Genomic DNA, 134214 nt, shown 5'->3' on the forward strand with positions numbered 1-134214 from the left:
CAGTTTTGGGGTAACTTGTTATGCAGCAGTAGATGACTGATACAGGACCCTTCACTGAGACTTTGAGGCTTAGGCTTGAGAGTCAGGCCAAGTGGATTTGCGATCTGTTGGCAGCCATGTGCACCATCATAAAGATCAGTGTGTTTGAAGAAGCCAATTTTCAGAGCAAGAGAGTGAGACGGGAGAGTGAGAAAAGGAGCAGAATGAGGACAGAGTTGAACTGTGGTCAACGGAGTGCTATTTCTTCTTACCTAGAATCCCTTGTACCTCTTTCAGTGACAACTCCCTGATTTGCTTTGGAAAGAACCACCTGTTTCCCACTCTTAGTTCATGTGGGTTGGGTAGAACTGATTCCACACTCTGCTTCCAGGGTGAGTGTGTAACTTACATAGTTTTTGTTCCTACATGAAGGAGTATCTGAAGTCACGGTTATATGAGATAATAAGTAGCCCCCCCCCCCCACACAGTCACACACACCACTTTTTTTTTGGCTAAAGTTGGTGACTTGGGTTTCACTTACAAGTGAAAGAGACCCCACTGAAATGGAAGTAGAAAAGAGCAAAGGACAGAGATAAAGACATTTATCCAGCTACCAGTTCCTGGATCTAGCTGTTCCTGAAACCCAATCAAGTCTCACCTTCAACAACAACAACAGCAGGGGCAGCAGCAACAACCAACATTTACTGAAGGGTGAAAATAAATTCCACCTTTTGCTTAGTTTCTTTCACTTGCAACTAAGAAAGTCTTAAAGGGTACAGTGGCTAATGCAAAACATGTCTGGAAGGGGAGAGAATGTGCCCTTAAAGGGAAACAAAACTGAAACAAAGATTTACAAGACACAGGGGGAAATTGTGCCACACTAACTGTGTCATCTTAAATTCTGCCTAGACCTTCTCTGTGTTTAGGGCTCCTTGTGGAGCCCCACAGGGAAGCTATGTGGATTGCACACCAGGCAGATACAGGCTTCAGGACTGGGCAGAGAAGACAAAGCAAGGCGTATGTCTGAAAGCCTTCCAAATATTTAAAACTAGACCCTAAATCTACTTTATTATTATGGGAGTTGGCACTGGAAGGGGAAAGGTTTTAATTGATAATAAACCATTTTCCTTCCTTATTTCTGTATTCCCCCTCCCCCTTTTTTGGTACAGGATGCAAAGTACAAGATTTCACTCCCCCTCTTTGATAGGGATAAAATGGACAGTGATACAGGTTGTTGTAGACGTCCCAGTAGGGGATTACGGCTAGAAAGGGAAACTGGAAACTTCGGGAGACCACTGTAGGTTAATGATTGCTTAAGAAAGCTACTGAAACATCATTCAATGAAGCAGGTTTGCTTAACTATAAAGCCATAAACAAAAGCATGAGATATGATCCAGACCATCAGGTGAAAGAAAAATGTCACAACTCCTCTACTGATTTGAATAAGTACTATGATAATCCTGCTTTTACCTCATGGGGTCAGACACTCTCCTGCCCCATATGAAGGAGGAGCTGGTGATGTAAGCCTGATGTCTACTTGAAGAAGGTGGTCTTCCCTCCCTCTCCCACTTTCCTTTGATTATAAAACTGTAGCCCACTTAATCCTTGGGGCAGAGACCCCTCGCCTGCCTGCATCTCTCACAAGTGTGCTATATTAATATATTTCTCACTTATCATTTTGCTTCTTGGCTGAATTCCTTCTGTGCTGAGACACAAAGAACCTGAGCCTCAAATCCAGACACCCGGTGAGTGATTCCAATTAAAAGACCATGGGTTTGGGCTTCCCTTGTGGTCCAGAGGTTAAGAATCTGCCTTGCAATGCAGGGGACACCGGTTCCATCCCTGGTCTGGGAAGATCCCACATGCCTTGGGGCAACTAAGCCCACGCCCACAACTACCGAGCCTGCACCCTGGAGCCTGTGAGCTGCAACGACTGAACGTGAGAGCCCTGGAGCCCGTGCTCCACAAGAGAAGCCACTGCAATGAGAAGCCTGCACACCGCAACTCGAGAGTGGCCCCCACTCTCTGCAGCTAGAGAAAGCCTACACGCAGCAACAAAGAGCAACCATTAAGAAAAAAGGTCGTGGGTTCGAAACCCAATCTGTCCTAAGAGAACTCACAGAACAACATGTGTACAAGGTTGGTTGTGTCCCACTCTTTGTGACCCTTTGGATTGTAGCCCACCAGGCTCCTCTGTCCATGGGCTTCTCCAGGCAAGAACACTGGAGTGGGCTGCCCTTTCCTTCTCCAGGGGATCTTCCCGACCCAGGGATCGAACCTTGGTCTCCTGTCCTGCCGGTGGATTCTTTACCTGCTGAGCCGTCGGAGAAGCCCTCAAGTTCCAATCTGGGTTTAGATTGTGTTTGAGTCCTAGCATGTAGGTTCAAGTCTCAATCAGAGGTGAATGGTTTCAGGATCAGGCAAGGGTCCCCCAAGAAAGAGACAATGAAATAGAGACCCAAGGAAGAGTAGGACTTAGCAAGTAGAAGGATGTCAGGAAGGGCTTTCCAGGGAACAGCAGGTGCAAAGGAGGAGGAAGGAGATGTCTGAGAAACAGGCCAGTGCAGCTGCCGGGCAATGAGCAAGGGGTGTGTGTGTGTGTGTGTGGGTGTGTGTGTAAGAGAGAGAGAGAGACGGACAGACAGACGGACAGACAGAGCTTGTGGTGGTGTGGAGGGTGGGATATGAAACAACACAAGGTAGGAAAGATGGGCAGGGGCCAGACGTCTTTTTACTTTATAAAGTGTAAAGAATTTGTCCTTAATCAAAACCAAGGGAGAGCTTCCGTGGTGGCCCAGTGGTAAGGAATCTGCCTGCCAATGCAGGGGACGTGGGTTCCATCCCTGATCTGGGAAGATCCCAATACTGCGAAGCAACCATGCCCATGCGCACGGCTATGGAGCCTGTGCCCTAGAGGCCGGGGACCACGGCTACGGGGCCCGTGAGCCACAGCGACTGAAGCCCGCGCAACCTAGAGCCCGTGCTCCACGGCAAGAGAAGCCGCCGAAATTAGAAGCCCGCACACCGCGCCTGGAGAGTAGCTCCTGCTCGCTGCAGCTGGAGAAAAGTCCGAGCAGCAACAAAGGCCCCGAACGGCCAAAAATGAACAAACAAATACATAGTTTTTAAAAAGGGAATGCCATCAAAGAACCTGAAAACAGGCAAGGGACACAATCAGCTATTCAGTTTGGGAAGAGCCCTTGGTCTGCGCATGGGGCCAAGATCAGAGGCAGGAGATGGGCTGGAAGTGATCCTATGACTGGCAGAAGGCGTTGGCCAAGGAGATGCAGGACAGGTGGATGGAAACACGAAGGAGAGGGGAGCTGGGGGCTTGGCTGTGCATTATTGGGTGTGTAGCGGAGGCAGGGGAACTGTTGAGCTGTGTGGATGTATGGATACGGGGACCCACCAAGGGAAGCACGTGGCTGGGGGAGGTGGTCTGGAGTGGGGATGCAGGCGATCAGTTTAGGTTTGTGCAGGTTGCCTTTGAGGCTTCTTTGAAACATCCAAACATCCAGGCGTGACTGTCAACTGACAGGTCACTCCCCTCCATGCAGGGTGGGCAATTTACAATTACTAAAGCTGATTTTCTCATTGCAATCAGGAAGCAAAGATGAGGGGGGAAAAAAAGAGAACAAACTGCATTGTGGACACTCAAGATAAATTTTGTTCAACTCTTGGAGCCGTAGTAGAGAACTGTCAGGCAAGGGAGCTGTGTAGCGGTTCTGCTTTAGTCCCACTCTCGAAAGACTGTAGGGTAGCGGTCACTCAGATCTATGCAATTCAACTGAAATCCACAGCATTTGCTGAGTACGCGCATGCATGCCCAGTCACTTTAGTCGTCCGACTCTTTGCCAGCCCGTGGATTCCTCTGTCCGTGGGATTCTCCAGGCAAAGGTACTGGAGTGGGTTGCTGTGCCTTCCTCCAGGGGATCTTCCTGACCCAGATATCGAACCCAGGTCTGCTACACTGCAGGCAGATTCTTTACTGTTGAGCCACGGGGAAGCCTTGTTGAGCACATAGCCGGCTTAATGGTGAACAGAGGAATTCTTTTTCTCGGTGCCTCCCTGGAAAAGACTCAGAAACCATCCCTACGTGGCCCGGATGGAGGAACCGTATATTTGAGTAGTGGCAAAGACAAAAAAGTTTATCAGGACAAGTAATCAAAGCTAAATGAGAACCATGTGCTAAGTAGAAGCTCCATGAGCTCTGCCAATTAGGATTAAACAGATATGTTTTCTTTTGCCCCCTCCTGCCCTCGTCAACCTTTTCCCAGTGTCTTTTTTTTCCCCTCTAAAAGTAAAGAGAAGTCTTAACAAGCGCCTCAGTGAATGATGTGGAGTTCTCCTGGAGTTTTCAATTTGGCTGTATTGATTTATAAGGTCTTTTCAATTACTGAATTCTTCTTGGTGGCAGTGCGCGGGGCCAGAGTACGTGAGAATCATGCTCTATTGATCCCAGGTACTCAGAGAGGGGGCATTTATGTGTCTGCTTTAGATGGATGAAGTTGCAAATAATGAAGCTTCCCACACAACATTTATTAAATGAAAATCTAGAATTCATTAACACAAGAACTTGTCTCATATTAGAAAGAAATGGAAGCGGGGGGGGGGGGGCTTGAGGAAAAAAATAAGAGACTCCAGTAGTTATCATGAACATAATATATGAAGCAATTTGAATTCAAGGGAAGGCAATTTAGAATCTTATTAAATTTTCTTCTCTCCTTTTATTGTGTGAGCACGGTTGGGTGGCTTCTGGGGAGTCATCGATCAAAACAGAGGTGCGTGGAGAGGTGGGGACTGAAAAAGGCCAGTTCCCATATCCTTGCTTTAGTTACAATGGGATTGCTACCCAGCGCCTCGGATCTGGCCCAAGTCAGGGACTCAGTAAGTATGAATGATAAATAATGAATGAGTGGATGGATGGATGGGCCTGGATTGGGAGAGACCATTAAACATTAGCTGTGGTTGCCAAAGAGGCTGGCATAGCTGTTGGCTAAGCCCTGTCAGATTCTGTTTCCAATCCATTTGACTGCTTCATTGCTCACTCAGTCATTCATTCTCACTCACTCAATATTTACTGAGAATGGACCATATACAAGGCGCTATGTTAAGTACTCTATAGTTGCCTTTGTCTGCACATGCTCAGTCATGTCCAACCCTTTGCAACCCCATGGACATTAGCCTGCCAGGCTTCTCTGTCCATGGGGTTCCCCAGGCAAGAATACTGGAGTGGGTTGCCATTGCCTTCTCCAGGGGATCTTCCCACCCAGGCATCGAGCTCAAGTCTCTGGCATCTCCTGTGTTGGCAGGTGGGTTCTTTACTACTGAGCCACCTGGTATAGTTGCCTAGGGCTGTTCTCACAAAATACTACAAATCAGTTGGCTTAAAATCACAGGAATTAATTTTCTTATAGTTCTGGATGCTACAAATCCAAAATTAAGGGTGTTAACACCCTCTGAAGGCTCTAGGGAGGAATCCTTCCTTGCTTCGTCTAGCTTCTAATCACCCCAGGCATTCCTTGGCTTGTGGCAGCCTCCATCCAGCCTTCACCTCTGTCTTCCCATGGCCATCTTTTCTGTGGTTCTGTCTCTCTAACTCTCCCTCTCCTTGTAAGGATGCCAGTCACTGGGTTTAGGGTTCACCCTGACCCTGTCTGACCACATCTTAACTTGGTAACATCTGCAAAGACCTCATTTCCAAATAAGGTCACATTCACATGTTCTGGGAGGACATAAATTTTGAGGGAAAGCTATTCAACTCAGCAAAAGCAATGTGGGGAAACCCAGATTGGTGCCTGCTAACAGTTGAGTAGGGGAGATAAGAGAAACATACATATTCAATATGTAAATACATAAACACCTCCTGGTTTACAGCGTGGCCCTAGAAGGCAGTTTTAAGCTTGGAACTGTTGAGCTGAAACACTTGCTGCTTTAAGCGTAGTGGGAAACCCATTACTGAGGGCAGGGGGTATTAATGGGCCTGGGCTGAGCGCAGCAGGACCGTCGGTAAAACGTCACCTGGGGGGTGTTCGGGGGGGAAAAGGATACAAAACTTGTGTGGTGTTTCTGGCATGTGAATGACGTGGGGGAAATAAAAACTGTATGAATTAGAAAACTCAGTAGCCATTCCCTTGAATCTCTGGATGCACTGAAGAGACAGAATGACAGGCTCCGATCTATCCATTATCATGGAAAACCACATGTGACAGAGCATCTCCTTGGGAAGATTTAAAGACACCCTGGTGGCTCAGCGGTAAAGAATCTGCCTGCCAGTGCAGGAGACATGGGTTCCATCCTTGATCCGGGAAGATCCCACATGCCACAGAGCAGCTAAGCCCGTGCACCAGAACTGCTGAGCCTGCGCTCTAAGGCCGGGAGCTGCAACTGCTGAAGCCCGCGCTCCCTAGAGTCTGTGCACCGTGACAGGAGGAGCTGCTGCAGTGAGAAGCCCTCGAACCACGGCCGGAGAGTGGCCCGCGCTTGCTGCAATTAGAGAAAGGCCCACATAGAGACAAAGACCCGGCAGAGCCAAAAAGAAATAGATAAATAATAAAAAAATTATATATTAGAAAAAGACACCAGCTGGAAGGCAGACCAAGCTGGAGACTAAGTACAAGACTCAATTGTGAAAGTCACTGAACTTCAGAGGAAGCTGAAGTCTCAGCCTAGGCAAGTTGTCTACGCCAGAGTCAGGGCCCTGATAGACAGTGAGGGAGGGGGACCTTGAGAACTGGGATGAGGACGTCTGAGAAGGGGCACTTGAGAACCTCAAATCCCTTGATTTCCCTGAGCCCTCCAAGCCTGCAAAAGCAGTTCACTCTTCCTTGTCAGAAGAGCCCCCCTTTGCTTGAAACTTATGCAGAAATCTCAAATAAGAGAGCTACCTATAAATAAGCCTTCCTCTCCCCCAGCGTCTGTCCCCCCGCCACCACCCCACTACTCTTGGATGTCAGGCCTATAAGAAGGTTTAGCTGGGAAAATGCTGAAACTGCTCAGGGGGGAGAGACAATGGGCTCCAGAGGAATTGTAAAATCTCGAATTGGGAGAGTATGTTTTGGAGTGACTCCGGGGAGCATGGAGGATCAAGGGGGACAAGTTTGGATAAAAGAGAATCAGTCAATATAAGGCATTCCTCCCATGATGGTAGAGAGCATTTAACTTCTGGTTAAGCACCCCAGGTGCCAATCTTGGTACGCTGCCTGGGTGCTTGGGGAAACTGTCTCACAGCAAATGAAGAAGAGATGGCAGATTGGAGGAAGGGATCAAAAGTCTTGGAGGAGTGAAAATGCTAGAGGGGCTCTACTACCTAAGAGCAGAAAATCATCAGATGACTGGATTCCTTGGGAAGGCCTGGTGCACCATCCTTTCACCAAGGCCATGATGAGGGTGCCAGTAAGGGGGTACCAACGTCATTGGGAGATTCTCTAGTGGTGTCCTCTGAGGGTGGGGCTGGCAGAGACCCTGCTACAGAACTTGGTAGCAAAGGGAATGGTGGGATTCGGGAGCAGAGGCCAGCAGGCAGCTCTCAACCATCAGAAGCAAGGGGGTTAGGGGCTTCCCTGATGGTCTAGTGGCTAAGACTCCATGCTCCCAATGCAGGGGGCCCAGGTTCAATCCCTGGTCAGGAAACTAGATTCCCAGATGCCACAACGAAAAGTCCCATATGCCACAACTAAGACCTGGTGCAGCCAAATAAATAAATAGTAAAAAAAAAAAGAAGCAAGGAGGGTACAATGACTGTCATAGGCAGCAAGTCAGAGTGGTAGCCAGGGTCACTTGACCTTTAGGGGTCCATTGAGATGCTTAATAGATCATGATGTTTCTGGGCAGGATAGATAAATGGTCAGCAAATGAGTTTCTAAATATGTATAATCAAAGAAGATAAAAAAAAAAGGATGCACAGAAGACTGAAGTCAGTTATTTCCAAGGAAAATCATGATCCCAGTTTCCATGTCTTGAATGAGTTCCCAAACCTGTAATCCAACAGCTGAGAGAGAGGGCAGAGTTTCTACAAGAAAGGGCCTGGCAGCATCATGGTAACAAGTACAGCTGTGATGTTCTTAGTTTTTCACCCGGAAGACAGATCTACGATATTCATTCAAGTATCTGCATGCTGGGGTGTGGTAAACAGAACAATACCATTCACCCTGGAATGTCCATACCCTAATTCCTAGATCCTGGGAACATGTTACATTGCACAGAAAAAGGGACTTTGAAGATGTAATGAAGACTCCAGATTTTTAACAGCTTATTGACTAGAAATGTAGTAATACGTCTTTTGTTACCCGAACCTTATTGACCAGAGCGTTTCAATATTCACTTACATAACAAATCACTGGCCACAGGCATTAGTGTCTGCCAAAGTCCCTCAGTCAATAATGTGTTAAGAAAGGGAGATAATCCTGGATTAACCAAGTGGGTCTAAACTCATCACTTGAGCCCTCAAGAGTGGAGACTCTTCTCCAGCTGGAGACAGAAGGGAAGGTCAGAGACATTCAAAGCAAGGGAGTGACTCAACCCACCAGTGCTAGAGGGAGGCCACGTGGGAGCATGAGAAAAAATGAGGGCAGTCTCTGTGAGTAAAGACTGGCTTCCAGCAAGGAAGTGGGACCTCAATCCTACACCCATAAGGAAATGAGTTTGACCAACAACCTGAATAGGCTTAGGAGCAGACTCATCCTCAGAACCTCTGGAAAGAAACCCAGCCTTGCCAACACCTTGATTTTGGCATTATAAGACTCTGACAAGAGGACTCATGGAGTCATGCTACACTCAGGATTCTGACCTGCAGAACTGTGAGATAACAAGTAAATGTTACTCCCTTTTCACCCCCGTTTTAATTTAGTGTTTACTTACTTATTTATGGACTATCACCGCACTAGACCGTAAGCACTCTGAGGTCAGGGACTGTGCCCTTATTACTCTGAAACATACCCCTGGCATGCAGCACAGTAGCTGGTACATAGTGGGTACCCAACAAATAGTGTGGGACTGAACCCGTATGCAGGTCAGGAAGCAACAGTTACAACTGGACATGGAACAACAGACTGGTTCCAAATAGGAAATGCAGTACGTCAAGGCTGTATATTGTCATCCTGCTTATTTAACTTATATGCAGAGTACATCATGAGAAATGCTGGGCTGGAGGAAGCACAAGCTGGAATCAAGATTGCTGAGAGAAATATCAATAACCTCAGATATGCAGATGACACCACCCTTATGGCAGAAAGTGAAGAGGAACTAAAAAGCCTCTTGATGAAGTGAAGGAGGAGAGTGAAAAAGTTGGCTTAAAGCTCAACATTCAGAAAACTAAGATCATGGCATCTGGTCCCATCACTTCATGGGAAATAGATGGGGAAACAGTAGCTGACTTTATTTTTTTGGGCTCCAAAATCACTGCAGATGGTGATTGCAGCCAAGAAATTAAAAGACGCTTACTCCTTGGAAGGAAAGTTATAACCAACCTGGAGAGCATATTTAAAAGCAGAGACATAACTTTGCCAACCAAGGTCTGTTTAGTCAAGGCTATGGTTTTTCCGGTAGTCATGTATGGATATGAGAGTTGGACGGTGAAGAAAGCTGAGCACCGAAGAATTGATGCTTTTGAACTGTGGTGTTGGAGAAGACTCTTGAGAGTCCCTCAGACTGCAAGGAGATCCAACCAGTCCATCCTAAAGGAGATCAGTCCTGGGTGTTCATTGGAAGGACTGATGCTGAAACTCTAACACTTTGGCCACTTCATGCGAAGAGTTGACTCACTGGAAAAGACCCTGATGCTGGGAGGGATTGGGGGCAGGAGAAGGGGACGACAGAAGATGAGATGGCTGGATGGCATCACCGACTCGATGGACATGGTTTTGGGTAAACTCCGGGAGTTGGTGATGGACAGGGAGGCCTGGTGTGCTGAGATTCATGGGGTCGCAAAGAGTCAGACATGACTGAGCAACTGAACTGAACAGAACTGAACCTTGCAATTGTTTACTTCAATGCCATAATACAAGCACATTCTATTCTAAGCCAGCAAGTCTGTGGCAAGGTGTGTTGGTAGTGAGAAAATCAATACAGGGCGATAGGGTAAGAGTTGAAACTGACACCCACAGACCCAAAGCACCACAGTGGTTCCTGTCTGAGAGTGTTTGCATATCTTGGTGATATTGAGAGTTCACTTTCAGACCACTGCAATAAAATGAGCATCACAATACAGGAAATCATGTGAACTTTTTCATTTCCAGTGCATATAAAAGTAATGTTTACAGTATACTGTAGGCTATGTGTACAATAGCGTTATGTCTTAAAAAACAATGTATATCTTAAATAATACTTTATGGCTACAAAATGCTAACCATCACCTGAGCCTTCAGTAAGTCATAATCTTTTTGAAATGGTCATTATCAAAAGACCACTGATCACAGATCAACAAATAAAAATGAAAAAGTCTGAACTAGTGCCAGCATTACCATGTGGCACAGAGACGGGAAGTGAGCAAGTGGCACCAACAGACTTGATGTAGGGTCGCTACAAACCTTCAATTTGTGAAAACAAATGCAGCATGTGAGAAGCTCGGTGAGGTATGCCTATCCCAGCTTCATCTCCTAGACTTAGTATGGGAGACGGACCAAGGTGATGCTTTAAAGACCAGCTGTTGGTCATCCCCGTTTTCGAATGTACAGTCTGAATGGATGTAGTTAATTGGGGGCATGACCCTCATGTTCACATTGGTCCTTTGACCTGTGAAGTAAGTCATTGTGCTAGGAAAGGCCAAGTGGAAACCCCTGAAACTACTTCCTCCAAGCCAAGAGAGCAAAGAAAAAACAAACAATATACCAGGGGGATGATAGAGATGAGTATCTCCCACACAAGGATTTATAGAATGCATGGACATTGGATTCACATTTCTAATTAATCAGTCTAGCTCCTGGAGAAACTAGGCAGATCATGGTAGGTGATAAAGGATGACCTCAAATATCATCAATTGTAGCTCTGACCACATCACATTCTAGTTGCAGATTCTTTACTAGAAAAGACTATTAGGTCTCTTCTCTGAAGACATACAGCGACTGAATACATGCTTTTCAATAACTGTCAAGAATGAGACTTGGAAGCAGTTTTCATTTGCACGGGACAGGTAAGAGATAAATTCAAGGTCTTTCTCCAGGGTTATGTTAATTTACAATTCTCTTCCTGAACATAGTCCAAAGGGACCTGGACTCCCTAGAAATTCTGTAGAGTATCATATAGGTGTACTACATTGATGACTTTACATTCATCTAACCGACTGAACAAAAAGTGCTAAGTACCCTGGATACCTTGAGAAGACAAATTTGCTCCAGAAGGTGGGAGTGAAAACCTGCTGTGATTCAGGAGCTTGCCATATCAGTGAAGTTTTTTGGGGCCCAGTGATCTGAAGCACATCAGTATATCCCCTCTTATGTTGAGGACAAGTTACTGTATTTTGCACCTTGTAACACTCTCTCTTGAGAGTCCCTTGGACTGCAACGAGATCAAACCAGTCAATCCTAAAGGAAATCAGTCCTGAATATTCATTGGAAGGACTAATGCCGAAGCTGAAGCTCCAATATTTCTGCTACCTGATGCAAAGAGCCAACTCATTGGAAAAGACTCTGATGCTGGGAAAGATTGAGGGCAGGAGAAGGGGACAACAGAAGATGAGATGGTTAGATAGCATCACCGACTCAATGGACATGAGTTTGAGCAAGCTCAGGGAGACAGTGGAGGACAGGGAAGCCTGGAGCTCTGTAGTTCATGGGGTCACAAAGAGTAGGACATGACTTAGCCACTGAATAACAACGACACTCAAAAAGAAGCACGATGCTTGGTGAGCTTCTTTGGGTTTTGAAGAGAGATCATTTTACAGTTGAAAATAATTCTCTGACATACTTATTGCATGACATGAAAGGCTGCTAGGTTTCTCATAGAGCCCAGCAGCAAGAAAGGGCTCTAGAGTGAGTCCAAGCTGCCGTCCGAGCAGCCCTGCTATTTGTGTCATATGACTTGGCAGATAACATTGCACTAGAAGGATCTTTGGTAGAGAAGGAGGCTGGGGTTTGGAGGAAGACCTTGCCATTTGTAGTGGACTGGATTGTGTCCTAACCCTTGGTACCCATGAATGAGACCTTATTTGGAAATAGGAATTTTGCATATATGATGAAGTTAAAATGAGGTCTTACTGGACTAGGGTACACCTTCAATCCAGTGACTCATGTTCTTATCAGGAAAGGGACATTTGGAGGCAATTTGACTGGGAGAGAATGGAACGTGAAGACAGAGGCAGAGACTGGAGCGATATGTCTTACAAAGCCGAGGAAGGCCCAGGACTGCCAGCAACCACCAGTTAGGAGGGAGGTGAGGGACTGTTTGTCCCTTAGACCATTGGTCCCCAACCATTTTGGCATCAGGGACCGGTTTCATGGAAAGACGCTTTCCACAGACCAAGATGGGGATGGGTGGGATGGTTGCTGGATGATTTAAGTATATTTACTGTACACTTTATTTCTATTATCACACCAGCTCCACCTCAGATCATCAGGCATTAGATCCCAAATGGTGGGGAACCCCGCCTTAGAGCATCCAGAAGGAACCAACTTTGCTGATACCTTGATTTTGGACTCCTAGCTTGCAAACTAGGAGGAAATTTGGAAACGAAACTTCCTTTCATTTCCAATGAAAGAATAGATTTTTGAAGTTTTTTAGCTCCCTGGTTTGGGGCACTTTGTTACAGCAGCCCTGTAAAATGAACATACCATCTAAGGCATTGAACTATATACCATCTAAAGTATAGACCTGACCGCTGTCTAAAAAGCGACGCCCACCTTGCTGGTGGGCTCTGCTAAACACTGAGTGTCTGGCTATGTGGCATCAAGGGGCAACTGGCTAAGACGGCAGAGTAGAAAGACCCCGAGCTGACCTCCTCTCACATTCACACCAAAATCACAACTATCTACCAAACCACCACTGATGAAAAAGGCTGGAACCTAATAGAGAAGAAATTCTAGAACTAAAGATGTATAGCAGGAACCACAATGACAAAGGAGGGGCGAACTCACGACATAGCCAAGTTCCATATCCCCAGCAGGATGCCCCACAAGCTGGAGAATAATTACATTCTAGAGGTCCTCCCACAGGAGTGAGGGGTCTGAACACCACGTTGAGCTCTGGGGGTCATGAACTGGGAAGATGAGTCCCCAGAGCATTTGACTTTGAAGGCCAGGGGGCTTCAGGGGTCCCAGGAGGCTGCAGAAAATAGAGACTTCATCCTTTAAGGACGCACACAAAATCTTACGTGAACCGGGACCCAGGGCAGAAGAAGTAACTTGATAGGAGTCTGGGCCAGACTGACCTGCTGGTCTGGGAGAGTCTCCTGGAGAGGGCGGGGGAGGGCTGCGGCTCACCCCCCTGGGGGACACAGACACTTGTGGCAGCAATTCTTGGGAGTTCCTTCTACTGCAAGGATGCTGATGCTGGTGGCCACCCTGGAATCCTCCCTCCAGCTCATCAGCACCAAGAACTGGCCCCACTGGAAAGCCTGCAGGTGTCAATGCTGGGACAGCTCAGGCTAAGCAACTGAGCTGGGACACAGCCCCACCCAGCAGCTCAGGCTGCCTTAAGGCTCCCTGAGTAAACAGTTCAGTTCAGTTCAGTTCAGTCGCTCAGTCGTGTCCGACTCTGTGATCCCATGAATCGCAGCACGCCAGGCCTCCCTGTCCATCACCAACTCCCGGAGTTTACCCAAAACCATGTCCATCGAGTCGGTGATGCCATCCAGCCATCTCATCCTCTGTCGATCCCTTCTCCTCCTGCCTCCAATCCTTCCCAGCATTAGGGTCTTTTCCAATGAGCCAATTCTTTGCATGAGGTGGCCAAAGTATTGGAGTTTCAGCTTCAACATAAACAAGTGGGACCTAATTAAACTTAAAAGTTTTTGCATAGCAAAGGAAACTATGAACAAGGTGAAAAGACAACCCTCAGAACAGGAGAAAATAATAGCAAAGGAAAGAACTGACAAAGAATTAATCTCCAAATATGCAAGCAGCTCAATACCAGAAAAACAGCCAACCTAATCAAAAAGTGGGCAGAAGACCTAAACAGACATTTCTCCAAAGACATACGGATGGCTAATAAACACATGAAAAGATGCTCATCATCTTGCATTATTAGAGAAATGCAAATCAAAACTACAACGAGGTATCACTTCACACTGGTCAGAATGGCCATCATAAAAAAAAATCTACAAACAATAAACGCTGGAGAGGGTGTGGAGAAAAGGGAATCCTCTTGCACTGTTGGTGGGAATGTAAACTGATGTAGTCACTGTGGCTAACAGTACGGAGATTCCTTAAAACACTAGGAATAAAACGATCATATGACCCAACAATCCCACTACTGAGTATATACCCTGAAAAAATCATAATTGAAAAAAGACACATATATCACAATGTTCATTGCAGCACTATTTACAATAGTTAGGGCACGGAAGCAACCCAGATGTCCATCCACAAATGAGTGGATAAAGAAACTGTGGTACATTTATACAGGGGAATATTAGTCATAAAAAGGAACACATTTGAGTCAGTTCTAGTGAGGTGGATGAACCTAGAGCCTTTTATTCAGAGTGAAGCAAGTCAGAAAGAGAAAAACAAATACTGTATAGTAACGCACATATATGGAACCTAGAAACACGGTACTGATGAACCTATTTGCAGGGCAGCAATAGAGAGACAGACATAGCGAGCAGACTTTGGACACAGTGTGGGAAGGAGGGGGCGCGGTGAATCGAGTGGCAGGGGAGCATATGCATTACCGTATGTGAAACAGATAGCCAGTGGGAATTGGCTGTATGGCCCAGGGAGCTCAAACTGGGGCTCCGTGACAACCGAGAGGGGTGGGATGGGGTTGGAGGTGGGAGGGGGGCACATATGTATACGTATGGCTGATTCATGTTGATGTATGGCAGAAACCAACCCAGTACTGTAAACCAGTATCCTCCAATTAAAAAAAAGAGGTTCCCTGAGCCCCACAGCTGCCTCTGGATGTGGCCCTGCCCATCAGAGGGCCCAGGACTCAGCTCTGCCCACAGTCCCCGGATCCCCTAGTTCCGGCCCCACCCTCAGGGGGTACCAGACTCACCTGGCAGACGCCAGACGCAAGAAAGCCACAGTCTCGAAGCCTGTGGACCCAGCCAGCTCACAGTGAGCCAGACCCTGCCCTGGGACTAGCTGGGCCCCGAGCCTGTCCACTAGCAAGCGAACACAAGCTTTGGGACACTCGGGATCCCATACCCAGATGTGTCAGGGACTGCCCCGGAAGGTAACATACTCACATGTTCTAGGCATTAGGAAATGGTCATCTTCGGAGACCGTTATTTTGCTACCACAGGATCCAAATAAAGTCCATATATTATGTTTGGTTGATATCACTCAAGTCTTTAAAAATCTATAGATTCCCTCCTCTATAACTTTCTTTGTCCTTATAATCTATCATTGAAGACACTGGGTTCTTCTTCCTGTAAGTGTCCTGTAGTCTTTATTTTGCTATATCTTCTTTATTCATCACACTACTCTTCTGGCCCTTGTGCTCTCTTGTAAATCAGTAGTTGGGTCTAGAGGCTATGTTAAATTTATGTTCATCTCTTTTTGTAAGACTACTTCAGAGCAGGTATTTTGTATTTTGGGTGATACTAGTAGTAGCTATTCATGCTCAGCCCCTAAATCGATTAATTCTACAGGGGTTGCAAAAATTAATTCTGTAATTCTGTGTTCACACTTTATTTGGAATGTACCTACAAAGTGTCACCTGCTACTGGGCTAGCCTGAGATACAGTTCTTTTAGAAGAGCCACCATAAATATTTCTTTCCCACTATTTTTCTATTTTTTTCACAGTAAAGCATTGGCTCGCTTGCATCCTCCATGAGTAACCAGTGAGTGTCCTTTTGAGTATCATTATGAAGTCAAGCGACTGAACTGAACTGAACTGATGAAGTCAAGGATCTCAGCATATTCGGTGTCAAACCCAGATCTATACTCTGGTTTTAGAACAATAGTCCCAAAATATCCTCTCATCAAGAATCCAGCTATTCTATTCCACAAGACTCCTTAACTGAAAATATTTTCCTAAGTCCACTGCAGAAAATAAGTATTAATAAGTTGTTCAAATTCTAACACATTAAAGACATGAGTTGAATAAGGTGATGATTAGCAGGGAAGTCCCAATACGGCTGTACATGGTGTTGTCAGCATTCCAGCCCAAATAAAAGATTCTTTAGTCAACCTGGTCTTGTCCCATATCATGAGCCTCTCTACAACGAGACTAGTTTGAATATCCTTGTTCACATTAATGGCTATCAGAATCCCTTGTTGAAAACTCCTGACTTAATAATAACAGCTGGGACTTTCCTGGTGGTCCAGTGGCTTAGACCCCATGCTCCCAATGCAGGGGGCCCGGGTTTGATCCCTGGCCAGGGAACTAGCTTCCGCAGGCCACAACTAAAGATCCCACATGTTACAACGAAGACTGAAGATCCCGTGTGCTGCAACTAAGACCAGGCACAGACAAATAAACAAATACTAGAAACAAGTAACAGTCAACATTACTGAGTTCTTCCTAGTGGATGGGCAGTGTTCTAAGGACTTCAGTGTAATGCTTAATTTTCACAGTCACCCTAACAGGTAGGCATTTTGTAGATGAGAATATTGAGTCACAGGCAGGTTAATTGACTTGACTGAGGTCACACAGCTGCTAAGAGATGGAGCTGGGCTTGGCAACTCTGGGCTCACACTCCCACGTGGCAATTATTGGTGGAGTAGTGGCCCCCTGCATGAGACTGAGTGCGTACCCTTCAATTCACACAATACCCATCCTGCCTCTTCATTCACTGATATTACTTGCCTAGTCTCTGCAGGCATCTGAGTTTGAGAACTCTGACATGGATCACCACCCCTTTACAAGTCTTGGGATTCTGGGCAACTTTAATAGGGTGGGTAATAAGAATGGATGCCTCATCAGAACCTGTCCAGGGAATAGAGTTTTATTTGTCCTAGATCCCATGCTGGGCTGGATTGGATTTATAAACACAGAATCCTGGGGCCAAATTTAGCAGAGTGAATTATGTTGTTCCCCCAGTGTAGGCCACAGCATCTAATTTGAGCTTAACTTAGGAACTGTGTATGCAATTACTCAGTGAGGTGATGGGTGATGGACATGTTCAAGATGGGATTTGGAAGCACTGGACCAAATAATTTCCTTTTTTTTCTTTCTCCTGCCACAAGAAACAATTTTCTTCCCTGTTGACTGTACTGGTGGATTCAATGCTTCCTTTGATCCCTGGAGACCACACTGAAGTCGTGGCTCAAAGACCAGCCAGCAAGACAATGAAACTCAAGCCCTGCACCACGGTTATTCCTGTGTGATATGGGGTTATTTCCCCAAGCATTCTGGGCCTAGTAACATTAAGAGCTGGAAGTGTTTCCCAAAGATGTTTGAGTCTATGCTATTAATGGGGGCTCTGGGACCAGGTCAATTTCATTTCTATACAAGTGATGGTATATAGATAGCATCACAGACTCAATGGACATAAATTTGAGCAAACTGGGAGATAAAGTCAGTCAATCCTAAAAGAAATCAGTCCTGAATATTCATTGGAAGGACTGATGCTAAAGCTCCAATACTCTGGCCACCTGATGCGAAGAACTGATTCATTAGAAAAGACCCCAATGCTAGGAAAGACTGAAGGCAGGAGGAGAAGGGGATGACAGAGGATGAGATGGTTGGATGCCATCAGCAACTTGATGGACATGAGTTTGAGCAAGCTTCAGGAGTTGGTGATGGACATGGAAGCCTGGCGTGCTACAGTCCATGGGGTTGCAAAGAGCCGGACATGACTTAGTGACTGAACAACAAGTGATGGTAACTGCCTTTAACTGCATTTACTACATATGGAGTATTCTACATACATCATCTCATTCAAAACACACTACAGTATAACACACACAAATTGAGGCTCAGAGGAGTTAAGTGGTTTCCCCCCAAATCACACAGCTAGTAAGTGGCAGAACTGGTCAAAACCCATGAAAGCAGATTCTCTGGGAAGCAGAGAACTTCCCACTAGAAGGCTGGACAACGTCTTGGCGTGGGCTACAGGATTTACCCAGGAGGGAGGGAACTGGTCAACCAAATCCCCTCTAATTCTAATATTCCATGAGTTTAAAGACCTGTAACAATGGGCGCAAAAGACACTTTGGCTACTTCAGGGCTCTGTTTCCAGGCCTTCATCTACAAAACATCGGACACTGTATCACTGAGCTAACTTGGACCAAAACAAATGATGGAAGCACTCATAGAACCAAAGAATAACCAAACAACGATTCCATGAATGAAGAGGATTTTGACACGCTGGGGCTCCAGTACAAACCAATGGGCCTCAGGTCTTGGTGGTTAACGGTGCATCAGCTCCACCCACTTCCACTCCGTGTTCACTGCCCTTAAGAGCCAGAGTCCTAGGAGACAGCGGTCCAGACTGGGCCACGTGCCTGCTTCCCAGCCAAGAGAGGATGGGGCATTTTGACCAGCAGCTCCCAAAGAAGAGTGTTCAGTGTGGCTGGGTGGGTGGAAACAGGTCCCTGCAGAGGTTATCCTGGGGATGGACAGGGTGCCGTGGGGTCCAGGGCAGCTATTTTAGGAGCAGAGACAGTGATGGTTGGTTCTCCCCATCTGTAGAATGGCCATATTAGAGTGACCTCACTCCTGCCACTTAACACCCTTCACCAAACCTCACTCCACCAAGGAGTGTTGGTTTTTTGACTCCTGCCCGGATGCTGTCCCGGGAAACACAGCTGTGCCTGTCACCCGGACCTTCCTTTCTCACTTTGTTTACCAAACCTCTCGATGAGATGCAGAAGGATTGTTAACATTGGATGTGTAGGGGCTGTGATTACACACCCACGGAAATCCTCCCCCCACCTTCCCTCCATCACTGAGTACCCATCTTAACCCCTGTCAGGCTTCATTATGCGTGGAGAATAGAGAGACCTTGGGATGCTACGGCGATAAGGTCGAGAGCTGAGGCGAGCGCGGGGACAGCCTTTGTGGCCACACCCCACTCACCCGTGTTGAGTCTTTTGTTGCCGTCACTTGCACCATCCCCCTGGGCGCTCAGAGCTCAGGCTCTACGCCCGCGGTCCCCAACCTTTTTGGCACCAGACCCAGTTTTGTGGAAGACAGTTTTCCCACAGATCACCAGGTGGTGGGGGTGTGGGGGTGGTTTCGGAATGACTCAAGTGCATTGTGCGTTTTCTTTCTGTTATTATTACATTGTGATATATAATGAAACGACTATACAACTCACCATAATGCAGAATCAGTGGGAGCCCCGAGCTTGCTTTCCTGCAACTAGCTGGTCCCATTTGGGGAGAAGCAATGGGAGACAGGGACGCCGGAAGTGTGGGAAGCAGCTCTAAATACAGACAAAGCTTCGCTCACTTGCCGGCTGCCCATTTCCTGCTCTCTGGTCCGGTTCCTAACAGGCCGCTGGGTCCGGTCCATGACCCTGGAGACTGGGGACCCCTGCTCCAAGTCAGTGATTCTCTTCCTGGGCTGCAAATTGGAAATATGTTGGGGGAGCTTAAGACACTTAAGCTTAAGTTGGGCGCCACCTCCCAGAGATTCTGATTTAGGTAGTCTGTGGTCAACTTTGGGCACTGGCGTGTTTAAAAGTCTTCTAATGTGATTATAATGTGAAGCAAGAAATAAGAACTCCTGACAGAGTATGGCCTAGTACTTTAGTTACTGGGTCTCTCTCCCCTAGGAAAGTGCACATCCTAGCCTTGTCCTGGGCCTTTGGAAATATTTCCCAGTGCTGAAGCATGTAGAGCCAGATAGCCCTGGGTTCAAATCCCAGATCTTCCTCTCACTAGCTGTGTGTCTTTGAACAAGTGTCTTAACCTCTCTGAGAGGCAGCTTCTTCATCTATAAAGTAGGATTAGTAATGGAACCTCCCTTAACAGGGTGTTAGGAGTAAATGAACGAGCGTGGAGAAAGCACGTGGCACAATGCCTGACATAGAATAAGCCCACCATGAATGTTAGTTCTGTTGTTATCATCATTATTCTTATTGTCTGGCATTTCCTCACACTTAAAGCCTCAAAGTAGCTCTTTATGATAGGCTATCATATAGGCACTATTATTCCGTCCACTTCCCATATAAAGAAATCAAGACTCATACAGGTTAAGGAACTAGCCTAGGGCACACAGCTTCTGCCGGACAGAGTCTTTTGCAGCCTGCTCCAGGGCTCTGGCCTGTCCTTCTCTGCTTTTAGCTCCTGGGAATCAGGCAGTAACCTCCGGATAATCCCCTATTCCCACTCTGGGAAAAGGGGAAGGTGGCCACTTCGCAGGCGCTCCTTCCTTCTCATCCCTTTCCAGCTGGAGCAGAAACATGCCAATTAGAGACATTCCCAGTGGCCGCCGCTCCGTGCGGTTGTACAGAAACGGCTTGATCGCCGTGATGGTCTCTCCTCTCCATTAAGTTAATGGATATTCACAGGCAGGCTTGATCCTTACGAGTGCACAGGCTGAGCGTGTGTGAGACCTCACAAGAGCACAGCGGGGACGGCACAGAAGAGCTCCCCAAAGCCCAAGGGCTGCCATGCCTTCGCCAGTCTCTCTTTTAAGCGAGGAACAGAAACCCCACGCCGTTTCAGTAAAAGGGCTGAAGGGCCCTTTCAGGTTCGAGAAGAACATCAGGAGGGCTCCCAGCCTTCTCCAAAGGGCACTCGCATCATCTGACTCACAGGGGAACTAAGGGAGTTGGAGTGACAGAGAGGCAAAACCCTCAGCGGATGGAAAGAGTGGAAGAGGCTGAGAAAGGATGTCAATGATGATTAGGTGGTGGGAGAAGCCGGGGGCCATGAGGACCTTGTCCCCTACCACTAGGGGAAAAACAGGGACGATGCTGAGCAAGGGGCTGAAACAGATGGATTTTTAAAAACTGAAGCACAGCTGATGTATAATATTGTATGAGCTATGGGTCTATAACATATCAAGCCACTTTTTTTAAAGGCTATATACTCCGTTTATAGTTATTAGAAAGCATTGGATGTATTCCCACAGATGGATCTTGAGGACTATGAGGTTGATGATGATGGTTAGTTCATACGGAGAGCCATTCTGTGCTGGGCGGTATGTAAGTTCTTTATAAGTACCATCCCGTGCTCGCTTTGGCAGCACATATACTATAAGTACCATCCCATTGAATCCTCTAGACCCACACCATTCAATATGGCAGCCACTAGCCACGTGTGGCTTTTGAGATTTAGGTTTATATTAACTAAGGCTAAAATTAAGTTCTGCAGTGACACTAGCCACCTTGCAGGTTTTCAGTAGCCTCGTGTGGCTAGTGGCTACTACACTGGACAGTGAAGACACAGGACATTCTTGCCACTGCGGGACATTCTCCTGGACAGCGCTGGTCCAGACCCTACACACTCAAGGTGTGGTTCCTCAGTGTCAGCTGGGAGCTTGTTAGAATGCCAGAATCCCAGCCCTTCCTATGGCTCCACTGAATCACCAACTGGGAAAGACTGGGGGCACGGATTCTTCAAATATATTTTTTTCTGCCTCAGCTTCTCTCTCTTTTCTTCTGGGACTCTGACTACCCTTATTTTAGACCTTCTGGGTTTTGCTCCTTGGACCACCCCCTGTCCCGCCCCCGCCCCGAGGATCTGTTCATTTTATCTCTCCATCTTCCTCCCTCCTTAAGAATGGCTCATTTCTACAGATCTAGCTTCAAATCCCTTCCTTTGTGTATTCAAGCTCTGAATTTCATTTGGTTCCTTTTTTTATTTTCTATTTCTCAGTTGAGATTCCCTATCTTTTCATTCATTAAAAGCATATTAAAAAAAAAAACCAAAAAACCATAATCAGACAGTGTTACGGCAGTTTTAAATCCTTATCTCATAGGTGCACCGTCTCAGGGTTGGCTTCTATTGATTGCCTTTCTCCTTAAAAATGGGTCACATCTCCCTGGTTCTCTACATGCTGAGTAATTTTGAAGTTTATCCTGGATGTCGTGAATTTTTATTTTAATGGAAGATTATGGGTTATGTTATTGATATATTCCTCCAAAGAATGTTGATATTTTTGTTTTAGTGGGCAATTACAGTTTGCTGTAAAGACAGCAAACTCTGTCTTACCTACATGAGCAGCAGCTGAAATCTTAGTTGTAGTCTTTAATATTTAATAAGCTGTAAGCGTGGGGCTGCCCTGGCAGCTCAGTCAGAAAAGAATTCGCCTGCGGTGCAGGAGACATGGTTTTGATTCCTGGGTTGGGAAGATACCCTGGATGAGGGCATGGTAACCCACTCCAGTATCCTTGCCTGGAGAATCCCCATGGACAAAGGAGTCTAGTGGGCTACAGTCCATGGGGTTACAAAGAGTTGAACATGACCACAGAGTTGGACACGACTTAGCGACTAAACCGCCTCCACGACCATGCTGTAAGCATTAGGCGTGCATTGCCTAGGGGTCAGCCAGAGATTTGGACTAAGCCTATGCCCAAGCCAGAATCCTTTTTTTACCCCTTCTCTGTTCTCTCTTTACTAGGATTATCCCTTGCTATGACTGTGGTTGCCAAAAGTTGGGCAAGATTTCCTAAGTGTTTCAGCTGTCCTATGCTGAGCCACAGCTGAGCCTGAGTCTGGACCCTCAGACCAGAATTCTGTGCTCGTCCCTTCCTCTAAGATTGGAAACGCCCACCTAGATCTACCTGTCCCTCACCACCTTGACTCTCTAGAGACCTAAAGTAGTCCCTTTCTGTATTTTTCTCAGCGTTGTTATATGTGGCGCGGTTAGTTTGTCAGGCTCTAACTTGACCACGCGAGAAACAGAGCCCTGGGCTTCCTGAATCAGAATCTTCATCTTAGCAAGACCCCCAACCGATTCCAGTGTAGCAGAGAGGCGCTAAACCACCCTAAGAGGCAGGGACTTCTCTTTCTTATTCTCCTTTTACAGATGCGGAAACTGAGGCTTAAGAAGGTTTCTTAAAATGGTTGAAGTCGGGACTTCCCTGGTGGTCCAGTGGCTAAGACTCCACGCTCCCAATGCAGGAGGCCTGAGTTTGATCCCTGGTCAGGGAACTAGATCCCACGTGCTGCAACTAAAGGTCCTGCATGCTGCAACTAAGACCCAGCACAGCCAAATAAATAAATAGCTTAAAAATGGCAGAGGTCACAGAGTGAGTAAGGAGAGACAGGATTCAAACCCATCAGGAGTCTGACTCCAGAGCATAACCAAAAGGCTGTAGTTTATCTCCTCCCTAGCAACAGCGGGCCTTGATCTACTCTGAAGTGTGGTAGGAATCGAAAGAGAAGAGAGGCAACGAGACGGCTGTATGTTTCTGCCTTTGGTCATGCACCGGGAGACAGATGACCCAACACAAAGTTGGAATCGGATGGATCCCACTCACTCATCAATCTTTGCCTGGTCCTGGATCATTGTGATTTAATATTTGAGTTCCCAGATCTGGGGATATCAATTTTGAGAGCCTTGTACCTTGAAAACTTTGAGTTGGAGACCTAGTTCATTTTCTTCAGTTGATGCAAGTGACTTGCTCATCATACAAAGTAGAACATCAGGTTAATTGAACTTGAAAATTAAATTGCATTCTTATCATTTCAAGGAGCTCCAGAAGGACCCCTGCCTTGCAAGTTAAGAGGACTTTGATATCCTAAATGAGCACCCTCTTCTTTTGCATTTCACATCTGAACTGTCAACTGTAAAATGGGGTTATAGTTTTCACTATCCTATGTAGTGGGCCAATCCATCAGCCAAAGAAATGTTTCTATCTATGCTTGTGTTCAGTCTTGTCTGAATCTTTGTGACCCCATGGACTGTAGCCCGCCAGGCTCCTCTGTCCACGGGGATCCCTCAGGCAAGAATACTGGAGTGGGTTGCTATTTCCTCCTCCAGGGGATCTTCCCGATCCAGGAGGTGAACCTGCATCTCCTGCTGTCTCATCTCCTGCATTGTAGGCAGATTCTTTACCCACTGAGTCATCAGGGAAGCCATTAAAGAAATGTTTGAAGGACCTGAAATAAATGTCAGTGGTCTTGTGATCTTCTCTCTCCATCCTTTTGGTCCTCAATAAAAGCCTATTGACAGGTCATCTGGATTGGTATTTAAGTACCATCTGGAATCTGACAAAATGTGGTCCACTGGAGAAGGGAATTGCAAACCACTTGAACTGTGGTGTTGGAGAAGACCCTTGAGAGTTCCCTGGCTGGACTGCAAGGAGATCAAACCAGTCCATCCTAAAGGAAATCAATCCTGAATATTCATTGGAAGGATTGATGCTGAAGCTCCAATACTTTGACCACCTGATGCAAAGAGCCGACTCATTGGAAAAGGCCCTGATGCTGGGAAAGATGGAAGGCAGGAGGAGAAGGGGACGACAGAGGGTGAGATGGTTGGATGGCATCACTGACTCAATGGACATGAGTTTGGGCAAGCTCTGGGAGATGGTGAAGGACAGGGAAGCCTGGTGTGCTGCAGTCCTGGGGTCAGAGAGAGTTGGACATGACCGAGTGACTGAAGAATAACAACAGAATCTATGGAGAAAGATGAAGTGTGGAACTGGCCTAGGCAGTACTTTATTTATCATCTGCTCCAGCCTCAACTCATTTTTTGGATGAGGAATGGAAGCCAAGAGTCTGGTGGAGGCAACTGTCCGAGCCCAGGTTACACAGCTATTAATGGATAGAGCCCACATGCTTAGTCCCCTGGTCCTGGCCCCGCGCTGACCATAAATTAGATGAACTAGGGTTTGGGAGAAGATGTGACTGTTTGGATGAGGGTCAGAACTGGTTGTTGATGCTGGCAGGAAAAACACATTGCCAGGGGTTTTAGAGTGAATGAACATAGTGGGGGTGGGAAATGGGTATCTGGGTGGGATTGTGGCAGCTGAGGAAAAAGTCAGGAGCAGCTGGAGAAGCCTGGAGAGGAGTTACACCCTCGAGAGCTCTGGACACAGAGACCCAGTAGCAAGGATAGTGCTAGGGACTGCTGGGACCAGCAAGAGCAGACGGGCATTTGATCTGTAGGCTGCTGAGAAATCTTAAATGGCCAGACCCCAATTGTTAGTGTCTACGGTCATGGCAAATGTCACAACCTCTGGATGGGAGCTTTCCTTGGAGACTCAGGTGTCCCATGGACTCAAAGGGCCTCAGCTCCTCCACATCTCCTTTTTGGGGTGGTGGTCTCCAGTCTGGGGCTTTCACCTCCTTTTACATTTCCCTTGGTGTCCTGCACTGTGCTAGGTCGAATGCAGATCTCGAATTTTTCTGGAAGGTCAGAATTGTGCCTTTACGGTTTTCTCACATGTCTGTCCTCATGCACACATCCAGAGACTAGATACAAACAGTTAGATGGATCAGTATCATAGTGGGTCTTCATGTCCCCTAGTCAGACCACAAGGCTTCAGATCCTGGCCCCACTACACGCTGGCTGGGTGATCTCAGAAAAGACACTTAGCTGCCCTGCGCCTCAGTTTCCTCCCTGTAAGATGGAATATAATACCATCTTCTTGCTTGACAAGGTTGTGCATCTAATTAAGACAGGTTAGTTTATGTCAAGTACAGTTAGTTCTCATGATGCGTGGCAGTTACATTCTACAAGTCAGAACAAACAGGGAATTAGAGTTAGGGGTTAGAACCACAGCTCCCGCGGGAAATACAGGATCGGGTTCTTGCAAGCCCCTGGTCACATTTCTGTCAACCAAGGATGCATAACCTTGTTGTATATGTGTTTCTGTTTAAAGACATCTTATTTAATATGTGCAGCTGATTCATTAACACTGAACTCAGAGCCAACGGCACCATAACTCACGCCTGAAGGGAGCTTATCTAACACCAGCGAGGTTCTTCCTCTGGCACATTGCAGCATTCTTGCACTGAGGAGCCCTGGATAGCACTTCAGCTCTACGCTTGGGGCCATTTAAAATGCAAAATCACCAAACAGAAAGCACAAAATGCAAAAATGTCACATTAAGCCTACGGCAGAAAAGAACACTTGTTTACAGTCTGAGAGCAGATACAAAGAAGGCAGCCAGGAATAAGCATGTCGGGTAACAAAATTTTTTGCTATTCTGTGCATGCCCGGGAGAGTGCTGCAAATATTGATTTTGGGCTTACAAATAAGTTTTAGCGGGTGGGCGGATTCTCATATATGGACTCCATGAAAAATGAGGATCAACTCTACTTGGCTACTACTTGGCATACAGTGAGTACTCAATAAAGATCTCTTATAATTATTAGGAATTGGAAAGTAGGTTGGGGGCTTCCCAGGTGACTCAGTGGTAAAGAATCTGCCTGCCAACGCAGGAGACTTGACTTTGATCCCTGGGTCAGGAAGATCCCCTGGAAAAGGAAATGGCAGTATTCTTGCCTGGAGAATGCTATGGACAGAGGAGCCTGGTAGGCTACAGCCCATGGGGTGGCAGAGAGTTGGACACGACTGATCACGGCTCAGAAAGTATAATAGGTGGCCTGTGGGGTTCATGTCTTTGTCAGAGGAGAAAGGGTGAAATGGAGAAAGACATCACTGTGGACTTCCTGACCCCGGAGGAAGGGCTTCCCATGGCTTAGAGTGGAGTCCCCTATATATTTAACCTCTAGAAATTCAACTCTTTGTATGTACCAGCTAGGCTCTTGATTCTGCCTGCGGTGGGCGTGATACTCTTCCTGGTAGGAAGGGAGAGGTGCAGCATCAGTGTGCTAGAGCAACGCTTCTTCAAATGCGGTCCCTCTTGAGGGGGTGACTTCTCCTGCCACCTGGGAACTGGATAGAATTGTGACTTCTTAAGGGTCACCCCAAACACCCTGGATGGACATCCCGAGGACATCGTAACAAGTCCTGCAGGAGATTCTGGTACTGAACTTTGAGACCCCTTAAAGGGCTGGTGCTTGCTGCCTGGTGGAATCCACTGTTTGTCATCCTCTGCATTATTTACAAGGTTTTAGCAATATGTAAGGAGAAGACAATGTTAACCCACTCTGGTACTCTTGCCTGGGGCTCCCGTCCATGGGATCGCTAAGAGTCTGACATGACTGAGCGACTTTGCTTTCACTTTTCACTTTCATGCATTGGAGAAGGAAATGGCAACCCACTCCAGTGTTCTTGCCTGGAGAATCCCAGGGACGGGGGAGCCTGGTGGGCTGCCGTCTATGGGGTCACACAGAGTCAGACACGACTGATATGACTTAGCAGCAGTAGCGATATGTAAATATCTGCCAGTTGATTGGCTTGCCTGGCATGGTTCCATGCGTCTCGTAAATCAGAAGCTGATATGCTTTCTTGTTTTGTGATTCCCCAATGGTGGACCATTCTGTAGCTGCCCTGAGATCAATAAACCCTCACTCCAAGGAAATGAGCCCGTCTGGCCCCCACATTCCCGGAATATCTGCTGCCCTGAAGCTCTGCTAGGGCCCATGGAATTACAGAGAGGCTCTGGAGTGACAATGGGTTGAGGTATGCAACTCAGCTTTGCCAATTCTCGGCTCTGTGATGAGAGCAAGCCCACTTCCTAATCTGTGTGATGGAGGTGGTAGAATCTTAGAAGTTAGTCATATAAAAATGATTGGTTCTCGCTTTTTCCCCTCCACAGATCACAGCCTTGTCTTGGCAAAGGGTCTTGCATAACTCAATGAAGCTATGAGTCATGCTGTGCGGGGCCACCTGAGATGAATGGGTCACAGTGAAGAGCTCTGACAAAACGTGGTCCACTGGAGGAGGGACGGCAAGCCACTTCGGCATTCTTGCCACAAGAACCCCACGGACAGTATGAAAAGGCGAAAAGATGATGAGCCCCAGGGTTGGAAGAGCTGACTCATTGGAAAAGACCCTGATGCTGGGAAGACTGACTGTAAAAAGGGGCGGTGGCAGAGGATGCGATGCTTAGATAGCATCATGGACTCAGTGCACACGAATCTGAGCAAACTCTGGGAGACAGTGGAGGACAGAGGAGCCTGGCGTGCTGCAGTCTGTGGGGTCACAAAGGACACAACTTAGCGACTTAAAAACAACAACTTGCTTTTTCCCACTGTTGGCTTCTGAGGACTTCAGTGACATGGCCAAAGTCACACAGCTCCTAGAATCCAGGAGTCTTGGGTCCTAGTCTAGCTTGCTTTCTCTCTCACAAGGATTCTGGCCCTTCATTCATCTATTACAAGGCTCGTGTTGTATGCAGTGTTGGTAATTCAATTGTTCTCTAACTCTTTGGGGTGAGGAGTCAGTTTCGGGAGTTTGGACGCATGGCTACTAGCTCGGCCCTCTTTGGAGACTGATGGTCTGGGCAGGAAGAAGACAGAGCCAGTTCATGAAGGCAGTGGCTAGCCCCACCTTAGAATCCGAGCCCTGGACATCTGCCTTTTTCTCTACTTGTCTGCAAACTGCCTCTCTTTTGTATGCCTTGCTTTGTCCAGGGAGATATTCCCAAGCTGGTGAACTGGTGGTTAAGAGCACACGCGTTGGAGTGAGACAGAACAGAGCCACAGGTGCCTGTGCGTCCCTGGGAAAATTGCTTAACCTCTCTGAGACTCAGCTTCCTCATCTGTAAAGTGGGACTAATCATAGTATTCACCTTATAGGGTGGTGATCAGAACTGACCGAGACAGTCCTTGGCACGGGGCCCAGCACACGATGCCTTCTCAGAGGTAGTCACATGTAAGGTTCAGATGGGCATCCACCCTCTCAGTATTTCCTCAAGGGCAGGGCACACTCCACAGGTGGGAGAGTGGAGAAGACAGAATAAACAACATAGAGGCTGCACAGAGCATCTGCAGAGGTTGGACAAGAGAAATAGAACCAGTGTATGTGTGGGGATCTATATTAAGGGATTTTTTAATTTTTTATTTTTTTGCAAGGAGTCTGTTTTGTGACAGTAGGGGCTGGCAGGGCAGGTCTGAAACCCACAGAGCAGGCTGCGGGGCTGGAATTCTCCAGACAAGCTGGAGCTGCAGGACATGGGGAGAGTTTCCTCCTCTTCCCAGAAACCTCGGTTCTCCTCTCCAAGCTTTTCAATGGACAGAATCAGATTCTGCCCAGATGACGGGGGATAATCCTCTCTGCTTAAAGTCAACTGGTTACGAACACCATTTACAGGATATCTTCACAGCAATAGCAGGGCTTGGGACGTCTGCACCCTGGCACCTGAGACTCTTGACTGATAGGTCCCCAAACTGCTCGGAACAGGGGAGTCAGTTCTCAAAAAAAGGTTGATACAGAATTTTACACAGGACTGAATGTGGAGCAAGCAAACACGAGTTCTACTACTGAAAGGAAAAAAATTGTTCCCAGGGTCCCCTTATTGTGCCTGTGTCTTAGCTGCTCAGTTGTATCTGACTGTTTGCAGCCACATGGACTGTAGCCCACCAGTCTCCTCTGTCCATGGGATTCTCCAGGCAAGAATCCTGGAGAGGGTGGTGTAGAGATGAAGAAATTAGCGAAGGAGAAAACAAATCTAATAAGCGAATACCTCTGCAGAAATAGGCTGGTGGGGCTAGATTTGGTAGGTAATAACAAAGTACTGTAGCTTAGCCAAACTGACCCATAAAACTGATAGATGTCAAATATTATATACGTATGGATTATATGCATGCACGTCTGTAATGGATTTATGCTCTGCCTCTTACCCTACAGCTTGCCTTAAAAAACATTTTTTTAAAAAAATTATTTTGGGTGCACGGTGTGGCATAAGGGGTCTTGGTTGCCCCACCAGGGATCAAACCCACACCCCCTTGCAGTGGAAGCATGGAGTCGTAACCACTGAGCTGCCAGGGGAATCCCCAATTTTCCTTTTTAAAAAAAATCAGTGGTCCATTATGGCTATTTCTAATTCTTTTCACATTAGTGCTACCTTATTCTTTCAGTATTAGCATAATCTTCCTTGGGATAGTGACAGATCACACCTCTCCCCCACCCCAGCCTCAGTGTTCTAAAAGGTGAAATCGGGGTAATGACGGAACTTGTCCTAAAAGCCTTGCTGTGACTCTTGTTAATGTTACAGCCACCCCACTGTTTGGGTGAGTCTGAATCTGTTACCCAGTCCTCTGGGTGGGGGGGACTTCTGCGTCCCCTCCACTGTTTGTTTGTGCAGTTCCTTATCCAAATCTTCTGGGGATACCTGTGTTCTGGGACTCATTTTTTTTTTTTTAATTGAAGTATGCTTGATTTACAATGTTGTGTTAGCTTCAGGTGTATAGCAAAGCGATTCAGTTTATATATGTATGCATATAAAATTCTTTTTCAGAGTCTTTTCCCTTATAGGTTTATTACAAAATACTGCGTAGACTGAGCAGTCTTACACAGTAGGTCCCTGTTGGTCATCTATTTTATACATGTGTGTACGCCTTAATCCCAAACTCCGAATTGATCCCTCCCACCCCCTTTCTCTTTGGTAACCTGAGTCTCTTGGGACTCAGGTTTTTAAAATCTTAGACAGGTTTTGGGTACATGTATCCCACAGTCTGTGACATGACTAGGGGAACTCGGGGTAGAATCCTATAATTCAACCCCTTAATCCATGCTTCAGTGAAACACACAGATATTCCCACTAAGTAGGATAAACATAGACTACCAACAGCCTCACGTTGGTCCAGAGCTGGTTTTGCTGCTGACTGAGTGTTGGCTCCAAACTCCTGGAAAGCTGTTCAGTTTTCAAAGCCTCTTGGGTTTTCAGTTTACTGGTAAACACATGACCTTGAGGGCTTCCCTGGTGGTTCAGATGGTCAGAAATCTGCTGCCGTACAGGAGACGTGGGTTCCATCCTTGGGTTGGGAAGACCCCCTGGAGAAGGGAACGGCAATCCACTCCAGTATTCTTGCCTGGAAGTTTCCATTTCCTGGAACAGAGGAGCCTGGCGGGCTACAGTCTATGGGGTCGCAAAGAGTCGGACATGACTGAGGGACTAACGTGCCTGAACGTGAACTTGGCTAAGTATTTCTGGAAGGTATTTTTCTGTAAGATATATTCTGGAAGTATATTCTGGAAGGTAAACTTCTAGCAAAGATGTGGCTGGGTTGAGGAGTCTGTACCTATTAAAACTGGCTTATGAATTTCTATCCCCAGTTGTCCTCTGAGCATGATTGGTTCTGAGCTGGAACGGCCATGGAGGTGGAGGCCTGGCTCCTGTATCGGGGTGAATGGAGGTTTGTGGGGTTTCGGGGAGGCTTGCTGAGAGAGTGGGGGCTTCTCTGTGCAACCTGCCTGGGAGACGGAGCTGTGCCAGCAGAAGTGGGAGCCGGGTTGGAGCAAGCAGAGCTCAGGGAAATAGAATGTGAGCTCCCAGCAGCCTGCAGAGAGGCAGGGAAAGTCTCCAGGGAGCCGGCCTCAGAGCCTGGAGGCCGCGAGAGGCAGCTGGTGTCAGAACCAGAACTGGCCCTCTTCCTATCCCAGGGCCCCAAGCTCCGGGACAGGGCGGGGCTGTGTTCCCTGCCAAGCCTCTCCATCTGTCTTCCTCTGAGGGAAAAATGATCCTGAGTCGAGCTGGAAGGCCTGCTGTGGCCACAGCTGTCGGAGCGGGTGGCACGGGGCTGGCGTGGGGCGGGAGTCCTGGGTGAGTTTGGCAGGTGTGGGGCCCCTCCTGAATTTATGGCAAAACATAGGGATGTGAAAGAAGCAGGAGATGGTTCCTGATCTGATTCAAGGTGGGGATGGAAACAGCACAGGGCTTAGAGAGGACTTAATATGCAGTAAGATGGAAGGAAGAAAAAGAAGTAAAAAAGACAAAGGAGAAAAGAAAGTGATTTAGCAGGTCAGAGTGAAAACAATTGTTGATGATCATGTTATGTCCCCATTTTACAGATATGGAAGTGGAGGCCCAGAGAGGTCAAGAAATTTGCCCAAGGTCACCCAGCTCTGGGCCCCTCCAAACCTTCCCAGCATCTCCTGTCCAATGCGTGTTGTGCTTCTGATCTGCTGTTTCTATTGGGTGGGGATAAGAACCAAAGTTCATCACATCACTCCTCTGCTTAAAACCTTTCTGAGGCTCCCCATTGCCCTCAAAATACAGACACCCGCCCCTGATGTGGCTGATGCATCCTGTGTAGTCTGCCCTGTCTGCTCCTCCCAGCTTGTACCCCTGCCTCCCCCATCTCTGCTGTCAGCTACCCCGTCTGCTGGCTGTTCCTTCTCCACTGACATTCCTTCTCCCCACAGGTCCTTTGCACAGCCTCTGCCTGCTGGACGGGCGCCTGGGTGCTGGGGCTGCAGTGCCCACTTCCAATTCCAGTCCTGTAGGTCCTCCTCTGGGTGACTTTGGGAAAGTCACTTGCCTTCTCTGGGCCTCAGTTTCATCATCTGAAAAATGGAACTGACAAACATGGTCTTACTGTATAGCACAGGGAACTATATTCAATACCTTGCAATGACCTATAATGGAAAAGAATCTGAAAAGGAACAAATTCATATACATGCTCAATCACTTTAGTTGTGTCTGACTCTTGGTGACCCCATTGACTATATATAGCCCACCAGACTCCTCTGTCCATGGGATTCTCCAGGCAAGAATACTGGAGTGGGTGGCCATCCCCTTCTCCGGGTGCTACCTGGGAAGCCCATAAATATATGTGTGTGTGTGTGTATGTGTGTGTACACCTACTCATAAAAAAACTGAATCATTTTGCTGTATACCAGAAAATAACAACACTGTAAATCAACTATACCAAACAAAACTGTAAATCAGCTATGCCAAAGAATGTTCAAACTATTGCACAATTGCACTCATCTCACACGCTAGCAAAGTAATGCTCGAAATTCTCCAAGCTAGGCTTCAGTAGTACATGAACCGAGAACTTCCAGATGTTCAAGCTGGATTTAGAAAAGGCAGAGGAGCCAGAGATCAAATTGCCAACATTCACTGGATCATTGAAAAAGCAAGAGTTCCAGAAAAAACATCTACTTCTGCTTTATTGACCGCACCAAAGCCTTTGACTGTATGGATCACAACAAACTGTGGAAAATTCTTCAAGAGATGGGAATACCAGGTCACCTTACTTGCCTCCTGAGAAATCTGTATGCAGGTCAAGAAGCAACAGTTAGAACCGGAAATGGAACAACAGACTGGTTCCATATTGGGAAAGGAGTACATCAAGGCTGTATATTGTCACCCTGCTTGTTTAACTCATATGCAGAGTACATCATGCGAAATACCAGGCTGGATGAAGTACAGCTGGAATCAAGATTTCTGGCAGAAATATTAATAACGTCAGATATGCAGATGACCCCATCCTTATGGCAGAAAGTGAAAAAGAACTAAAGAGCTTGATGAAAGTGAAAGAGGAGAGTGAAAAGTTGGCTTAAAACTCAACAGAAAACTAAGATCAAAACTAAAACTGGATGCTGAGCGACTGAGCATCCGGTCCCATCACTTCATGGCAAATAGATGGGGAAACAATGGAAACAGTGACAGACTTTATTTTGGAGGGCTCCAAAATAACTGCAGATGGTGACTGCAACCATGAAATTAAAAGACACTTGCTCCTTGGAAGAAAAGCTATGACAAACCTAGACAGCATATTAAAAAGCAAAGACATCACTTTGCCAACAAAGGTCCATCTAGTCAAAGCTTTGGCTTTTCCTGTAGTCATGTATGGATGTGAGAGTTGGACCATAAAGAAAGTTGAGCACTGAAGAATTGATGTTTTTGAACTGTGGTGTTGAAGAATACTCTTGAGAGTCCCTTGGACTGCAAGATCCAACCAGTCCATCCTAAAGGAAATCAGTCCTGAATATTCACTGGAAGGACTGATAGCTGAAGCTCCAGTCCTTTGGCCCCCTGATGCAAAGAACTGACTCATTGGAAAAGACCCTGATGCTGGGAAAGATTGAAGATGGGAGGAGAAGGGGATGACAGAGGATGAGATGGTTGGATGGCATCACCAACTCAATGAACATGAGTTTGGGCAAGCTCTGGGAGTTGGTGATGGACAGGGAAGCCTGGTGTGCTGCAGTGCATGGGCTCACAGAGTTGGATATGACTGAGCGACTGAACTGAAATCAACTATACCTCAATAAAAAAAAGTTAAAATATGAAATAAAAAAAACAAAACTGGAAGTGACAATAATAAAACCACCCTCACTGCGTTGTTATAACGATTAAATGAGTTAGTGTATGTGTAAGGGGAAACACTCATTTATCATTCCTTCTCATGGCCCTTGGATCTCTCCCTTGCTGCTTGGCTGTGATTGCTGTCTTTTCCCGTGTGATCATTTGGCTTGTAACTGTCACTCTGCTAGACTGTAATCTCCAGGAGGGCAGGGACAGTCAGTCTCACTCACAGCTGTGTCCCCAGCACGCAACCCAGCATCCGGAAATGCCCAGTAGGTCTTGGTGTCCAGGAACCTGCCTTCACGATTGCGTCTATGGACATCTGATCTCTCTAGCTGATGTGTGTCCAACAAGCCTCAGCCACATTCCCCCGGCCCCCACCCCGATCTCTTTTAGGAAAGACAATTATCTCAGCAGAGACCACTCTGGGTCCCCAGGCATCCGGCTGTGGCCTCCCTCTGTCAGGTCAGTCCGGTTAGCCCGCTCACAGCGTGTCTGATTAGATCCACCAGAGGAAGAACAGAGCGGTAGCGCCTCCTGCGTGCTCCCGGTTGACTCAGGAGCGCCCCCAGTGGCCACCTCTGGATATTCCTCTTTTGGGTTGGCTGCCTGGGGGAACTGAGAAGAAGGAGTTATTTTCTGGGGGTGTGGCTAACAGGAGGTGGCTGACCTGAGCCCACCTCTTCCTTGGGTCACTCCAGGCAGAGCCCCAGGTTGGGTGGGGGTGGGGGGGGCACAAGAAAATGGACCTAAGGTCAAATTCTCCAATACCAACCTATTGCCTCTGCTTTAGTTTATATGCAGATTTCATTGATTCTCCCCAGCTGGTTGTTGAAGGCAGGATCCTCTGGCCACCTTGCCACACCCTTCCAGCCCTTCACCGCTCCAAGCTTATCACCTCTAACCAGTCATGCTGTCTGCTCTGTTGCCCCCTGCAGTTCCTGCTCCATCCTGCAGCCAGGATGGTCTTCCTAAGGTACACGTCTCTCCCTATGTCTACACCCTTCCATGGCTCCCCGCTGCCCCGGATAAAGCCCAGATTTTTCTGATAAAGGTCTATGAGGCTGTTTAGGGGCTTCCTTGGTGGCTCAGCTGGAAAATAAATCTGCCTGCAATGCAGGAGACCCGGGTTCGACCCCTGGGTCAGAAGATTCCCTGAAGAAGAGAATGGCTACCCACTCCAGTGTTCTTGCCTAGAGAATTCCATGGACAGAGGAGCCTGGCGGGCTACAGTCCACGGGGTTGCAGAGTCAGACATGACGAGTGACTTAGCATGCATGAGGCCATTGGTGATCTAGCCCCTCTTGACCTCAATTCTCACCCTCTCTCCACCTTTGCTCTAGCACAATGTAAGCATTTCAAGATTCAGACAAACAGAATGTGTTCCCTTTCTTAACTCAGCTCTGCCCACTGCCACCTCCAGGCTTTTTGCATCTGCTGTTCCCTTTGTCAGTAACACCACCCCCTGTTCATGTGGCTGAAACCAATTCACCAAAAATTTCTCTGATGTCCCCGGGGTCTCTCTCATCATGTCACACACCACTGAATCACTGGTTCAGTGCTCTGTACCCTCTAACTCTGCAAGGTGAAGGATCAAGTCCATCTTATTCACTCATTCATATATCTTCAGTGCCTGGCACACGATAGGTGCTCAGTAAACATCAGTCAAATGAATGCCCGTGGAAAATGGATGTTTTGGGTTATGTGATCCTGAAGCGTCCTGTTGATGATGACCACAACAAAGATGATAAAGCTAATGTGTGGGTTATCAACTCCACTCTACAGTCAAGGAAATGGAGGCTCAGAAAAGTGGGGGTCCCCAGTGCAGGGGCCTTACAGGATTAGGGACAGACAGGAAATTCACAGAGCCAGCCCCACCTTCTCTGGACATATTGATCTGGGAGGCCACTCACCAGCATGGTGCAGATGATCAGGAAAATCAACTGCCTAGGGTCTCACAGGGCTTCCCTGGTAGCTCAGCTGGTAAAGAATCTGCCTGCAATGCAGGAGACTCAGGTTCGATCCCTGGGTGGGAAAGATCCCCTGGAGAAGGAAATGGCAACCCACTCCAGTATTCTTGCCTGGAAAATCCCATGGACAGAGGAGCCTGGCAGGCTATAGTCCATGGGGTCACAAAGAGTTGGACACGACTGAGCAACTAAACCACCATTAGGGCCTCACAGCTCCCAAGTGGAGGGGCTCGGATCTGCACCCAGCTTTGTTGGACCCCAGATCTCTAACGCACAGGCATGACCACCATAATTCCTTTTCCTGGAATTCCATTTCCATAGTCCCTCAGGTTTGAAGTTGCGCCCATTTCCTCCTTGAAGTTCTCTGGGAGTCAAGCTGTTGGCTCCCCACCCCCCCAGACATGTATATTTCAGGCAGAGATGGAAAAAGGTGTGCGTTTAGGAGAGGGCAGGTGGCTGGCACTGCTTCTTCCTAGGAGGGCTTTGGGAACTCCTCACAAGACCTCACTGTCCCCCAGGGCTAAACCCACCAAACAGGAAAGCTGGAGGTGTTCTAAGCTCCCCCCTGGGAGGGGAGGATCACGGCAGGTTCTGCCGGTGTCAAGCACTGAAGTCATTGACTTTTGAAGGACGCCTGGGGAAAGAGACAAGAATTCAGGCAGGAAAACTAAATTACGTGGTCATAAATCCTCAGGAAACTGTTATTTTCTCTCTCCTCCCCGACACTCTGCCATCTTAGGAAGTCATAAGATGCCCTCCGAAGCTTAATCACACCATAGGATCTAGGGCAAGACATGTGCTAAAGGGAGAGGAAGACCTTGTTCCCTAGATGCTGCAAAATGTGCTGTCATCTCCTTGATCTTGACCTTGGCTTAGAAATATGAGCACCTTTTATTAAGTTGCAGAAAATTGGTCAGTTTTCTGAAAAGAGGAGAGCAAATGAAAGCCGGACAGACACTCATTTTCAGCCACATGTGTGGGATAACCCCGGTCTCTGGCCCCTGCCTCACCTCCTGCTATTTCCCCGCCTTCCCACCCCAGCCACACTGGCCTATGAGTGACTCTTCCAACATACTAGGTTCTTTCCAACATCAGAGCTATTGGACCTTCTGCTGCCTCTACCGCGAATGCCTTCCCCCACTTTCTCCTACAAGTAGTTTCTTTTCATCCTTCAGCTGCCAGCTCAATTGTCACCTCATCAGAGAGGCCCTGGTGGCTCAGCTGGCAATGAATTCGCCTGCCATGTGGGAGACCTGGGTTCGATCCCTGGGTTGGGAAGATCCCCTGGAGAAGGGAACGGCTACCCACTCCAGTATTCTTGCCTGGAGAAACCCATGAACAGAGGAGCCTGGCGGGCTATAGCCCATGGGGTCACAGAGTCAGACACGACTGAAGCAACTTAGCATGCACGCGTGCACATGCTTTCCCATTATCCTTTTTTTCTTGTGATAAGAACTTTAAAGATCTATCCTCCCAACAACTTTCACGTGTGCAATACACGTGTATTAACCATAGTCAGCATGCTGTGCATTACACCCCCAGGACTTTATTTCACAACTGGAAGTTTTTACTTTTTGACCCCCTTCACTTATTTGTTCTACCCCCATATCCCCTGACTCTGTCAACCGCCAATCTGTTCTCTGTGAGCTTAGTAGTTTTTTTTTTTCCTGGTTTGTTTTTTAGATTCCAAATATAAGTGAGATCTATGGTATTTGTCTACATCTGTCAGACTTATGTCACTCAGCATAATGTCCTTGAGATCCACCTGCATTGTGGCAAGATTTCGTTCTTTTTTATGGCTGAATAATATTCCCGTGTGTGTGTGTGTGTGTGTGTGTGTGTGTATTCCACGGGGTCTGCTTCACCCCAATGTTCAATAAAAAGCTGATGGATGCGGGTGGGACAGGCCTGGGGCTCAGGGAGCTGCAACCATAAGGATATTTGCCCTCGGTCAGAATGGCTTCTGACTCAGAGATCCTGCAAGCGCACTGGTCCCTCCCGGCATATCACTCACCAGGACGGCAGTGAGCATCCCTCAGACCCTTGGGCTGTTGCATAAATCAAGGGATTTCCCATTTCTTTCCTCTTCCACAGAGCCCAGAGGGTTTGTGGCGGTAGCTCTCCCTTTCCTGCCAGCCATAAACCTTTCCTGTTGTTTAGTCGCTAGCTCATGCCCAACTCTTTGCAACCCCATGGACTCCAGTTACCAGGCTCCTCTGTCCATGGAATTTCCCTGGCAAGAACACTGGAGTGAGTTGCCATTTCCTACTCCAGTGGATCTTCCCAACCCAGGGACTGAACCCACATCTCCTGTATTGCATTCTTTACTGCTGAGCCACCAGGGAAGCCCCAACCTTTACTAGGTTGGGGAAAAGGTGACCGAGCAGATCTTCCTATTTCTCAGGCCAGCTTCTCATCTTCCAAGATCCTTTGCAAAAATGATGATGGCAAACGGGAACTTCTCTGACTTATACTAATAGCATCCACTTCTTCATGTACCTGGCCCTGGGTTGAGGGGCTTTCCAACATAAACTTATGGAATCCTCAGCACCACCCTGCAAGGTTGCTGGTGGATTTCCCACTTTATAGATGAGGAACTGAGGCTCAAAGAAATCTACTGTCCAAGGCCTACAGCTGGGGACCAAACCCAGGCCACTCACACCTGAGTCTGCTTCTGACTCCTGTGTAACTGCCTGCTTCATCCTATTTCATAGCCAGTGGAGCAGAAGTGAAGCACCTCACTCCACTCACATAACTGGGGAGTGGCAGACCTGGATCCAGGTCTTCCATTTGGAAGCAAGGTCTGTGTGATGGAGTCTGTTTGGTCTGTAGAGCTCAGGACTCAGTCTCAAGAGCTGTTAGGGGAGCCTGAGTGGATCTGGGGACACAGCCGCATCCGTAGGGAGAATGTGTGTGGCCACGGGCAAACCGTCTACCCCACCCTCTGCCCGTTTCCCCATCTGTAGTTACATGATGCTTATCAAGCTCATATGCTGGTTGTTCCACTCAGATGAGACAGTGACCTTAAAAGACGTTTTAATAACAACAAAGGCAGTGTCTATGATTTACTGAGCACCTGCAGGGTGCCCGGCATCAGGTCAGGAGAGCTGTACGCTCCGTCTCTTCTCATCCTCACCACGTGAGACAGGCGCTTTGACACCTCGGTGTGAGCTGCAGGCCTCAGCTCTTTAACCTGTGCGGCAGGGCTGATGTTAAGTCCCATGGAGAGTCATTTGGGTATTAAATGAGTTAATGTGTATAAGTGATTAGAATGGAGTGCAATATAAAAAAATAAACAACCCAATCAAACAATGGGCAGAAGACCTAAACAGACATTTCTCCAAAGAAGACATCCAGATGGACAACAGGCAAATGAAAAGATGCTCAACATCGCTAATTATTAGAGAAATGCAAACCAAAGTCACAGTGAGGTACCACCTCACACCAGCCAGAATGGCCATTATAAAAAGAACAAATAATAAGCACTGGAGAGGGTGTGGAGAAAAGGGAACCCTCCTTCACTGTTGATGGGAACGTAAATTGGAGCACCCACTATGGAAAACAATATGGAGATTCCTTAAAAAGCTAAAAATAGAGTTGCCATAAGACCCAGCAATCCCACTCCTGGGCATATATTCAGAAAAGATGAAAACTCTAATTCAAAAACATAAATGCAATAATGTTCATAGCAGCATGATTTGTAATAACCAAGGCATGGACACAATCTAAGTGTCCATTGACAGATGAGTGGATAAGAAAGATGTTGTATATGTATATAAACAAGGGAATATCACTCTGCCATAAAAAGAATGAAATAATGCCATTTACAGCAACATGGATGGACCTAGAAATTATCATCCATATTTTTTCGTGCTCCAAAATCACTGCAGATGGTGACTGCAGCCACGAAATTAAAACACGCTTACTCCTTGGAAGGAAAGTTATGACCAAGCTAGATAGCATATTAAAAAGCAGAGACATTACTTTGCCAACAAAGGTCCATCTAGTCAAGGCTAGGTTTTCCCAGTGGTCATGTATGGTTGTGAGAGTTGCACTGTGAAGAAAGCTGAGTGCTGAAAAATTGATGCTTTTGAACTGTGGTGTTGGAGAGGACTCTTGAGGGTCCCTTGGACTGCAAGGAGATCCAACCAGTCCATCCTAAAGGAAATCAGTCCTGGGTGTTCATTGGAAGGACTGATGCTGAAGCTGAAACTCCAATACTTTGGCCACCTCATGCGAAGAGTTGACTCATTGGAAAAGACCCTGATGCTGAGAGGGATTGGGGGCAGGAGGAGAAGGGGACAACAGAGGATGAGATGGCTGGATGGCATCACCGACTTGATGGACATGAGTTTGAGTAAACTCTGAGAGTTGGTGATGGACAGGGAGGCCTGGTGTGCTCTGATTCATGGGGTCGCAAAGAGTCAGACACGACTGAGCGACTGAATTGAACTGAAGTCAGAGAAAAAAAATATTAAATGATATCTCCTATCTGTGGAATCTAAGAAAAAAAATGATACATATGAACTGATTTCCAAAACAGAAACAGACTCACAGCCATAGAAAACAAACTTATGGTTAGCAAAGTGAAAGGAGAGGAGAGATAAATGAGAACTATGGGGTAAACAAATACACACTACTGTATATAAAATAGATAGCCAACAAGGACCTTCTCATTGGATAGCACAGGGAACTATACTCAATATGCTATAACCTATACCAGAAAAGAATCTGAGAAAGAATATATATCTATCTGTCTGCATCTATCTCTGAATTACTTGGTTATTACACCTGAAACTATTACAGTATTATAAATTAACTATACTTCAATTAAAGAAAAAAATCAGTGATTCGAACAGGCTCTATCACGCAGTAAGTACTATGCAAATATCCTGTCACCAAGCACATCTTAATATAACTGGGGAAACTGAGGCTCAGAGAAGTAAATGACTTGTTCAAGGTCACAGCTGAGAAGCAGCTGATCAGATCTTAAGCCATGGCCTCAGGACTCCCGTGTCCGCTCCTTCTCCTCCCTGTTTTGAGGCCCCCATTTGGCAGCGCCCCTTGGCTGGGTCCCGTGTCCTGCCCCAGACATCAGGGTGGGATACCTCAGCTCCCATAACTTTGAGCTGTCCTGTCTCTGTCCATGGAAGCCCGATACCCTCTCCTGGAGCCTCCAGGGGTGTGGAAATAAACCGCAGAGCCTGGGAAATAAATTAAAAAATTAGCTCCACACACCCAGTGTCCGGAGTCTGTGGCAGGCCTTGAATTATTCAGGCTGTTTGGGTGTGAGCTGTTAGTTTTCTGCTGCTCTTGCCTTGACGGCCGCCCTGACAGATTGATGGATGAGCCAGTAAAACACTCAGAGGCCAGGAGGAAAATTCTTAATCATAACTCTCTGACAGAAGAGAGTGTTTTTTCCCCTGCACTGGCAGCTCCAGAGGCTCAACCTAGCCCGGACCCTCCCCTGCCTTCTTATAATGAGGCTGGAGATGCCAAGGGCAGAGTCACCCTGGGTGACCACTTCAAGGAGGGCTCTGAAGAATGGGCCCTTCCTTCATTTACATTATATTTGCATTTTTACAAAGGGAAGGGCAATATACATAAAAGGCACAAGACCTTAAGTCTGGAGCTCTATGAATTTTCACAACATGGTGTAACTAACCACTCAGAGACAGGAAACATTTCCTATTCTGGAAGTTTCCTTCATTCTCCTTTCTAGCCAATATATCTCTGCTCTCAGACAATGCCTAACCTGATCTCTATCAGATTCGTTTTGTCTTCTCTAGAAGTTCATACAAATAGAATCACAGAGATGATGTGTAGCTTCTTTCACTAGCCCCCCCCCCCTTTTTTTGTGATTCATCCACGTCATTGCACATCTCAGTTGTTCATTTTTATTATTGAGTAGTGGAGAAGACTCTTGAGAGTCCCTTGGACAGCAAGGAGATCAAAACAGTCAATCCTAAAGGAAATTAACCCTGAATTTTCATTGGAAGGATTGTTGCTGAAGCTCCAATACTTTGGCCACCTGATGCGAAGAGCTGACTCATTGGAAAAGACCCTGATGCTGGGAAAGATTGAAGGCTAAAGAACAGGGTGGCAGAGGATGAGATGGTTAGATGGTAGCACTGGCTCAGTGGACATAAATTTGAGCAAACTCTGGGAGACAGTGGAGGACAGAGGAGCCTGGCCTGCTGCAGCCCATAGGGTCGCAAAGAATTGGACACGATTTAGCAACTGAAAAACAACTCCACTATATGAATATACCGCCATTTCTCTATCCATTCTCCTAATGATGGGCATCTGGGATGCTCCAGACTTTGTCTATTACAAATAAAGCCAGTATTAATATCTGTGCACAAGTCTTTGTGTAGACACGTGTTTTTCTTTCTCTTGGGCATACACCTGGGAGAGAGAGAGGTATGACTTAGGAAAGGTACTTTAATTTTATCAGAAACAGCGGAACGATTTTCCAAAGTGCTTGCACCATTTTACAATCCCTGCCAATAGTTTTATGAGAGTTTCAGTTGTTTATATCTTCACCAACACTTGGTATTACCAGCCTTTTCAATTTCAGCCATTCTGATTGGGATGTAGTATCATCTCCCTGTGATTTTACTTTTTGTGTGACTAGTTTTCGTGCACTTAGGGGTCATTTGCATATCTTTTTTTTGGCCACACTGCGTGGCTGGATATCAGCTCCCCAACCAGGGGTTGAACCTGGGCCATGGCAGTGAAAGGTCTGGATGCTAACACGAGGCCACCAGGGAACTCTCTGCATCTATTCTTTTGTACAGCATCTTTTCAACTCCATCTAGAGCCTGTGTAACTCTGCTTCTCTGCATGAGGTCTTCCTCCTGGGCCTGAGAGCCTGCAGTGCAGTCTAGAGGTTTTATATCTGTAACACCCCAGGGACAGTCTTCAAACTAGAAATGGAATTTTGTAGATAAATGACAGCTTCTCATCCCTCCAGCAGGTTGCATCTAAGCTGTGTTTCCCAAGGATTCTTAGAAGGGCCCCAGGGGGATGGAGCCCAGTAGCCCACCAAAGTCACCAGTTCACTCACACACCTTGTATTAGCTTTATCTTTTCCCCATCTCACTTCCCCATGCCCTTCCTTGTTCCTTCTGGGGTTGTCTCCCAAATAAACTGCATGTACCCAATTCTGTATCTAAGGATCTGCTTTGAGCGTAACCCAAACTCAGATGGAAGATACCCCAGAGATCAAAAAGAGCAGGAGGCTGCTACATCCCCAGGATCTGGAGGAACACAGGGAGAGGATGGTGTAACTAATGCCCCGGGGGCTGGGGGCACCTGGCAGAAGCTGGAATAACAGTGGGTTTTTTCGAGGAAACTGATGCCTCTGAGGAGTTCAGCACTGTCTGACACATGCCCAAATTGGAGAAGGAAGAAGGGAAAGGCTCTGGTTGCTTTGTCCCCCACCCTCAAATCTCCTGCCAGAGTCTCCCATTAGAGGAGTCCAGACAGAATCCAGATGACCCGAGAGCCTGGAACATGCAGCCCACAGGGTCAGACCCCTGGGATTGAGAGCTGAGCCAGGAAACAGTGAGGCACAGTTACAGGGCATGCAAGCCAAGACCCAGAAGGAAGGCAGGGGCATGGGGTCCTCCTAGAGATGACCCACCCTCCTTTTCCAGTGGACACCCAAGCCAGCCCCAAGAATCATCGCCTTTACTGCTTTCTTCCACCCAAGGCTCTGAGTGGGATGCTCCTTCTGAATCACTTAGATCTTGAGCACGCCACCTGCCCCTTTTTGCCCAGACATGAGCATGACCCAGAGCCCCTTCTTCCTGGGTGCTGAGAAGTTTTGCTTCTTCCAGGGTGATGGGCTGTGTACGTATCTGTTGTCTGCGAGATTAAAACCTACCCAGGTGGAAAATGGCAGACGGGATGCCAAGCAAAAGGATCCCTTCCCTCTGCAGTGGGAAGGCAGTCCTCTGGGCGGGTGCCAGGGATGCCGGATGCTGCTGCTGGCAAGACCCGCCCTGGCAGATGGAGTTTACAGACCTTAGTGCCCTGCAAGGGAAGTCAGACCAAGGGGAAAAAAAAATATCCAGACTAGAGCCTGCTTGCTCATCCAGCCCATCCACTAACAAGTCAGGTGACTCGGACAAATCATCTCAATTCCCTCAGCCTCTGCTTTGCCATCCACAATATGGAGTCCTGATACTCATTACTTTTCTCATGAAGTGTTGAATGGATTCACGTCCAGAGAAAGTAACGGTTCACAGGATGAAGGGAAAGAACCTTGCTTCTACCCCAGGACATTCTCCTGCTTAGAAAAGGAGACACGGAGGAGGAACACCAGAAAGTCCAGTTTGTCTCAGCACAGTCCCACGGCGGGAAAACCTCCACCATGGCCCCCAGGGATGAATGACCAATTAGGGAAGTGCTTAATAGGGACTTTGCTGGTGGTCCAGCAGCTAAGAATCTGTCTGCCGGGACTTTCCTTGTGGTCTAGTGGTTGCAGGGGACACGGGTTTAATCCCTGGCTGGGGAACTAAGATCCCACATGTCGCAGAGTGACTAAACCTTTGTGCCACAACTACCGAGCCTGTGTGACCCAACTAAAAGGTGACAAAGTTAAGAAAAATAAAAGAACCCTCCTGCCAATGCAGGAGACATGGGTTCGATCCCTGGTCTGGGAAGATTTCACATGCTGCCGAGCCACTAAGCCCATGCACAGCTACTGAGCCCAGACTCTGGAGCCCCGGAGCCACAGCTACGGAAGCCCACGTTGTGCTGCAGATACGGAAGCCCCTGCGCCCTAGAGCCCGTGCTCCGCAACAAGAGAAGCCACTACAATGAGAGGTCCAAGCACTCAACGGAGAGTAGCCGCCTCTCACCCCGAACAGAGAAAGCCCACGCGTAGCAACGAAGATCCAGAGCGGCCAAAAATAAATAAGTAAGTAAAGTGTTAAAAAAAGGAATTAGGCCATGTCCATAATTTCCCCTTGATTTAGAATCAAGTCCAAATAAGCAAAAATATTAAAAAAAGAAGGTGCTTGACAAATGTTTGCTAAGTGTGTGAGTATATCAATGCCAGCGCCGAACCCCTTATTCAGTCAGATCTAAGTGAGTATCGGGCAGTGCGAGCTCCCAGGTCTTGCCCCAGCCCTTCCCACCTAACCTCCTTTCCCCCTGCTCCCCACTCTGCAGCCTGCAGATGCCGGTGGTCTCACCCTCCTGCTGCTGGTGACTTCGCTACCTTCCTCTCCAGAAGGTCACGGCTTCTGTCACGTAGTCCTCCGATTCTGAACTGCTACCCTCGCGCCTCCTACTTTTTCTGCCCTTGTCCAGGCCACCACCTCAGGCCTCTGGACTCCTCTGGCCCATCCATGGTGCTAAATCGAAGGGTTGCAGTGGGCTTCCCTGCTGGCTCAGTGGTAAAGAACCTGCCTGCCAATGCAGGATACTCGGGTTCAATCCCTGGGTTGGGAAGATTCCCCTGGTGGAGCAAATGGCAACACACTCCAGTATTCTTGCCTGGGAAATCCCATGGATAGAGGAGCCTGGTGGGCTACAGCCTGTGGAGCTGCAAAGAGTTGGAAACGACTTAGCGACTAAATACCAACAAGGGGCTGCAGGGGGCACAGCATAAGCAAGGGCCCGGGGTGGGAACCAGTTGGGCCTAAACAGAGAGCAGGGAGGCGACACCTGATTAAAGAGGCGGGTGAGTTCCGAGCACCTGTGCTGGGCCAGGCATGGTGCCAAGCTCATTACACCCATTCTCATTTAAGCGGCTTATGTGTCTCATGACCTCTGCTTATGTAGCTAAATCCCAGGCTCTGGAGTCAGACAGCTTGGGCTCCGAGCACAGCTCCCCCGTGCCCTGGTGGACTGAGTTTGTAAGAACTTAACCTTGCTGTCCCTCAGTCTCTCCAGAGGGAGCACTGGGGATCTAGTACCTACTCACGGGATTCTTATGAGAATTAGGAGTTAATACGTGGCAAGTGCTTAGAACAGGGTCGGCCACGAAGTCACGGCTCCGGGTCCGTGTGCACTCAGTCAAGTCTGACTCTGCGGTCCCGTGGACTGCAGCCCGCCAGACTCCTCTGTCCGTGGGATTTCCCAGGCAAGAATACTGGAGCGGGTTGCCATTTCCTCCTCCAGGGGATCTTCCCAATCCAGGGATTGAACCCATGTCTCCTGCGTCTCCCGCTTGGTAGGTAGGTTCTTTACCACATGAGCCTCCTGGGAAGCCCTCACGGCTCAGCAGACATTAGTTATCATCAAGGTCTCCAGACTTGCACTGTCCAAGATGGCAGCCCCCAGCCACAGGCAGCTAATTTAAATGAATTAAAATCCAATAAAATGCAGAAGTTACATCCTCATCACATTAACCACAGTTCAAGTGCTCAATAGCTCGCGTTTTGGAGAGCCCGGGTGTAGGAGGTCTCCATCACTGCAAAGTTCTCTTAGATGGAGCTGCTTCAGAGGATGCATGAGAAACTCACAAGAGTGGTTACAGCTGGGTGGGTGGGTAGGGGGAGAACCCGGAGATGGTGGGTAGACAGGTGGGAGACTTTCCTCTTTTGTACAGTTGGGGCTTTTATCATGAGTACTTATTACTGAGCCAAACACAAAAGCAAAACACAACGTACTAAGTGAACATTTAAAAGAGGAGAAACTGAGGCTCAGAGAAGACCTAGGAGAAGCGCTGGAAAGAGGCGGGTCTGAGGCTGGAAGCTCCTGTCTGTTCATGAGCTTGAGCCTTCGACCACCAGGCAGTTGCAATGCAGATTCTAAGGAAGCAGGGAAGTCCCAGAGGCAGGCAATGTTTCCCAGGGTCCAGCCCTGGCGACTCCCAGGACCGGCTTCCCTCATTTAGTCCTGACCAGGGACCACCCTGCAACGTCCCTCAGAAAGATGTTAGAATAGTGGAGCCCACATTACAGGGACCGTGGAAGATCTCTGGTGTCAGGGTGCGCTGGTTCAAGTCTAGGCTCCTCCACTAACTTGCTGAGATCTTGCTCCTTGGTTTTCTCACCTGTGAAATGGGGCACAGTCACTGTTCCACGCTCATAGGGCTGTTGCCAAGATGGAGGGCTTGGCTCACAGAAAGTCCACAATATGGGCTGAGTTGATTATTATTGGCCTTCCCTGGCGGCTCAGTGGTGAAGAACCCACCTGCCAATTCAGGAGCCACAGGAGACGCAGGTTCAATCCCTGGGTTGGGAAGATCCCCTGGAGAAGGAATTGGCAACCCACTCCAGTATTCTTGATGGACAGAGGTGCCTGGCTGGGCTACAGTCCATGGGGTCACAGAGAGTCGGACATGACTTAGCAACTGAACAATTACTATTTTATTAAGCTTTTCAAGCTGGCCTCTGAAGAAGGAAGACAGGAAGAGGGAGCCATTGGTGGGCCCCCTGAAGCACCTCCTCTTCCCATGTCCCTGGGAAGGGCAAATGGAGGAGGCAGCCTGAAATCCTCTCAGTTACCAAGCGTGCCCATTCCCTGGCGTGTTCCCCTCAGCTTTGCAAAGCGTGGACAGAGAAACACTAGCTTCTGATAACGCAGCGTGTGGCGGAAGACATGCATGGCCTTAGGGAGTATTTACGGGCTGTCCCACGGGTGTTTCCAGGTTTCCCCAACAGTCCCAAGGTGAAGCAGCTATTTCCCATCTGCCATTAATCTTGCAAATAAACACCTGAAGTGGCTGCAGCTGGGAGTTTTCCTATTAATTAATTGTGGCTTCAGAACTGAGTTCAGAGCCCATTAGGCAGGGCCCCTGCAGGCCCTGGCTTACCGGTGGGTGATGCTCAGGGTTCCCCGCCAGCTTCACACAGCACTCTATGAGGCCCAAGGGGAGGAAGAAGGCGCTGCCAGGCTGCAGAACAGTGCGGCTTCACGGAGTGATCTTGGGGTGTGAGAGAACGTGTGGTTTGGGAGACAGCATTCAAGTCCAGGCCCCCTCCTCACTTGGTCACTGCCCCCTCTGCATCTGACTCTTCATCTTTAAAATGGAGATGATACCAGTGCTTAGCAGGGCGTCACTGGTGGCCCAGACGGCAAAGAATCTGCCTGCAATGCAGGAGACCCACGTTCGATCCCTGGGTTGGGAAGATCCCCTGGAGAAGGAAATGACAACCCACTCCAGTAATCTTGCCTGGAGAATCCCCATGGACAGAGGAGCCTGGTGGGCTACAGTCCACGGGGTCGCAAAAGAGTTGAACATGGCTTAGCGACTAAAACCACCACTGCCAGTGCTTAGTACTGAAGGTTACTCTGAGTATCACATGAGTGCTTCCATTATTGTGAGCAGCACTTACTCTGACCTCGGATGTGACTACTGGGTTCTAGAAGAATCTTTTCTTCAAATTCCAATCCCATCTGCTATAGGATGGCTGAAATATCCCCCTTGATGCTCTCTCAAAAATATATATTCCAACACTGGCGACAGAGGATGAGATGGTTGGATGGCATCATTGACTCAGTGGACATGAGTTTGAGCAAATCCGGGGAGAGTGGAGGACAGAGGAGCCTGGCATGCTACAGTCCATGGGGTTGCAAAGAGTCAAACACAACTGAGCCGTTGAACAACAACAACAAACGTGCTGAGCTGTGATCCATCGCTGACAGCCCAGGGTAAGTACAGCACTGAAGAGCAGGGTTGTTTGGGGGTAGAGATGACAGACACTAGGAGGCACTGGGAATCCGGGGAGGGGGGTCAGGGGAGGGGACCCTCTGATCTGTGTAACAGGTTTAACAGCTTCTATAGGACGCACACTGGTTGGCTAATCTGCTCACGTCCCAACTCAAGAAGGCCAACGGGCATCTGTTGATGTTTCGTTGCTACTGTTCCAGCTGTCACTCTGAGTACATCATCACTTCTCCCTCCACGTCTCAGGATATCTGCTCAGTGCCTCTTCTTGCAAATGTCCCCTTCATGTCTCAGAGCCTTCTCCAAAGCACTACGATGTGACACCGTCATTTGTTCAACCAACCGATGAACTGGCCAACCATCTCGTCAATCACCTTATCAATGAACTGACCATCTAACTGTGAAACCAACCACACAACCCAGATAATGGAATCACCAACCATCATCCAATTAGCCAACTGATCAGTGAACAAGTCAACCAGTCAACCAACTACTCAACCACTCAATGAGCAACGAATGAATCATCCAATCCCACAAACCAACCAACCGAATGACTACTAACCAACAAATCAAGCAAAATTTACTAATTTGGGGCAAATCCTCAAAACAAGACTGGCCCAGGGCAAGGGCTGTCTGCCTCCTGTTTGGGCTTTCAGCAGCCCTCCTGCTTAAAGAGCCTCAGCTTCGCACTGCCTGCCCGGGTAACCCAGGGACAGACTTGATCCCTTCTGAGGCTGACTACAGTTTGGCCATCTGGGTTCCTGGGGGCACAGGCTTCCATGCAAGGGCCCTGAGGCTCCCTTGGGAGGCAAGAGGTAGCCATGTAGGCAGGGACTAGGATTGTCATCTGTGCTTTCACCTTTAATCTGTTTTGTGCGTTGGGACTTTGTGTAAGACTTTATATGAAAAAGTCTTGGATGTTTTAAAAACCATTTAAAAATGTTCAAAAACCATTGCATTGGTTTTCAGCTCTAAGGGGGCTGTTACGTTGTGGTCGTAGGGAAGGCTCGAAGGAGACCCTAGGCTCCAGACCTAGGGCTTCCAGGAAGAACTTGTGGGTTACCAGTGATTTCCTTAGTTGGTTGGAAAGCACAGAGGGAGCCCTCTGTATCTCTCCAGGACGTGGGACTGCCGAGTTTGGGGACACGGCAGCTGGGAACCTGATGTACTTAGAAGCATTCAGTGACCACATAGCAGTGAATCGCTGAGTATAAATAACCACTAAATGCATCTCCTCACTTGTTCCCAAGCACAGCTGCTTACCATGATCCAACAGGCTGTTGCAGTTTCCAAACAGCCGAGGCAGGGTGTGGGAGGGAGGTCCTCGGACTCGGCACCCAGAGGAGCTGACTCCAAAGCATCTGATCCCAGTCAGCGGCTGCCCTTCTGCCTGGTCTCAAGTTGCCCCTGCGGGAGGGATGCAGAGCCAGGGCGTGCAGAAGACAGTGTGCATCACAATGGCCTGTGGACCAGCCCCCAGAGGCCCCGAGTGGGCTGTGCAGTTGGGACTCCCCAGGAGCTCCAACTAACCCCCCATAAAGTGAAAAGCAGCCAAAGAGTTCCCAGGGCTCCCACTGGGGCAGAGAAAGCCAGGCATCAAGGGCTCGGGGGTTGGGTTGAATCCCAACTTGCTGTGAAACCGCGGACAGGTCACTTTGTCTTTCTAAGCCTCTGTTTTTCCTCTTCTGTGTAAAATGGGGCCGGTCAGAGTTTACCACTGAGAGGCCGCAACGAAGATTGAAGTTCCCGAGTGTTGCACCTAAGGCCCAGCACAGTCAAATAAAAAGTAGGATGCCTCTTTGTTTCCCGGGATCCTCACTTTCCAGATGAACCAGCTGGCTGAGCAGGGGGACTCTGACAGAGGCCGGGCTTGTAATTCAGGTTTCTAAGCCCATGTCTCTTTCCATAACCCCACGTTGGGCTGCATGCTGCAGGCCCGCGAGCCTTGTAGTTGTCTAGCCTCGAGACCGAAGAAAGAGCCCGGAGACAATGACAGGGACATCCATGGTCCATTGGACAGGAGACCTTACACGCCCGAAGCCAGGTCTTGGAGCAACACACCACTGTACGCAGCAGGCGGTGATCGCTACAGCGTGACCATCTTCACCACTGGGGGTGGGGGAAGGACGCGACCGCTTATGGGGGGGGGGAACTGACGTCAGCTTGCTTACCAGGGCAACCAGCCGCTCGGACAACTGTGCTCCTCACAGTCCCTCAGGTTAATGACCATCTCGAGGGCAGGTGTTTCCTATTAGTAAACTAGTAGGTGGAGCCTTTCAGGGCTAAGGATTAGAACCAGCACTAGCGGGAGCAGGGCAGGCACATGTTGGGGGACCAGAGATGGTGCAGGTGAAGCAGGGGCTGGTTGAGCAGCGGAGGCACAGAGAACAGGAGAACAACCACTTCGAATGGTCTGACCATACACCCTGGGTGGTTTTTTTTCCTCCCTCTGGATGTTTATTTTCCAGGTAAAACAGGGTCAGTTGTGACTGGGAAAGCTTGGGTCTGTTGTTGTTCATTCGCTTAAATGTACCCAACTCTTTGTGACTCCATGGACTGCAGCAAGCCAGGCTTCCCTGTCCTTTACTATCTCCCGGAGCTTGCTCAAATTCACGTCCACTGAGTCGGTGATGCCATCCCACCATCTCATCCTCTGTCATCCCCTTCTCCTCCTGCCTTTGATCTTTCCCAGCATCAGGGTCTTTTTGAGTGAGTCCACTCTTTGCATCAGATGGCCAAAGTACTGGAGCTTCAACATCAGCATCAGTCCTTCCAATGAATATTCAGGGTTGATTTCCTTGCAGTCCAAGGGATTCACAAGAGTCTTCTCTAGTACCACAGTTTGAAAGCATCAGTCTGGTTCTGTCCAAACACCCAGGGATGACTCCAGGGGCCTCTTGATCCACTCAGCACACTCCCTAACTTCACAGCAATGCCTCCCACCCCAGCAGGGTTCGGGTTGAGATCTTTCCTGGGTTCATCAAACATCCCCAGCTCATCTGCCCACTGATCCGAGGGGCTATCATTTATCCCAGAGCATCACCTGGAGTTTCTGATTTATTGGTGACGGGTCAGCTGTGTTCTTTAGGCAGTTTATGGTCGTGCTATTAAATTTTCAGAGATTAAGAGTATGATGGGGAAGATAAATGTAATGATTCTAGGGATCCTGGGAGACCAGTTCCTAGGAGAGGCCCCCACACCCCTTCATGCTCATGTCACGAGTCTCTTTCTGCTACTTTCATGGTGAAAGGCATCCTGTGAGGAGGAGATTTGCTCCCAGAACAGAAGGGGGTCCATTCCTGGAGTTACAGGGTAGTCTTATGCTAGAATCATGAATATTTGAATCAGAGAATCACAGACGGTTAGAGCAAGATGAGCTCATAAAACCATGTAGTCCAGCCCTCTCATTTTACTGATGAAGAAGCTGAGGTCCCGGATGGGGAAGTGACCTAGCCTGGAGCATTCAACCAGAAGGCTGTATCCTGACTCTATTTTTCCAGTCCTTTTGTGGTGCCAGGATGCTCTTTCTCTAGAGATGGGGATTAGTTGCACAGTGGAGGAAAAGGGGATCTCACATCTTCATCAGCACCCCCACCACCTTACAGAAAAAGAAGTTGAGGTTCAGAGAAGATATCTGACCTCCTGAGCATTAATTTCACTGAAACCCTTCGGTTTTGCACGACTTCCCTAGCACCTACCTCCGTGCTTAGAATAAAACAGGTGCCATAAATACTTGTTGAATGAGTGTATGAGTGAATGAATAAATGAGTGAATGTTTATCAGCAGATCTGGAACTAGAACTAAAAAAAAAAAAAAAAAGCCTGCATTTGGTGCTGGGGAGGGTGTGGAGAAAAAGAAACCCTCCTACACTGTTGGTGGAATGCATGTTGGTGTAGTCACTGCGGAAAACCGTATGGAGCTTCCTGAGAAAACTAAAACTAGAATTACCATGTGATCCAGCAATCCCACTCCTGGGCATATATGCAGACAACATTGCAATTCAGAAAGACACATGCACCCCTATGTCCATGGCAGCACTATCCACAATAGCTGAGACATGAAAACAGCCTAAATGCCCATCGACAGATGAATGGATAGAGAAGATGTGTTACATATGTGAAATGGAATACTACTTGGCCATAAAAAGAGGGAAATAATACCATTTGCAGCAACACGGATATCATGAGAGATCATCACACTAAGTGAAGCAAATCAGAAAGAGAAAGTCAAATAACAAATGGTACAACTCACACGTGGAATCTAAAACATGATGCAGAGAATTCCCTGGTGGTCCAGCGCTTAGGACTCGGCACTTTCACTGCTGAGGCCCGGATTCACTCCCTGGTTGGGAAACTAAGATCCCAAAGGTCAGAAATAATAATAAAATAAAACATGACACAAATGAACCTGTCTGTGAAACAGAATCATGGACACAGAGAACAGACTGATGGTTGCCAAGAGGAGGGGAGCTGGCTGACGGCTGGAGTGGGAGGTTGGGGTTAGCGGATACACGCTTTTATATAGAGAATGGATAAACAACAAGGTCCTACTGTATAGTGCAGAGAACTACAGTCAGTACCCTATGATAAACCATAATGGAAGAGAATATATAAAAAGGAACGTGTGTATGTATAACTGAATCACTTTGCTACACAGCAGCAATTAACAACGCTGTAAATCAAGTATACTTCAATTAAATCAAAAAAAGAAAAGCCCGTATTTGGGCTCAGTGGCCAATTTCAGCAACAGCAGCTGCATGGCTTGGGAGCCTGTCCTGTTTTGTGTATCTCCCATATGGCAATGAGCCGCAGGTGGGGGACTGGAATTCCCACAGGTGGAAACTGCCTCCCAGACAGTGGAAATTTCCATCTAAGGGCTTCAAATGTCCCAAGAGAAATTCCATAGGGGCTCAAACCCCCGCAATGCTTAGCTTTGTGCCGATAACCCCTCTCTCCCCTTTTAGGTAACGCCCCTGCCAGAGAAGTTACTCTGAAGGCTCCAAATGCTGACACAGACTCCTAGAGAGAGACCTGAAGTTGAAGATGTGGCCTAGGAGGGAGGCAGAGCCTTGTTGCTGGCATAGGGTGGGAAGGCTGGAGACAGCTTAGAAGCGAGAACCTGTGGAGTCAGGGGAGGATGGGGCTCCTTCTCTCTCTTTTTTCCGTTTGTGCCCTGCAGCACGCAGGAGCCGAGTTCCCCAACCAGTAATCGAACCCATGCCCTCTGTATTGGGAGTCTAACCACTGGACCTCCAGGGAAGTCCCTGGGGGATCCTTCTCGTTACAGACCACGCCTGGGTGATTTCAACCCATTACCTGGGGGAGGACCCTGCCTCAGCAGAAGCTACAAACCAGTTCTTGAAATAGGAACACAAAATCCGTTGAAATAACAGCATTGGATTCTAATAGATCCAATTCCCTGAGACTTTGTTGAATGAAACACACATTTTCTGAGCACCCACTGTGTGCTGCGCTCTGCCCAAGGGTCTTCGGGATTTAGGCTGGGGGGCGGTGGGGGTGGGGGGTTGCCTACAGTAAAGAGAACAGATTCTAGAGCCAGACTGTCCACATCTGAGTCCCGGCTCTGCCTCTTACTAGCCGAGTGACTTGAGTGAGTCGCTTGATGGAACCTTGGTTTCCTTATCTGTACAGTAGAGGCTTCTCTGGTGGCTCAGTGGTAAAGAGTCTGCCTGCAATGAAGGAGACTTGGTTTCAACCCCTGGGTTGGGAAGGTCTTCTGGAGGAGGAAATGGCAACCCACTCCGGTCTTCTTGCTTGTTGAATCCCATGGAGAGAAGAGCCTGGCTACACAGTCCATGGGGTCTCAGAGAGTCGGACATGACTGAGCGACTAAACAACCACCACAGAAGTGGGACTAATAGCCATTCCCACCTCACAGGGTAGTGGTGAGGACTAAATGCAATAATACACATAAAGCACTTGGCATGGTGTCAGCACATAGTATGTGCTCAGTTAGTATTGGTGCTAAGACATTCATGGAGCAATACAAGTGGGGCTGGGGGGGCCAGAACTCTCTATTTACAACGGCATTCAGTCCCTGCTCACAGGACCTTACTTCCCTTCAAAGTCTCTCCCAGTGATTTCTAGGGGGCCCCAGCCACAGGCCATTTGATTTCCCAGGTCCTTCCTCCAGTCCACTCTCCCAGAGGTCACACACTGGCAGTCTGCACATCCTTTGTGGTTCCCAAGGCATATTTGGATGGATGGCACGATGTTTCAAAACAATTTGAGCCAACTTCTATAAGCCAGGAGATTTCCTCTTGAAACAAAACATATTTTCAGATATTTGATATTTTCAAAAACAAAATGAAACCCTAGCACATCGTCTGGAAATGGGTCTGCATTTCTGGTTGGCAGTGAAACTGAGTAGCTGCCAACCTATTTGGGGGGGGGAGCGGAGACAGAGTGTCCATTTGTCTAGTCCCCAAGGCTGCCTCTGCTAACACCACCCCCAAGTCCACCAGTTCTTGCGGCCAGCCTGGCCTCGGCAGGCATTCCCGTCCCCTGATCCATTCCTTTCTGGCCCTGCTGAATGGATCAGGGCTGAGCCCACTGCCCTCTCTCCATGAATTCACTGCCCTGGGGGTCAGCTCCGAAGACCTCTTGCTCAGGCTTTCCTGGCAGTCCAGTGGCTAAGACTCTGAGCTTCCAATGCAGGGGGCACCAGTTGGATCTCTGGTCAGGGATCTAAGATCCTGAGTGCCGTGAGGCATGGTCAAAACAAAAAACCCCAAAAAACAAAAAAACAACGCGACTCCTTCTTTGGAGCCATAACAATGCAGGGAAAAAACCCAAAAAAGACCCCTTGTTCCAACTTCTATCCCATACCTTGCCCTTGGAGTACTGACTGCAAGACAGGGACAATTGATTTGCCAAGGACAGGGGATTAATTAGAAATGAAGGCGTGCAGCAGGAGAGCCTCTGAGGCTGTTTTGATCTCTGAAGCCCCTTGAATTTCTCTGCCTTTGTTCTGGCCCCAGATGGGGGACTCCACAGGCAGTGAGGTGCTGCTGCGGGCAGATGGTTTAGTCTTTATGACAACCATCCACTCATCACCCCGTGTCCATCCACTTACCTTCTCTTTCTTCCTGAGATCTCCCCCACACTCCAGGGTGTGTGTGGGGTGGTGCTTGGAGGCCGTCATGGAGTTTTGGGGTCTGGGGGGGGCACAGATCCACACCTGGCAGGTGGTGAAGGGGCATTTTGTTCCTTCCCTGCAGTTTGTTCTCACCTCCAGATGATGCCCAGGACTGTCCGTGCTGGAGAAACAGTGGGGAGAAGCTGAGGGCTGAGAGGTTTCCTTCAGAACCTTGCCACCTGCCTCTGGTTCTCAGTCCTGCAGTGACACAAGGGAGCGCTTTGGAAAGGCAGGCTCTTGGGCCCTAGCCAAGATGTGCTGCACAAGAATCTGAGTTTTAATCAAATCCCCCAGGCAGCTCATGTGACCAGAGCACCTTTCATCTTTACCTGGGCTCTGGGCTTCCCTAGTGTTTCTTTATATATTTATGTATACATATTCAATCTTCCCAACCCAGGGATCAAACCCGCATCTCCTTTATTGCAGGCGTATTCTTCACCGCTGAGCCAGCGGGGCAGCTCTGGGGGTCAGCTCCAAAGACCTCTTGCTCAGGCTTTCCACTTGCTTAGGCTTGTCCACTCACATGCTCCTGCTCTGAGTCCCACGTGGACATCCCCAGCTGCAGGCCGTTTAATTTCCCAGGTGATTCCTCCAGCGGTAAAGAATATGCCTGCAATACAGGACCTGCAGGAGATGCAGGTTTGATCCCTGGGTGGGGAACATCCCCTGGAGAAGGCAATGGCAACCAACTCCAGTATTCTTGCCTGGAGAATCCCATGCACAGAGGTGCCTGGAGGGTTGCAGTTCATCGGGTTGCAAAGAGTTGGGCATGACTGAAGCAACTTGGCACACACGCACGCATATATATACTTTATTTATTTGCCTTTGGCTGTGCTGGGTCTTTGTTTTCTCCAGTTGCAGGGAGCAGGGGCTACTCTTCCTTGCAGGGCATGAGCTTCTCACTGCAGTGACCTCTCTTGGTGCAGAGCACGGGCTCTAGGGCACCCAGGCTTTGGTAGTCATGACATGTGGGCTCAATAGCTGCTGTCCCTGGGCTCCAGAGCACAGGCTCAGTAGTCGTGGAGCACGGGTTTAGTTGCTCCATGGCATGTGGGATCTTCCTGGACCGAGGATCGAACCTGCGTCTCCTGCCTTGGCAGGTAAATATTCTTTACCACTGAGCCACAAGGGAAGCCCGTTAGTGATTCTTAAATGATCTGATTCTCATCACCTTCCACCCTGCCCATCTCCTGGCCTGTAGTAGGTGCTCAGTAAATTTCTCTAGGTTTGAATCCTCTGTAGGACTGGGTTTCCTCAGTGGTTCTCAGCCTTCTCCACATATTGGACTCCTCTGGGGAGCTTTCCAGGTAGCATAGTGGTGAAGAACCCATCTGCCAATGCAGGAGAAGTAAGAGATGCAGGTTTGATCCCTGGGTCAGAAGATCCCCTGAAGGAGGAAATGGCAACTCGCTCCAGTATTCTTGCCTGGAAAATCCCATGGACAGAGGAGCCTGGTGGGCTACAGTCCAGAGGGTCGCAAAGAGTTGGACAGGATTAAGCATGCATGCATGTACACGCAGGGGAGATTTAAACTTTACTGGTCACGAGACAGCCCCCCCACCCCAGCCCAGGGAGTCTAATTTAACGGACTGGGCATAACTTGATTGTGCCTGGGTGTCTCCTGGGCTTGCTCACTTGAAAACTTCCCAGAGTTCCAAGTGCAGCCCTGACTGAGACCCACTATGTTGGTGCCTACGGTAAGTCTTCCGTGGTCAAAATCACTCTTTCAAATCCCACAGGGAGGCTGGCATCGGAGACCCTCTCAGCAGCTCTCAGTTTTACCTCAGTGTTGGGGTTGGATAGCCGTTTCCCCACTGAAGAACAGATACCCTTGCTGGCTTGCATTTAGGCTCGAGACACGAAACGAATCCAAGGATCACAGTTCGGTGGCGGCACTGGGGTGAGATACTCACTTTGGGAGGGGTATGTGGGCATGAAAGCTCATTCATGTACATGGACATACCTGCCCTTTCACCCTCTCTCCGCCCACCTCTTTTAATTTCTGTTCCTGCTTTAGGTTGCAAGTGACCTGGAGGTCACTTCCTCCAGGAAACCTTCCCTGACCACCTATAGGATAGGCAAGTTCCTTCTGTTACTTGCTTTCGAAGGATAGTCTCTCTTCTGAGCCCTTCTGGCAATTAGGCACTCCGGCAGGTGAGGCTGTGCTTCACGTCTGACGCCCCCTCCTGGACGGGAGGCTCGCTGCAGTCCTTGGTATTTCCATGGCATATCTCAGAGGCTGGGTAAACACTGCAACGGATGGTTGAATGAATGAGTGAGTGAATGAATAAATGCAATTCCACATACACTGATGGTTGAGGAGCCACAGTTGAGGGAAGGGTTCTTCCTTTCTACACAGCTTCTATGAAGACAGGGTTTATCCAATTACCATGAGGTATTCGGTCAAACCTGTGGTGTGCAGTGAGGCATAGCTGTGTTTCTTAGGTCTGTAATTTCCCAATAATTAGACTTTCAGGCGCACAGGTCTAGTGGTTTGAATATGATTCACTTATATCTCTGTTGCTACAGAAACTGCATACGTAAGCCCTCAAAAAACCTGCTTTAATCGTGTTGGGCTACTGTGAATGTGTGCTATTTAGGTACCTTGCAATATACTTTTAGGACAATATAATTACATGGCTGGGTTATTTTTAATTTCATGGGGCAGTGTTTCTCAAGCCTCAGTCGTTTCAATGCCACCTTTTTTATTTTTGCCCTGGTTGTATACCACCTCTATGGTGTCGTGAATTTAATATTTTTCTTTAAATTTACTCATTTAAAAGTGTGATTAAAGGTACTCATTTAAGAAAATCAGAAAATGTAGCTCAAAAGGAAAATTTATATGAGCACAGTAAACAGAAAACCAGTTATCACGTTCCTCAAATGGAAGGTAAGCATAAAATATCCCCAACCCTCTGATAAGCAATAGAAGTTATTACATGTTAACTGGATACTGTCGCCTGCAAGCTCTGAGCCTGAAGCCTGCTTTCTTTGTTGTGGAAGGAAATTAGCAAGTTTGGGAGAAAATGTTAAAGACAGGTGGACAGCATCAGATGGACGTTTTCTCCTGGGTGTAATTAGAAGGGTTGAAAGAGAATTGGAAAGAATAATTTTCTCATGTTGTGATTCCACACATATTTAGCATCTCATTCAAATTATAGGGTATTGTTTTGTCATGTAGATTCATTTGTACAAGTTCATAGCTTGCTCTTATGAAGTCAATAGCTTCAGCATCAAGTTTGTTATAACTGATTTTGTTGTGCTCCAGGTCTTTCTTACAACCTTACCAAGGTTGAGATTGGGTGGATCTTAAGGTGTTTTTGTTCTGCCTGAACAGTAAAGTTAAGAACCACTGACAGATACAGAGACCAGACTTGTGGTTGCTAAGTCTGGGGGGCAGGGTGGAGAAGTGATGACCTGGGATTAGCAGATGCAAACTATTATGTATAGAATGGATAAACAACAGGTCCTACTGTATAGCAGAGGGAACTACATTCAACACCCTACGATAAACCGTAATGGAAAGGAATATTAAAAATGTATACATGTGTATAAGGAAATCACTTCTCTGTACAGCAGAATTTAACATGACATTGTAAATCAAATATACTTCAATTTTAAAAAAAAAGAACCACTGATAAATCACAGGTACCTTGGAGGTGTAACTGACCATGGTTGGAACCTTACCACTTGTTTGCTCCGTGACCGTCAGCAAAGCACTTCACTACTCTGGGCCTCAGTTTTCTTAGCTGTGAAATGTGAATGATGGTATCAGCCTCTAAGTGTTGGTGTGAAAGCTTATAACACAGTACTGTGTGTGAACCCCCCTCTGGAGCAGGAGAGGGGGTCTGTCACTGGTAGTTATGTTTGGTCCCGTATGCCCCGAGAGAGCAGGGTAGTACCTATTTTATTCACTGGCACAGCACCAACGCCTGGCACCTGGCTGATGATCAGGAAATAGCCTCACACTTGACCGGATTCAGAGGTGCAGAGGATGGAGATGCAATGCTCTGGAAAGCCTTCTTACATTAGACAAGTGTCACTCAATGTAGAGAGTGCCTTGGCAGGGCAGAATGGCCCTTGAGATTCCTGGGGCAGGGGCTGTGCTAGGCAGTCAATAGGAAGAACTTCCACCTGTTTGTTACAAGGACAGTGCAAAGAAAAGAAATACTTCAGATGTGTGACCACAGAATCACAAATCATTGGGACTAGGACCCAGGGGCCTCATTTTACAGAGGGGGAAACTGAGGCTTGCAGAGAGATGATGACTTGTTTGACTGAGGTCATCCAGCCTGCTGGAAGCAGGGCACATCTGCCTGCTGAGGTCCACCCGGCTCAGAGCTCTGTCCCTGACATCCCGTCTTGTCCTTAAGCTGTTGCCACGTAGTGATGAGCTTGCTTGTCTGCATTCCCGGAACTTTGCAAAGCCTCTGGTCTCTTTGCTCCTCTGGGAGGAAACCCACATTCTCCACTGGCACCTGCAGAAAGCAAGGCATGCTGGGAGTCTCCACAAGTGCACGTGTCATTCTGCTTGGCCCAGCTGTGGTCCAGGGGTGTCAGTGAGCTCCCACCAGAGAAATGGCTGGGCCAAGCTGTCTCCAGAAAAACACTGCCTGTTGTCTTCCTGCCAGGGTCTTATTGTTGGACTTAAAAAATGTTTATTCTTTAATATTATGCAACATCTACTGTGAATATGGAAAAGGAAAAAAGATGTCAGGAAGCTAAAGAAGGTTCCAATTCCATGACCCAGAGATAACCACTGTTAATATGTTGGCTTTGCTGACAAAAATCCACATAGTCAAAGCTATGGTTTTTCCAGGAGTCATGTATGGATGTGAGAGTTGGACCAGAAAGGAGGCTGAGCACCGAAGAATTGACGCTTTCGAATTGTGCTGGAGAAGACTCTGAAGAGTCCCTTGGACTGCAAGGAGATCAAACCAGTCCATCCTAAAGGAAATCAACCCTGAATATTCATTGGAAGGACTGATGCTGAAGCTGAAGCTCCAATATTTGGCCATCAGATGTGAAGAACTGACTCATTGGAAAAGACCCTGATACTGGGAAAGACTGAAGGCAGGAGGAGAAGGGGATGACAGAGGATGAGATGGAGGGATGGCATCATCGACTTAATGGACATGAGTTTGAGCAAACTCTGGGAGTTGGTGATGGACCTGGGAAGCCTGGGAATGCTGCAGTCCATGGGATCGCAAAGAGTTGGACACGACTTACTGACTGATCAACAATGCACAGAGCTTTATGTCTGCTTTTTTCCACTTATCATTATGTTATGACCATTTTCATATATTACTACGTGTTTTTTCTTCCTTCCTAGAGCATCAATTTCATTCATGAATGTGGAGAAAATAAGTTTTATATTAAAATTAACATGGCCATATTTTGAAGTGGAAAGCAAACGGTGCTGGAATTTGGTAACTAAGCCATGAGGCTTTGTGGCTTAACCCCTACCCTAGACCCTCAGAGCTATGCATTCACTCTTCTCTGCCATTTGGTGGGTAGGTCCGAGAAGTATCAGTCTACTATTTCGAGAGTGTTTTTATATAATATTCACCAAGCATCATTTACCTAATAAATATTTACATGTTATATAAAAATATATACTTAATCTATACTTACATGTATTTATATTATGTATTTATATGCAATACACTCAATATGCCCTGGTGGTTCAGACAGTAAAGAATCTACCTGCAATGTAGAAGACCAAAATTTGATCCCTGTGTTGGGAAGATGCCCTGGAAGGGATTGGCTACCCACTCCAGTATTCTTGCCTGGAGAATTCCAATGGACAGAGGAGCCTGGCAGGCTACAGTCCACGGGGTCACAAAGAGTCAGACATGACTGAACAACTAACCCTTTCACTACTTTTTCAATACATATAAAATAGTTTTGTTGAGATATAATTCATACACCACACAATTCACCTGAAGTGTTTATTTCTGTGATTTTTTTCAGTGTGTTCACAAAATTTTGCAACTATTACTAGAGTCAATTCTAGAACATATTTATTGCCTCAAAAGGAGGTATACTATGCATTTGCTTTCATTTTCCATTTTACTCCAGTTCCTGACAACCAGTCGTCTACTTTCTGTCTCTAGGTTTGCCTTTTCTTGATATTTCGTATCAATGGGATCATTCACTGTGGGGCCCTTCATGTCTGGCTTTCACTCGGCATAATGCTCAGTGTTCATGCTCATTGTAGCAGGTACCAGTACTTCATTTTCTTTTTATGGCTCATTGTATGGAGAGACCACATTTTGTTTATTCTACTTTTTGGATGACAAGTGCTGCTGTGAACATTTGTGTCTAAATTTTTGTGTGGACATAACGTTTTCATTTCTTTTGGATGCATACCTAGCAGTGGAATTGCCGGCTCCTATGGTAACCCTGGAAAATCCTATGCACAGAGGAGTCTGGTAGGTTGCTGTCCATGGGGTCACTAAGAGTCGGACACGACTGAACAACTTCACTTTCACTTTTCACTTTCATGCATTGGGGAAGGAAATGGCAACCCACTCCAGTGGGTTCTCTTGGCTGGAGAATCCCAGGGATGGGGGAGCCTGGCAGGCTGCCGTCTATGGGGTCGCACAGAGTCGGACACTGACTGACGTGACTTAGCAGCAGCAGAGGCTCGGTGACCCTGTTTCTCCTTTTTGGGACCTGAAGAATATTTTCCCAAAGCAGTTGCATCATTTTATGTTCCCACCAGCAGGGTGTGAAGGTTCCTTTTTCTCCACACCCTCTGCGACACTTATTAACAGTCACCTTAGTGGGTGTGAAATGGTATTTCACTGTGGTTTTGGTTGTATTTCCCTGATGACTAATGATGTTGATCATCTTCATCTGTGCTTACTGGCCATTTCTATGCCTTCTTTGGAGACATGTCTATTTAAATCACTTGGCCGTCTTTAAATTAGGTGATTTGTCCTTTTATACTGAGTTATAAAAGTTCTTTTAACACAGATGTACAGAACAGACTTCTGGACTCTGTGGGAGAAGGCGAGGGTGGGATGTTTTGAGAGAACAGCATTGAAACATGTATATTATCTAGGGTGAAACAGATCACCAGCCCAGGTTGGATGCATGAGACAAGTGCTCGGGCCTGGTGCACTGGGAAGACTCAGAGGGATCGGGTGGAGAGGGAGGTGAGAGGGGGGATCGGGATGGGGAATTCATGTAAATCCATGGCTGATTCATGTCAGTGTATGACAAAACCCACTACAATACTGTAAAATAATTAGCCTCCAACTAATAAAAATAAATTAAAAAAAAGTTCTTTTAATATTCTCGATACAAGTCTCTTATCAGATACATGATTTGCAAATATTTTCTACCATTCTGTAGGCTGTCTTCACTTTCTTGATGCTATCTTTTGAAGAACAAACGTTCTTAAATTTTTATGAAGCCTTGAGAATATTTTCAAGACATGATTTTATTTGATTTAATGTTTATATGAGTATGCTACAATTTGTCTAACACTGACTGCTGAAGTCTTGCACTGCTGGTGTCCATGTCCATCAGATTGGTGATGCTATCCAACCATCTCATCCTCTCTTGTCCATTCTCTTTGAAGGCAGGAGGAGAAGGGCATAACAGAGGATGAGATGGTTGGATGGCATCACCAACTCAATGGGCATGAGTTTGGGAAAGCTCTGGAAGTTGGTGATGGACTGGCAGGGAAGTCTGGCATGCTGTAGTTCATGGGGTCACAAAGAGTCAGACATTACTGAGCTACTGAACTGAACACTGACTGCTGAAGTCTTGCATTGTTTTCTGTTTCTTCACCATTCTTAATCACGTTTAGCTGTATGTGTCTGGAAAATGAGTCTCCGAGGACAATGCTGATGCCCTTCTTAGGGCAAAGCCCTGGAAGGGCAACTACTCTGCCTAAGATTAAGGATGCTTAACGCCACTTACCAGATTGCTTTCCAAAAATGTCCTGGACCCATGTACCCCTCTCCGCTCACCACTCATCCTGTGGGACATGTAAGTGCCCAGTCAATGCATCCTCTGGTAATATTATTTACAAAGGAAACTTCTTTAGTGAATTCAATGAATTTTAAGATGTGTGTTTTTTCAGCTGGTTTGAGGGGAAAAAAAGTTGAGGTTGATCAGAGGCAAGTAAGAAATGGCTAATTATACTCCCAGATTGTCTTTCAATAAATGCAGTTCCATTACTTTCATAGTGCAGACCACACCTGTCTGGGAAGAGAAAGCATCTTCTTTGTGAATTTCTTTGGGAAGGCCGCTTCAGTGCTGGGAGCAAGAAATGGAGGCTCTGAGAACACTTTGCTGGCCGGCGGTGGGCACCCTTCATTTCCACTCATTGCACATTCTCCTTTGCATCTTTATTAATGTACTTCTCCCTGCCTAGAGACAGAAAAAGAATCCGTTCAAGTTATTCCCAAGTTCCAGTTTGGTGGGGTTTGACCATCCAGGAAATCTGATTATCAGGCAGTTTGGCAGCCTGTGGTTTTAAACAGTCTTTCAATGATTGATTCATCCAGTAAACATTTCCAGAGCACCTGTTGTGCAAAGCTATCATACTAGACATTAGGGACAAAGCTATGCATCAGACTTGTGATCTCATGTTTATAACCATTCGAAGTTCTGGAACTCTTTCAAAAATCTGATGAAAATGTTGGACCCCGCCCCCCTAAAAAAACCCAGGCACCCACACAGGGGATGTTATGTGTTAATGGCCTCCTCAGAGACCATCAGTGGATTTCCTGGCGGGGGTGGGGGGCGCCGGGCATGGAGCCCAAATTCAGAGTCATAGTCATATTCCAGTAAATGAGAGAAAAAATGATGCCTTGTCATATCTGTGTCATTATCATTATGTACCACCTTGAAGCCCGAGTCCTGATCCAGGCTCTCCTTCCTCAGACAGCAGGATTTGGTAGACTTTGCCATCTGAACACAGGCTCCTAGGTGCTACGCTGGGGCTGTTTGAGGTGCTGCAGTTTAGCGGAGAGTTAGACAGACATGGTCCTGGGTTTCACGGAGCCTGCAAGCTGGGGAGCAACTTCTGTCCTCACCTGACCCAGACCCTGGGGATGTTTGCTGAGTCTCAGCAGGGCATTTTCCTCCGGCTGTCACCAATAGTGTATCAGGAAGAAACAAGAGAGACAGAGCTGAGGACAGGACATGCTGGTGGCGGTGGTGTCAGGATGTTTGGATGTCATGACGTTTGATGACCTCCAGTCAAGGCAGGGACTGCCGACTGCTGAGTCCAGCCTGGTCCTTTTAGGTGATATCAGAGCCCATTTAGGGTTTTGGAACCACCATGCCTCAAACAGTGGAAATCGAAGCCTTTTACCTGTGGGCATGAAACGAAGTCAAGAAGCATGGCCAGCAAGATCCTCCAGATCGGGGAGGTCTGCCGACTCCGTTGTGTGCAGTCTTCTGTACCACACCACCACACCACCCAGATCCTGTTAAACCGATGAGGAATGGCAGGTCCTCCTGCCTGCCTCCCAAAGGAGTGAAGGCAATCGGATGTGGGAAGTCATCTTTCGGGGGTGAACAAGTCACAGGTTTCCTTTGCTGAATTCCAGATGAGCTCTTGGGCCCCGTTTCTTTCACCCCAACCTCACACAAAAGGAACACAGAACAATTCTGAAGCAGGAGGCAGGCAACTGCTTCAGAACAGGCGATAGAGCAACACAGAGAGAAACCTCAGTCATGAAGCCTTGGTGTCCCGGTGTCCTAGACTGGGACCGTCTGAGACAGGCGGACCCGAGAAAATAAAGGAGAGTGTCGACTTAGACCTGGGCCAGTTCCTCAAATGCTCATGGTCCTGTGATTGTGTTCTTCTCTTGGGTCGCAGGCTTTGAGCAACCAGTGAAAGCTATGGACCCTCTCTCCGTACGTTATTACCATGAATAACTTGATGAGGTTTCTGGACCACGGAAACCCAGCCATGGGTTGCTAGGTGATTCCTGAAAAGCAAATCTTATGTACAGTCCACTGAGGGAGATGAAATGTACACGTATGGTAATTCTAGCTATTAAAGAAGGGAAGAATGATACGAATCAGGCAAACTTTTTCTGAAAGGGTACGATAGTAAATACTATAGGCTTTGTGAGCCATTCAGTATCTTGCTGAAACTGCTCAGCCCTGTGTCTGTAGCATTAAAGCAGCCAGAGATGATTTATAAATAAACGGGCGGGGGTGCGTTCTAATAAAACTTTATTTACAAAAATAGGCAGTGGCCATATTTGGCTATGGGGTATAGTTTTCTGACTTCTGATAATAATGACAGCCAGTGTTTAGGAACATTCACCATAAGCCAAAATCTGAGTGTGCTTTATCATATTACTGTTGTTGTTCAGTTGCTCAGGCGTGTCCGACCCAGCGACCCCACGGACTGCGGCACATCAAGCTTTCCTGTCCTTCACCATCTCCCGAAGTTTGCTCAAAGTCATGTCCATTGAATCAGTGATGCCATCCAACCATCTCTTCCTCTGCTACCCCCTTCTCCTCCTGCCCTCAATCTCTCCCAGCATCAATAATAGAATAAATTATGGGGCTATTATTATCCCTATTTTACAGATGAGAAATCAGTGTGGTAAGTTGCTCAAGGTCTTGGCTGATAATTGATGGAGCTAGATTCTGATTTTATTGCTTTGTTCCTAAGATATGGTCACAAATTTTTTTTATGAAGGATAAGAAGGAGATGGTGTTAATAGTAGTAATAATAATAATAATAAAAATTTACTGAGAGTCTGCTATGTGTCTGCTATGCTAACTTTATTTGGGTTAGGGGAAGTTATCCCTACCACAACTCTCCGTTACTATTATTACCTCTGAGAGGGAACTGAGCCACAGAGAGGTCAAACCACCTGCTTTAGGTCACACAGCTCGTAAGTGGTAGGGCAGGATCCAAACTCAGGCTACGTTCTCAATCTTCCGTTGCTGTCTCAAAGCCCTCAGCCTTCAGGAATACCCTCTTTCTCATCTGCAAGGATGTGGCTCTGACCAGTTAGGAGGCAGCCCTGAGTCAAGGCTCTGGGTCCCACCGCCCCCAACCCCCCACTAGCCTATTGCTACCACTTTAGTTCTTGGATCAGAGGTGTTCCTTGGAGAGGGTCCAGGGTAGCTGGGTTTTCCCAACTGGCCAGGAAATATTTTGATATTTACAGAACCAGCTCAGTCATCCAGCTGTGTTCCTACAAGGTGAGCTGTCTGAAGATGCATGTCTCAGTGTGGCTACGTGGATGCTCACAGAGCAGGAAGCCTGAGTGGTGAGCAGCCAACGTCAGGGGCATCTGGGTGCCCGGAGGCCATGCCAGCTGAAGGGGACCTGCGGCCTGGGGCCCTGAGCATCCCCAGGACCCTCACCCCTCCCTTAGAGGCAGCGGACTGAGTTCTGGGCTTGTCTCTGAGTCAGAGGCCTCTGAAGGAAAATAAACTTTCTGTCCTAAGAGGAGGAGGGAATAGCTCACTTTTTAAAAATAGGAGAGGCAGCTCCGTTGCTATGACGAATTTCTCATGTTTCTCCATGTTTTTAAAAAATTTTTATTTTTTTTTATGACCCACATAAAAAGGTACATACAGCCTTCCTGTCAAATTACATGAAAAAATCTTCATCTTATGCCCAGTTCGGGTAAGACTCAAGGGGCTATGGGCCAAGAGAGCTGGTGTTAAGGCCTTTGAAGGTTCTTGGATCTCTGACATTTTGGGGACCCACCCCACATCACTGCAAACCTCAACATGTCCCTGCAGATGCCATTATACATATGTGTTTTTAATAAAAAAAAATACCTGAAAAGGTGTTTAAAAACTAATTCATATATATGGGGCTTAGGAAGAATAAATTATTTTTTGTGTTCTTGTGATCTGTGCTTTTCTATTTCTAAACACAAGTGTGGTTGAATAGCAGTTGACTCACCAATGTATTATAGACACTGAATCAGACACATTAATTTTGAATTTGCAGTTGTCTTTTGATGTTCTGGTGTCGATCTGCTTGTGAGTTCAGGTTTCAGATATTTCTGTAGGCCCTTGCCAAGTTTGTAGATCTCAGGTTCTAGGCCTATAGTGTGGGACCACAGAGGTAGGCGCCAGAAGTAACTCCGAGGCCTCAGTTTCCCCATATGCAAAATGGGCGTGTTTCAGGAAAAGAAGTGCAGAGAGATAGAGGGAGAGAATAAGAAAGCAAATTAGGCAAAATATAAATAATCGGAGACCCTGAGTGAAGGTATTAGGGAGTTCCAACTTTCCCGCATTTTAAAATGATATCTTGAGCATATATTCAGAACACATAAAAACTGTAGCCCCAAAACAACATGCACCCCAATGTTCACTAGAGTGCTGTATACAATAGCTAAGACAAGGGCGCAACCTGTCCATCGACAGATGAGTGGATAAAGAAGCTGTGGTGTGTTTAGACAATGGGATATTACTCGGCAAGAAAAAGAAGGAAACAGTGCCATTTGCAGCCACGTGGATGGACCGAGAGAGTGTCATGGCGAGTGAAGGCAGTCAGGAAGAGACAGACAGACACTCCATGATAGCACTCACACACTGAATCTAAAATGTGACACAAATGAACTTCTCTACGAAACAGAAACAGACCCACAAACAGAGAGAACAGACCTGTGGTTACCAAGGGTGAGAGGGCTGGGGGAGAGATGGGTTGGGAGTTTGTGATTAGCAGGTGCGAACTATTGTGCAGAGAATGAATTAGCAGGTCCTACTGTATAACACAGGGAACCATGTTTAATATCCTGCAATAAGCCATAGTGAAAAGGAATATATATATCTCTCTCTTACTGAATCACTGTCGTATGGCATAAATTAACACAACTTACTTCAATGGAATAAAGGGGACCTTCCTAGTGGTCCAGTGGCTAGACTCTGTTTTCCTAATGCAGAGGGCCTGGGTTTGATCCCTGGTCAGGGAACTAAATCCCACCTGCCTCAACTAAAGTGTTCACATATGGCAACAAAGAATGTAGATCCTGTGTGCCGCAATTAAGACTTGGCGCAGCCAAATAAATAAATAAATACATAAATTTTTAAAATGAAATAAAAAGAGAGAGAGAGGAAGCCTAATCTGCCATCTTGTAACAACAGCTTCTGTGGGAATAAACAGAGTGTCTTTGCAGGCCGTGAAGGGTATCACCTCTCTCAGGTACTAGTATTCCTGTATCAGGCCTTGGATTTCAGAATCCTATTTAAAAAAAAAAAAAGCAAAAGTTAAAAAACTCACCAAAAGCCTTTTCACTCCAAGGAAGGAAAAAAAACCAAACTTTTCTGCCATGTTCAGAATGGTGGCCCAAGACTATAGCTTCTGACGGGGGCGGGGGCAGCTCGACTCTGCCTGCTTCTCATCAGAGGGGTGGGGGGCGGCCCGGCGGGGCTGTGAGCCCCGACCTCCACCTCGAACCTGAGGCCTGGCCGGCTGGGAGCCCCATCCTCTGTCAGCCTCCCCGATGCGGCTCCCTGCTGATAACACCTGAAGCTCATTAAAGCTCGGCCGGGAGGCCTGGGGCCTGGGGCTGTGCCTGGACTAGCAGCAGTGAGGAGGGAGGAGGAGGCCATGTCCCTAAATCCATCCCGAGGCCAGGCTCCCCCCAGCCCCGGCCCAGGGGGCTCCGCCTTCCTGGAAGGCTGCTTCCTCCCCGCTCCTCCTCCCACCCTCCTCCACTTGCTCCCCTTTCTTTCTCTCCCCTCGCCGTCTCCTCCCTCCACCCTCCACCGGTGAGGTGAAAGGACTTCCCACACAGCTCCCAGTGGTGGAGACAGGGATTTCGTCATATCGGGCTAAGTCGCTTCAGTCGTGTCCGACTCTGCGCGACCCCGTGGACTGTAGCCGGCCAGGCTCCTCTGTCTGTGGGATTCTCCAGGCAAGAATACTGGAGTGGGTGGCCATGCCCTCCTCGAGGGGAATTTTTCCCTACCCAGGGATCGAACCTGCGTCTCTTACGTCTCCTGCATTGGCAGGCGGGTTCTTTACCACTCGCACCACATGGGAAGCCCATCATCAAATTGGGTCTGTCTAATCCCAAGGCCTCTGTTCTTAACCACAATTCTGTGAACGGAGAAGGTGACAAGTCCTGGGAGCCAGATTGTATTCTTATTGGAAATGTTTGAGTCAGTGGTTTTTAAACTGGAGCCAGCCTCAGTATCCCCAAGTGGCTTGTTAAGAGCCTGCATTTCGAACAAGTTCCCAGATCAGGCTGCTGCTGCTGGTCCGGAATCCACGCTTTGAGAACCACTGGTCTCAGTGACAAAGCTTTAGGTGGCGGTGAACAGGTGGTGTCCACCCCTCATGTGGTGCAAACGTCCGCTCCTTTGGACCAGGGGCTGCCGCTCTGCTGCTGACTGGTGGGTGGCCTCGGCCAGTGCTTTGCTGTCTCTGGATCCAGGGTCCCCCATCTGTACAGTAAAGATTTGGATGAGAAGGCTGGTAGAGGGTGGAGGAGAGAGGTTTGGAGTCAGCCTGACGTCTGACTCTAAAAAGCTGTGTGACCTTGGGCAAGTGACTTAACCTCTCTGTGCTTCCAATTATTATCTGTGACATGAAATCATTAAACCAGATAGTTTCTAAGTGTAAATATCACTGAATTAAGGGCTGAGGATGGTGGGGGAGAAGATGAGGTTCTCAGCCTGGTCAGATGGTGAAGGACATTCTTCCCTACCTGCACAAGCTTTTGGAGGCCTGAGAAGAGGCTGGTGTCCCTTCCTCCAGCCCTCCCCCCCACTCGCTCCCTCCCCCTTCCTTCTTTTTTCTCTCCCGTCTGTCTTTCTTTCCTATGCCTCCTCCTGCCCTTTTACTCTCTCTTATCCTTTCCCTCACCTCCCCTCCCCCTCCCCCCTTTCTCTTTACCTTTGTTCACAGGTTATTTTCAGCATCAGCTTGAATTAGACAGTCAATCATGTCTCTGTTGGTATGACCTGGGCGCCCTTGGCATAAGGACTTCCCCTCGTGGGCCTAGAATCCTCATCTGTAAAATCGGTGCGCGTCACCCCCTGCAGCGTTGTTGGAGGTTCATGACAGCCTGGAGACAGCACCCGGCACAGGGCAATGAACACCCTGCATCCATCAGTTAGTCACTGATGAACCAGCTGGCCCTTCAGTGAGTTCTTTAGCTTGGAGGCTAAGGGTGGGGCTCTGGAGCTGAGTGGCCTGGCTGGAAGCCCAGCTTTACCACCTACTAGCTGTGTGGCCTTGGGCAAGTGACTTAACCTCTATGTGTCCCAATTTTCTCATCGGAAAATGGGGGCAGAAATAGTGCTCACTTCGGTCCTTCATGAGGTTTAAGTACCAAGTGCCTAGCATGCTGCCTGGCTGTCAGCTATTTTGATTGTTCACGGCTGACGGTGATGTGGCAGGGCACCGTGCTAAGTGCTGGGAATAGGACAGAGGGTGAAACACAGACCTGTCCCCAAGAAGGTCCCAGTGCAAGTGACAGACATACCCTCACAAGCTAGAACAACACTGCATCAGTGCTGTCCTGGGGGGAGCCCAGAGCAGCCCCCCAAGGGGCAGGGAAGTCTTCCAGGAGGTGGCCCCAAGCTGAGACATGAAGAGGGAGCAGGCGACTCAATAATAAACATGTTCATAGGAATTTTGTATAATAAAGTAATTGGACAAGTGTGCAATGATGTGTTTACTATAGTCAAAAAGTTGAAAACAACCTAATCATCCAGTTCCAAATACTGTAATGGTTGAATAAACTACGGTACATTGAATGAATGGAATCATTAGCAGCTGTTAAAATATGGTAAGGTATATATACATAAACACAAATATATATAATCATTAAATGCAAAAGCAGGTTGCAATATGGTACATAGAGATTGACTGAGTCACTGTATATTTATATTAAAAAAATATGTGTGTGTGTTCAAACCAACATGTTAAAGATACTTCTCTCCGGGGAGCTGGGTTTAGGATGAAAATAGAATTTATATTTAAACAACATGAAGTCTGAACGTAGTTAAAGGTCTGATGTCATTTGTTAGCTTTCTAGAAATGGTGCATGAATCTACATTCAATGATAGGTCAGGTTTTTCTTCCCAGTAACATTTACTAAAGGACCTCCCCTGGTGGCTCAGTGGTAAAGAATCCGCCTGCTGAGGCAGGAGATGCTGGTTTGATCCCTGGGTCAGGAAGATCCGCTGGAGGAGGAAATGGTAACCCGCTCCGGTAATCTTGCCTGGAAAATTCCAAGGACAGAGGAGCATGGCGAGCTAACAGTCCATGGGGTCGCAAACAGTCGGACCCAACTTAGCAAATCAACGACGACAACAACATTTGCTAAAATCCAGTATTACAGGACATTTAAATTTTTGTTCATTAGATACTGCAAAAAACCTCATCGCTATCTTAATTTACCAAGAAAAAAAAAGGAAGCAGAAGGTCCTGAGGCCACGGATAGGGGCAGGAAGCAGGAAGGGCATCCAGGTGGAAGGAACCGCATGCACAAAGGCCTGGGGTGGGGGTGGCCGGCGGTGGGACGTCAGGCAGCCACGCTCGTGCGTAGTCTGTCTGGAGCTCCGGAGGCTCTTGCTGGGAGCAGACGCGCTTCCCACCACTGCCCCGGGGCCTGCATGTGCTCCCGCTTTGTGCTCAGACGGTGGGCACCGCTCCCAGCTCCCAGAGGGGCGGGTCGTCCCGGGCGGACCTCGCCACCAGCCGCCGCCGCCTGCTCGCCACAGGCAGCCTCCCCAGAAGGCCCCCAGTCCGCGCAGCTGGCCGCCCCCGCCCTCGGTCAGCCCCGTTTCCTGCCCCTCCCTCTCTCCTCCTCCAGCTGTTTCTCTGGCAGAGTCCTGTCCCATTCAGCCCCCAGTGAGCAAAGAGGGCAGGACAGACCGGGGGTCTCCCTGGGAGCCTCCAGGGGACGAGGATGTTCCGGGAGTGCCGCGCTCTGGGGGCTCTGGGCGGCCCATGAATGAGGGGGTGAACTGCTTTCTTGGGCAAACGGCCCCAGGCAAAGAACAGTGTGACTTCGAGAAAGAAGTCGGGGAACACGGGTCTCCTGCACAGCCTCGAGTGACCTGAAGTCACAGAACCCTGGGACCACCTGGGCGAGACCAGCCACAAAGGTATCACGCTCGGCTCTGACACTGATTGCCCAGAGGGGTCGGGTTGGGAGGGTGGGGGGCATGGGAAACAGTGATAGAGAAGTTCTTTGGCTCTTAGTAAGATGTAGTTTTTGTCAAAATGGAAATAGCTCTATTATGATTTTCAGATTTCCAAAGTAATGCATGCCAATTGGAAAAGCCCAGCGAGGTCACCATAGTTATAAAAAGCAGCGAACTCTGTGTTTCTCCTCTGTTAATGCTCAGGACAACCCTACAAGGGAGGTCCTTTCATCATCCACATCTTACAGGTGAAGAAACTGAGAATCCTATTGGGGGAGGCCCAAGCTCGTCTCTGTGGACTCAGGTAGCGGGGTGCGCAGCTGAAAGTCTGTATAACCCACCTTCCTAGCTGCTGGAATGTCCCACCTCTCAGCTACAGGGAAGAAAGAGGGGTCCCTAACCCAGAGGTGGACCTTCAGTTGCCTCTCTGGATCACTCACTGACTCACTGACCAACCCGTGATGTTTGTGGAGTGCCTCCTATGTACCAGCCACACAGGAGCATCTAAATGTGGACGCACACTCCCTTTTCTGACATCTTGTGTGGTACTCTGGAGTGAAAGTGTTAGTCACCCAGTCCTACTCTTTGCCACCCCATGGTCCGTAGCCCCCAAGGCTCCTCTGTCCAAGGAATTCTCCAGGCAAGAATACTGGAGTGGGTAGCCATTCCTTTCTCCAGGGGGTCTTCCCAACCCAGGGATCAAACCTGGGTCTCCTGCATTACAGGCAGATTCTTTACAGGCTGCGCCACCAGGGAAGCCCATGTTTGGTACCCTACCTTGTCCTTAACCACGGATCATGAACCTTCATCTGTATTATCTATGCTCCTCCAATGTGCATTTTAAAGGCTGCACGGAGAAGATGGCTTGGGATTTACTAATCATCCCTCTATGTGGTTGCTTCCTTTTTTTTTCTTCATTATTATAAACAGAGCTGCAGTGGCCACTCCTAGTACATCATCTTTGCCTGTGTGTCCTGTGGACAACTTTCCCAAGGTGAAATTGCTGGCTCAAAGGTTTGTGTGCTTTTAAGGCTTTCAAGGCTTTTGGCCACATTGCCCTAGAAGGTTGTGCTGGCTTGCACTCCCTTGGCGCAATATTGGGGTGTGATATTCTCACAGCCTTATCTCCACTGGTTGTCACCTGTCTCCTAAAATTTCCCTGATGGGAAAGGTGAGAATAGCATCTGGCTGCTTGAGTTTGCATTTCTTCATTCATGCTGAATATCCTCTACAATCTTATTGTTCACTTTTGTGACTATCCTGTTCAAGTCCATTCCCATTTTTTTTTTCTCTTGCAGCATGTTTGTCTTTTTTCTTATTGATGTTTAGGAGTTCTTTGTATATGAAGGATATGAATCCTTTGCCTGTACTATCTATTGAAAATATTCCAATTCCCCACTCTGCTTTCAGATGAGCACGTTTTAAGTAGGTGAACCATTTGGACCAGCGTTTGGCAAAATTACAGGCAAATAGCACATCATTATACTCAAGTGCCTGCTACTTGATGTCAGTCTGATCACTCAGACCCATGTAGTTCAGAGAGGCCAGAGAAAAAGTGGCCAAGTGTTGGGTCTGCCTTCTCTCTCTGTTCAAGTGCCCGCCCCCCAGCTTCCTTTTTGCCATCCCTGACCTCCTCTTCAAGATCAACCTTCCCTGTGGTTCTTGCTGTTGATTTAGACTGAGTTGAATTAGACTCAGGACTTCTCAAAGGGCCATCCTGGGACCATGAGCATCAGTTTTTTTGAGTTAGAATCCCTGAGGATGGGGTGTGGGAGTCTGCATTTTGAACCAGCACTCCCTGACAGTCTTGAGAACCACTGAGCTGGAATCCTTCAACATCCCCTTTGTCCAGGTTTTTGGGTTCTTTGCTGCCCACTGAGCTTCTTTTTTTCCTTCCTAAGCAAATATCTATGCACTTCTGTGAGTCTACATATCCTGTGTCAGCAGTTAAAGCCAGGAGGCAATGGTGGAGAAGAAGTGAAACTCAGTTTCATACCACAGAAAGTCAGATCACATTAGCAGTCATCCAGCCTGCAGGCTTTGACATTATTTTAAGCCACAGAACGCTTTCCTCCGATGAAAATACATGGAGAAGTGCACTTTAAAAGATAGGTAAAAGTGATGTTATTCTAGTGGAGGACTCCAGACGGCAGCTCACTGAACCTCACAATCACTGCTGAAGGGCCTTTAGGCTCTGGGGCGCAGATTGAAAACTAAAAAATCTACTTCAGATTGTTAAAACACCAACGTTTTTAACCATTGTTGAATTTGCTACGTGACCTTAGGCAAGGTACGCCCATTCTCTGGCCCTAAGCATCTTATTTGAAAATAAGGAGGTTAAATGTTGTATTAGTCAGGGTCGCAGCTGCAGTAACAAATAGACCCAACGTGTACAATGGGTCAAACCAAACAGACGTTTGTTCTAAGTCAGGTGTTTGTGAGTGGAGCCTGGTCCTCTTCCCCAGAGTGATTCAGTGAGCCGTCGCGTTGACTACTGTCCCTTAGACATCATCACTGGGGAAAGAGAACACGGGGGAGGGATGTTTGCTTCTTAACTATTTTCTGCCACACATGAGAATTGGTCTTGGAGCTGATCTAGTTGCAAAGGAGGCTGTGAAGTGTAGCTTGTGGCTAAGGCGGCTCTTTCCCACCTGCGGCTGTGTACCGTGGAAGGGAGAAAGAGTTTTTGTGGATGGCTCGCTGTCTCCCCCACAAATACGGTGACCTCTTGGGTCCCTTCCAGTCTCTGGTTCTAAATTCTGAATTTTTGTTAGTTGATCTTAGAGTTAACACAGTGATGTTGGGCCCAGAAATACTTTCCTATCCTCAAGATAATCCTCGTCAAATAAACCGAGTAAATGTCCACATTCCAGCCCCTAAACATGGACTTTCCTGGAACATGGGCAACTGCCATTCTCTTTCACTCCTGGAAAAAGGAAACAAAAATAACAATGTTATTCAGCTAAGCACTTTTACTGAACCAAAGGTTTTTGTATCCACTATCCCATTAAATCTCTCTACAACCCTCATGGAGAAGCTTCATAATTAGCATTCTCATTTTTTTTATTTTTACTTATTTTTTGTGTGTCATTTGTGCTTATGTTTTTATATTTTTATTAAAAAAAATTTTTTTGGCCGCGCTGCACGGCTTTGAGGATCTTAGTTCCCTGACCAGGGATCAAGCTTGTGCCCCCAACAGTGAAGTACAGAGTCGTAACCACCTGATCGCCAGGGAAGTCACAGCATTTTTTTTTTTCACATGAAGAAAGTGAGGCTCAGGAGGTGAAGGGGCTTGCCCAAGGTCACAGGCTCAGAAGCAAAAGAACTGGGATTTGAACTCAGGAAATCTCACTCCTGTCCTAGGGTCCCGCTGCATACTGGAGGGCGTGTGTACAAGGCTGGTGTGTGTGAGTGCGTGTGTGCGATAAGGGTCAGGGCTTTCCTCGGGCTGTATTTCTCCAGAAAGTGGAAGTGCAGGAGTCACGGCCCAAATCCCCAGAATGGGCCAGGCTTGCTTACTAGAAGGCAGCTGGGTGGGCATCTTGGGCCAAGGAAGCCCAGCACGATTAAGTACTGCAGTCACCAGCCAGAAAACAGAGAAGGGGGTGGCACGTGAGCACACAGCCTGAGGCCGTCTGTGGGTCCTAGATGTCACTGAGGCCCTGACCTGGCCGGGCACATAGTAGGTGCTTGTGGATGACTTCCTGTGAATAAACTCCAGGAGTTGGTGATGGACAGGGAAGCCTGGTGGGCTGCAGTCCACGGGGTCGTAGAGAGTCAGACACGACTGAGCGACTGAACTGAACGGAGCGGAACTGAAAACCCACGGGGAGTAAAAGCTTCACCCGTGGGAGAACTCGAGATGGGTCAGGCTCAGTCCCTGTTCCCAAGGTCTTGGGGGAGGAAGGCAGGCTGGTCACAGAGACTTTTCTTCGGTCACTCAGGCAACATTTATGAGCTCCTGCTCTGTATCTGACACTCCCCAAAGCACTTCCTGCCCTCGTGGGACTTTGGAGGTCGTAGTTACGTTTGTCCCCATATTAGATCTGAGGAAAGTGAGGCCCCGATGGGTTGAGTGACACCCCGAAGGTCCCTTGGTGAGATTAGGGACCTGGGGTTGGTCTGGCCCCCAGGCCAGGATTCCCTGTGTGGCCCTGGCTGAGGTCTCGGGCCTGGGGTGCAGCTTGGCGGTCACTTTGTGCTGCTTCTGGGCCCCGGGACACGGCGTTTTTCAGGCAACATTAGGAGACAGGTTAATTTACTCCTCTTTTGGAACCTCTGTATTTTTGCCACGTTGGCACAAGCGTGATAGAGAGAGAGTAGAATTTCTTGCCCCGCTGGGTGGAAGCCAGAGGCCTTGTTAGTAATGTTGCTGCTGTCAGATTGGCACGGACTCTGCAGCCTCCGGCTCTAGAATTCAGATCTGTCTCTGCCTTTTAACCTCCTGCCTCCTCTGTGCCCTTATCTCTAAGGGAGGGGATGCTCTCAGGGCTGTTGGGGGTTAAATACATATGAATACACGGGAGCACTTGCTGGTGAACTTCCCTGGTGGCTCAGAGGGTAAAGAATCTGCCTGCAATGCAGGAGACCCGGGTTCGATGCCTGGGTCGGGAAGATCCCCTGGAGAAGGAAATGGCTACCCATTCCAGTATTCTTGCCTGGAGAATCCCCATGGACAGAGGAGCCTAGCGGGCAACAATCTGTGGGGTCCCAAAGAGTCGGACATGACTGAGAAACTAACACGCCTTCAGACAGGAGCACAGCACATGGCTAGCTTGATGAAGGCACCTCTAATTTTATTCTTGGGGAAGTGGGTATTGACATTCGCCTTTGAATGTCAGGGTTGATGTGGGCATCTTGTGCCTTGTGATTCCAGGTTGCTGGCGCAGGAAAGGTCATTTTGGCTAGACTCCAGGCTTAGTGCTTTGCCCCATGGGCTCTGGTGGGTGGGAAGGGGAGTGCTCCACCCACCATAGACACTCTGGCAACCTTGGAAGTGTCAGCAGCTGAGTCAGCAGGGGGGTGGTCAGCTGCTCTTCGGGCACACGTCAGAATCGGTTCTGCTTTTCTTGGGGTACATGTCTCGGATCCTCTGATCTTAGCCCTGGGATCCCGCTGAGGGCAGCTCTTGTGCAAGGAGGTGGGTGGGTAGGGTGATTGGTGCAAGAAACAGCAGCGAGCACGCTCAGTTTTAACTTCTGGGTGTCAAGGGTCAGAGAGACTTGAGGGCTGGTGGGGTGCGGCCAGGTAGACCAGGGTTCTGCTCCTGGGAGCCAGTTACCTCCGTGAGCTGGGGCAAGTCACATGACCTCTCTGAGTCTCAGTTTCCTTTTGTCTCAGAGTTTTTTTAAAAGATTTTTTTTGATGTGGACCATTTCTAAAGTCTGTGTGGAATTTGTGACAATGTTGCTTCTGCTTTACATTTTGGTTTTTTGGCTCCAAGGCATGTGAGACCTTAGTTTCCCGGTCAGGGAGCGAACCTGCAACCCCTGCATTAGAAGACAAAGTCTTAACCACTGGACCGCCAGAGAGCTCCCCATCTGAGTCGTTGAGAGAATATCTGCCATGCTCAGTTAGTGATCTGGGGTGGTGTTTCGGGACAGGGGACATTCAAAACATGCCCATCCCTTGTTAGTGGAATTTGTTCGAACATTTGTCAGAATCTATGATTTCCCGGGTGTGGAATGAATGAAGAGCTCAGATAGTCAGTGTATGAGCCTGCTGCTGCTATAACAACCACTGCAGACTTTGTGGCTTAAAACAATATACATTTATGACCTTAGCTTTCTGGAGGTCAGAAGTCTCAAATGAGTTTCACCCGACCTTTGCAACCTAGAGCTCATTGCTAAAGTCACTCCCATCAGTGCCCGCCTGGTGCGTTCAGTGTGAAAACTTCCACAGGAGCAAAGAGGGCATAGCTTTGATTGGGGAAATCAGGAAACAGTGTCTGGTGATGGGGGCTTATATTTTGATATGGTTCCAAGGATGAGTTGGCTTTGAGTGCCTGGAGGAAAAATTGGCCAGAAATAAAAGATATGTCTGGCTGGGAGAGCGGCATGAGCAGAGGTTTGGAGGTTTGATGTGTGTGGGGTATCGGGTGCAGCGGATGGAAGCAGGGAGTGGCCGGAGGGAGTCTGGATGTTCTGAAGGGCCTCAAAGGTCCCATCCAACTTTCTGGGTGGTCCAGTATGCCCCATTTCACTGGAACAGCATCTTATTGTCCCCTGACCTTGTCCTCCCCAAACTCGGCGCTTAAACTCAAACATTTGGACCATCGAAGATTCCAGATGATCCCAAGATAATTGAGTTTGAAATTCCAGCTTGGCAGAAGGGTATGTTGGTTTGTGGATTTATCTCCTGGATTGTCTGGCCCAGAAAGCAGCTCAGAGGGAAGAGTATTTCTCTGCATTGCTGGCTTTCTGGACTGGATGTTGGGTCTCCTCTCCTAGGGTGCCCAGGACTTGCTGACAGCTGGAGGCATCGAGCTTGGAACAAACAAGGTGCTTCCTTCAGGGTTAAAGAGAGCTGATTTAGGATGACAGCTGTGGCTGGCATGGGATGTGTTTCCTGGGGGAGAGGGCCACTGCCCGCTGGTGCCAGATGAACCAGGCTGGGCACTGAAGGGTCTGCTGCGTCCCCATTGCCAGGGGTAGAGCTGACTGACGTCAAGAGCAGGTCTTCTGGGAGCGTGGGCAATTTTCAATCTCTTTTATGACAGATGCGACTCACTGGGGGCCTCTTCAACTGTCAGGGATTTGGGCCAGGAAGAAAAAGGACGTCCCTTGATTGAGAAAAGAGCGGCCACCCAGGGTAGAAGCAGGACTCCGCCAGCTCATGGACCTGTCCTGAAACCTGCTCCAGCCCTCGCTGGCTGTGAGACCTCAGAAAGGACACTTAACTTCTCTGAGCCTCAGTTTCCACCACTGGAAATTGGGGGTGATAAAAGGACTTTCCTCATGGCGGGGGTGGGGGGCGGGCATTGGATGGTTTAATGTTAGATGCTGAGTGGCACAGAGTTGGGGCTGAAAATCACATGTGGCCTGTACATGAGGGGCCTGGCTCAGATGTTGGGGGTGGGGAGCCATGGGAACTGGAAGTCCTGAGCCAAGAGAGGCTAGAAATGCCAGGGATGGAGGGTGCCAGGGTCAGAGATTCACCCCGGCTTCCCCCACTTGCTGGTGTGGCCTGAAAACACTGCAGGGTCGGGGAGGAGACCTCAGATCACCGTCCCTCTTTTCCTGGGGGGCAGTGGGGTCTGTCCGGCTTACATGGGCCTTTCTTTCTCTGTGTTTCCTCATCTCCTGTGAAAAATCCCAGACATGAAGGGAAATCAGAAGCAGGGTTCTGGGGAAGGGCAGGGTGGCTTCCCAGAGGCTGACTGGGCCACGCCCTCTATCTCCCCATCACTGACTCCTGGTGGGCCTGGGATCCATCAGCCTGGGGCCTGGGGTCTCCTCTCTGTCACTGGGCTGGCCTCTGCTCCATGCATCCCGTCTGCTCCATATTCTTGGTCTCTCCCAGTTCTGGCAGCTCACATTTTCCAGGGGGCTGGGAAGCCAGCAGCACCCCAAAGTTCCTCCTTCTAAGAGCTATTTAAAAACAAGTTTATTTACTTATCTTTGGCTATGCTGGGCATTCATTGCTGCGGGCTTTTCTCTAGTTGTGGTGAGTGGGGGTTACTCTCTCGTGGTGGTGTGCGGGCTTCTCATTGTGGCTGCTTTAGGTGCGAGGGTTTCTGTAGTTACGGCACATGGGCTCGTAGTTGTGGCACGTGGGCTGAATTGGTCCTCGGCATGTGAGATCTTCCCAGACCAGGGATCGAACCGGTGTCTCCTGCATTGGTGGTCAGATTCTTTACCACTGAGCCACCAGGGAAGCCCTCTAAGAGCTTTATGTGTTGTTTCCACTGCCTGAAGGGATTGGTCGTTTTCACTCACCGAGGCTTGGCTGGACTTTTGCCCAATCCTGCTTCCTGCTGCTAAGATCCTCTTTGGGGACCAGTCATTCCTCTCTTGGTATCACGTGGACTCATCACAAAAGTAGGAGATGGGGCAAAGGGCCCCCTCTTACAGCCGAGGAAACGGAGGTCCAGAGGGACTGTGGGTGCTCACCCCTCCCTTCCATTCCCTGATTCACAGCCGCCCTCTCTGCTTTGGGAACACCTGCCAACCCTCAGTGAAAGTGAAAGTCGCTCAGTCGTGTCCGACTCTTTGCGATCCCATGGACAGTAGCCCAGCAGGCTCCTCTATCTGTGGGATTCTCCAGGCCAGAATACTGGAGTGGGTAGCTGTTCCCTTCTCCAGGGGATCTTCCCAACCCAGGGATCGAACCCAGGTCTCCCCCATTGCAGGCAGATTCTTTAGTGCCAGTGAGGGTTGTACTGATTGCACAAAAAGCCAGTGAAACCCTCAGTGGCCCTGGCTTTTTGTCCTTCAGTGGGGCTCACAGAGTATCGATTCAGTTTGGCATTAGGCAGACCCGGGTTCGAATCCTGAGTCCCTCGAGGACCAGCTGGGTGACCTCGGGTCGCCTCCTGTCTCTCACCTGTAAACAAGACTGACAGCAGGTTCTTCCCTGAGTCATGGGGTGAGAACAAAAGGAGATAATCCATGTAAAGGGCTTAGCAGTGGGCCCCACACTTGGTGCATCCCTGTGAAGATTTTTGGGCCCTAAAGATGGGGTACCTGGCGGGTCCTCCGTAAATACTTTCTGAAATGAGATTGAATTCTTTAATCACCCTCTTCTGCTCCAACCCCGTCTGTTAGCAGCTGTTTTGTTTTGTTTTGTTTTTCCTGTAAAGGATGAGGCTCAGTTAGAGACTGAGATCAGAGAGGTTAATTGGCTTCCTAAGGCCACACAGCTCATAACGAAGGGAATCAGGCTGCTGATGCCTCAGCCTATGTTGGCCTAGACACCGCAAGAGCTGTTCCTGTCCTCCTTGTCGTCTCTCCAGAGCCCACCTGCCCTCCTCCTCTTTCCACTGATAGCACACTCTGATATTAGAGTCTGATATCAGACACACACTCTGAAAGAACTGGTATCAGTTCTTTCCACTGATGTCACACTCTCCCTACACCGACTAGGGTTAGCTCACATTATCTTCCCCGGTGGCTCAGCGGTAGAGAATTTGCCTTCGATGCAGGAGCCGCAGGAGATTTGGGTTTGATCACCTGGGTTGGGAAGATCATGGCGATCCACTCCAGTATTCTTGCCTGGAATATCCCCATGTACAGAGAAGCCTGGTGGGCTACAGTCCATGGGGTCGCAAAGAGTCGGACACGGCTGAAGCAACTTAGCAGGCACAAGTCTTCCATAGCTCCATCAAAACATTAATGAATCTGATGCCCCATTCCTCAGAAGCCTGTTCTCATCTGGACATTCCACTGAAAACCAAAGGGATCCACTCCTTCGCCTTGAAGCGTCAGCAGCTGATGACAGTTCTCTGGAGAGGGGTTGGTGAGCCTGGGGCCTCCAGCCAGCACGGAGCACCCTCGATGGTGGACCCCAGGCTCTGTGCACAAAGGTGAAGGGAAGGGGACACTGTGGTCGGGGATGCTCCAGGAGGTTAGAAAGGGGCAGCCTCCCTGGCCGCAAGGACCCGAGGACACGCAGTGACTGAGTCAGTCCCGTAGCCTTCCCCACTGCTCCACTGGAACCTCTCTGTTCCTCCCTTTCCTTGTAGGATTGCAGTGACTTTTATTTTTTTAAACGTGACAAAGCTGCACATCAGCAGAGCTGAGAAACCGAATGTGCCTGGGAGGCCATGGGGGTGAGTGTTGCAATCTTGGCAACCCCTCGTCTACACTGCCTGCTGGCCTGCGGCTTTCTGTCAGAGCCTACGGGCTGCTGTGGTTAAAGCGTGGTCAAGGCTGCGTCCTGTGACGCGGATGAGGAGCCTGGGGTCCCGTCCCCTTCTGCTGAGCTGGTAAAACTGTCCTCTGACTCGAGGAGCCTTCTTTCTGTGTGTGTGTGTTGGAGCCGGTGCCGGGAGACCAGGGGGAGAAGCCTGTCTCGTCCAGGTGTGTTTGGAGAGGCAGAATGGCATGGGGCTTCTGGAATCTGACTGCTTGGCTTCAAATTTCTCATCTTCTAGCTTTGCAGCCTCGTTTTCCTCATCTGTGAAATGGGGGTGATGCTGCCTTGCAGGCCCTGTAGGGGGAGAGTTGGGGGAACATGGGCTTCCCAGGTAGTGCTGGGGATAAAGGATCTGCCTGCCAATGCAGGAGATGCAAGCAACCTGGGTTCGAGCCCTGGGTCAGGAAGATACCTTGGAGGAGGGAATGGCAACCACTCCAGTATTCTTGCCTGGAGAATCCCCATGGACAGAGGAGCCTGGCAGGCCACAGTCCATGAGGTCTCACAGAGTCGGACACAACTGAGCGACCAACACTTTGCAGGAACATGGATCTAGGGGAGGGAATATTTTAATTTTTAATTTTTATTTTTTTGGTACTGGCTGCCACTGGTTGTTTAAAGGAAAGAACCTGGGGCTGGGGAAGTTGGACACGTGAGGGACACGCTTAGCTTGGAGCCCAGAGTTTGGTATATGCGTGGCATTTGCGACTTGGTCACTAGCTGTCCGTGTCCCCGGGGCAAATTTAGTGACAAGTTCAGCCCCTTCCTGCTTTCTTGCTGTGGGGCTTTGGCAGGTTGCTGCGCCTTGCTGAGAGCCATGTTCTAGAAAACTAGGGCTCTGTCAGCTCCATCCCTGGTGGTTGCGTGGACGTGGGGGTGATCTCAGAGGTAGCCCTGGCCCCCAGGGTAGTGAGCAGTTCTGGAAGCACTTGAAAGGCCTCTCTGGGTGTCATCCTTGTCCCCTGGGGTGGGGGTGGAGGTGGTGGTGACCGGCTGGTTTCTCCCCTAGGATGTCATATGGAAGGGTTGGGGGCACCCCCAGACATTCAAGTTCCTTAGGAGGTTTGGAAGCGTATGGGGTGCAGAGCAAGGCCACCGTGGGGAGCCGAGCTGAAGGCTGGCTGCCGGGTCCCTGCCTTTTTCCTTCCTTCTTTCTTCAGTGGCCCATGCCCTGAGCCAGCCGACATCTTCCAGAACTTGGGTGGATAGATCTTTGGGCAAAACCAAGCACTTCCCGTCCCCGGTAAAAGGGTCCTCAAGGTCAGATGCCGGCTGCATCCTGGGTGGTTCTTCGCTCTGGGAGCTGGCTGTGGTCAGAGGAAGTGTGCCCCAGCTGACCAAGAAACATGCCCTGGGCGCCCACCCTGCACCCAGCATGCCATGGCCTCTTATTAACTGTCTGCAGGGAATGAACACAGGAGCCCCGTGAGCAGTGGGCAGCTCCTGGATACTTCGGGGACCTTCACTTGAAGCCCCCTCTTTCCCTTAGGGAAAACCAGTCCTCACTAGAGTTATTCTGAGGTAGTGTGCCTTGTTTTTAAAACACACAGAATTATTTTGAGGCTGTTAAATGGACTTCCTTGGTAGCTCAGATGGTAAAGAATCTGCTTGCAGTGCGGGAGACCCAGGTTCGATTGCTGGGTCGGGAAGATGCTCTGGAGGAGGAAATGGCAACCCACTCCTGTAGTCTTGCCTGGGAAAATCCCATGGACAGAGGAGCCTGACAGGCTACAGACCATGGGGTTGCAAAGAGTCAGACATGACTGAACGACTTCACTCACTTCACACTGTTAAAAAAAAAAAGCATGGGAATTTTGTGTTCAGCGCCATAATATTCCTGGCCATTTAAAGACCAGAATTGTGTCCCTTGGAAACTTTGGTCCAGCCCCACAGAGAGGTCCCATCGCTTTGACTCATATGGAGAAACCTGGGGTAGGGAATGCCTGGGTCGTCAGGTCTGAGGGGGCCTCTCATAGACTATTCCCTTGCCTTTCCATTGTGTTGGTGAGGAAGTAAAGGCACAGAGCGGTTAAGTGACTTGCCCAAGGTCACACAGCTTGTAAGGGCAGAGCCAGAGTTTGGACCCAGAGGGCTTTAATTGCAGCATTTGCAATCCCAGAAGAGGAAACTGAGGCCCAAATGTGATGTCAGAGAAAGAGGCCTGGTGTCCAGTCCATTTCTCCAGCCATGCTGGCTCCTGAGGTTGGCCTGGCAGTGTCTGAGCCCCGCGTCCTCTTTGCTGGATCAGAGGGCACTTTCCAGCTCAGGGTCCTTTGAAAGATCCGTGGGCTCACGGCTCAGAGAGGGGAAGAGAATTGTGCAGATTCTCTGAAATTTAGGAGCAGAGTTGAGCCTGGAACCCAGACCTCTTATCTTTTCTCGGTTTCCCTTGGGGGGAAGATTCAAGGTTTGGACAGAACATGGAGCTGTGATACAGATCTCAGCTTCCTTGGGCATCAAATGATGATGCTGACAACCCCAGCCTACTGGAACCTGTTATCTGGCCCTGTGTTCAAACCAGCCTGCAGAGAAATGAAAAGAGAAAACAGACAACAGAGTGAGTTTTTCTCATAGAGTAAAGTTTTTACATCTTATAAAGGTGAGGGCCCGTCCCATCGATTTTTATCGGCCTTAGGTACCGTTTCTTTCCTGAAATGGTGAGGATGGTTAAGGACTTTTTCAGTTTCCCTTGCCCTTGCTGGGCCAACATGGAAAACCGGCAACTCCGGGACAGTCTCAGAAGCGTTTGGGAGATGTAACTGGATCGGGAGACCCCACAGTTTGGAGTTCGCTTGAGCTGAGATGGCCTCTTGGGCTCCTTCAAGGTGAGGCTGAGGGGGGGACACCCAGAAAGGATGGAGAAACTGGGTGTGGAGGTGAAGGCTCCGGCTGCCAGAACCAGAGCTGGACTGCAGAGGGAAGGAGGTACCTGGCCTGCCGTGGGTGCCCGATGAGGGCGAGAGGATGCGATGGTCGCCATGTGAGGGCTCCATTCGTGACTCAGAGTCTGGGCAGCAGGCGAGGAGAGAGAGAATTAGGGGAGAGAAGATGACAGGGGGAGATGCTGGTCATGGACCAGAAGAACGCAAGAGCGGGAGGAGAAGCAGAACCCAGAGAGCGGGGCCAGGAGCCTGATCCGGCTGGGAGCGAGGGGGGCTGAGTGCGGAGGAGCTGAGGGGCCCTCCAGAGCCTCTTTTGAAGTGGGGGATACACAAGAGAGAACAAATAAAACACAGCGACTTGTCTTGGCTTCTGAGCTAGGTATCTTTTTTATTTGTTTTAAACTTTTTATTTTGTATTGGGGTATAACTGATTAACAAACAATGTCATGTCAGTTTCAGGTGAAAGGCAAGGGACTCAGCCACTTAAACATGTATCCCGTTCTCACCCAAACTCCCCTCCCATCCAGGCAGCTGTGGAACATTGAGCAGAGTCCCCTGTGCTCCCCAGTAGGTCCTTGTTGGTTTAGATGTCTATCTTAGGTGGAAGCGCCCCAGAAGCAGAGCCCGAGGCGAGGGTTTGGTGAATGGGGGGCGTCCAGGGCGGGTCTCAGGCGGGGCTGGGACCTGGGGGAGCGGAGGGAGGCAGGGTCATGCCGGTCCAGGTTGGTGCTCATTGTGACTGCACATTCTGACATTTTGCCCATCATGCAGGTTATGTATTAGTTTTTATTTTTAAATATTGCCACAAAAGTATTGTTTATCCTGATGAGTGAGCTTGGCGAGGCCTACCCTTGCATTTGTATTCAAAGATCTGTCAGGGGGAGGAGCTCAGCAAGAATGTGGTCTCAGGTGGAAAACAGCCTCAGCCTGATCCCAACAGAGGACCTCGGAGCCTGAATTGTACCCCACGGCAGTGAGGGAGGAGCTTGGTTGAGGGCATTTCTCGGGAGAAGGGGACAGCTATAAGCTGTGATATTTAGCACTCTCTGCAGCAGTGAGCTGGGTGCCCCCCTCTACCCTATAAAGGTGATCTGGATTTACACCATCAACACCTATTATAATATTCTTTGTGGTTCTTTGAGAGGTGGCAGTAAAATTTTGAATTAATTATAAGTGCTTATGGCTATCAGCTTGTTTCTTTGAATACAACTAAGATAGAGCTTCCTGGCCCCGCTTCTATTCCTGTTGTAGAATGGATGAATGAATGAATGCTTTGCAGCAAGGAAGGTATCAGGCTGGAGGGGAGGGGAGCAGGATGGTCAGTGGAACTAGTGAGCGTGTGGCCCCACCTGAGGGGTGGGCTCATTTCAAGTTGTCGGTTCATTTCCTTGGAAGGTGGGAGCTGGGGAGAGGAAGGCCAAGTGGAGTAAGGAGCTGTGATTCTAGCCATGGAAAGAGGAGCAGAGGGAGGAGGAATCTGGCTTTGGGTTTCTTAGGAGGGGAGGTTACTTCCTAGCTGCTTGCCTGGTACCTGGCAGATAGTATGTACGCATTGAGGTTTCCTGAATTATACATTTTATACATTAAACATATTATGCATTTCCTGAATGCATAAATGAGAAATATGCAGTCTGTCATCAGTGTGAAAGAAGCCCTGAGAGGAGGTTTTGTAGAGTCACACTCTCTGATGACTGTACCACGTTCATGTCTGGGGCAAGCTATACCATCGTAAGAATTGTAATCACACTTGACAAGTATAATAATATAAATAGTGATGGATAATTTACTGAGAACTTAACGTGGACCAGGCATTGTCTGGGTGCTTTCTATTCCTTCTCTTATTTAGTTTTAATACCAACTTTGAGGAGTATGGAACCATTTCTGTTCCATTTTATAGATCTAGAAACTGAGGCACAGAGAATTTAAGTGACAACAGGTCGTAAGTGTCGGAACTGGGATTTGAACTGGGATGGTCTGGCTCTACAACCTGCCCACTTCCCTATCACTTGTTGACCATGGCTTTGGGATCAAATTCGGCTCCTCTGTTTTCTAGCTGTGTGACCTTGGGCAAGTTGCTTGACCCCTCTGAGCTTCAGTTTCTGCACTTGTGAGGTGAGGGTAGCATCAGGGCTCTTGGGAGGCTGGAGCAAAGTGAGGGATGGGAAGGATCCTGAGGGCTGAGAGTGGTGCTTCCCATGACTCAGCATCACGGCAGTTTCAAGGGTCCCCACTTGTGGCTACAAACTTCGGGGGCCCTTGGAAACCTACGCAGTAAGTCCTTGCCAGGGTTCTTGGCAGGAGGGTGAGGGGCAGGGAGGAGGGAGACAAAGCCTCCTCTGTCAGCCCCTTGGGGCCCGCCCCAAGTTGGGAAGATGTGAATGCCACAAGGAGAGAGATGAGGAGTGCCTGGGCGTGGGGTGGGCACCCTGTTGCCCGCCAAGATTTGTTCTTCATGAGAAATGCGTGGAAACTTACTTTGGATCCTTTCCTGAGAGGCTGGGAAGGCAAGGGCCAGTTCACGGAGGGGAGAGGTTCCTCCACACTCCAGGCATGTGATCCTGGATTTATTTTAGAACAGAATGAAACCTGAAAACACCTTCAAGTTGGCAGCTGCTGGGGGCTGTCAAGGTTGCCAAACCAGCTCCAGAAAATGGCTTCCTGTGGGTTTAGGCCCCAGGCTCTGAGCTCGGGGTCAACTCCAGAAATCTGCTGGCTGGCCCGTCATGACCCTGTTGCCTGTGTAGCCTGATTCCTCCAGCCCAAGTGCCTTCTTCTCTGGGAACCTGCAGGGTCTGGCTCTACCCTTGGGTGCTGTTGAGGGGCCCTCGGGGCTAAGTCCGTCTCCCTCACTCTGCAGATAGTTTCATCCACCGCAGAATTCTTTTCTGAACCCAGTCTACATGGCTCTGAATCTTTTTTTTTTTGATAGATTAAAGCACAGAACAGCCAGTGAAAAGGGAGGGCTTAAAACTTGCTTGCTCGTCATAAAAGAAAGGGTTTGAGAACCCCAGACACAATGAAGAATAAGAGAGGAATGACATACACACACACACACAATGATCTTTTATAATTATTGTAACACATACGTGATGATGAACTCTAACATTAAAAGATTGGAAACAAGCCTAGTGCCCAGCCTTAGGAGACTGGTTAAGTAAATGATGGCAAATCCAATGATGAAATGCTATGCAGCCATGAAAAAGGATGGGTACTCTTTACATACTGATAGAAAATCATCTCCAAGGTACATTGCTGGTTAAAAAAGATAAGATGCCAAATAGTGTGTGTAATAGACCAACCTTAGTGCAAAACAGGGAAGAACTTAGGATATATATTTGTTTTTGTTTAAAGATACCCTGAATGGGCTCAGACGGTAAAGAATCTGCCTGCAATGCAGGAGAAGAGGGTTCAGTCACTGGGTCTGGAAGATCCCCTGGAGAAGGGAATGGGAACCCATTCCAATATTCTTGCCTGGAGAATCCCATGGACAGAGAAGTCTGGCAGGCTATAGTCTATGGGGTTGCAAAGAGTTGGACACGACTGAGCAACTAACAGGCACACACACACACTCTCTGAAAGGAAACGTAAGACACCAATAATAGGATTTAGGTGCTGTGGGGACTGGGTGGATGGTGGTAGGTAAGGAATGAGGATTTGCATTCTTACCTTTTTATAATGTTAGATAATTTTGAATGTCATCAATTAGATGGAGTCATGTTGCCTAGTCAAAAATTTCTATTAGAAAAGCCAAATTAGAATTGTGCATGGATGCCCATTAGGCTAATAGCCAGTGCTGTTATGAAGTAGGGTTATAAACACTAATGTCCGTGGATTTCTTGTGATATTGTACATTAGCTCCTCTGCCTGACTCCAGCTTCCTGGATGTCGCAAGGAGAAGGGTCCTTCCGGTCCACTTAAATGTGGCCTGAGAGGGTCCTGTTCGAGGCTTACGTAGGATCCACCCCTCCCTCCAGCATCACAGCATCCTCGTGGCTAAGACGCGCTCCTGGTGGTCCCTTGTGGCCACGGGTGGTCCTGCCAATGCCTCACAGCACACTGGCCATCTCATTCCAAGAGACTCCTTGAATGCCTGACCCCTCGATGAAGTGTTTGCAGAAGAGAAATGGGTCCTCATGGGCTGGTAGCCAATGGACACAGAGTTCCTCTGCAGAAAGTAATGGCCGAAAAGCTGTGCCCTTAGGTGTTGCGGGTGTCCTTGCCGGCGTCCTGTTTCTACAGATCAGGGTGACAGACAGGCAAGCCCGGGCAGTGCACGTCATGACACCCCAGGCCTGTCCCCGGCTGGTGAAGAGCATGGTTGGGTTTAGTCTTTGTCACAGAAGAGAATGCCCTGCTGGGCTTCCCTGGTGGCTCAGATGGTGAAGAATCTGCCTTCAGTGAGGGAGACCGGGGTTCGATCCCTGGGTCGGGAAGATCCCCTGGAGAAGGGAATGGCAACCCACTCCAGTATTCTTGTCTGGAGAATCCCATGGACAGAGGAGCCTGGTGGGCTACAGTCCATAGAGTTGCAAAGAGTCAGACACGGCTGACCAACTAACACACTGCCGCAGCTAAAAGTATAAAAATATCAGAGAAATGGCATCAGGGAGAATGCCTCAAGGGCCCCACAGTTCGGGCCCTTTCCCAGACATTCTAGAAATTTCTTCCCGTGAGGCCGGCAGTGCATAACCCTGGGTGTCTAGACAAAAGCAAATAGTCACTGCTTTCCTGGCACGTCTGGGGAAAGTGGCTCCTGCTAACAGCCTTTGGGGACAGAGCTGCCAGCCTACAGGAAGGGGCGCTGCATTCAGGCAGCCGGCTTGGAAGCTTCGCGCAGCCGAAACCTCAAGGCAGCATCTACCATCAGCTCTTCACCGAGGACGCTGACCTGTGTGCATCCTGCCATATCCTCTGGACAAAGTTCCTTCTGCTCCTGGTCCCCGAAGGTTTTGCCTTCCCCCAGCGTGGGTTTGTTTTAAGCCAAGGGGCATGTGACTCCTGTAACTGATTTTGCTTTTCCAGGCTAGGAATCTGGTGCGTCTGCTGTGTGGCCCACCCAGACTTAAGTATTTAGGACATTACTTATCGTCTGCATTTTTCCTCTCAGCCCTGGCTCTGTTCTCTGTCTCCACTCACATTTCTCTTCCTCCTTTCACTCTCACTCTTAATTCACGTTCCTTTGGATACGTAAGCCTCTGTGGAGCTTCACCCCCTGACCCCCAACCCTTCTGGACCAAGTGCATAAGCCGGGACACAAGCAAACACATAATTTGAGGGGGAAAAAAAAAAGCCTGCAAGTCAAAGCAGCCTGTGGAGCACCCCCTCTCTCTGGCCCCGGGGGAAACAGCCATTCCAGTTGGTAGGAGTCAGCAGGTAAGGGGTTAAGAATGGTCCAGAGGAAGCGCTGGTCAAGGTTAAAGTGAGGAAGTGGCCGCTGCCAGGGGAAGGAGGTGGCCGGCTTATCCTGTGACTCCAGGGGGCTGAACCAGGCTTGAGGGGAACGTGGTAGATTGCTGGAGTTCAGTTTAGTTAAAAAAAAAAGGAAGAGCTTTCTAATGACTTGGTGGGTTTTTCTAGAAGTTCTGATGTGGGGGGTGGGGAGGGGAGAGAGAGAGGGGACCTTCTCTGGAAAGTAGCAGAACCCAGGGAGAGATTTTTTGATGCTGTTGACTTGGTTCTGAGCGATGAACTCAGGGCCCAGGCGACACCCGAGGGAAGGTCCTAAGTGGAGGGTCCCCCATTTCAAGGTAAAAGCAAGTCTCAGAAATCAAGTGACTTCCCAGGAGGGCTCTGCTTCCTGCCGCCTGTGTGCTGATGTCTGGCGTCTTTCTAAGCTCCACCAGGCACCAGTTTTCGCCCACACTTCTCTCTATAGCATCCCCACACCTCGCATGGTGCCTGGCAAAGATCTGTGAAATACAATCGAATGAAAACCTAAAACAAAGTTTGTTTGCTTTTCTTCTTCCTCTTCTTTTTTTAATGATGGCAGAGCCAGAATACAAACTCAGTGTTATCTGACTCCAGAAGTAGTCACTTTCTTTAAACATCACAGACACGGGGTTTGATTGTTGGAGCCAGGATTTTTATATAGGTAGGGCCACCTACCCGTCCTGATTTGCCTGGAATGTTCTGGTTTTAGCAGCACAAGTCCTGTTTCTCAGGACACCCTCAAACTGGGATGACTGGTCAACCTATATACCCTGTACGTGTGATCTCATGAAAGCTTTACGTTGGCCCACTCTGCAGATGAACAAACTGAGCCATGACCCAAGATCTCAGGGGCCCGGTTGGCCCTGCTTTGCTGCAGCTATGGAAGGCTTAAGCTCTCCTCGGCTCTGGGCCCGCTGTCCTCTGTCTGTAACGTGGGGGTGGCACCCCCTGATGCTCTAGCCTCTCCGGCAATGGCTTATAGGATTCTGGAATTTCCTCTGGACTTCAGCTGTCTGTTTTTTCCCGTTGAGAGTGGGAAGCAATTTTCCCAGGGAGACCCTTTCTGGGTTAAGGTTGAGTTTCTCCTTGGGAAGAGGTGACGGCATAGTAACGGGGTCAGAGTCAGGGGCAGCCTGTCCTTCCTCCTCTCCTTCCCTCCCCACCCCCTTCCTCGAGCCTGGGAACAGGGTGGAATCGAGTATGTTACTCACTTCACCAACACCAGCCCTTCCGTCAGCTGGCTGGGCCGGAGCCAGGTCATTCCAAGGGACCAGAGCCTGCCTGAGTGCCCCAGGGACCCTGTGGCAGCTGCTGGCAGCCAGGGCGGCTTGGGGCTCCAGGACCTCTCAGGGGTCCTCCCTGCTGGACAGGCTTCTGCAGCCCCCACCTGCCCTGGAGCATGGTGGGTGGCGATTGCAACTGGCTAGACGTGGCTGGGTAGGGTCCCTGGGGGCTCTTTCTGGTGGGGTTGTGGATATGTGAGATGCTGCTGCCCTGCCTGCCCTGTGCATGGGGCGGGGGGTGGTGGTGGGGGGAGTCAGTAGGTGCAAGAACAAAGAGCCTGGCACACAGCGGTGCCCCCAGCCACCAAGGGCCGTCAGAGTCACAGTGATTGAAGATGTGGGCATCAGAACAGCCCAGGATCAAATCTCACCTCTGCCCCTTCCTAAGTGTGAGATCTTGGGTGGGTGGCATTCCTTTTCTGTGCCTCAGTTTCCACATCTGCCAAATGGGAACGAAAATGCCCACCTTGAAGGTTTGCTCTGAGTAGAGGTACTGGGTATGCAGTTGGCGCCCGACAAGTAAGGGTTAATGTTATCACCACCCCCTACCCAAGCCTCAGGGTGGTTTTGGCTCCTCCCACCCCAGGACATCCTCCAAGGATGCCTGAAAGACAGACCCAAGAGGGGAATGGATGCAGGTTGAACACTGTCACAGCCTTTCGGGCCTGGCAGCCCACCCAGGGTGCTTGGAAGCGCTGTGATAAGGACAGGGAACATCTTAAACAGCTGTGTGGATTGCAGCTGGAGCGCCCTGGAGCACGGGCTGTGCAGGCCCACAGATCCAAGTTCAAGTCCTGCCTCCACTGGGGCTGCCTGGTGACCCTGATCTGGTTCCTTTTCAGAGCCTGAGTTTCAGCACCTGCTGAGTGAGGATAATAAGCATCCCCTGCCCGGGTGGGATGATGATGGGGAGATAAGGAAGGCCGAGTGTCCAGCCGGCCCGGGTATGTGTCAGCACCATCATTCCCTGTCTTCTCACCTCTTTGCCGGCTGCTCTGCCTGCCTTTGTGTAGCAGGGTAGTGAGGCTGGGAGGAGTGAGCGGACAGGAGAAGGGCACCCTCAGCAGAGGGACTCGCAAGAGCAAAGGCCCGGAGGCCTTGAACACCACGCTTGGGGCGCTGGGCTCCTGGGCGCAAGGAGAGATTGTCTTGGAAGGATGTGGGTGCTGAGTTCCCCCAGAGGTCCCTCTCAACTTCCCATAAACCCTGTCCTGGGTGGGTGCGTACAGGTCATCGACCTCCCTCTGGCTGCCCAAGGGGAACAGAATCCTGTGCTCATAGCCAGGGACCCTCCCTTCCTCTCTCGGCAGCTTATCTCCACCTGGCCTCCCGATCTGGATTGCCTTTTCCCCTTGACCTCCCCTCCCTGGAGCCTGGGAATGTCAGGATCATACGTGTGCCCCCCATGTACACGCTTCTGACCTTGTTTTCATCAGTAGTGAGATAACAAGAGCCAGGATCAATGCTAAGCACCCTCCATAAGTCTAGTTATTTAATCCCAAAGTAGTGTTGTGCAAGGAGGCAATATTTCCCCCCACTTTGCAGATGGGGAAACCGAGGCATGGGGCAAGTAAAATCCTCCCCTGGCCCCCAGCTGAGATTAAACCCAGGCACCCTGACTCCCGAGCTGGGCACTCAGCCCCTCCACCATTCGGCCTCCATGAGAGCTTGAGTTTGGTGGGCTGGTTGTCTGGACTGACCAGAGAGGGAAAATGCTTGCCTAAAATCACACAGCAAACCAGGGACAGGATGGGAGATTCTGTCAGTCTGAGCTCTAAGCTGCGTACTCCGCATACTCCTCAGGTCTACTGGAGTGGAAGATGGGGCAGGGGGTCAAGTTTCATCCCTGGGAGGTCCCATTAACCATTCTCTCCCTTGCCTCTCTCCACACCCACAACCTAGCCCTGAACCAGCCTGAGACAGTGGATGGCGGGGCAGGGGGTGGGGGAGTCGGGGGGAGGGGTGTTGGCTCCCAGGCCGTTATGACTTTTAGTGCAGTTAGTTGTGGGGGAGTTAAAAGTAGAACTCCAGTGATGGACTTCAAGACCCAGCAGCAGGGTTTCCCAGACCCCGGTTTTGGGTAGAGGATGCCTTTCTGAATCCAAAAATCAGACCCCAGAGGCTGCCCTTTCGTCTGCATCCATGCTCCTGAACTTACTACCTCCCGCTGGCATCCCAGCATCAGCATACCTTGTATGCTGTGATTGCCCCTTGGCATTGCCCAAGGATGGGGAATCAGTGTTGCCATGGCGACCAGACTTCATCTGTGGCATCAGGGATTCTGGGGGCAGGGGTTGGGTCTCAGCCCCTGGGACTGCCCAGTGTGACCTGACTTTTCCCATGAAGACTCGTCTCAGTGTATCCCGTCCCCACTCCTCTGCTATTCCAAGATTTTTCTTGGAGCATTTGCGGTTGCCATGGAAACGGCTTTTGAGGCAATTGTGTCCATCTGAGCTGAGGAAGAATTCCTCAAGAAAATGGGGAGATTGCCATACTCCCCGACTCTGTGAGGGAGGCCCTTGATTTCTGGAGTCTCCAAAGACTGCTGCTTCTGGGTAGACCTGGAGCTGGAGGAGGATTTGCAGTCAGCCCATCAGGCCCCTTGCTGGCCTCTTGCCTCCAGTCTCTCCTCTTCCAAGGCAGTCCCCATATCAGTCATGTGGGTTAGAGCTGGGGTCGTTTTAGAAAAATGGACACTCTTCTGCTTAAAATCCACCCATGCCCCCTATTACCCACGGGATACATTTGGCGACTTGCAGGTCTTATAATCTGAACCCTTCTTCTTTTCTCAGCCATATCTCCTGCCCTCCCTGCAAAATCCCCGCCCCCTCCTCCCCCGCCCCCCTCTCTAACCTCACATTACCCAGCCTCCGCACCTCTGCACAGTTTCCTCTGCGAAGGTGCCTTGTCCCCCCACCACTCCATTAAGAGAAGGCTTCACACCCTCCAAGGCTCAACTGAGATGGTGCCTCCTCCAAGAAGCCTCCCTGCTTTCTCTGGTCACCTTCCCGTTGCTTTGTACAGAGCCAGGGCCACAAACTCAGCCAGCAACAGGGTCAGGCAGGAGGCACGACTGACTAACTTTGGAACATTCTCCGCTTCCACAAAGAATCCACGCTGTCCCGTGAAAGCTGAAAGTGAGAATGACTTGGTTCATCTTTCTCTCACCAGATTGCTCTTGTTTCGACAACAGAGCCCGGGCAGGCTCTGTGATGAATTGCAGCTGATTCATTGCCCCAGAGTCAAGGGAACTATAGGGAAGTTGCCAAGAACCCCATCCGGTCTGTGAGGTGGGCCCAGTAGGGCTAGTTTGCTGCAAGACTGGATTTTAGGTGACATCTCAGAGCACTCACTGTGCCGTGTTCCTGCACCTACCTGCCCTACTGTGGAGCATAGACTCCCATAGCCTCCAATAAGGTATGTGACTCTTAGAAGGTATTCACTAGCTGCCTTTTGAATGGATGCTTGAATGAATGGAGCCATGCTGTTTTCTGAACCTGTGAAACCTGCTTCCTCCTCAGGGCCTTTGCACTGGCCCTTCCCACTGTCTGAAGAGCTCTCCCATCAGACAGTGATATGTCTTCCTCTGCCTGTATTCAAGTCTGCTCGAAGGTAATCTCTATCAGAGGCCTTCTGTGAACACTCTGCCTAAAGTAGCATCCACCCCCATCTCTATGCCCCACTCCTCTTTATATTTTAGTTCACAGCATATGTCACCACCTGTTATATTCACTTCATTTTTCCAGCATTTACATAGTGCTTCCAACAAACCAGACAAGCTTCTGAACATGACCAGCGTAAACTCATTTAATCCCTGGAACAACCCCGTGAGGGACGAGCTATCACCCCCATTTTTTAGATGAGGAAACCGAGGCACAGAGAGGTGTGGTGACTTGCCCACAGTCACACAGCTGGTGAGTGTCAGGGCAGCGATTCAAACCCAGGCAGTCTGACTCCAGACTTTTTGTCTCCTTTATTACAATCCACACCTTCGAGAATGCCAGCCCCTCCAGGGAAGCAGCGTATCTGTTTTGTTCCCTGCTGTAGCCCCTGGACCTGGCACACAACAGGCGTTTAATAAATATTTCTTGAAAGGATGGAGGAAGGAAGAAAGGAGGATCAGAGAATTGGAGGGAAGAATCCTTGGCCTTGCGAGCTTTCCGTTAGCCCAACATCAAGGCCATCTTGTCGGAAGTTTCTCAGCCTCCCGGAGGGTTTGAGTCAGCCTGTCTGGAAGGGACCCCGCCCCGCCTTCCCTCCCCCTCCCTCCCTCTCCAATCGGGCTTCTGTTTTCTGACCTCTCCCAGACAGAGGTGCCAAACCGCACTCCTGGAACCCCTGGGCCCATGCTGCGCACATTTCCTCCTGTGACTGGGCCAGTGGAGAAGAACATTCCAGGCCAGAGGCAGGAAGTCTCCGGAACAAGGTGGCCTGGAGCAAACGGGGCCTTTGGGCAGCCAGCGAGGAGCCCGGGAGGGGCTGCTGTCGGCCAGATGCGCTGGGGCCTCGGGGCTGCTCCGGGGACAAGCAGATGGGACATGGGAGCAGGCCAGGAGCAGGTCCAGGACCGGATGCTGCAGCCTCTAGGCGTCTCCAGTTTACCCAACATTTCCTGACATCCCTGGCGGATCAGGTGGTAAAGAATCTGCCTGCAAGGCAGGAAACCTGGGTTCGATCCCTGGGTTGGGAAGATCCCCTGGAGGAGGGCATGGCAACCCACTCCAGTATTCTTGCCTGGAGAATCTCCATGGGCAGCGGAGCCTGGCGGGCTACAGTCCATGGGGTCGCAGAGTCAGACACGACTGAGCGACTGACACTTTCCCTGACCTGTGAGCCTGCCTCCAGGGTTCCAGAGAAGGCCATGCCCTGCCAAATTCCCTTTGGACTCTAAAATAATGGACCCCACCCAGAGAGTGGGAATGTGTTTTCCAGTTTTATCACTGTGAGGTAAATCCTCTTTCCTATAAAATTAATAACTACTAACATTAATAGTGTTGGCAATCATGATCAGGGCAGGCAGGATGCCAAGCACTTCACCAGCCTGGTTTTATCAAATCCTCACCATTCCCAGAGAAAGAGGTTGTGGATGAGGGGCCTGAGACTCAGAGAGGTGAAGCTATGTGTTCAAGGTTACACAGCCTCTAAGTGTTGAAGCTGGAGTAGAAACCTAGTTCTAAGTGATACAGAACGCGATTCCAGAGACAACCAGGAGAAGAGGATCCCTAAGTCCAGCCTGGAGATCCTGATTATACCACGCTGAAGCTGAAGCTCCAATACTTTGGCCATCTGATGCGAAGAGCCGACTCGTTAGAAAAGACCGTTATGCAGGGAAAGACTGAGGGCAGGAGGAGAAGGGGGCGACAGAGGACGAGATGGTCGTACGGTATCACTGACTCAACGGACATGAGTTTGAGCAAGCTCCAGGGGATGGTGAAGGACAGGGAAGCCTGGTGTGCTGCAGTCGATGGGGTCGCAGAGGGTCAGGCACCACTGAGCGACTGAACAGCAGCAGTTGCTCACTTGCAGGGTAACTTTGGGAAAGACCATGAAACTTGTTTGAGTCTCAGTATTCTCATGTGCTAAATGGGCATTAAGGGGAATCAGCATCGTTTGATACCCTACGGGAGGCTGGCTGTTTGGCTACATGCTTCATATGGGTCATTTCCCTTCATCTTCATGGTCTTTCGGTCCCAGATTGGAAATGGGAGGTTGGAGGTGTGGAGAATGGGCCACATAGCCCGGGCCATCTCCTTGTTATCCTGAACTCCCTGTGTCGACAGAGGTGGGACAAAGCTTGTTTTAACCGAGGGACTACACTCCCGCTGAGAAATGCTTTTCAGAGGCTCTGGTGGAGGATGTGGCTATGCCGGGAAGGGAGACGGCCCGAGAGGGGGAGGGCACGGCAGTAGCCACGGTCTCCTCATCCGGCCCTAGGCGGCATCTGGTCTGGGTGGAGAAGCCTGGGAGCGACCGCTGGCTGGCTCCCAGCCCTCCTCGGCTTCCAGGCCATCCGGGCTGTTTCGAGCTCCGTGGCTTTCCTGGAAAACACAGCTCTTTCCTTTGGTTCCGAATCTGGATATTCAGCCTGGCTTTCTCCCCTCCACGGAACAGCGAGGCTGCTGGCTCTCACAGACGTGTCACCATCTGATTTCTCTACACAAACATTTGCTGAGCACCTGCTATGTGCCAGGTACCACGTTCACATCATCATTTCATTTCACAGTAACCTTAGGAAGGAAGTGGTAATATCAGCCCCATTTTACTGATGGGGACGCTGAGACTCGAGGAGGGGGATGTGTCCAATGTCACTGAACGAGGAATGGCCTTTAAACCTGGTCCGTCAGACTCCCAGGTATCGGCTCTTAGCCACTGTGCAGCTGGGAAGGGGTTGGGGGGATAGTCTGAGACCACATCATCAGAGTCAGCAAGAACCCCAGACTCGAGGTCTTGATGGTGTGGAAGCTTGTAACTTCACCTTGAACTTCTATCCCAGAGATCTTAGATCTGCAAGGGGGTCCCCATAGATTGCTTCATCCAGCCCCTTGGATTTTCAGAAAAGGAAATTTTTATCGGGAACCCTACTATAGCTCAGAGAGGTAAAGTCACTTGTCTGAGGCCACACAGCATGGACCCAAGCCATGCTGTCTTTTTACTGGCATAAGGCTGGGGACAGACCCTTGGCCCATTCAACTGCGGCATATTTTAAAGCTGGAAGAGAGACTTTGACGCCATCAACTCCAACCTCCTTGTTTCATAGTTGGGGAAACCAAGGCACCAAGGGTCGAGGATTTATCTAAAGACATTTGCCAAGTAGATCTTGTAAGGTATAATAGAGAGAGCCCTGGGGTTTAAATCTGGGTTCAAATCCTGCCTCTGCCTCTTGCTAGCCACGTGACCTTGAGTAAGACTCTTAACCTCTCTGGCCTCAGCTTCCGCAGCTCTAAAATGGCCATGATAATAACCTCCATCCCCCTGGGTTTGTGTGAGATGATACACATAAGGTACTTCTCAATGTCCTGGTACACATAGTGTTAATCGCTCAGTCGTGTCCGACTCTTTGTGACCCCACGAACTTTAGTCCACCAGGCTCCTCTATCCATGGGATTCTCCAGGAAAGAATACTGGAATGGATTGCCATTCGCTTCTCCAGAGGATCTTTCTGACCCAGGATCGAACCCAGGTCTCCTGCATTGTAGGCAGATTCTTTACCATCTGAGCTGCAGGGAAGATTCACACATAGTAGGTGCTCAATAAAATATTGATACTTTGGTGACTGTTATGAATAATATTTAACCCTGGCATTCGAGGGTCCAAAGCTCTTTACCAGCATGTCCAGCTGGGTCACTGGGGTGACTTTCAGGGGTCTGGTGAGATTTTTGGAGCAGCAGAGAGGGAGAGAGGGACGGGCAGCATAGAAGGACTGTGGGAGCAGACGAGGCCGACTCCCAGCTTCCTTGCCCTTCTCCTCCACAGTAGGTGGGGGCGCTGTTGATGGGGACAGGTCCTCCGCCTGCCGCCTTCCACGTGTCTCAAGGTACCCGGAGAAGTCTTGCTCTGGAGCTGTGGTAGATGCAGGACCAAAGGTGGCTTGTGCTGGCCTGGATTTTCCAGGGACAGGGCCAGAAACTACGACAACTCACAGGGCACCCAGGAGCCAGCCACTCAGTGTCTGGGCTCCAAGCCCACGCTGTGAGCAGGGCACCAACGATATTGCCAGGGCCAGCTCCTGGCTTGGGGAGACGGTGACCACCGCTGGCAGCCTCCCCCGACCACATCCTGCTCGGTTCACATAAACACCCCCGTGCCTGCTGCCTTCCAGATAACTCTGTGTACACAGTTCGGGGATTATTTGCATGAATGGACTCAAGGCTTCAGGGGATTAAGTGAATGGGGTACCGGGCCTCCCAGTCCAGGGGTTTACAAACACGGGAGAAAGCTTGTGTATAGGCCACCTCCAGGGGCTGGAGCAGTGTTTACAGGGGAGAGACCCAGGCTATTTCCCCAACAGCTTTGGATGGAAGCTGAGCGTCCGGCAGGACACGCTGTGTTCGTGCACGGGACCCATGCTTGGGGCCAGAGCGGCTTTTTGGCCTGGAAGGAGAGACATACATCCCCGCACTCTTGCTGGGGGGCCTCGTGTGACTGAAATAGCTGTTAGGTCTGCAGAAAAAAATAGGGCTTCCCAGGTGGCGCTAGTGCTAAAGAATCCGCTTGCCAATGCAGGAGACCCAAGAGACGCAGGTTTGATCCCTCGGTGGGGAAGATCTCCTGGAGGAAGGAAATGGCAACCCACTTCGGTATTCTTGCCTGGGAAATCTCACGGACAGAGGAGAGAGGCGGAGGACGGTCCGTGGGGTGGCAAAGAGTTGGACACGACGTAGCGACTAAACAGCAATGACAAAGAACAAATTGGGAGCCGCCAAGGGCTTTCAAGCGGGGGAGAGCTGTGATATAGTTTGCATTTTGAAATGATCTCTCCAGCTACGTGGTAGAAAATGAAGTCAGAGTGAAAGTGGCATGCTGGTTAGGGGGTCTCTAGTAGTCGCCCAGGTGGGCAGAAATGATGGGCGGATTTGTGAGCTGTTTAGGAAACAGACATGGAAATGGCTTGAGGGGGACGTGTTGAGAATCTGGACTCTGGATCAGAGTCTCAGGGGGAAATGGATGACCCACTCCAATGGGGTCTTTTTTTAAGGGGACTTTAAAAAATTATTTGTTTGACTTAATTGTATCATACAACATCTTTGTTGTGGCACATGGACCCTCTAGTTGTGGAACATGGGCTCAGTAGTTGTGACGAGCGAGCTTAGTCGCTCCTCGCCATGTGGATCTTAATCCCCTGGCCGGGGATCAAACCCGCGTCCGCTGTATTGCAAGGCAGATTCTTCACTGCTAGACCACAGGGAAATCCTTCCTATAGGGTCTTGATGAGCGTTTTGCTGCCCACCCTTTCTAAGTCCTTCCTAGCCTAAATGTTCATCAGACCCATAAAGGATGGGCAGGACTTCAGGTCTGAGAATACAAGGAGATGCTCCTGCTCTTTAAGCCAGGGGGTCGGGGAGGGACTGGTTACTAGGACCCAGACTGTATAGTCAGCACTGACTCAGGGAGACCCTGCAGGGAGGCCGCTGGGACCATAGACACCTTACCTGCCCTCTTCCTGTCCTGTAGCCCCTGCCAGGCCTTCACGGATAAACCCAGCTAGAGGTCAGAGGGCACAGAGTCCAGTGATGGTGTTTCTACAGCTCAGCCTGGGGGCACAGAGCAGGGGGCAGGGATCAGGGGGACAGGGCACCCTGGGGAGAAGGGATGGGGCATTCCAACAAGGGGGATGCTGTGTGGTGGAGTGGACATTTGCGGGGTCTCCCGCTTCTGTGCTCTCAGCAGCCGCTGGAGGTTTCCTGAGGCCTCTGGCCTCTGGGTAAGTGGACTGCCCACATCCAAGGGCATAAGCTTTTGCCTCGCTCATTGCTTTTGCCCACCGCTGCAGAGAGTGCCCATCCAAACAGGCCCCATCCGAACCCAAAGAAAATGGGGCCGCCTATTAGTGGGCCAGCTCCTTCCATCTCCCTGCAGTGACTCAGCCAGAGCTCCCGCGTGTGGGCGTGGGACCAGGGAGGAAATTTTCCCCCGACACAGGGCTAATTCTGTCCGGGCGCTGGCAGCCAGTCCTGCGGCTGGAACGGCCGCGGCCGCTGTGTGGTTTCGCAGTTCCTGCGTCTCTCAGAGCTGCGGATCCAGGGATGGGAACCCCGAGGTATCTCCAAGAGCCATCTGTGGGGGGCTGGGAGACCCCCTCGCTCTGCCCCGGAGGATGAGGCCAGCCAGGGGACTGTGGCAGCAGGCCAGGATAACAGGACCAAAGTCGGAGGGCCCGGCCTGGGTGGTGGGGGGCAGATACTGCCAAGGAGAGACATTTGTGATGGGAGAGTCGTGCCTGCAAGGTCCCAGTGTGGTTCAAACCTGCTCGCTGAGGCTGTGATCTTGGGCAAGTAGAAAGAGCCAAGGCTGGGGGGGTCAGAGAGTCTTTGGGTCAAACCTGGGATGGTGCATCAAGGCTGTGTGAACCTGGGAGAGTCACTGCACCTCTCTGAGCAAGGCTTCACTTGCAAATCCAGGCCTTCATTTGCAAATCTGTGCTGCAAGGGAGGATGGATGTGGAGCTGCCTAAGATGTGCGAGGCGCCAGGCAGACTTCTAGGCTCTGGGATACATCACACACAAGACAGGCTGCGGCCCTCTTCTTTGAGGCTTAGGGAGGGTCAGCTCCTCTCCTGGACCTCCGTTTTCCCAGCTACAAAACAGGATGCCTCTGGGGGCCCTCTCAGCTCCTAAGTGCCTTTGGGAGGCTGACAAGGCTGGAGGGGAGGCCTCCAGGGCCGCCCAGCCCAGACTGTGGGGGTGGGCCATGGGGGTGGTGGGAGAGGGGACAGGAGCCAGGCCAAACGCAGAGGGAAGAGTTTCCAGTTTCCCTGCTCCGGGCTCCCACGCCCACGGGCCCTGATCAAGCCCCTGCATTCGGCCTGGGGCCGGGGGGCCGCCGGAGGAAGCTTAGACCGGGCTGGAGAGGCAGCAGCGGGAGGCAGCAGGCTGGGAGAGGGGCAGCCGTCGGTTTAGGTGTTCGTTTAAGTGTTCTCAGCACACAGGTGAGCAGGTGAGCGATGCTAGCAGGTGAGGAGTGGCTGGGCCTCTGGGGGGGACCGGTGGAGGGAGGATGCGGGAGAGGGAGGGGACAGTCTCACTGTCTAGAAGGCCGGGAGACTGCTCTGAGAAGCAAGAGGCAGGGGGAGAGAGCCACAGAGACGGGGAAGGACAGCCTCGGAGAAGCACCAAGCAAGACTGAAGGAGCGAGACCAAGACGGGGTGACTTAGAAGCAAGCAGGGAGACCCAGACTCGGACAGAAGGGGAGCGAGCCCCTTGCAGACTCTAGCAGGAGATGCAGAAGGCCACACCTGCTGCCCAAACGCCACTCAGCTCTGCTGTCCCCCGAGCGCAGGGCACACAGGCCAGCAGGTAGCAGCTGGAGGAACTGGGGGATTCCTAAGGACCAGGGTTCAACTCCCTGCCCCGCCACTAACCGGGTCTGTGACTGCAGGCAAGTCCCCCTTCGCCCACTGGTGCCTGGCCTCGGGCGTCCCCTCGGTAAATCTGGACAGGTGACAGTGACCTTGCAGGCTTGGGGGCTGGTGGGGTGGGGGTTCCAGGTGAGAAGAGCTGTGCCCACAGCACCCCAGCCTCTCTCCAGGGCCAGGGAGCAGCAGATTCCACAGGTCCCTGAAGGATGGATGGATAAATGAGCCCCACCTCCAAAGGGCTTTTCCTACGGCACCTGGGGCGTGACCCCTGGGATGGGATGTGATGTGCTCCCTCTAGGGCCGTTACCTAGAGGCAGAGGGGCTCGGAGGACAGCCGCAGGGACCTGGAGCCTCATCTTGCTCCATGTGCAAAATGCACACCCTGATTCTGTGGGGGTTCTTGAGAGATCCCATCAGGGCAACCACCAGAGGATTCTGGAATGTTCCGAGGAGGCGAGGCAGTGGACAAAGAAAGAGAGTGGGGGTTGGAAGATCAGCAGGCTTGGAGGTTCCTCGCGAGGAATTGGACCTACCTTGCTGAGCTGAGCCAGCCGTGTGACCTTGGGCACCTTACTTAACCTCTCTGGGCCAGTTTCCTCATCTGTAACGGTGCTTAGAACCATGCCTGGAATTTGGTGAGGACTCTACACGTGTTTGTTTAAGAAAAACGAAGCCAGAAACATCTGCCTGAGGTTTTTGCTCTCTGTGGCGGGAAGAACTAGATACGGCCTAACACCCTGCCCACTTCCCCAGCAAGGGTCTGGCCTGGCCGGTGGGGAGGGCAGGCCCACACATGCAGGATCTTCTGCCTGGGCTGTCCGGTCCGGTCCCCGGCAGGAGGAATCGGGCCTCGGCCACCTCACAGCCAGCTCGGACTGGGCTGATGCTCTTCTTCTCGTGGACTGGTCCGGGTTCATTCCCGGCCTGCTGGAGGTGGCTGGCACGGAGGGCCTCTCACGGCCCCAGGTGGGGCCAGAGCCGCTTGCTGGGCCGCTCCTGCCAGTGTGGCTTTGTGAGGGATTCAGTGACCCAGGCGCGCACTGCTCGCCGCCCCAGGCAGGGATCTGGGGTGCTTTGCCTGTTTGTGTTTTCCTGGGCCTCAGGAGGGGAGGGAAGTCTGACATAAAGGCACCCCTCCACCCCACCCTCTCTGGCCCCGGAAACCCCCGCACCTTTCTAATGTTCCCTCATTTCCTTTATCCCCAGTTCCCTCTTGCTGTGCCTTCCCACGGAGGCACTCGGATCTGTTCAGTGTATCTTGTTATTCAGCCCTGTTCCTTGTGTGTTAGCGTGAGGCTGCTTTTTTCACTATGCGTGTTTTCAGTGTACTTATGCGCTGTCTGGGGAGGTGGCTTTGAGACGCAGGGCGTGCCTTTGCTGTATGCACACTTGCTGATCTGCGGCCTCTAGCAGCTGCCTAGCTCTGTGGCCTAGCTCTGTGGCTTTCGCACGTCGCCTCTCCCACAGCAGAGGGACGTCAGCCGCCCCCAGCTTCCAGCCATCAGCAGACGCCTGTGCGCGCTGTCCGGACCCCTGGATCCCTGAGTGTCACAGCGCACAAGGCTCTTGCTTCCTGACGGCCTGCACCTGTGGCTCTGTCGGCGGACTGCCCTCAGAGGGCAGGCAGCGCCTGGGACGGTGCCCCTCCCAGCACAGGATGGAGGGATATAAATAGCTTCCTGGAATGCGACCTCCATTGTTTCCCGACCCCGCCCTGAGCCAAGGCCACCTTCCTTGGGCCTCTGCCTGGCGCTGCCCCCTTGACCGACCTCCTCCCTTTCCCAATCTTACTTCTCCAGTCCCTTACTGGGGTTTCCTGGAACACTTCCTTAATAATCACGTTTGCAGGAAGGCTGATGTGAGGTTTGCTCCTGGAGAAGCCAAGATAAGGCATGCCTGCCCCCCCCCCCCAATCCCGCACACGGGCATCCCGTAGCATGATTCTTCCTGGGGCTGGGAGGCACACAGGGGCCCACGGGTACCCGCAGCGTGGCCTGAAGCCTTTGCCAGCCCGAGGTCTCCATCCCAGCTTTCCAGTCCCCTCTGTGGTTCTCATTTCACCTCCTTGATCATCGGTTTGTCTAACGCCTGCTGTAAGTTTTCCCCCCTGTATGTTATCTGTTTAGATCCTTAGCCCATTTTTTCTTCCGGGGTTCAATCTTTCTGGATTTGCCGGAAGATGCTCTCTGTACATTCTAGGTGGCAGTCCCAGAGCAGAGGAAGCGAACTGGAAGAACAGCGGATAGCAAGGTGAAGTTCTAACAGTCAAGGACAGCTGTGCAGGTGTTGTGGGCTGGAATTGCATCCCTTCCCCTAAATTCCTAAGTTGCTGTCCTAACCCCCAGTACTTTGGGAGCATGACTGTATTTGGAGACAGGGCTTAAAAATGTTTATTTTTTAAAAATCTATTTTCTATTGGAGTATAATTCCTTTACACCGCTGTGTTAATTTGTGCTGTACAGAGAGGTGAATCTGCTGCATGCGTACATACCTCCTCTGCTCTGGAGCCCCCCTCCCACCCCTCTGGGTCACCACAAAGCGCTGAGCTGAGCTCCCTTGCTACAGCAGCTGGCCCTGAGCCATTTTACACCCGGTGCTCTGTGTATGTCTGTCTTGCTCTCCCAGTCCATCCCACTCTCTTCTTCTCCGTCTGTGTCCACAGGTCCGGTCTCTATAGGAGACAGGGCTTTTAAAGTGGTGATTAACATAAAGTGAGGTCACTGTGGGGGGGCCTTAATCCAACCTGCCTGATGCCTTTCTGTGAAGAGGTGATTAGGATGCCGACCCACACAGGGGGAGACCGTGAGGACATCGCAATATCCTGAGGACCCGCGTGGTGCCCACCTTCTTCCCCGACCCGGACACAGAGCTGAATCAGACCAGTCCTCACCCTTGGGTAGCTCGCAGTCCGGTCAGGTGTGTTGTTTTGTTGTTCAGTTGCTAAGTAGTGTCCGACTCTTTGCGACCCCGTGGACTGCAGCAGGCCAGGCTTCCCCGTCCTTCGCTATCTCTTGGAGTTAGCTCAGATTCACATCCATTGAGTCAGTGAGGCCATCCAAGCATCTCATCCTCTGTCGCCCACTTCTCCTCTTGCCCTCAATCTTCCCCAGCATCAGGGTCTTTCCAATGAGTTGGCTCTTCGCATCAAGTGGCCAAAGTATTGGAGCTTCAGCTTCAGCATCAGTCCTTCCATGAATATTCAGGGTTGATTTCCTTGAGGATGGACTGGTTGGATCTCCTTGCAGTCCAAGGGACTCTCAAGAGTCTTCTCCAACACCACAGTTCAAAAGCATCAATTCTTCGGTGCTCAGCTTTCTTCATGGTCCACCTCTCACAACTACTGGAAAAAACCATAGCTTTGACTAGACGGACCTTTGTGGGCAAAGCTATATCTCTGCTTTTTAACATGCTGTGTGTAAAAGCCAGTAATAATCATGTAAATACCATGGGCCCCGGAGCAGGGAACCGGGTGCCCTGGGAGCCAGAGCGGAGGGTGTGCTAGTGACCGCGGGCTGCTGTGGCAGAGTGCTGCAGACTGGGTGGCCTAAAACGACCGAAACGCACGCTCGCTTGTGCCAGCGGAGGCCGGAGGTCTGCAGGCGAGCCGTCGCAGGCTGGGCTTCCCCGGAAGCTCTGGGGAGGGTCCCTTCTGTGTCCCCCAGTTCTGGGGCTCTGGGCGCCCTGCAGCTCCTGGTCGCATCCCTCCAGTCTCTGCCTGTCTCTTCACGTGGCTTCTCTGTTCCCTTGTCAAATCTCCTTCCATCATCTCCTCTTATGGGGACACTTGTCTTTGGGGTTAGAGGCCAGCTTCTCCCAAGGTGATCTCATCTTGGGATCCTTACATCAGTTATATCAGCAAAGACCCTTTTTCCAAATAAGGTCACATTCACAGGTTCTGGTAGACCTATCTTTTTCTTTAGGGAAGACTTAACCCACTACAGGGGGTGGGGGTTGTCGTGGCAGTCTGGAAAAGAATTTCCAGACACAGAGCATTTCATCAGGGAGTGAGTTTATTAAGAACAAAGAGCAGAGATAACGTGGGTGCTGCGAGCACAGCAGGCTGACCTCCCGACAGATCAGGAGAGCTGACCGTGAGAACGGCGGGCCGGCTCAAGCGAGAGCCGATGCTTTTGCTGGGTTAGTAGTCAATTTTTGTAGCCTCAAGACAAAGGAGATTCCTGCTGGAAGGGTGGCATTAGGTGATTGCTTAGGTGAGTGCAGGGGTGGGCATTTTTGCCTAATATGGGGTCAGGAAATCTGCTGGTGATGATCGGGGGGCCTCTGGCAACGGTTACAAAGGGGGCTGTCAGCTTCAGAGGTGACCTTGGTTCTGGGCTCCACTTCTGTGGCCTTGATGCAAGGCCTCATACTGGTGGTCTTGGGATGGGCTCTCCACGAGGATGGGGGGACACCAAGAGAAACCTTCCTGGAGAGAGGAGCCTGGTTTCAGGGCTGAGTCTGAAGTTGTAGAGGAAATTTAAGAGAGTGATTTTGATTTTTGGCAGGTGCCACTTAGCAAATATGTTGGTCAAAAAGGTTTTAGGGGATTCCCTCGTGGTCCAGTGGTTAGGACTCTGTGCGCCTAATACCAAGGGCCCAGGTTTGATCCCTGATTAGGGAACTAAGATCCTGCAAGTTGCGGTACAGCCAAAAAAAGGTTTTAGTTGCTTCACTTTGGGATTCTTTGTCTCTTCACGAAACAGAGCTCTCAGACCTCCCACAGCCTTGACTCCGACTTCGGTGTCCTGGATCTTTCCCTGGCATCCTCGCCGAGCCTGGGACAAGCTGGAGGGCCTTAACTCATCCTCCCAGTGGTCCTGAGAAGTCGGTAGGGCGGGAGTTTCGATCAGTCCCATTTTGCAGATGGCACAACTGAGGCTCAGAGATGGGGAGGTGACTTGCTCGGGTGACGTAGGGAGTTTCCCCCACCACCCCACCACCTCCTCCCTGGTCCCCAAAGGGCACAAGTCGGAGATCACGGGGAATCTGGGAGCGGAGCCAGGACAGCTCGTCTGTCCCCTGGGCTCTTGGGGAGCCAAGGGCAGAAAGAGGGATGGTCTGGCCAGACTCACCTGCCCGCTTGGAATGTAATAGACAACAGCTTTGGCAAATGATTCCCAGCTGTGCCCTAGACCTCAGATCATCCTGAAGGCTGGGAACATAGGTTCCTTGAGGAGCCAAGAAAGGACGGCAAAGAGGTGTCCCGGGAGGGTGGAGCTGGGGTCCCTGGGGCAGCAGCAAGGGTGTGAACAGACACAGGAAGGAGCGCCCACTTCCTGGAAACAAGGCGGTGAGGAGCAGGCTGAGTCAGAGCAGCCCGAGTGTGAGGGTGTGTGTGGTGCTCAGTCCCTCCAGTCGTGCCTGACTCCTTGTGACCCCACGGACTAGCCCTCCAGGCTGCTCTGTCGGTGGGATTCTCCAGGCAAGGAAACTGGAGCGGGTTAGGGCTCCTTATATGCCCCTGTGCTCTGCAACAGCCTTACAAGGGTACAGTAGTTTGCAGGTAAGAAAACTGAGGTTCAGAGAGGTGAAGCAACTTGCCCAAGGCCACACAGCTGGGAAATCTGACTCCAGAGCCTGACTTCCAAGGATCCAGGGTGAAAAGTCTCTTCGGTTCCCCCTGCTTCCCTGAGGAATTCAGAGTCCCAATCCTATTTCTCTGAGCTCTCCGAGTCTTTGCTTTAACCCCTGAGAGCCCAGACTGTCATCACGTTCTTGATCCTCCCACGGAGCTGTCCACCCTGTTCCCCTTTGCTTTGCCGTCAAGGCCCCCACAAGTGGCTGCCAGTGGGAAATCACCCCTGGGATGCTGTATCAGCCCTGGACAGTGATGCTACCCACTCCCTCTGCCAGCGTGCCCTTCAGCGAACCCCTGCCCAGTGAGAAATGCCCTGGAGAATCCAGGCTAAGGGAACAACATTGCTCCCTAAGCTGCTTCCTCCTTCTCCATAAATGAACTTCCACCACGGATCACATTTCCCTTTGCTGCTGTGGCCACAAGGATGCTCAGAGTCACACCTGCAGGTCAGAGGCCGCAAGCCCATTGACTCTGCTGGTCTGCAGTTTCTGCCTTGGTTCGGGTTGGCCTTGATGTCTCCATCTGGTTATACATTTTGTTGGTTATAGTTCCTGTGATAGATAAATCAGTGCATACACCAACCCAAGCACTTTACCCAGCGTTTTAAAGGTGCAGTGAGTTCGTTGTTTGTTTATTCGTGCCTCCCCAACAAATGCAGTAGTGATAATGCTATTACTTTCAAGGTAAAGATAAGGAAGGGGAAGCTCACACAGTCAGCAGGGCTGACCGGATGTGCTGGGGTGTGGGTTCAGGGGAGATGGGGGTTGGAATGGAGGGTCTAGCTGTTGATCTGAATTCTTGAGGCCCCACCACTTCCCAGCTGGGTAACCCCGGGCCTATCTCAGCCTCTCTTGAGTCTCCGCTTCCTTCTCTGTAAAGCGGGGGTAACAGCGGTACATTTGTCTCCGGCGCTGGGTCCACCCGGATCTCTGGTCGAGAGCCAACTACTGCACCTTGCTCTGCCCTGCAGGTGTTTGCAGCTGTGTTCGGGGGCTGACTGGCCAGGGAGCCACCCTGGAGAGCTTTGGACATCGTAACAGTGAAACGGTGAGGGGTTCTTGTGTCTGAACTCATCTCTCCAAATGGCAGCAGTGGGAGACCAGGATGAGGCAGGAGCAGTCGGCGCAGCTGTCCCTTGGGTTTTGGAAATCTGGTCAGAGTCAAGTTCAGGGCACCGTGCACCTCTTCATTGCGCTTAGCATCACCGCGATTTTTCTGCAATTTTTCCACGATTTGAGGGTTTTGTTTTTTTTTTTTGATGAGTGTTTGTCTCCCACTAGACTGTGAAGGAAAAGGGAGGGTCCCAGAGAGGCAGCAGAAACATGGTGGTCCAGGAGGTAAGCGTCAGCGTCTACCCTGACTCCTGGTCTGCCTCTTCTCAGCTGTATGCCCTTGGGCACGTGACGTAAGCTCTCTGTGCCTCAATTTCCTCACCTGTAAAATGGGGTTTGTAACCACCTCATTGAGTTATGAGAATGAAGGGATTTTGCCTACATCAACCCTTTAGAATAGTAGCCGGTATATAGTAGGTGCCTGCGAGCTGTTTGTCAAATAAATAAAATAGCAAAGCCACCAGCTGGTCTTGCTCACAGCCAGGGAGGACATTGTCGGTCTCACTGGTGGTGATCAACCTCTTAAATCTAGTTACATGTTTTGTTGGTTATAGTTCCTTGTGATGAATCGGTGCACACATCAACCCAAACACTTCACCCAGTGTTTTAAAGGTGCAGTGGTTTTTTTTTGGTTCATTCCTCTCTGGCTACAAACGCCAGTAGCTCTTTTTTTTTTTTTAAATTTTGGCTGTGCTGGGTCTTCGTTGCTGTGTGGGCTTGTCTCTAGTTGCGGCGAATGGGCGCTACTCTCTATGTTGGTGCCCAGGCTTCTCGTCGTGGTGGCTTCTCGCAGGCTCTAGGCTGCACGGGCTTCAGTAATTAGGACTTGCAGGCTCAGTGGTGGCAGCTCTCGGGTTCTAGAGCACAGGCCCATCAGTCGTGGTGGACAGGCTTAGTTGCTCCTCTGCATGTGGGATCTTCCCTGATCAGGGATCGAGCCCACATCTCGGGCATCGGCAGGCAGATTCATTACCACTGAATCACCAGGGAAGCCCTTTAAAGCCAGTTCTAACCAAAGTTCCCCTCGCGCCCCCTGTCTCCCCTGGCAGAGAATGGAGGCTGAGGATTACAACGCCTCCTACGAGGACTACCCCGATGACCTGGACCCCATCGTGGTTTTGGAGGAGTTATCTCCCCTGGAAGGCAGAGTGGTCAGGATCTTCCTGGTGGTGATCTACAGCATTATCTGTCTCCTCGGGATCCTGGGCAACGGCTTGGTGATCATCATCATCACCTGCAAGATGAAGAGGACGGTGAACACCATCTGGTTCCTCAACCTGGCCGTGGCCGACTTCCTGTTCAACATCTTCCTCCCCATCCACATCGCCTACGCCGCCCTGGACTACCACTGGGTGTTTGGGACGGCTATGTGCAAGATCAGCAACTTCCTGCTCATCCACAACATGTTCACCAGCGTCTTCCTGCTGACCGTCATCAGCTTCGACCGCTGCGTCTCCGTGCTCCTCCCCGTCTGGTCCCAGAACCACCGCAGCGTCCGGCTCGCTTACACGGCCTGCCTGGTCATCTGGGTCCTGGCTTTCTTCCTGAGTTCCCCGTCCCTCGTCTTCCGGGACACGGCCCGCCTGCACGGGAAGATATCCTGCTTTAACAACTTCAGCCTGTCGGCTGCCGGCTCCGCCCCGTGGCCCGCTCACCCCCAGGTGGACCCGGTGGGCTCCGGCCGGCACATGGTGGTGACCATCACCCGCTTCCTCTGTGGCTTCCTGGTGCCGGGTCTCATCACCACCGCCTGCTACTTCACCATCGTCTACAAGCTGCAGCGCAGCCGCCTGGCCAAGACCAAGAAGCCCTTCAAGATCATCCTGACCATCATCATCACCTTCTTCCTCTGCTGGTGCCCCTACCACACGTTCTACCTCCTGGAGCTCCGTCGCGGCTCCGTGCCTCCCTCCGTCTTCAGCCTGGGCGTGCCCCTGGCCACCGCCATTGCCATCGCCAACAGCTGCATGAACCCCATCCTGTATGTCTTCATGGGTCAGGACTTCAAGAAGTTCAGGGTGGCCCTCTTCTCCCGTCTGGTCAATGCGCTGAGTGAGGACACAGGCCACTCCTCCTACCCCAGCCACAGGAGCTTTACCAAGATGTCATCCATGAACGAGAGGGAGACCGGCATGCTCTGAGCCTCGCCTGGAGACCCCCCAGTGGATGCTCCCAACCTTGGAGGCTCAAAGCTATGCCTTCTGGACACCACAACAAGAACCTCTTGGGCAACCCACAAATGCCCACTATTTTCCGTGAGGCTGAGCAGTCTTTTTGAGCTGGGAATCCAGGGTTTGGAACGCCTTTCCTCCAGGGGCGTGGTGGACACAGCATGCTGCGGTACTTAGGCTTGGACCAGTGTCCTCTGCATCTTCGGAGACTTGCCTTGACCAACGCAAAGCAAAAAAAAAGGGAGAATTTTCTAAAGCACTGGCATGAACTGGGATGGGCATAAGACAGAGGGATTCAGTTACCTACCCGAGCACTTTCCCAGAATGACACAGACAGTTTGCAAGGTCTGTTCCTGGTGTGAGGAGAGGAGGTCAGAGCAAAGCCAGTGTGATGTAGGTCACGCTTTCGCCACAGAGCCCTATATTGATGGCTGGCCAGAAATCCTGCTCTTAATACATTCTTCGGGTCTAGGGCATGTTGGAATGCACAGACCTCCTCCAGGTCACCTGGGAAGAGAAGGTGACACAAGAACACAGAAACTCCTGCGGCCACGCGTTTGACTTTTAGATCATCTGGAAAGAGAGACCACAGGTCCTGAGGGGACCATGGGGCTTTTTAATGGGTTCAAGAGAAGCAGGGCTACAGTGAAGACCTGGGTCTTGTGCGGGAAGGAATGGAGAAAGAAAAGACCTTTCAGAAGGTGTGTGAGAGGAAACAGCTCACTCTAGGACCCTCCAGGGTAATGTTGCTTCAGGCCGTAGCTGTGTTGGGGGGGGGGGTCACGCTGCCAGCCCCTTGCCCCGAGCCCTGTCCTCACTTTGCATTTGTTTCCCTGGGGCTGGTTTGAGGTGGGCAGCCCCCTACTCACTCCATCACAGCAACTCCTCCCTCTTTCCTGACCCACTGACTCTGGCTGGAGATGCTCGGAAGAAAACACTCCGGGGCAGGGGGTGGGTGGTGGGTCGGGGTGGGGGTGGGATCTCTTCTTTCTCAACTTCCTCAGAGCCTTGCTGGAGCCTAGCCCGAAATCAGCTGCAGGAAGCAACCTGGGACCAAAGATGGACCAAAGGGACTCGAGGACCAAAGATGCCGCCAAGGGCTCGATCCTTGAGCTCGAAGCAGAATCTGGAACCTGGCTCATTGGACTGTGCTCCTGAGATACAGGGCCTGGGGGCGGGCCCAGGACTCCTCCTGTGGGCAGTCATGCTGTCTTTTCTGGGGCTGTGCTGCAGAGTCATCATCTCACTTACAAACGACAAAGGTGATGCTCACAGTGGGAAAGTTACCCAGCATCACATAGCCAGCCAGGGGGCAGAGTCTCCAGAAAAGAACAGAGCTGTTCTGTCATGCAGAATGCCTCTGCGGAGAATATTCTACACAGTCCTGGTAACCTACATTTATTTAGCACTTCTATATTAAGCACTTTACATGTGTATCTCATTTATCCCTCACGGTAGTCCCGAGGTAGGTACCATTATCACTTCCCTTTTATGCATGAGGCTTCTGAGGTTCAGAGAGTTTAAGCAACTGGCCCAAGGATGCCCAGCTGGTCTCTGTTAAGAGTCTGGACTTGAACCTATGTCTCTCTGGCTCAAAGAAGGTTGCAGAGGCTTAGGGTTTTGAGCATTCATATATGCATATCCCTCAGCAGATTCATGTTAACATCTCAAGGGCTTTAAAGGCAGCTATGCAAATAGTTTTCAAAAATGATCCAAAGTGGCAGAGAAAATGCACTTGGCTCCCAGCTCCCTTGGCACCAGTTCACACCCACCCACCCTGGCTCCCACCTCCTGTGTCCACACACACCCGTCCCCACCGCCCCACCCCACCCAGCTCTCCAGGGAGGGCGGCAGGGAGGGAGGCCTGAAGGGAGGACCCTTTGGCCTCCAAGTGTCCATATCCCGTTCTCTTCCAAGTTTCTTTGTTGTGAAGCCATTTCTCCAACAAGATGCAATGAACAGATGTAACGTCTACACAGCGCCGGGCGAGTTCCCGAGGCCACGGGCTGTTTGGAATCGCACCTCATTTAGAGACAAACTATTTCTTCACTCTGTTGGGTCGTTGCGCTTGTGAAAGGCAGGTCTGATTTGACCCTACTGGGGCCTCCAGTTGCTTCAAGCAGTCTGAAATTAGCTTGAGTGGAGGGAGCTTTCAATATTGCCCAGAGGCCCCTGTCACCCACCCCCCACCCACCCAACTTCACAGGCGAAGAATCCAGGGCACGAGATGGCGTGAGAGGGGTTCCAGGCCCCAGAGACAGTCACCAGCCACTTGAGGGAGGACCACGCTATTTGCTGGGGCTCAGTTTCTCGTTCCTTCTGGGCTGCGTGCAGGCCAGGCCAGGCTGGGGGAGCCAGGAAATCATTTTGTCTTTGGAAAAGCTGATGAACAGGAGCAAAATGAAAACCAGCTGTGTTCCTCCTTGGAGCCAGGCCTCACTCTTTCTGGCTGTCCCACCAGTCCTCCTGTTCTGACCGTCAAGTGCTCACGTGCAGCCGTGACAACCTTTTCAGTCTCGTCCCCACAGCCTCTTCTGAGGGTCCCCCCAGGTCCCATGTTCAAAGGCCCTGCGGTTCACACAGCACATTCACCTGAATTGCTCCACAGGCGGCCAACACGCTGTGTGCCCGAGAGCCTTCCCTCCGGGGCCAGGACCCGCCAATGGGTCCTGCAGCGCTGCCTCCTGTGTGGGGTGGGGTGGGTGGAGGGGGTACGGGGTTGTGGGCAGAGGGACAAAAAGAGAAGATGCTGTTTGAGGGTCGGGGGAGAGGGAGGGAGGAGAGAAGTGAGAAGGAAAACAATGATAAAGAAAAGGGATCTGGCATTTATTAAGCATCTACCATGTATCCGGCCCAGAATCTCATCAAAGCCTCAAAAACAGCCCTGTAAGAAGAGGACCATCAGATGTGGGTGGGGGGTGCAGAAAGGGAGGTTTGGCCTGTGGCCCCCACTTGTTGAGAGTCACACAGTAGTAAACAGAACTGGGTCTGCTGCCCGAGAGAGTTCCCAGCTTCTTCAGCCCTTGGGAGGATGGAGAGGGAGGGGGAGGGAGAGAGGAGGAAGAGAAACAAGATCGAGGGTCTCAGAAGGGGAGTCGGACCCAGGCTCTGGCCGAGGGAGGAGTTTGCCTTAAGCTGGACCCCAGGGTCAGCGTGGAAAGCAGAGCCCAGGATGGATGGGAGAAGAGAGAATCCAATCATGAGAGCCTCATGGGCTGGTCAATCTCATCCCCATCCAAGTCCTCCCCGTTTCACAGAAGAGGGAACTGAGCTTGCAAGAACTGCCCTTGGAGAAATCTGCAAAAGGAGGTGTGCTGGCTTGGATGGTGTGGTCAGTGATTTCCCAGCTCCTGGTCCCGGCCTCCCTCTCCGTTCCTCCCGGACATGCTTTGGTGCTCTGGCTTTGGAGAATTGCTCCTGGGGCTGGGATCCAGGACAAGGGGACCACGAAATAATTCATTAGGGGGTTTGCTTGCTTCCTTTCTGAAGACAATGTTTCTCTTGAATAAACAGATCGAAGCAAGCGTGAGGACTCTCATTGCTGGAGGGTCCTGCCCCTTGCCTCCCCCACCCACCTCGTGGAACGCCAGCTGAGGCTCAGAGAGGTGAAGTGTGCTGTCCAGAGTCACACGGCTATGTTGTGGGATGGCAGGAGAACCCCTGCAACTCCCAACCTCCCATTCCCCAAAGTTTGGACCACAAGAAATCCGTATCTTAAAAAAATTCCCTCCGCTCATGTAATTTTCCTAGGAACCAAGGATATAAGACAGATAGTGACTTACCCAAGACAATACAGCCAGCCATGGCAGAAAGGGGACTAAAAGCTGGGACTCCTTGCAAGTCTGTGCATTGGCCACTCAACGACAGACACTCTCATCTGCACATTCATCCAGCCATCCTTTCGTGCACCCATCCATTTCCTTAACTGTCTATGTGTAAGTCCACCCACTCACCCACTCCACAAGCATCCCTCTAATACCCCTCTTTGCTGGGCCTTATGGTCAACACTGGGGATTGGGGATGGTCAGGACATACACAGTCCTGTCCTCTTAGCTCATTCATTGGACAGTGGTACCAGCCAATTAAAACAATAAACCCCAAACAGAAAACAATCACAGTAAGTGTCACCTATATCTTATAGAGGGAGGTGACCCTGTCCAAGACCAGGAAACTTCCCCAGGGGCGGTACACGTGTGCTCAGTCATGTCTGACTCTTTTTGACCCCATGGACTGTAACCTGCCAGGCTCCTCTGTGGAATTCTTCAGGCAAGAATACTGGAGTGTGGGTTGCTATTTCCTCCTCCAGGGGATCTTCCCCACCCAGGGGTCGAACCCACATCTCCTGCATTGGCAGGTGGGTTCTTTGCTGCTGAGCCCCGGGGGAAGTGACACCTGAGATTCGAAGGATGGGTAGGTGCTGACACAGTGGGGAGGTGCTGGAGAGGGTGCTGCAGGTGGAGGAAATGGCACTGAAGGGGGAGGGAGCAGGGTGACTTTGGAGGATTGAAATGCGGGTGGGGGATGCAGCCAAGTGAGTACACTGGGCATCGGCCAGGTAGGACGGAGAGGAGGCAGGGCCAGACTGTGGGATGGGGGAGGGGAAGCCATGTGTAAAGGGGTGACTCAGATCTATTTAAAGGATGTCTGGGACCTCCCTGGGGGTCCGGTAGTTAAGACCTGGTGCTTCCAATGCAGGGGCGCGGGTCCCGTCCCTGGTGTGGGAACTAAGATCCTGATTGCCACATAATGCAGCCAAAAAAAAAAAAGGATGAAAGGAGGCCTGATGCCCAGGGCTGTCCTGGAGGACTAGTTAGAGAGGGGCAGGAGGGAAAGCCGGAGCTGCTGCCGCATCCAGGTGAATGCCCTGGTGTCTGGACTGTGGGAGCCAAAGGGGAGCCTGAGAGAAGCCGACTGCTCCAGAGATAGTTAAAAGCTACCCAAGCTTCCTCGGGGGAGCGGTTAGTGGGAAACCAACCCAGAGCTCATTTCAGCTGCATAGAGGCCTTGGTGTGTTGCTTTATTGACGGAAATTAATTGTAAATATTATTCAAATTTGCCTCCCAATGCACAATTATATTTCTCAGGGGAGCCCTCTGAGCATATAATAAGGCCCTATAAATAATACATATATTAACCTAAGAGGAACGAAAGCATATTAATGAAGCAATTGTGGGTGGTGGCTGCGGGGAATTTAACAGACTAGATGCCAAGTGCTTGAACTTGGGGTTTCACCTCGGAGGTCACCTAGAATCCTCCAGGCACCCACCAAGCACTTTCCTCTCATCATTTCACTGAATCTTACAGAGATCTTGTGGTAAGGGCCATTTCTATATCCATCTACAGATGAGGAAATTGAGGTTCAGAGAGGTGAAGTGACTTGCCCAGTGTCACTCAGCTAGTAAGTGATAGAGCTAGAATTCAAACCCCAGTCTCTTTGACCCTAAAGCAACTTGTAAATATAAATTGTCCTCTGAAGAGACTCCTCCCTGGAGAAGGATGGTAAGCATGTGCACCTTCTCCAGTGTCAGATTTTGGGGAGATGAGAGGGAGGAATCTGAGAGGTTGCTTTTTCATTTGGCGGAAGAAAATGTTGTCTGGGTGGACTTGCCACTTCCTCCTGACCCTGAGAATCTTAGGGTTGTTGAGTTTGCAGGAAACTCGACTTTATCAGGTTCATCCCTTCCCATCCCCCCATTTTGCAGATGATGAAACTGAGGCTTCTTTGTAATAAGACTGGAGACCTCCTGTTTTACCCACTGCTGAGAGATGAGAAATGCATGGAAATGCTTACATGAGTCACTTTTAAATCACCATCATTCTAGAGACCTGGGCCTTCACCGCACTGCCTTCTTCACTTCTTGGTCTGTTGACAAGGGCTTTGGTGCTGCTCTGCCCTGAAGGACCCCTGCCTAGGATCTGGGAGTCACTTGGAATTTCCAGTGAGTGTTCCTTCCTGGGGAGGTAGGAGATCTTGGAAAAACCTGGTACAGGGCAGAGACGTGCTATGCTTGAATCATAAACTGTACCCTTCAAAATTGTCCTGGGTGTAGGTGAGAGGGCTTCCCAGGTGGCGCTAGTGGTAGAGAACCCGCCTGCCAATGCAGGAGACATAAGAGATGCAAGTTCGATCCCTGGGTTGGGAAGATCCCACAGGAAGGCATGGAAACCCACTCCAGCACTCTTGCCTGGAGAATCCCATGGACAGAGGAGCCTGGCGGGCTAGAGTCCACGGGTCACAAAGAGTCAGACACGACTGAAGTGACTGAGCACACAGGCAGGCAGGTGAGAGATGCTCTCTTTCTTGATCCAGGTGGTGCTTCCATGGTTGTCTTCATATGAAAAACCCGTTAATCTGTCCATATGAGATTGACGCACTTCACAAGTGCACTGCACTTCACTAATTATCTCAATTAAAAGTTTTTAAAAATAAAAAAATTCATGGCACCTGCAGGAATGACTTCCCACTTGCATTGGCACCCTGGGCAGACTCAGGTCTGGGGCCTTCCTTCTGATTCAAGGGAGCAACTCAGAGAGGGGTGGTTCTGAAGGGGTCCATCCGAAGAGGCAGCATCTGAGGAAGGACTGAGCCCTTCCCACTCTGCCCTTGGACTCAAAGGGCCTTTGATGGTTAAGACCCAGGATCACATGGGCTCGGGAGTCAGACTGCCTGGGCTGGAACCCCAGCTTCACCATTACATCTGCTAAGGTTAGGGCTAGGGTTAAGGCTCTCTGACTGTGAGCAAGCTATTCAACATCTCCAAAGCCTCAGTTTTCTCATCTGTACAATAGGTATAGTAAGGACCTGCAGCTCACGGGGTTGCCATGGAGATTAAAGGAGATGTGAAATTTAAGCATTCAGCAGGTGCTGGGCTCACACACACTGCCCTCTTTTAGCAGGCATGCATCTATCCCATCACTGGTCTCCCTATTTCCAGCCTTGCCCCCTGACAACTCACTCTCCACGAAGCAGCTAGAATGAGCATCCATCCGGTACAGAGTACAGCAATCCAAAACTTTCACTGTGACTTAAAAGGCTTTAGAGGACTGACATCACCTGTTCCATCTTTATCTCATGATGCTCCCCGGCCAGGCATTCTCTCTGTCTCCCCAGAACCACACGACATCAACAGTGGCAGCAACACTAACACATCTGAGCCCGTTCCCCGCTCAGGACTTGAGTTTGCTGCTCTGGGGCCTCTGTTTGCATGACTGGCTCCTCCACTTCCTCCAGCTCTCAGTAAGTGTCACCTCGTGTCACCTCCCGAGACTGGCCCTTCCCGACCCCTCCCCCACTTAAGGGAGCCTTCCCCTCACCACTCACGGTCCAGCAGATCTCCCGTTTCTTTTTCACCATAGTACTTCCTGTCATCTGGAATAATTTGATTTATTTCTTTGTTTAGTTGCCTTAATACTGTCCAGGGACTACCTCTTGCCCACCTCTGTACCTTCAGCACCCAGAAGTGCTTCGTACAGAAAAAGTTCTCACCGTATTGTGTTGAATGAATGAGAAAAAAAAATAACCATCGGCTGATGTTATTTTTGTCATCATTATCATCTAATTCATGATGATGAATTAATCTAAATTTAATTCATCATCTAAATCGTGATTACATCATTTCCAAAGTATTTTCACATTTTTTTCTCATACTGATGGAAATTGGAAAGGGTAGGACTCTCCCCCATTTCACAGACATGGAAACTGGGGTCCCAGGTCATGTAGTTTGGAAGTGGAGTAGCCACAGTGGTTTCCCTTGTACCTTTAGGAGTGGTCACAGCAAAGGAGGGAGGCTACTGTTAAGTGCGTCTACCACCCCTGGCCTTTTTGCTTCCCCTTTGTCTGATTAATTGCAGCCTGAAAGTAAAGAATCCAGATGCCTCCCTCCTCCTCCTTCCCCTCCTTCTATTGTTTTAAAGTTCTTTTCCGGTCCTGGACTGGGTTAAGGGTTTGGCTGGTATGACCATGACCACAAACTTCCTGTGTTTATCCTGCCACTCAGAAATCGTGGATGGAGTGGTCAGCTGGGCTCCAGGTCTGTGCTGGGCACTGGGCGATGCTATAGCAGAAAGCACAGCGGCATCATTAGTCCCTGGCGCCCGAGGATCCCTGGAGTCCAGACGCCTAGCTTTGGGAGAGATGGATTCCAGATGATCTTTTCTCAGGCTTCCATCATGCAGATGTGTGACACCTATGGAACAAATGTCCGGATAATCGAGGGAGTTTCTGGCTGACTCACAGAGGCTGGCGCCACAGGGCAGGCACTCACGCACGGAGGTGGGAAAGGGGGCCCTTGGCCGTGGCTGCTGGCTAGTGACAGCCTCGGAGCCCTGGTTCATGACAGGCAGTTTACTATGGTCAGGCCCCAGTGCTTTACTGGGGAGAACTGACTCATGATGGAATTTTAGGCAATTCCACACCCATCATCCCATGCAATCCTCATCAGAAGCCTGAAGCGTAAAAGCAGCTTAACTTTGGAGATGAAGAAGTTGAAACTCAAAGAGGTCAACTTTCCCAGAACCACAGGGTACTTATCACCATCTGAAATAATTTTATTTATTTCTGTGTTTAACTGTCTTAAGGCTGTTCCTGCCTGAGTGGTGAGCTCCATCAGGCCACAAATTGTGCTTATCTTGCTTACCTCCAGCACCCAGAGCAGTGCCTAGCACAGAAGATGTGCTCATGATATTTAGTGGAATGAATGAAGAAATAAGCTTATGTTTATCATCGTCGTCAGTGAGTTTTATGACAATAATTATTACAATTCACCATTTCAAATTTATTTTACCTTTTTTCTATATTGATTACATTGTTAGGCCGCATTGATTTTTATTGAGCACCTACACTGTGCTGGGCTTTGGAGATGTGAGAGCAGTCACCCTCTTCACTCTTCTGAATCTTACAACATGTTAGCATGGAGAAGAGCTGGAGCTTGAACCCGCATCTGTACAGCTTCTTTTTCATTAGGTAGGTTGTTTCTTGTGTTCAACAAAGGAGTGCTTTGTCGCTCAGTCGTGTCTGGCTCTTTGTGACCCCATGGACTGCAGCCCACCAGGCTCCTCTTTCCATGGGGATTCTCCAGGCAAGAATACTGGAGTGGGTTGCCATGCCCTCCTCCAGGGGATCTTCCCAACCCAGGGATCGAACCCAGGTCTCCCCCACTGAAGGCAGATTCCTTACCGACTGAGCCACCAGGGAAACCCCAGTAAAGGAGGGATGAAGAAATTAGTACAAAAGAAAGAGAAAGGCTTTCTGTTGTGAAGCCGTGACCCTCTCAGGGGTTAGAGAGAGAAGGCTCTTGTCTTGGCTGGGGTTGCTGACCTGGGATTGATTCTGGGGGCCAGCTGTCAGCGACTGCTCCCCCATCTCCGACTCTTCAAAATGGGGGAGTGATCTGATCCAATATTCCTTCCCACCCTTGAAAGAGCAGCCGGGAGGTGGCACTGCTCAGCCCAAACAAAAGGTGTGCTAAAAGTGGAATTTCAGGAACCCTGAAGGTTGATGGAACAAGAAAGTGGGTATAGAGGTCCCCTGCTGCATTTGGGGAATCCCAAATGGGGGTTCCACACTCCCCTAGCAGGCTCACCACTGGGGCGATGGGTTTTCAGCTTGTTGGAGTCTTAAATGTCACCCCTTTCTGGTTCCTAGATTTCCCAGTTGTGTCACTTGCTTATAAACCTCCTCCTGGTCCCCTGGCCATAGCATCTTCAAGGATGCAGATAGTTCTATGGAAATGGTTTGCTCAGACTTAAGTGTCAAAGCTGACAAGGCCAGATGGTCAGTCTAGTTGAGTCAGTTCCCTGGATGCCTGATGGGAAACGAGTCCCACAGTTCATTGGAGGGGGGCTAGGGCAAGAACCCAGATGCCCCCACACCCAGCTCCTCTGTTCTCTGCTCTTCAACGTGGGTATGCATCCCCTCAATGGCTCTGTCTTTCTTTCTCTAACATTTTCGCTCAGACATATCATTCTGTGTCAACCACATATCGCTCCTTAGGGTATTAATTGCTGAGTTGACTGTGTAGCAGACCTAATAGAAGAGCCACAATTTATTCAGCCAAGTCCTATTGAGAGACCTGTAGATTGCTTCCTTTTTACAAGTGTCATTTTTGCCATTGTTTTTGCAACTCCCTGATGGGTTCTCCCCAGAGAAGCTGAGTACAGCCTAGCTTCTAAAGCCTGACCCTCAAGCCCAGGGAAGCCTACAGATCTGGCTGATCTGAGCCTTCTGCACACCAGGACCCTGCTTCTGGTCTCTGCCCCACCCCTTCCCTTGAGGGAGAGGGAAGCACTCTTTAAAGCTTTAGAAAGAGGTCACCCAGCTCAGGAAAACGAGGCGGGTACAGCGGGCAGTGTTCACACACACAGCCTTTGGAATCAGGCCAGGTTGACTGGGCAAATAACTTTTCCTCTCTGAAACTTGGTTTCCCCATCCCTAAGCCTGGGAGAGTAGGAAACATGTCTTATAGGGTTGCATGAGGATTCAATAAAATCATCTGTGTCAAGAGCTTATCAGAGCATCTGGAAAATATTACACATCCCTAAAGTTTCTAGCACTCGCTGTTGTAATGTTTTATTCCTTTTTTTTTTCCCTTTTACTGGAACAACAAGACTGCAACTTGCTTTGTTATCTCTGGGGGCCGTGCCTAATCCAAGCTATTGTTTCAGGAGGCTGCACAAATCTGCTTAAATTATGTATTGGGGTTGCACATTGAATGCTTGCTGCAACTTGAGTGTGTGAAGAAAATGTAATTGCTTTGTCTGTAGCTGATCTGGTCTTCCTTACGACTTCCATTCCCACTTCTCCCACCCCCCAGCACTGGCAGAAGACAAAACGAAAGAACAATTAAGCTTTACCCCCCCGGCTGCGGTTTGTAGTGTATCCCCCACACTCCTGTGTTGAACTCCTGACCTCCAGTACTTTCAAATGTGACCCCCTTTGGAAACAGAGCTTTCACAGAGGTGAGAAAGTTAAAATCAGGTCATCGGGGTGGGTCCTGGTCCAGTTTGACTGGTGTCCTCATAGAAAGGGGAAGTTTGAACAGACACAAACAGAGAAAAGACGGCATGGAGAGACACGGGGGAAACGGCCACGCGCAAGCCAGGGAGAGAGGCATGGGGAAGACCCTCCCGACCCGGCTCTCGGCAGGATCCAGCCCCGCTGACACCTTGTTCCTGGACTTCCAGCCCCCAGAATTGTGAGACAATGTTTTTCGATGTTTAAGCTGCCTGGTCTGTGGTACTTTGTTACAGAGGCTCTAGCAAACTAATCTAACTCGGTTTTGACATCTTAGTCCAAATGATCTTCATACAGGCTCCGGAGGCTAAGTGTCCTCTTGCTTGCCTCCGGGGTTCGTTTCAGGCGTGTGCAGGGTGGGGCTCGGTCTGATGGTCCCGGGGGTCATGGGGGGCTCTGAGGCTCCTGAGGGCTCTGCCCCAGTGCGTGTGAAGGAATGTCTCCACTCTCCCTGGTCCTGCACGTGAGAGGATCTTGCCCTGGGCTTGGCTGATCAGTTGCCCGCCCTGGCTCCCCTGAAAATAAACCCCGGCACCCCTTCTCTGCCCTCCTCCAGCTGGGACTGAGATGAAGCATCCTAGCTGGTGAGCAGGTCACTGCCCCTGCCCCATATCCACAGCACATGAGAACCGAGGGCGCTGAGAAAGCCAGCGAGACCAGGCTGTGGTCTGGAGGCGAGCCCCTGTCCTCTGCGGGCCTGGGGCAGAGCTGCAAGGAGGAAGCAAGCAGTACCGGGGCGGTCCTCTCTCCTGCAACCCCTCCCTTCTTCTGCCTCCTGGTGCTGTCCTCCTCTCCCTGTTCTCTGTTCTCCTGTTATCCAGTGGTAAGCCTCAGAATCCTTGCAGGAAGGGGGTCTGCTCCTTGCCCTGGCAGAATCCAGGAGCTGGGCTTTCTTTTGTGCTAAAACGAGAGAATAAAGGGAGGTGGGAAATCCTCCCTCAAGACAGCAGCCCGCCTTTAGTCCAGAGCCCGGCTGCAAATCACACTGCACACATCAGAGCAGGTATCACATCATTCTCCCTCTTATGTAACTGGTCCAACTCTCCTCCCATGCACACAGACTCCTGGGGCCGACTGGACAAAGATCTTGCATTTGCAGCACTAATTAAAAAAAGCTCCTTCATCATTTGCAGAAAAGCCATCTACTACCAACACTTCTCCCCCCCCACCCCCCCGCATCACACAGCATGGCATGCAGAATCTTAATTCCCCCACCAGGGATCGAACCCGTGCCCTGGAAGTCCTGCAGAGTCCTAACCACTAGACTGCCAGGGAATTCCCCCTTCTTGACTTTATCTGCCGCTCCCAACAGAGTTTGGGGCTTAAGAATCGGGATGAAAAAGTCATAATGATTACTATTAAGATCATGACTAACAACCTTCAACAGTTAATGACAATTATTCTACATTTCACATTTGAAGGAGGTGTGCAGGCTCAGAGGGGCAAAGTCTCTTGCCCAAGATGACTGGGCTGGGAAGAGGATGTAGTGACTGGGAGCTGAACCCCCTTCCCCCCTACCCTGGTCTAACTTCCAGCTGTTTATCCTTGCACTATGAGGACTGCATCCTTGCAGCCCAGGAGGCTTTGGCATTGCTGTAATCAATGCACAGTTGTACATGACTTTTCTGCCCACTTAGGTGGAATTGCTTCCCAGATTTCTGAGACCTGGGAATCAACCAGGGACAGGGCTGGAAAAGCTCTGTGGAGAGGATGGTGCTTCGTGAGGTCACCTAGGACTCCTAATGCGTCTGTAATAGGATTAACACTGCCTGGAACTCTGGGCGTCTGCTCTCCCTTCCTGCACTGTGTCCCCTGGGTCGGAGGGCTGCCAGGAATTAGAAACCCAGACTGGATTTTTGGAGACCACAAGAACAGATGCTCAAGACACTCCCCCCAGTGTCCCGTGTGCAGTGCTGTTTGCAGACAGCCATTCTGCCTTAAAGGGGGCTTTCATCTGCCCGACCTCACTGCACCCTAAACGTTTACTGGGATGGGCCGATGAGCCCTGCTTTTAATGAGGAGAAACGAGATGCTCAGAGAGGTTGAGACATGTGTTCAAGCTACACAGCTAAAGAATGGCGGTGCCAAGAGGCTGGGACATGGAGGCTGGCAAGCCCTTCTGCTTGGCAACAAAGTTTTTATTTTTTTTTTTAACCATTTTAAAAGTCTTTATTGAATTGGTTACAATGCTGTTTCTGGTTTGGTTTTTTGGCCATGAGGCATGTGAGATCTTTGCTCCCCGACCAGGGATCGAACCCTCATCCCCTGCATTGTTAGGTGAAGTCTCACCCACCGGACCACCAGGGAAGTTCCCGCAGCCTCAAACTTGATGACCCTGGCCACCAAGTGCCCTCGACACTTTATGCCTCAGTGTTTTGGGCTTTTCTTTCATGTGCAAAGTGGAGAGGCAGTGCAGGTTCTGAAATCAGAAGTGCTAAATCAGAAGGCAAGAGACTCATGCTGGAGTCCTACTGCTGTCTCGGTCTTTGTGTAATTTTGACAGTCATGCTCCCTTTCTGGGTCTCAGCCTTCCTTTCTGAAAACATAGGGAAGGGGAAGGAGATGGGTTTTGACAAGAGTGCACATATCAGAAGTTACCATATAACAAGCACCTACTATGTACCAGTTACTTAAGACACACATCACTTCATCGACTCCTCCCCAAACCCAGGGAGGCTAGCGTAGCTGTACACATTTTCTGCTCTGCACGTGTGCTCGGAGTCCGACTCTTTGCAACCCCATGGACTGTAGCCCACCAGGCCCCTCTGTCCATGGAGTTTCCCCAAGAATGTTGGAGTGGGTTGCCATTTCCTACTCCAGGGGGTCTCCCTGACTCAGTGATAGAACTCGAATCTTTGGGGTCTCCTGCATTGGTAGGTGGGTTCTTTGTCACTAGCACCACCTGGTTAGGGATGTGTAAACTCAGGGTCTGTGTTTCCAGAGCCTTACTCCTGGCCAGACAACCTGGAAGGACCCTTTAAGCTCTGACATTCCAAGATTCCAGGGAGAGGGCTTAGACAGATCAGGACACAAATTCTGCCTTTGTCACTTCCCAGTTGAGGGACATTCTGGACAACGTATTTCACCTCTCTGAGCCTCAGTTCCTTCATCTACAAAATGGGTCAACTGTGTCCGCCCCTTGGACTTACTGAGATAATTGGATAGGGAAGTTTGGCGTGCTGCAGTCCATGAGGTTGCAAACAGATGGACACGACTTAGCAACTGAACACACACACACACACACACACACACACACATAATTAGATGATATAGTACACAAAATTCCACTCTCCAGCACATGTTAGATGGTGGATCTTTTTGCCCTTTTCCTACCCACACTCATGGAATGCTGGAGAGGTGTCTTAAGTGGGGATGTTGGAAGGCCTCTTCTCTCCCCAGCAAAAATCCTTTCCCTCCCTCCTTCTCGTCTGTTCTGCTCTACCACACTCAAGTTCCAGCAGCTGTGCTTAATTGGATTTAACTTAATAGTTTTATTGATGCCTTTTGGTTCAGGGGGACGAAGAGGCCTCTGGGTAATTTGCACATTTTTAACAAACCAAATAAAGAGCTGATAAGCATAAACAAGTCCGTTTTAATTGGATTAAGGAGAGGCTTGGCTTGGGGACTGCAAACCTCAGAGGAGGTGGAGGAAAAGAGGGCTCTTGGAGATTTCAGATTTTCTGCTTCCTTGGACCTCCAAAGTGCTCTGCACAAGGCGCTGGTTTCTTTCTGATCAACCGCATTCTGGAATACGCGTGTCCATGTCTTGCTTGGCACATGGGATGGCAGCATTTTTCCCCCGCCTTTCTTCCCCACCTGTTGTCACTCTCCATGTGACAAGTGGTTCAGCCCTCTGGGCCTTTGTTCTTAGATCCACCGAAGTTCAAGTCCTGGCCCTGACTCTTGCTTGCGTCTCTTGAACAATTAAGTGATCACCTAAGCCTCCACTTGCTCATCTGTGAAACGAGCTCATGGTGGTTTCTAAACCATAGGGTTAGTGTGAGAATCAGATGCTGGGAAGTTGCCTGCTTCTGAGTAGGTCCAGCAAAATGGCAGCCACTCATAGCAGGGGGAAGGACCACAGTCCTCTTCTTATGGGGGCTCACATGTCTGTGAGTCAGATGTTCTTACACTTTTTGTCTGAAGCAACCCCAGCTGATGGAGCAGGGGAATGTTCTGTCATGTGAATCCTCTCACAAAACCTAAATATTCGAACAAATAAACTCTCATACCAGCTTCCCAGGTGGCACAGCAGTAAAGAATCTGCCTGCCAGTGCAGGAGATTCAAGAGGCACGGGTTGGATCCCTGGCTTGGGAAGATTCCCCTGGAGGAGGAAATGGCAACACATTCCAATATTCTTGCCTTGGAGAATTCCATGGACAAGACAAGCCTGGAGGACTTCAGGCCATGAGGTTGAAAAGAGTCAGATATGACTGAGCTCACGCACTAAAAACTCTCATATACTCCTGGAGGGAGTACATAATGATGTTGACTCTTTGGAAAAGTTTGGCAGTTTCTCTTATTAAACATCTGTGTGTCTTGTGACCTGGCGGCAATTCCACTCCTAGGTATCTGCTCAAGAGATTAAGAATGTTATATTCACACAAAGACCCACATGTGAACATTTGTAGTACTGAATTGGCCAAAAAGCTCATTTGGGTTTTCTGTAACATCATATGGAAAAACCTGAGTGAACTTTTTGGCCAACCAAATAGCTTTATTGATAATAACCAAAAACTGGAAAGAAGTCAAATTGCTCTCAGTTGGTGAATAGGTTTAAAAAAAGAGATATGGTATGTCCATACAATGGAGTACTACTCAGCAGTGAAAAGGAACGAACTATTTATATATGCAACAACCAGGATAAATCTCAAAAGTCTTACATTAGCTAAAAGAACAAGATGTATATGATTCCATTTACATGAAATTCTGGAAAATTATAATAGAAAAAAAGACTGGTGGTTGCTAGCGGCTATGGTGGTGGAGGAAGGAATCAACTGCAAAAGGTGTCAAAGAATTTGGGGGGCAAATGATAATGTTCCAGGGCTTCCCAGGTGGCTCAGGAGATGCAGGAGATGCAGCTTCAATCCCTGGATCAGGAATATCCCCCTGGGGGAGGGCATGGCAACCCACTCCAGTATTCTTGCCTAGAGAATCCCATGGACAGAGGAGCCTGGCGGGCTACAGTCCACAGGGTCACAAAGAGTCAGACACGACTGATGTGCCTGAGCACGCACACAGCATAATGTTCCATAGCAACGTGGTGATGGTGGTGACATGCCTGTATACGGCGACAGTTAAAATCCATCATATGGTATCAGTGAAACTGGCAAATGTTGTTATATGTGAAATATACTTCAATAAAGCTGATCAAAACCCAAAACATTGAGTTTTCCACAGTGGAGGAAATACTGACATGGACAACAATAATAATTAAATCCTCTATAATGGATCAGGCACTCCTATACACAGGTCTCATTTTCTAGATCTGAAAACCAATGCTCAAGAGCACGGACCTTCATTTCTAAGGCTGCACTCCTGGGAAGTGGCAGAGCTCGGATTTGAACCCGGAAAGGTGAAGGTATTTCATGCTGGTTCCAAGGCCCATGAGCTGGCCACCCTGTGGCTTGGGAATCTGGACATTTGCTTGGAAAAGATGCAGTCCTAACACCTGAGGGGCTCCTGGTTTCTCTTTGGGGATTAGCTAACCATTATCGAATTCATGCATCTAATGAGGTAGAAAGCAACCTCTGATAACAATAATTAGTACCAAAGCACTATTCTTTAACATTAGCTTGCTTTGAAGGCATGTTTAGTAATTAAACACTTCCCACAGCCCTACTAGGCAAGAGAAGGGAAAATGGCTGGCTTTCAAGGACAGCAACCAAGTGGAGAAAGAGGGTGTGAATTTCCCTAGGTTGAGCTCCTGCCAGCCACCATCAGGACCCCGTGGCCTTAGTCCATTTAGCCCATCAACACACAAAGAAAGGGCGTGCGGAGGATGACTGTTCTCAGAGCAGTAGGTTTGACATCAGGGAACATAGGTGTGAAACATGGTTTGGGGCCAGGCTCCTCCCTCTCCAGGCCTTGTTCCCCAGTGGGCTGGCTTGTATGATTCTAAGTTGTCCCGTCCCAGGGATGAAGATCCTTAGGGGATCACCCAGGGCAGCAATCCTGGTTTTACGGAGGGGGAGACTGGGAAGTCCAAGATCAAGGTGTCGGCAGGTTTGGCGGGACCTGTTGAGAACCCAGTTCCTGGTCTGCCCTCATAGAGAAAGAGACCTACTGCCTCTTCCTTTCATAACGGCACACAATCCCATGGACAGAGGAGCCTGCAGGCTGCAGTCCGTGCGTGCGTGCGTGTGTGCATGCGTGTGAGCATGCGTGCGTGCTCAGCCGCTTCAGTCGTGTCTGACTGTTTGTGATCACATGGACTCTTTGTGATCACCTGCCTGGCTCTCTGTCCATGGGATTTTCCTGGCAAGAATACTGGAGTTGGTTGCCATTTCCTTCTCCAGGTCATAGTGATGATAATAAAGATAATACCTTTGGGCTTTCCACGCCCCCCCATCCCCACAGTGTGTAGAGTACTGGGCCCACTACTTACAGTCCACGATCATTTCCATTTTAGAGATGAGGAAACTAAAGCTCGGAGATGTTTGGCAACTGGTCCCAAGTGACACAGCTGAGTTCAAACATAAGTCAGTTTAGTCTGATGCTGAAGGAACTCCCCACTCATTTCACTGAATAGGTGAATGAATGAGCAGAGCCCCTTTTATTGTATTACACCAGGATCTGACAGCATTGGCACTATTGGATATTCTAGGTCAGAGCATTCTTGGCTGTGGAGGTTGTTCCGTGTTTTGTAGGATTTTGAGCTACGACCTTGGCCTCCACCCCCAGGTGCAGGTAGCATCTCCCCCTCCCCAGACTGTGGAAACCAAGGACATCTCCAAATATTGCTAGATATCCCTAAAGGAAGATCCCTCCTGACTGAGAACCACTGTATTAGAGACTGGGATTTCACATCTGGTTTTGATTGAAGATAGGGTTCTGCTGCCCTAATTTGGAAGCCACTGGATTAGATGATTTATTTATATCCTAGTTTAGGTCTCAAAGAGGCTAAATGCTCCTTGAAACTCTGCAAAACTCTGCATGCATGGGTGGTTGTGTGGCTCACCTTTTCCTGGGGAGACAGTTCATGGCCTCCATGAGACTGATAAGCCCATCTGAAACCCCCTTCCCAGTCTGAGGAGTGGACCTGTGAGGTCTTAAGCTCCTCTTTGTTCTTTCTTCTGCCCACCCCACCCCCTCCGCCCACCAAACTTTGCTCCTCCATCATGAAAGGATCTCAAGGCCATTTCTTCTCCGGCACAGTCTGTCCTGAGGAAGAAGCTGTCTCCCTGCCTCTATTGGCTGAGAGGAATGGCAGGAAAAGAGAGTGGGGTGGACCTTACAGAGAACCACTGAGCTGTGGAGTGAGAGATTATTGCTTGGCAGTTGCCATGGGAACCGATAAACCACCTTGTCGCTAAGAAGCCAGAGTTGCCTGGAGCATCAGCTCCCAGCCTTGTCTTTACCTCCTCTGTACCCCGTGGGTCCTTTGCCCAATTTGTTTTCATTCCTCATCTCCCACTGCAGCAATCTTCTCTGTGTTGACTTGCCAGGATCACCCTTACCTTCTGGACTCTTGGATTGTTTCTCTTCACTGGGATACAGCATTGCGGCTAAACATATGGATTCTGGAGTTAGACTGCCTGAATTCAAAGCCCAGATCCAATCATTTCCCAGTTGTGTGACACTGGCAAAGTACTTAACCTCTCTGAACCCCAGTTTCCCTCACTATAAAGTGGGGAGACTGTGTCCCTGCCTCCCAGAGTTCTGGTGATGACTCAATGACGTTATACATATGAAGCTCCTAGCACAGTGCTCAGCATATAATTAGTACTCTGGGCTTCCCTGGTGGCTCAGTGGTAAAGAATTCACCTGCTAAGGTAAGAGATGCGAGTGTGATCCTTGGGTCAGGGAAGATTCCTTGGAGAAGGAAATGGCAACCTATTCCAGTATTCTTGCCTGGGAAATCTCTTGGATAGAGGAGTCTGGCGGGCTACAGTCCGTGGGGTTGCAAAAGAGTCAGACACAACGTAGTGACTAAACAACAAAAAGTATTAGCTACTATCATCACTGTGAGTGGTTTCTCATCCCCTTGTCTTCTGGGCCATTGTTTGGGCAGTGGCGGGGGTGGGGGTCCTTCTAGCTACTCACCCCAAAGTCTGTGATGGCTGCGAGGCTGGTGGATGGTGTTAAATGTAACTGACATATCCATTCTTCCACTGGGTCAGCATTTGCTCATCACCTAGTCTGAGCCAGGAAATGCATGGAAATCCAGAGGTAGAGTCAAGGTTCCCGCCCTAACAGAGCTCATGCCCTGAGGTCTGACACTCATGCACCAGATTACTGAGATCACAACAATGGCCATGTCCGGAGTTGTGATGGGTCAGGTTAGAGGAGGAGGTGGGATCAGGGGAGGCTGCCTGGAGGAGGAGGAGCCTGAGTTGGGTCTTAAGGAGGCTTTCCAGATAGAGGGGGACAGCACGAATCAAGGCATGGAAAAGACCAGAAGTACCACACGTGTGCCTCTGTGCTTTGGGCACTGGTGCGCTGGTAAACACCTAACAACTTGCTCTCGAAACAAAACCAAAAAGACCCTCACCCACTTGTAGCAGTGGCCAATTTCCATGGTGTAAATATTCTCACCATGGCCAATTTCAAGCTACTGATGTGATGTCACTGCATGTGAGTTTGAGACGCACACAATGGGCTTTTGAGAGCCAGTGTGAGTGGGCTGCACCACGCCATCGGCTTTAGGGGCTCAGGCTGGGGGTGAGAGAACAGAAAATCAATTCAGTGTTACTGGAGAGAAAATTCAGGGCAGCTAAGGGCCTGCTCTGGCTGATGACTTGTGGTTTTTCTCTGAAGATCCTTTAACAGTCCTCGATTCACTCATTCAGAAAATCACCAAGCACTTCCATTGCACTTGTTGTGTGCCGGGCAATGTGTTAGTTCTAGGGATCATGCCTTGAGGTCAGTGGTTAAGACCCTGCCCTCCACTGTAGGGGGCTTGAGTTCAGTCCTTGATTGGGGAATTAAGATCCTGCATGTCACACTGCACGGTCAAAAAAACCCCAAAAAACAAAAAACAACTACTAGAGTGGCACATAGATCAGGGTCAGGAATTATCAACAAGACAACTGTAAATACAACTTTTCCTCCCAGTAAGCCCAGCAGATCCTCTCATCCATACCTGGACTCTTATGTTTTGGGAAATTTGATCCTTATCCCATGTGTGGGATAAGGCATGGGCATTCCACGTTTTGGAAGCCCAGGGAACTCTATGGGTCAGGTGCCTAACGCAGGTCTCAGAATAGAATCCGACCCCTAAGTTGCCTCCCCCTCCCTCTCATCTCCCATTTTTCTAGAACACACACACACACACACACACACACACACACACACACACACACACACGTCTCCTCTAAGATCAACCCCCTCTCTCACATATGGCAGACGGTTCACTCCCCATAATTGTTTAGCAAAAGACTCCAGAACACACAAAAATCATTTTGTTGCCACACGTTCCGTCCTATAATGACTATTCGTTTCAATTAGCTGTCAGAGACTAGAAATAGAGACGCATGGTCCTGCTCAGATATATCACCACTGTGGTTTGAAAGTGGATTTAAGGCAGCCTGGATGTGGGGGTGTGGATGGAGGGGATAAATATGCCATCATTTCTTCACTCCTTGATGTTCTGCGAGTTTGTTCTCATTTCCATGTCCCCCCCCCCCCCCAACACCACCCTTTCCTGCTGGCAGATTGCAGACTGTAAATTTGAGGGGAAATAGTAAATGTGCAAACATGATAAATAAACATGTTGCTTTTGTGGGGACGGATATTATTATCATCCAGATTTATAGCTCTCCACGCCTGCACGCTTTATTGCATTTGGGGAAAAAATGGAGCGAGGTGTTGATGTTACATTGATCAACTTTCTGCCTTTCACCCCCGTCACCCGCTATGACTCATTTAAATATCAGCCTAGACTGGAAACACTGTCCGTGTCCCTGGGAGTGGATGCGTCTTGACAGGTGTTTTCTTTGGGGACAGTTATTTATAGCTGCAAAAGCTATCACCCTGTAGGGGGCTTCTGTTTCCTCCCTCCCCCTTTTCTCGTTTCTCTAAAATCAAACGACTATTTTGTTTTCCCAGCAGGAAACATTGCCCAATCAATGATTTAAATCTCTATTCCTGTTTTTTCTCTCTCTCCCTGTCTCTTCCTCTCTGTCTCTTTATATTCTACCCCCCTTCTGCCTTCCATCTTTGGGACAGGCTCTGGGTCCTTCCCAGGTTCCAATCCAAGAGTCACCACCAACTTTTGTGCCACAAGATCCAATGACGGGCCATCCCTGAGCCTCTCAACCCACCCTTGGGGCTGTGCTTTTTCTCCCAGGCTCCTTGTTGCCAGTTTATAGGGCGAATTGCCTGAGATATTTCTGTGTCTGTTTCCACCTCCCTTCCCCCAATGTCACCCCAACTAGATGGTGAACTCTCGGGGACAAGGAGCTTACCATCCCCCCCCCCCCCCCCGCTCCTCTACCCTTTCTCCACCTCAAAAGCCCTCCTTCTGAAGATGCTCAGAGTCTTGGTGTCCCCTTGCCTGTCCCCCCCCGATGCATCCAGTCTGTCCCCAAGTCCTGTGGACTGCTTCCCTAGGTGTTTCCACTCTGCCTCTGACCCCACAGCCCCTGCACCTCTCGTATTTTTGAATGTCCCTAAAGTGCTTATCTCTGA

At 49.7% G+C, this 134214-nt stretch overlaps 1 protein-coding gene and 1 non-coding gene across 5 annotated transcripts; both read left to right on the forward strand.

The window, feature by feature from the left end:
• The first annotated feature begins 7538 nt into the window (after positions 1-7538).
• TRNAW-CCA (transfer RNA tryptophan (anticodon CCA)) lies at positions 7539-7611 on the forward strand. The gene has a single exon. It is a non-coding gene; the product is annotated as a tRNA-Trp (tRNA).
• A 64994-nt stretch (positions 7612-72605) lies between these two features.
• On the forward strand, positions 72606-120233 carry CMKLR1 (chemerin chemokine-like receptor 1). 4 transcript variants are annotated; one of them, XM_020876055.2, is made up of 3 exons: positions 72606-72926; positions 110039-110115; positions 111230-120233. In XM_020876055.2, exon 3 carries the CDS (start codon positions 111233-111235, stop codon positions 112319-112321), a length of 1089 nt encoding a protein of 362 aa, XP_020731714.2. In that variant the 5' UTR covers positions 72606-72926; positions 110039-110115; positions 111230-111232; the 3' UTR covers positions 112322-120233. The 4 variants fall into 4 exon arrangements, with proteins under 4 accessions (XP_020731714.2, XP_020731713.2, XP_070331562.1 ...); XM_020876054.2 differs by lacking the exon at positions 110039-110115 and having other exon boundaries at positions 72607-72926; XM_070475461.1 differs by lacking the exons at positions 72606-72926; positions 110039-110115 and adding an exon at positions 82791-82890.
• Positions 120234-134214: the final 13981 nt, after the last annotated feature.

This window comes from Odocoileus virginianus, chromosome 12 (genome assembly GCF_023699985.2).
Source record: "Odocoileus virginianus isolate 20LAN1187 ecotype Illinois chromosome 12, Ovbor_1.2, whole genome shotgun sequence".
NCBI classification, from domain to species: domain Eukaryota; kingdom Metazoa; phylum Chordata; class Mammalia; order Artiodactyla; family Cervidae; genus Odocoileus; species Odocoileus virginianus.

Bases quoted from the DNA above. Each gene is read 5' to 3' on its own strand.
- CMKLR1 (XM_020876055.2), top strand. From the start codon at position 111,233: ATGGAGGCTGAGGATTACAACGCCTCCTACGAGGACTACCCCGATGAC.